Source organism: Rhinatrema bivittatum, chromosome 2, assembly GCF_901001135.1.
Source record: "Rhinatrema bivittatum chromosome 2, aRhiBiv1.1, whole genome shotgun sequence".
NCBI lineage: Eukaryota > Metazoa > Chordata > Amphibia > Gymnophiona > Rhinatrematidae > Rhinatrema > Rhinatrema bivittatum.
Window position 1 is genome coordinate 480,560,506 of NC_042616.1, and position 121,896 is coordinate 480,682,401.

Here is a 121,896-nt window from a genome sequence, read left to right on the forward strand (position 1 = left end):
CCGATGATTTCAAAGTATTATCCACTATGATGCCTAGATCTTTTTCCTGGGTGGTAGCTCCTAATATGGAACCTAATATCGTGTAACTACAGCAAGGGTTATTTTTCTCTATATGCAACACCTTGCACTTGTCCACATTAAATTTCATCTGCCATTTGGAGGCCCAATTTTCCAGTCTTGCAAGGTCCTCCTGTAATGTATTACAATTCGCTTGTGATTTAATTACTCTGAATAATTTTGTATCATCCACAAATTTGATAACCTCACTCGTCGTATTCCTTTCCAGATCATTTATATATATATTGAAAAGCACTGGTCCAAGTACAGATCCCTGAGGCACTCCACTGTTTACCCTTTTCCACTGAGAAAACTGACCATTGAATCCTACTCTCTATTTCCTGTCTTTGAACCAGTTTGTAATCCATGAGAGGACATCGCCTCTTATCTCATGACTTTTTAGTTTTCTTAGAAGCCTCTCATGAGTGACTTTGTCAAATGCCTTCTGAAAATCCAAATACACTACATCTACTGGTTCACCTTTATCCACATGTTTATTAACCCCTTCGAAAAAATGAAGCAGATTTGTTAGGCAAGACTTCCCTTGGGTAAATCCATGTTGACTGTGTTCCATTAAACCATGCCTTTCTATATGCTCTATAATTTTGATCTTGAGAATAGTTTCCACTATTTTTCCCAGCACTGAAGTCAGGCTCACTGGTCTATAGTTACCTGGTTCACCCCTGGAGCCTTTTTTAAATATTGGAGTTACATTGGCCACCCTCCAGTCTTCAGGTACAATGGATGATTTTAATGATAGGTTACAAATTTTAACTACTAGATCAGAAATTTCATTTTTTAGTTCTTCAGTACTCTAACATGCATACCATCCGGTCCAGGTGATTTGCTACTCTTTAGTTTGTCAATCTGGCCTACTACATCTTCCATGTTCACAGTGATTTTGTTCAGTTCGTCTGACTCATCACCCTTGAAAACCATCTCTGGAACTGGTATCTCCCCAACATCCTCATTAATAAACACGGAAGCAAAGAATTCATTTATGGGTAGATTTTATAAATCTACACACGTGCGTACTTTTGTTCGTGCACCAGGCAGCAATGGTTTTACAAGGGGGGGAATGAAATGGGGAGAGCTGATAACTTTCCTGCAAAGGCTTTTTAGGAGCTGGGGCTGCCCTCGGTTGCTGATTTTACATTTAGGGGGTAACGATATCGGGGACTGTTCCTGTCGGTAGTTAGTGGCAACAATGAGAAAAGACTTGGCGTGGAATATGAATGCATTGCCGAGTACTAAGGTAGGTTGGTCTGACATTATTGTTCAGATCCGAAATCATATTACACCTTTGTGGAAAAATGGGGTAAAGAAATTAAATAGGCAGATTGGCAAGTGGATCATGAGGCAGGGGGGCTTTTGGGTGCACCACGATTGGTCCTGGGAGATTCTAGCAGGTTTATTCCATTATGATGGAGTTCATTTATCTGACGTGGGTATCGATTTATTCAACAATGCGTTGCAGGAGGGTTTGGAGCAGCAAATTAGAAGGGTTTAAGAGGCCACAGAGGGGGAACAAAGTCAACTACGTTGGCTTTGTTTGTGGCGGAAACCCGAACCCTAAGTTATAAGTTTTGTATTGGATTTTAAAGGACATGGGGGGGGAGAATCTCGTGTAGTTTGGGGCTGCTACACGGAATGGCTGATGAGCAAGGGGGGGGGGGGGGCCGATGCTCAGGCCGTGAGCTTACCCTAGCTGGTGCTGTGGCGGGGTAAGAGAGAGGGGAGTGACGGCTTTGTCTTACCATTGGGACGCGATGGTAAGTGAAGTGAACAAGGATGAGGGGGGGAAAGGGACTTGGGTTTTTTTTTAATACATTATTGTATTAACAAGTTATGGGCTTGTGTTAAGTTATTGTAATAAACTGCGGCCTTGTGTTTTTTAAAGCCATACCTGTGTTTCGTGTTTTTTGTGCAGGGGGTGGGGGAGATGTCAGCGAGCTATAAGTCTTGCTTACCTATGTTAGGAGAGGCAGCGTGGGCTTGTCACGCGCTGCCGAAGATAACAAGGAGCAAGCGCAGGGAGCTGCGAGGTGAGGGGGTAGAGGGGGGGGGGGCGAGGTAACCCATGGCGACGGCAACAAGTTTGAATTGCTGCCTCGCCATTGGTTACCTAGTGTTAGCAGTGTTTTCGGCGCCTTTTTCTCTGCCTCAGTCAGCAACAGGCAGCGAGGCAAAGGGCAGAGCTTGCTTTCCCTCCCACCCTCCCTTCAAATGGTGTATTGTACGGATGGAACCAGATTAATTGTGTGGTGTTTGTCACAGTGGAGGCGGAAACCCAAGCACTAAGTTATACATTTTGTATTGGATTGTGAAGGATATGGGGGGGGGGGGGGGGGGGGAGAGAGAATCTCGTGTAGTTTGGGGCTGCTACACAGGATGGCTGATGAGCAAGGGGGGGGGGCCCGATGCTCAGGCCGTGAGCTTACCCTTGCTGGGGCTGTGGCGGGGTAAGAGAGAGGGGAGTGACAGCTTTGTTTTACCATGTGGACGTGTTGTTAAGTAAAGTGAACAAGGATGGGGGGAAAGGAGCTTAGGGTTTTTTACATTATTGTATTAACAAGTTATAGGCTCGGGTTAAGTTATTGTAATAAACTGCGGCCTTGTGTTTTTTAAAGCCATACCTGTGTTTCATGTTTTTTGTGCAGGGGGTGGGGGAGATGTCAGCGAGCTATAAGTCTTGCTTACCTATGTTATCAAATTTGCAGATGATACAAAATTATTCAGAGTAGTTAAATCACAAGCAGATTGTGATAAATTTTAGGAGGACCTTGCTAGACTAGAAGATTGGGCATCCATATGGCAGATGAAATTTTACGTGGACAAGTGCAAGATGATGGATGTAGGAAACTATAACCCATTCTGTTGTTACATGAATTTAGGTTCCATATTAGGAGCTACCACCCAGTAATTAGATCTAGGCATCATAGTGGATAACACATTGAAATTGTTGGCTCAGTGTGCTGCAGCAGTCAAAAAAGCAAACAGAATGTTGAGAATTATTAGGAAGGGAATGGTGAATAAAACGGAAAATGTCATAATGCCTCTGTATCGCTCCATGGTGAGACTGCACCATGAGTATTGTGTACAATTCTGGTCACCACATCTCAAAAAAGATACAGTTGCACTGGAAAAGGTACAGAGAAGGGCGACCAAAATGATAAAGGGGATGGAACAGCTCCCCTGTGAGGAAATGCTAAAGAGGTTTGGGTTGTTCACCTTGGAGAAGAGACGGCTGAGGGGAGATATGATAGTGTCTTTAAAATCATGAAACGTCTAGAATGGGTAAATGTGAATCGGTTATTTATCCTTTTGGATAATAGAAGGACTAGGGGACACTTCATGAAGTCAGCAAGTAGCACATTTAAGCTCTAGAATTTGTTCCCAGAGGATGTGGTTAGTGCAGTTAATGTAGCTGAGTTTAAAAATGCTTTGGATATGTTTTTGGAGGAGAAGTCCATTAACTAGTCTTACTAGAATCAGTAGCATGGGATCTACTTAGTGTTTGGGTACTTGCCAGTACTTGTAGCCTGGATTGGCCTCTGTTGGAAACAGGATGCTGGGCTTGATGGACCCTTGGTCTGACCCAGTATGGCAATTTCTTTTGTTCTTAAAACAGACCGATTGCAGTTCTTTGTGAAGTGTCAATCAGAATCCTAATCACTCTAGCCACATCCGCTAACTGCAATCTGACAAACTATGTACACTGACATCAGTAGAGGGGATGAAGATTGCTTTCCGCTAAGTTCAAGCTAAGTCTACACCGCCCGCAAATATTTAGCTTGACTGAAACTAACAGCATTACAGACAAAAGCAGAGAGACAGAGAAAGAGAGAGAATAGAGAGATTCTAAAGTAACCAGCAAACAATTGTGTCAAAGATACAAGAAAAGAGCACATAATACAGGAAATTTATGATTTACAGAGACTGGAAAGGTCACAGAAAGAGCCAGTGAGAAAAGAAAAGATTAAACATAGACATACAGAGACAAACAAATAAGAAAAAAAAACATCATCTTTCCTTTACCTACCTGCAACCAGGGAATGGTGATCTTGCCCTGCTCTTTCTGAAAAAATAATTGAAACACAAAGACTCGCATTTCTTTACATTACTCTAGTTAATATATTCTTTATAGGGAAAATAATACAGATAATAACAAAATATACTTATCTGATTGGTTTATTATAGATTTAGGAGAACCAGTTCTCAGCAGGGTCAGTGAGTTCTATATAAAATAGAGAAAGATTGTATCAATGTTGCTAATTCATTGCGTAAGCACAAAGCATTCACAAACCGCGGTTTATATTTCTAACTTGCAATTGTTTCAATAAATAGATAAATTTTGATAATTAAGTTTAAGAATCATATTGATGCCATCTGAATATATTTCTCTTTAAGTTTCTGTCTTCCCTCTCTACCCCTGGGAGTCTGTCTGGGTGGGTTCTGCCCCATATTTCCTTGGAGAATACCCAGCAGGAAGAAGAGCAGTATTATTTCTCCTCTCTCAGTTGGTAGTTTGGTAACATCTGATAGTGACTCCCTCATTGACATCTGAAATCCCAGTAGTTGCAGTCTTCACCACAGCCACCGAAGTGGGAGAGCCAGTACTCCAAAGTGTCCGATTGGTGAGACGGCCTTGCTCTCATGCTCAGCAACAGGCCTCAATAAAGTTGCAAAAAAAACCAGTGTGAAGGAAAGCAGGAAGTAGAAGGTACGATCCTCTCCAAGGCAGGTTACAGGGCATGGCAAGGGAATTCCTGAGAAAAAATGGACTGTGATTTCCTGGAGGTGGTGAGTACCTGGTGGAGGGGCAGCACAGATGGGGTGCTGCACCTGAAAAGGAATGTGAACAGGCATTAGCAGTGGAAGTACACGCAAAGAAAAGGAGAGAGGTGAATCTGTAGAGCCAATCCTACAAGCCAGACTAACAGAGGGGATGTTCCAGGTACAGCTTGGCCCAGCAGCTAGAAGAAAGTGATTTCAGCATGCACAGGGGCCGCAGATGTACTACCTGTGTGATAACAGGATCATGACCAGTGTAGCAGATTCATTCTGCCCAGCCTGTGAGGGTGGCTTTGAGGCAGCTCCTTATGAAGGATCCAGCAGCATGCCATTGGTTGTGGGTGAGGAACTACAGGAAGGGGGTACAGTCATAAAAGAGGCTCCAAGCACCCATGAGGAGGGGACACACTTATATTAGCCCAGGTAGCAGTAGCAGCTGCCCCTCTCCCTGAAGGGAACACCGAGAGGTCTCAGGCCCTGAACCGGACTCTGACCTCAGAGAGATTCCCCTAAAGGGTTTTCCCCTGACTTTGGGTAATGCACCAAGCTGTCTGTGATATGCAGAAGACAGACACAAGACCTAGGAACTCTGACCCCATAGATAGTAGGACTAGAACTCCTAAACAGCCTTGGGATCTGTGGATATTTAGAGGCTTGTGGAGACTCTCCAGCCCACTGGACTTGGGCGATGAAAGAGAGTCAGGAGAAAAGGCGTCCCTAAGTTTGCCTCAGAGCTCACAAGAAGAGGGGCCATTCTCTTCAGGAGTGAAAGAAGCCTCCTCAGTAATCTGATTGTTAAAAGAAGGGAGCTATCAGCTCCGGGAATATCAAGCCCTCAGGCTGAGGTCCAAATGGAGGGTAACCCCATACTTCAGTGTACAAAAAAGCCAGCAAGATCCTTTCCCCTACATGAGGCACTAAAAAGACTGCTGCTGACTGAATGGGAAGCACCCGGGGGGGGGGGGGGGGGGGGCTTAAGAAAAACAGGGTAATGGGTAGGTTATACCAACTCCTGGCGAGTGAGAAGAACAAACTTCTCAGAGTGCCTAAGGCAGATGCCTTAGTGTCTGGGTAGCATGGAAAACCACTATTCCTATGGAGGAGGGAACTTCCTAGAAGAACTCCCAGGACAGGAAGATAGAGGCAGTCCTGAAACAAGCCTTTTCCATATGAGCCATGGCCATCCAGGCCTTAATCTGTGTGGACTATGTGGCACGGCCTGCCCTGCATAGGATTCAGCCCATTTAGAGTCAGCCTTGGACTTCCTGGCAGATACCTTATATGACCTAATCAGTTGTCAGCCAAGTCAGTAGCTTTGGGGGTGACAACCAGAAGGCTGCTATGACTCAGAGGCTAGGCAGCAGATTCGAAGGCATCGAAGGCACAGTTATGCAAGCTTCCCTTTAGAGGAGGCCTCCATTTTGGGGAAGATCTAGAAAAACTGGTGAAGAACCTGAGGGAGACTAGATCTCAAAGATTGCCGGAAGATAAGACCCATGGTAATGCACGGGTCTTTAGAAGGCAGGTCAAGTATCAACAGAAAAACAAGGATCTAGGGACCTCAGAGTCACAAGGCCCTAGAGGTAGATTCCAGTCCTTATGGGGGAGCTAAGAAGCCAAGGACTAACTTGACAGCTCTGGCAGGTGGGAGTCAACCTACGCAATGATACCCTGGGTGCCCCTCCATTATCAAACCCAAACACTGATCACCTAACAGGATGGAAGGGAGGGAGGATGGAAAGGGCCCATAGTCATAAGAATATCAGCATTCTGAATTTAAAATTGGGGAAGCCTGTGTGGAGAGGCGTAGTCCTACAGTTAAAGGAAGTCATTTATTTCAGTTAAGTATAACAGGACAGGAAAATGTTCCTGCAAAGGTAAGAAGGCTTGGAAGCGGTAGTTCCAATCCTGCCCTGAAGAAAATTGGGGAAAGTTTAAATTTATTTAATAACAAGACCAAGGTAGGATAGGGTGGTCTGACCTATAGGGAATTTAAAAGGAGTCCTTTTGAGAAATCTACCTGGCACACTAAGGTCGCAGAAAGGGCTCCCAATACAAGGATAGAAAGGGTAAGCAAGGCATTGCCCAATCAGCAAAGCACAAACCAGGAGACCCCCACAGGGGGTCCTGGACCCAAAGGCAATCTGGGAGAAATCCAAGGTGCTCTAAGCCCCATGCTATCCAGTGCACAGGGACAGACACTGGCCAAGACTGCAGCCTTGGGCCCAGAAGTGTGGAGTGGATCCAGAAAAATAGACTCACCCAATATGGGGGCACTTAAGCAGCCTCCTAAAAAATTAATAAGAGCTAGGTCTGAGCCTAAATGAAGGAGGAATTCCAGCTCCATACTGACTTATGGCCTAGACCTTGAGAGGGCATGACTGCGAAGCAGAGGGTATTCACAGGTGGTAGTAGCCACAATGCTCAACAATTGCAAGACCTTGACCTCCTTAGCCTATATTAGGGTCTGGAGGTTGAGGTAGTCTGGTGGGAAAAAGGAATGTCTTCCTGGAAGGCAGACATTTCTAGAATCCTGGACTTCCTTCAGAAGGGACTGGACAAGAGTTTAGCCCTCAATTTCTTAAGAGTAAAAGTGGCAGCCATTTCATGTTTTAGAGGCTGTGTCACAGAAACATCACTAGACACCCAGAACTGATACACTTTCTGAAGGGGGCGAAGCAAATTAGGCCACCGTTCAGATAAATTTTCCCCCTATGGGACCTTAACCTGGTCCTGAAGGCATTGATGGGAGCTCCTTTTGAACTTCTAAGCAGGGCTTCTATTAAGGACTTATTATTAATAACAGCTTTCCTGGTTGTGATATGCTTGGCCAATTGCATTTTGGAGTTGCAGGACCTCTCCTGCAAAGAGCCTTAAATGGTAATATCACATCACGTGATTATACTTATGCCAGTACCATCCTTTCTTCCCAAAATGACCTCTTTCACCTAAATCAAGAGGTGGTGTTACTAGCTTTCTGTGGAAATGAAGGCAAAGATGAGGGAAATCTGCACCTATTGGATGTCCGGAGGGTGGTACAGAGATATCTGAAGGTGACTAATGCATATAGGATAAAAGAAAAATTATTTGTCCTACTTGCGAATAATGAAAGGGAGAGGCAGCCTCTAAATCCACCACATCAAGATGGAGCAATTAGGCCAGCTCTTCAGCATTCATACTCAATGGAAAACAGGACCCACCAGCTTTAAGGACTCATTATACGAGGGCACAGGCATTCTCCTGGGCAGAGGCCTCGTCAGTCTTCTCAGGAGAGATCTGTAGAGCTGTGACCTGACCTGGTCATCCCCGAACTTCTTTACCAAGCACTACAGGATGGGCTTTGAAGCAAAGGAGAAAGCGACCTTCATTGTTGGGCTTTAGAAGAAGGTCCTGCCTTCTTCCCCCTCTACATGGGAAGTTGCTTTGTTACATCCCAAGTGTAATGGACTGGTCTAGCAAATGATAAGGAAGGTGACATTATGGATACTTACCTGATAATTTTTTTTCTTGAGTTCTGCCAGACCAGTTCAGGCCCTCCCCCTCCCTCCCCTCCAACCTGGGAAGACAGGGACCATACGTGTAGCTTTCCTTCCTGCTTTCTTCTTGCTTCCTCTCTCACCTATGCTCTCCTTCTACATTCCCTTTATGCCCTCCCAGGAAGAAGGGAGGACATAAAAAAAAAAGGTGTAAGTTGGAGGTTCTTATCCAGTTGCTTTGATAGAGGGCTACTGATAACAACCTCTGACCACTCCCCCTTTATGCAAAGTCTGACATCATAGAGGGGGCTCTGACTCCAGCAGCTGAGGAGCAGGACAATCCCCAGTATAATGGACTGGTCTAACAGCCCTCAAGGAAAGAAAATTGTCAGATAAGTATAATTGCACCTTGCCTGTAAAGCTTGGAACCTAGGGAGTCGATATTCAGTTGCTGAGCACTTTGTAAATTAGCCAGATATACTTAGCTGGTTAACGTAACTGGAATATTCAGCGACATGGGAGCACTGCTGAATATACGTGGCTATCTTAAAGTTAACTGGATAAGCATATCCAGCTAAATTTAGGACAGCCCTATGGCACAGCTAGAGTTAACATCCAGCTAACTTCGCTCTTCCCTGGAACATTTCCCACCCACCTATGCCCTCAAGTTATCTGGCTATGTTACTAGTTATCCGGCTAGAATATAGCCAAATAAGTTGTGTAATATCACAATTTAGCCATTTAGATGGATAACTTTTAAATAGCTTTTGAATATCGACCAAAAGGAATTCACATTGATTCTTCTTTATCCCTAGTCCCCATAGTAAACATAATAAAAAGTTCATTTTTTTAAACTATGCGTTTGCGCAACCTAAAACCTTTTCTAGAGAGCAGTGACTTGACTTATGCAAGCTGTTATCACAGCATCAATTGGTTGCTGCAATTCTCTCTTTCTAGGCTTACCACAGTCAATCTTGAGATCATTTCAATTAATCCAAAATGCTTTGCTAGTATCTGGTACCCTGGTAAAAGAACACTTCATCCCAATCCTAATGATTCTCCAGTGCCTTCTATTTTTTTGGGAGAATCCGGTTTAAAGTGCTAACTTTAATCTTCAAGGCCATTAAAACTTGGCAATTTTGTGTTTTAACTTCGTTCTAAAAATATATCACCCTTGTCGATTACTTCATTCCTTGTTTGCAAAGTTACTTTATGTTCCATCGGTTCATGTGTTCCTCTTATGCAAGTCTTGGAAACGACTCTTTAAGGTTGATGGCCCTCTTCTTTGGAATACATTGCTGGCAGAGCTTAAGAATGAAACATCTTTATTGAGCTTTAGGAAGTAGTTAAAAGTACATTTATTTAGTCAGGATGGTGTAGTATATAAATCTTATAATTACATAAATAAATAAATACTGTGGAGGTAGAGTCTTGGCCATTGTTCAATGATGGCACCTACTGGTCAGACTGAATTCATGCATACCAGGTTAAGAAGATTGCTGCAATCTATAGCCACCAGCCAAGGACCATCACTGCAATGGATGGACTAGCTGGGGGAATAATAAACTGAGGGACAAGAGGAACCTGGGTAGCTGTGAACAAAGGCTCATGGCACTATAGCCCAATAGAGTATAGTCACAATTGATCTAGAACAGGGATGACCAATTCCAGTCCTCGAGAGTCACAAACAGGCCAGGTTTTCAGGATATTGAAAATGAGTATGCATGAGAGAGATCCGCATGTACTTCCTCCATTGTATGGAAATCCATCTCATGCACATTCATTGTGGATATCCTGAAAATCAGGCCTGTTTGTAGCTTTTGAATCCTGAAGTTGTCCACCGCTGATCTAGAAGATCAAAGAAGCCAGAAGAATCTTGTGGGCCAAAAAATAAAATAAAATAGGAACAGAAAGCTCTGAAGAAAAGTGCAAAATCTCAGCCAGACCACCTAAAATGCAGAAAAAGTCCAATAATTTGAAAATAAAAATAAATTATGCAATTAAAACTTTAGTGAAATAAAAGAAGTGTCCAGTTATTAGGTAAGTGCAAAACCAGAAAAAGAATGATGAACATTGAAAAGTAAAACAACCAGTCAGACATATTCTGTTGGCATTTTGAAATATTAAACAAGTTGGCATATTGCTACGATATCAAGCAGAGTGCTGTTGGCCCACATCACACTGTACAATAATTCAATAAAGCAAATCTGGTTAGATTCTCACTGTATACCTGCTACTGCTCATCAATATGTGATGACCAGAAGTTTGACAAAACAGAACATATGGTTTATGTTGAGATAGATGAGAACAGAAAAATACATGGGCATATATTGGACACATGGTAACAGATACAAAAACAGGTTGAATGAACAAAAGTTTGAAACTTCAGAGCAGTAGCTCCCCTCATCAAGGCTTCAGCCCAGGCTGTTGTCCATTCGTGCATCTTTTGCATACATTCGTTGTTCAGTCATCTTAAAATAATTATATCTAAACCGGAGAGTATATCTTATGTTTACTTACCACATGCTTGGATCTGAAATGGCTGAACAGCACTTACAGACCGATACAGTAAAATCGCGGGAGAGCCACTCTCCTGTGCGCGCGATACAGTATTTTAATTTATTAAAATTAGGGCCAGCAGTAAAAAGAGGCACTAGGGACACTAGCACGTCCCTAGTGCCACTTTTTTGACAGGAGCGGTGGCTGTCAGCGGATTTGACAGCCGACGCTCAATTTTGCCGGCGTCGGTTCTCAAGCCCGCTGACAGCCACAGGTTCGGAAACTGGACGCCGGCAAAATTGAGCGTCCGGTTTTCGACCCGCGGGCCTATTTCAAATTTTTTTTCTATTTTTTTTTTACTTTTTTTAACTTTCAGGACCTCTGACTTAATATCGCCATGATATTAAGTCGCAGGGTGCACAGAAAAGCAGTTTTTGGGTAGGCGCTAATTTCTGAAAGCAAAATGTGCGGCTTGGCTGCACAATTTACTTTCTGTATCGCGCAGGAATACCTAATAGGGCCATCAACATGCATTTGCATGTGCGGGCGCTATTAGGTTTGGGGGGTTGGATGCGCGTTTTGGACGCGCTATTACCCCTTACTGAATAAGGGGTAAAGCTAGCGCGTCCAAAACGCGCGTCCAATTACGGATAAATAGTGCACTCCAGCGGAGCGCACTGTACTGTATCAGCCTGTTAGTCTGTAGCTCCGAAGGAGCTGCCTTGGTAAATTTAAATATCAATAGATGAGCAGTTCATAGGTAGATGGGATTACCAAGGGGGAGGGGGGGGTGGAGAAAGGGATGGAGAGAAGATCATGTGGTGTTTTTGGTAAACTAGCTCAGATGCGTTCTTGGGGAACAGAGTTAAAAATCATAAAAAAATAAAGCAAGAGTCATATATTAACACTGATCCTACCATGATCCTCATCTCCTTACCATATTCATTTCAAACCCTACTTGATTTTTTTGTAGACTTTTCGTCTATGCAGTTTAATAACAAATATTCCTGGTACAATCTCAGCCAAATGACTATCTCAGCCATGCAGGGAAGAAAGATGAGAGAGTAATGCCATTCCGGGAGTCTATATACCCTGCCTCTCATAAGGGGGAAGCATGAACATCCCTAACAGACTCCTCTGTGAGAGGTAGTTTATCAAAATTGTGAGGCCAATTTTCAAAACCATTTCCACAGGGGGGAAAAAGTGGTTTACTTGCATAAACTGGTGATCTGAAAAGAGCCCTGCTTCTGTCTGTTTAAAGGTATGTGCAATGATCCATAATGTGCATATTTTCAGCAGCATTAAGAGGAGGTGTTCCAGGTTGCATGTTTTGGTTGGGTGAAGAAAATAATACAGGGGCCCTAACTTTCAAACCTATCCACGGTACAGCATTTACCCGCAAAGGCAGATGTGTGGAGATTTACTCTAGTATTTTATAAACTGCGCAGCAGGAACTAAACACTTTGTAAAACATGTGTAGTTCTGCTCTGTACACGTATACAGGTAAATTTTAAAAGGAATATGCATATTGGGCCAAAGATATGCTTAATTTTATATCGTGCTTGCATGTACACGCGTATCACTTAAAATATCCCTGCTGCACGTGTGCAGCCTTTATGCACAATTTTAATAATATGCTCGCACAAATGACCTTGGAGGGAGGGGGAGAGAGAGAAAATATGACACGCTATATATCTCTCACTGTGAGAGGGGCATTTTCAACTCAGGATGGGTTTTCTTTGGGGGGGGGCAGTGTTACAAGGGTCTACAGTCCCTTCTATCCTAGGCAGACCAATGCCCCCCCCCCCCAAAAAAAAAAAACCCCAGTCTGAGTTGAAAATGCCCCTCTTACAGTGGGAGATATATAGCGTGTCATATTGTCTCTGTAACATGGTCTCTCTCTCACTCTCACTCTCATGTTCAGGACCCCTCTGGCTCAAAACTTCCAGGCTCAGGACCAACAGTAAAGTTACACAGAAAACATGCCATGATCAGCTTTTGCAAAATGTAGGGTTCTGTGTGCAAGTCTTGGATCCATCCCAGAACACCCCCATGCCCTGCTCCTTTTCTGCCTCCTTATTCTTGATGCGCACACACGTACTTTGCTCGCCTGCGGCCCACGTACATGTGTATGGGGCCATTTTTGGGTGAGCAACGCTTTTAAAATCTACCTGATATGTTTCAGTAGGCACAAACATTACCGATGCAAGAAAACACATACTTTCTCTACCTATTTTATAAGCATGCGTGTGCATATTCTTGGTGAGTAAAACAATACAACATGTACATGTAATAACCCCAATTTATACGCAGAGGCAGGTTACTTTATAAAGTATGCACGTGTAGGGCTGGATTTTCAAAGCTCTACATGGATTTACGTGGGTAGAGGGGGGTTACGCGCGACAGGCCAATTTTATAAAGGCCCGTTGACGCGCGTAAAGCCCCGGGACGCATCTAAGTCCCGGGGCTTTAAAAAAGGGGCGGTCCAGGCCAGGGCGGTCCGGGGATGGGGCCAGGGGATTGCGTGCCGGTAGCCTGCCGGCACCTGCCCAGAGGCAGGCGCAGAAGGTAAAATAATTTGGGGGGGGGGGGGTTTAGGATAGGGCTAGGGGGGCCTGGGATGGAACGGATGAAGGCTGCGGGCATCGGCACATGCAGGGTGCACAATTGTGCACCCCCCTTGCGTGCGCTGAACCCCGATTTTATAACATGCGAGCACCTGCGCGCGCATGTTATAAAATTGGGCGTCCATGTGTGCGTGCCGGGTAGCGAGTGCACATGTATGCCCGCACACTTCTTTGAACATCTACCCCGTACTGTTTTGAAAATAGTTGTTCATGTACTTGAAATCACCAGCTTGCCGATACCTCTGTCAGTCCATCTCCAGTTCTCTTAGACCCTCTAGCACTTCACCCTGAACCACCCCCAGTTCACCCAGACTTCCCATCCATAAACTGCAGACAACTCCAATTTCACTTGAGCAAGTCAATTAGCAGGTGTACAAGTGTCAGGATCAACTGGGTCTCAAACTGGCAGCAGTGGGGGGAGTAAGGCTGGGGCGCTATGTGGGAGAGCTATACTAGTTATGGAGAGGTTAAGAGAGAGCAGTAGTATTCCTACCCTTCAAATATTAAGGGTTTAGACATTCCCAGAGAAGCCTTCACTGGACCAAAAGGAAACTCAGCACTGATAACACACCCCGTTTAAATCCTGAGCCAGCAGAGTCTCTGCTGGCACAATAAACCCACACTTCCCTGGGCTGAGTCTGTAAGGGTTGATTTGAATCCTATTGAGCTGTCATGGATCTAAAACCATGTTTACTGGGTAAGGAAGTATACTTGAATGCTTTGTTTTTTCCTGCATATTGTAAAACAGGGCCCCATGTTATGTCTGATACATGTGTAACCCCAGTTCAAGGTGTTGACTGAACTTTGATGGGTCCACACTCAATCCCAGGGCTTAGTCCCAATTATATAGTCACCAGTCCTTTTGCCCCAGGGTGTGGGTTCTTTTCTAATAGAGGGAAGGCTGTCCTTCAAGGCCCAAGGCATGTAGGTAAATCGCTTCCCTATGTTTTACTGATGTCTCTTTGGTGTAGGTTCACTGAATGGAGTAGGCAAGACACTCGGGTTTGATGTTCCAAATTAAAGTTTACTGTGATTTGTTCGGAAATAATCAATTTGCATCAACAACGCAAATCACAGATACATCTATATTCAGACTGGTCTCTTTCCATATAATCTTCTCTCTATCTCTATTCTCAGGACCCAGTGCACATTTATCCAAAAAATCACTTACACCCCCCCCATTCATACAATACAGTACAATATTCATATTTCTCTTGTTCGAAAAACAGTACAAAACTTATCAGAATATTATGGGAATATTTATGAGCAGAAGAAACAGAATACAAAGGAATAGTTGGAATAGTTGGGAGAAGAAAAAGAACATAAGGGATTATTTTGGAGAAGAAGAAAAACATAAGGGTTTTATCATCTTCTTTTGGAGAAACTGTTGAAAATAATATTATAGGGAACTTGTTATAAATAAACTAATCTGATAACTTTTGTACAAACTGTTTTTTAAACAAGAGAAATATGAGTATTGTACTGTATTGTATGAATGTGGGGTGTGAGTGATTTTTTTGCTAAATGTGCATGTGATATATATATATATATATATATATATATATTGTAATTTGGAAAATATGTATGTTGATAAGTTTTAAAACATTTTGATATAAATAAATTTTGAATAATATATATACAGGTATATGGTATATGCTGTTTGTGGATTATAATACCTGTGGTTGACCCTGATATGTATATGTGGAGTTATCCTATGTCAGGAGGGATCCCTTCCCCTTCCCCTTCCCTCAACAACCAGTCCTTGTCCTATGTCCTGGGGTGAAGACTCCCATTGTAGGCTCCAGCTGTCATCACGCTTCTTCCTCTGACTCTCCTCTCCAAAGTATTAGTTGGATCTTTCTCGATGAATGGTCCTTGGCTAGGAAAACACCCCAACATTAGGGTACGGAAGGGTGGCTTCCAACTTCCTCCCCAAATCAGGAGAAACACTGAAAAAGTAGAATCTTCACAAAACTCCAGAGCAACAAACTCTTAGTCTCTCTTGTGGCGAATCACCTCTGTCCCTCCTCAAGGGGTGAGAGGGAATCAACAGGTCTTTTCTACTCTGTCCTCTTGAAGCAGGGCCCATTCCCTCCTCCAGCCAGGACCAGGGATTCATAAAAATAAAGAGAAAAAAAATAACACTTCCCAAAATTGACCTCCAAAAACGGTTCGCTGAGGCAAACCCTCCCATGTGGGGAGTGCACTGAGAAGGGAGTACTTCACCCATTTTTAAGGATCTTGGGCTGTGAAGCCCAAAACTAAAGACAGCAACAAATCAGCTCCTTATTCTTCACTCTAACCTGCTGTCTTGTCACCGCCTCCCTTATGCACACAGGAATTCTCCACTCCAGCAAGCTTCAGAGGAGGTGCTTTATTTAATGCTGCACCTCTCTCCTGAGACTCTAACCCCCAGGGCTTGCACTAGGAACATCTAGTGGAGACCTAGAGGGTCTATGTGTTTATTAAAATATTTAGCATCTGTCTACAGCAATATAATTGTGCTAGGCGAATTACAAATCATGAGATACAAAATACATAATTTCCACAATAAAAACAGACAAAACAAATTAAAAAAGCATTTTACTTTTTGTCCTGGCCACTGAGTACAGCAACAGTGAATCCAAAAATCATCTGAAAGCATCATGTAAAAGGACAACCTTATGATATTTCTAAAGATAATATCTTCTATCCCTAACAAAGAATAGGGAAGAACGTTCCACAATGCAGGACCAGCAGAGGAAGATACTTGGGGGCAGATTTTCAAAGGCGACATACGCGCGTAACCCGAGAAAATCTGCCCCTGCACGCGCCGAGCCTATTTTGCATAGGTTCGGCGGCGCGCACAAGCCCCGGGATGTGCGTAAGTCCCAGGGCTTGCAAAAAGGGGCGTTCTGGGGCGGGGCTGTGGGCGGGGCACTGGCCCAGGGGTGTGCCAGGGGTGGGATCGAGGCTTCCTTCACAGCCACCGTGCCGAGAGATGGTGCGCCGGAAGCCGGCCGGCGCGTGCATGTTACACCTACCCAGAGGCAGGCGTAACTTTCGAGATAAAGGTCAGGAAGGGGTTTTAGTTAGGGCTGGGGTTGGGTTAGATAGGGGAAGGTGGGGGGGGGGGGGCAGAAGGAAAGTTCCCTATCAGGGGAAAGCCATCGGGGCTCCCCTAGGGCTCGGCACGCACAAAGTGCACAAGTGTGCACCCCCTTGCCCGTGCTGACCACGGATTTTATAACATACGCGCAGCTCCGCGTGCATGATAGAAAACCGGGTGTAGATTTCTTCGCCTGCCTCATTAACCTCACTTTCCACTATAATCTTTATTATTTCTCGCTTTGTTTTGTCTTCTCTCCGTTTATATGAGGACATTTTATCCCCACCTTTTGGTGAGTGGCTCATTTTCTCCTTTATTTAAGTCCTTTGCTCATCTATCTGCTTTCCTTTCCTTTTTTCCTGATGGTTTTGCCATTCCTTCCAATTTCTGTGTTAGTGTTTTTTTTTACTCATTATTTCTCCTACCGCCTTAGGGAACTATATCTGTCTCACCTTATCACTCTCTTCTTTCAACAAAGGCTTTTGTATTCATTTTAAGGTGAATTTAAAAAACCCAGCGCGTGTTTTAATTAGGGGATGCGCGTATTTGTCGGGCTCGCTTGTACCGAGCACATTTTAAAAGCCGCCCGGATATGTGCGCAAATGCCTCTGTGCGCACATGTCAGAAATTCTCAAAAATGGGAGGGGCATGGTCTGGGCAGGGCACGGGTGGTACATGGGCATTTCGAGACTTAGCGCGTAAATACTTACGCGGTCCGACGCATGACGAGGTCCCTTGCTGCATAGCTTTACTTCTGCAATGGATAGCATGTAAATAAAATAAAATAAAAACTAATGAGCCATATCAGAAGATTGTAAAGTTCTGGGGTAACTGGGGGGGGGGGGGGGTACAAGCTATCAAATCAGGGGGTTTGGAGGGACCTAGCTGTTAAATGGGTGAACTGGGGAGGAACTGGTAAAACAGGCAATGGTGTTGGGGCGTGTCCCCACTTTTGTGTGCACAGGCACGTGTCCACTTAAAATTAGGTGTACTTGAATGTTTGGCCAGGCTATTTTATAACGTGCACGCATATGTGCGCATATATTATAGCTACGTCCCTGGGCCTGGGGTGATGAACAGGTGCACCTGTGCATCCGCACGCCAGTTTGAAAGTTACCATCTTTGTCTGTCTTTCTGTCTGTCTGTGTAAATTATGTCCCAAAAATCTGCAGCAACCACATTTTCAGACTAGGTAGATACACTAGGTCTATCTACTTTTATATTTTAACGTAGTGTTTTCCCATACAACTTATGGATCTAGCCCACATATGAAAAGCACTCATACAAATTGCTCTGCAATTCTTTTCTTCCCAGAGCCAACCTGCCTTTAACAAAGGTATCTTTCTCTTACTCTTTCAGTGCCTCTTATTGTTATCCAATGTTTCTTGGTATTTTTTACATCTTCAGCTATATCCTTAAGCCAATGAGGTCTGTAGCATATTTAGAATAAGGCAAGGTCGTCGTTTGTAACTTAGTATCTCCCAAAAGGACGGTTTCCCAAGTTAAGTACACTTTTGCGGTCTGCAGGTCATTTGATATTTTAAAAGTGTGTGAATGTGAGTGAGTTGAGTCAGTGTGAGTGAGTTGTATTAAGTGTATAACAGGGTTTTATGAAAAGGACGGTTTCCCAAGTTAAGTGCACTTTTGCGGGCTGCAGGTCATTTGATATTTTAAAAGTGTGTGAATGTGAATGTGAGTGAGTTGAGTCAGTGTGAGTGAGTTGTGTTAAGTGTATAACAGGGTTTTATGATATGAGATACACTAGGTTTTTTTTTATGTAAACAATAAGAAATTTGTTTTGATATCATATGTAATGGAGATTTAGCTTTCTGATATGAAGAGCAGGCAGTTAATCCTGATATTATGTGAATTTGATAACTACTGATATTATAAAAGTGTTTGTGATATTAATAAACATTAAATGAGGGTTAATTTTCTAAGAAATTATATTTTAGAAGGCACTGTTCTAAGTGAAGTGATTTTGGTCATTTGTAACTTAACAATATATATTTAGAAACCACTTTTAAAAGTAGTGGTCTGAAAATGCTATGAATCCAAAGCAGGATGGGAGAAAAAAAAGAACTAAGAATATTGCAATTCCACAAAACTCCAGAAGATGGAGGACTTACATTATATATTAAAATTAAATATAGTAGCAACAAAAAATGCCACAAGAGAAAAACAAAATTTGAACAGCCGTGCATCACAGATCAGATCCACAGTTGAATGCCCCTGCAGATAGATACCATAAAAGTGACAAGGTATAAAACCATCAGAAAATGTGTGATTTTTCTAGAAACAGGGAAAAATGACGGCAGAAAAAGACCATATGGCCCATCCAGTCTGCCTATCCGTCCAATCAACTTAGCATCAGTTCCTTAGAGATCCTTTGAATTTATGCCATGCTTTCTTGAATTCAGATACTGTTTTTGTCTCCACCACCTCCACTGGGAGGCTGTTCCATGAATCTACCACCCTTTCTAAAGAAATATTTCTTAAGATGACTCCTGAATCCCCTTTCACCCTCATCTCATGACCCCCTGTTCTAGCGCCTCCTTTCCATTGAAAGATGCTAGCTTCCTGTGCATGGAAACTTTTGAGATATTTGAATGTCAATCATATCTCCTTTATTTCATCTTTCCTCTAGGATATATATGTTTAGATCTTTAAGTCTATCCCCATATGCTTTGGAACGAAGACCCTTTTTATATCCTTTTGCAGGTGCGGCCTCCAGAATTGTACACAGTATTCCAAGTGAGGTCACAATGGGGACCTAGAAATGGGGCAATATCATCTCCCTTTTTCTGCTGACCATTCCTCTCCCTATGCAGCCATGCATCTTTCTGGCTTTTACGGTCCCTTTAGCCATGTTTGACCACCACTACCCCAGAACCCACTCTTCCTTTGTGCTTAGAAGAATTTCACCTCTAATGCAGTGCCTTATCCTTGGGTTTTTTGCATCCTAAATGCATTACTCTGCATTCTCCACAGTTTGCAGTATATGACACTAGTTATGACATGTACATGGAGAGTCATCTGGCTGATTTTGCTGTCTACAGTATTTTAGGGAAACCCAGCACGACATAAAGTAGAGATGGTCAAGTTTATTCAGATTTTGAATCTTTTGTAAGCCAGAGTGACCTAAACTGCATTTGCCTCGGTCCAGAACCCCTTTGTTCTGAAAAGAAAAATCTTAGTCAATCCAGATTCACATTTTGGTTTCCCTTTTTTTCAATCTACGATAAACTAGGCAGTTTCTTGCAAGTTGCCCTCCCCCCCAACACACATACACTCTGTATAAATGCTGAAAACTGCTGAGAGATTGCTTACAATAGTCCAAATTGTAAATGAGGAGTGGGAGAATTTAGCACTTGTCATTTCAAAACAAATCAAAATGACAACAAATTCTCCAGTCAGGAGCTTAAGCAAAATGCTGCGACTTACGTACCGTTCCACTTTTTATATATCTGAGAGGGCGCTGGTGCTGAAAAGGTTGTGACTTTATCCTTCTATTGATGGCCATCTTCTCTCAGTGAATCCATGCATATGCTACCAGTGGTGGAAGCCTGCTCACAATAAAAGCCACGGTAATGCATGCTGCCAGCTGCCCTGCCCCACTCGCAATCCAAGAGGCAAGTACCCCTGAGTTTTAACAACCCCTCAGACAACCTCATTCTTCTGCCATCAGATACCCGCCTCAATAGTAAACCACACCTCCCCCATTGTAAACACCATCCTCTTACAAATCGCACCCGTACCTGAATGCTGGTAAACACCCCCCACTTAATCAACCCCCTAAGGTCCCTCTGGTCAACCCAGGACTCCCCACCTCATCTTTACCATAAATGCAAGTGTGTGGGTCTCCAGAGCAGGAATGATCCCCAGTCACCACATCACTAAAATGCCAAATAGCACCAGCTGACCCAAGGCTCCCTTTGGTCATACTGTTATGGCTGCCATCCGTGGCCACCCAGGGCAGGCTCAACTTGCATCATGTCATGCTTGGCTCACTGCCCCCAGTACTCATGGCGGTGGCCAACCTCTGCCGCCGCTTTCCTCCTGGCTCCCTGTGCTCCATGTGGCGGCTGGGATGCCGCGGACCAGCGTTCTGACCCTGGGCCTCCCTAGGCAGGCATGTGCGCCAGCTGTCCTCTCTTTAAAGGGCCAAAGGCAGGAACTCCAGGCTCGTCCCTGGCTGATGACATCACAGGCCCGGGATATTTAAGTTTCACCTCCAGCCACCACTAACTGACGTGGCAACGAGTTCCTTGGTTCCTAATGGTGCCAGTTCCTTTTCTACGGACCTGTTGTTCCTGCTCTTTGGATCTCTCCGCTTCTCCACCCAGGTTCCTGTCTCAGTACTTCCCGCTCCTCGGGGCCTGGCTCAGCGCTATTTCATCTGGACTCAGCGCTACCCGCTCCTCGGGGCCTGGCACAGCGCTACTTTACCTGGACTCTCTCTCAGTGCTACCCGCTCCTCGGGGCCTGGCACAGCGCTACTTTACCTGGACTCTCTCTCAGTGCTACCCGCTCCTCGGGGCCTGGCACAGCGCTACTTTACCTGGACTCTCTCTCAGTGCTACCCGCTCCTCGGGGCCTGGCACAGCACTACTTTACTTGGACTCTCTCTCAGTGCTACCCACTCCTCGGGGCCTGGCACAGCGCTACTTTACCTGGACTCTCTCTCAGTGCTACCCGCTCCTCGGGGCCTGGCACAGCGCTACTTTACCTGGACTCTCTCTCAGTGCTACCCGCTCCTCGGGGCCTGGCACAGCGCTACTTTACCTGGACTCTCTCTCAGTGCTACCCGCTCCTCGGGGCCTGGCACAGCGCTACTTTACCTGGACTCTCTCTCAGTGCTACCCGCTCCTCGGGGCCTGGCACAGCGCTACTTTACTTGGACTCTCTCTCAGTGCTACCCGCTCCTCGGGGCCTGGCACAGCGCTACTTTACCTGGACTCTCTCTCAGTGCTACCCGCTCCTCGGGGCCTGGCACAGCGCTACTTTACCTGGACTCTCTCTCAGTGCTACCCGCTCCTCGGGGCCTGGCACAGCGCTACTTTACCTGGACTCTCTCTCAGTGCTACCCGCTCCTCGGGGCCTGGCACAGCGCTACTTTACCTGGACTCTCTCTCAGTGCTACCCGCTCCTCGGGGCCTGGCACAGCACTACTTTACTTGGACTCTCTCTCAGTGCTACCCGCTCCTCGGGGCCTGGCACAGCGCTACTTTACCTGGACTCTCTCTCAGTGCTACCTGCTCCTCGGGGCCTGGCACAGCGCTACTTTACCTGGACTCTCTCTCAGTGCTACCTGCTCCTCGGGGCCTGGCACAGCGCTACTTTACCTGGACTCTCTCTCAGTGCTACCTGCTCCTCGGGGCCTGGCACAGCGCTACTTTACCTGGACTCTCTCTCAGTGCTACCCGCTCCTCGGGGCCTGGCACAGCGCTACTTTACCGGGACTCTCTCTCAGTGCTACCCGCTCCTCGGGGCCTGGCACAGTTCTACTTTACTTGGACTCTCTCTCAGTGCTACCTGCTCCTCGGGGCCTGGCACAGCGCTACTTTACCTGGACTCTCTCTCAGTGCTACCTGCTCCTCGGGGCCTGGCACAGCGTTACTTCACCTGGACTCTCTCTCAGTGCTACCTGCTCCTCGGGGCCTGGCACAGCGTTACTTCACCTGGTTCCTGTCTCAGCGTTTCCTGCTCCTCGGGGCCTGGCTCAGCGCTTCTACATTGAGTCCCTATCGCAGTGCCTTCAGCTCCTTGAGACTCCCTCGGTACTTCTACAGTGAGGATCTTGCTCCAGTGCCTTCACTCATCTAGACCTGGCTTAGTGCTGTACTCTACCGGACTGTGTCTCGGTGTCCCCGCTCCTTGGGGCACTCCCCAGCATTTCCATTACAGAAGGTCCTGTCACCGCTTTGCCGAGTCTCAAGCAGTACCTCTGCCCTGCTACTCTTCCGGCACCTGCTACAGTGGGTTCCCCACTCTAGCCCACAGTTCAAGTCTCCGCACCTGCACCTCCTAATCTCGAGGCCATTCCCACGTGGTCCTGCTCTTCACTCTTCGGAGCTGCAGCAACCTTGCACCCTTTGAGACTCTCCTTCTCCCTGCGAGAGTGCTCGTGTCTTGGACTGTACCTCACCTCTCTAACACTCTCTGCATCCAGTCATCTACCCTCTATGGGACCAGCCACACAGAGGTGCTCCTAAGTCCAACCAGCCCCGGCACCCAAGGGCTCAACCTTCAGAGAACGAGGACCGGCACTGGTGAAGGTCCAGCTTGCCTCTGTTCCCAGCAGCCTCGCCTCCCGACGGTGGGGACCTGTGGGGCCCAACCCTTCAGGTAGCAACAACCTCACCTCTGGCCAAGGGTCCACAATTCCTAACACATACATGTGCACATGCAACTGAGGACCCTTACGCTTGTACTTATGGTAAGGGGGGATAATGGGAAGAGGGTTTGCCAAGCATGCTTTTTGTCATTCGAATGTGGTAAGGATTGCAAGGGGGTAGGATTTACTGCAGCGAAGTGTGGCTTGCTATCAGTTAGGTATTTACTGGGAGGAAGAGGGTCGTCTCTTTAGGAAATGTGTGAACACTGGGGGATACTTACTTCATTTTAGATCAAGGGGGCAGGGCAAGAGGTATCAGCAGGCACATCAGTCAGCCAATGATCTTGGCCAAAATTAACTACATCTCTTCATATATAGTTATCTGGCTAATGCAAATTATGTGGTTTAGCATGATTTGTGTTAATCAATTTATATCTTAATTTTGATTTATTTAAAGGTTTTTATATACCGCGGCACGTTTGGAACATCACCTCGGTTTACATTGAAACATAATGAGCTGATTTACCAATAATACATGCTAGAATGTACAGTATCAATTCAAAATAAATCAACTGCGTAGTATGTGAAAAAATATATATTATAATATATACTTTTATAGCCTAAGAACAAACCCTCATAGGTGAGCAAACATGCACGTATCAAAGTGTTTAATAGCGTTCACTATTAAGGATATATAGTCCTAAAATAAAGTGAACTGCTCACTATTTCCTTATTTGTGTAATCTTAGGGTTTGTCTTGTTAAAGTTCTTATTATAGGAGGAACTCAACCTGTTTCAAATAGTTTTTCACTCTTTTTCCAATTTTTTTTTCCTTTTTTTCTTCAATCTTTTGTTATTTCCTTGTTACTCAGTGCATAATACTTTTTCCTTATCACAAATGCATAGTGCTTCACAGTCACAGAAAAAAGACACTTATCTTAGTCATGCAGCAATGTAAAGGCAGCAGCAAATTGAATGTCATGCCTAAGTTGCCGTGTAGGCAACAGTAAATTTAAAGGTCCTGCCCGGTACGCCCGACACAGCGTGTGTTTCGTTGTAGCAACTTCGTCAGGGGCTCGAGTTGCAATTGTGTCTGTCTGTGAATTGAGTTCCTTCTAGTGAGTCCTTCACTCACGGCGTTTTTCATAAAATGGAGCCTTTAACAAGACAAACCCTATGATTACACAAATAAGGAAATAGTGAGCAGTTCACTTTATTTTAGAACTATATATCCTTAATAGTGAACGCTATTAAACACGTTCTGATACATGCATGTTTGCTCACCTCTGAGGGTTTCTTCTTAGGCTATAAAAGTATATATTACAATATATATTTTTTCACATACTACGTGGTTGATTTGTTTTGAATTGTTTTTGAGGTACCACGGATTGGTCCAGCTTTTTATATTATATTAGAATGTACAGTATGGCATATGTTAATTTCTGAGCGTAAAAATGTGCTTCTTAGATACGTATTTCTTTTTTTGCATTCGGAGTAAATAGCTAATAGCCTCATTCACATGCATTTGCATGTGATGAGCACTATTAGTTTCACTCTGCGTTGGATGCGGGTTGTATAGGCGGTAACTAATCCCCTTATGTAATAAGGGGATTAGCACCTCCACAAATGCATGTGAATCAGGCTATTAGTTATTCACTACGAATGCAAAAAAAAAAAATGTTCATCTAAGACGTGCATTTTTGCGCTCAGAAATTAACGCTTGCCTGGAGCAGGCATTAATTGCTGAGCGCTCCAAAAAGTAATACAGAAAAGCAGAAAAAACTGCTTTTCTGCACAGCCTCCTACTTAATATCGTTGTAATATTAAGTAGGAGGAACAAACCTTTAAAAAATAATAAAAAATAAAAGTTAAAAAAAAAAAGTGCCAGCAGTTGGGTGCAGGAAACGGATGCTCCATTGACAAGGGTCCATTCCTGAACCCCTGGCTATATGCTGTTTAGGAAAACCGACACCGATAAATTCAACGTCAGTTTTCCTAACCGGCGGACGGCCGACGCTCCCGTTAACAAGGAGGCGCTAGTGGCGTACAAACGACCCTAGCGCCTCCTTGATAATGCGACCCCTAATTTAAATATTGCATGGCGCCCCCAGGAAGGGCACCTGGGGACGCATTAGGAAAGCGGGCACTGTCTGTCCAGCTCCCGCTTTCAGCGCACAAATTTTGCATCAGCCCCATTAAGTGCCAAATTTATGCAGCTTAGTGAATAGGCCACCAAGTGATTCCCAAGAAGGAGGTGCTGAGAAAACCACTTTCTAAAACTTCACAAAGGGAAGAGGGTATAAACTTTGGTGATACATGTCTAGCTTAGCCGGGAGTTAATAATAAACAAGAACAATAAGAGCATTTCATACTCACTTAAAGCAGCATCGTTGAAAAACTATTTTAGGTACTTCATTTGACAGCTCATCCTCCATTCGTGGTATTTTTTTATTTCACTTTGATGGACATGTAATCGCTGAGCAGCTATCAGAGTTTAAAACTGAATACTCACCCTTCTTAATTACAATTACCGTTATAAAATCTAATTAAGTCAGATTTCTGCCTTGTTTTCCCCTCATCAGCATTTCACAGACCGGAAACTTGGGAAACAATAACTGCAGACAATGGTGACAAAGGAATTATGTTAGAAAGCCAAGAAATTATATAATATTGTACAAGCCTCCCCTTGCCAATCACACAGTGTGTCATGTGGTTTTCAAACCTTTGGCCTGATGCATTCTGGTGGCGTGCAATAGCATTATTAGGGTGAGAAATATAGTGTCAGACCTGGATTTCAATAAACTCAAACTGGCATGATATTAGACTGGCAATACACAAACCTCTTGCGCACAATGGCCTCATCAAAATTAAGTTATTTTCAACAATACCTGAGGGACGTGAGTATCTGTACATGAAATGGAGCTGAGCGTGATCTAGGTGGTGATCAAAACAAACAGAGCAATAGAATGGAGAAATATCAAGAATGAAATACAGATCCAGTTTTGATGCAACCGAAGATCTGTAAAATAGAAATTCATGAAACTTTGTTTTTAAGTAACCCAGGCTGGTTTCTAACAGAGAGTACTAAGACAAAACAATTCTGTCCATCTCCCCCCCTTCCCCCCTCCCATTTTGTCGTAGAGACAGTTAGATCTTTTGGAATCTCAGAGTCACAATTAAAAAAAGGCCAGTCTGAACTGGTGTGGGCGTTTCTTAAAGCATAATACTCAATCTGATTTGAATGAATAGTCTAAATCGAGTTAAATAACTTAAGTCCCTGATCAAGGAGGGCAATCCTTGATTTATTTATTTATTCATTATTGCCTCACTTCATTTTCATACGTGGGAATTCTCCAGATTTGACCCAGGGGCTCCAGGTTTAGATCTCTTTCTCCTGGTCTCCAGGCGAGCATTCAAGTTTCTCCGGGGTCCTAGAAATCACCCCACCTTTTCAGTCAAACTGCCTCTTTCCCCTCTGTACTGAGGAAATGTCAGGCACTAGAACAGAGTCTGAGGCAGGAGGCAGGAATACGCTCTGTGGCTAATTCTCTCTCTCTCTTATTTCCGATTGGTTCATTCTCCTAAAGCCATAACCAATCAGCAGCCAGAAGCGAGGAAGCCCTGTCTTCCTCTCCTTTCCTGCAGGGATCCCAATAAAGGAGAAGGAAAAGAAAGTTTGCATGTGTGAATGAGATAGCAGAGGAGGGAAGAGAAAAACAGAGTGTGTTTGTGTGTGTGTGTGTAAAGGGGGGGGATCAATGAGAGGAGAGATCAAGAATGAGTGTGAGAATGCGGTGAAAGGGGAGCACAAAGGGGTTTTCCCCTTTGTGCTCCCCTTCGTGTTAACCTTTGTGCTCCTTCTAATATAATTATATTTATGTTTATGTTAATAATTTAATTTTTATTAATGTTATTTAGCTTTTTGCTTTGTTTAAAATTATTTCATTATTGACGTTTAAATGTATTAGACTAAAGAATTTTACTTCCTGCTTATTCTGTTTCATTGTAACCGGTTTGATATGCATTTTATGCAGGAAAATCGGTATAAAAAAACTAAAAATAAAATAAATAAATAAATCCAAGCAAAGATCTGTCCCCAAAACTAGCCAGACTGAGATAGCTGGTTTGGATTGTAATCCAAAACTTAGGCCCATGGCCTAAAAATGAATTTACCTGGGAACTTTGGAGCACTGCCCAGCCTGAGATTAGGGTGGGGGGGGGGGGGGGCTGGTTATCCAGACTTTCTCTCTTCCTCCACCCCTCCTCCCTTCTCCCCTGGCTCTAGAAACAACTTTCTTCTTAATTTATGTTCTCTCTCAGATAATGGTTTTCACCTTCGGTGTATCTGACTTATTTATTTATTTAAAATTTATAAACCGCCTTACATATATGCATAAAACAGCAGCAACTTGCCCTGAGAATGCCTACAATGTTCAGTCCTTATCCAGAAGGTGGGGTTCAGAGCCTTAGTGAGGATGATCAGTTTAGTTTGGGTTTTGTTGAGAGAGGAGCTGGTTTTTGCTCCTGCGCTGTTTTTGATTGGGAGACTGCCGAACTCCAGTGCACCTCTTCCCTGGTAGGGGCTATCCCTTCCTGATAGGAAAAAGGATTTTGGTAAGAGGTTTTTCAGGATTTGGGGCTGTGCCCACGTGTAATCCTGTTCCTGCTGATGAGGCAACCCCCGTAATCACAGGGCAGGAGGGAGAAGTTCTTGGTTCTTCCTTTCCAGCCAGTGAGAGGACTTCAGTGACTCCTCAGCCGATGGTGAAGTTTTCGGATTTTTGGGAGTTGCGTTTCAATGAGGAGCTCTTTTTGGACCACTCCGCCTCACTGTGTGGCTGGGCGTAAAGGCCCTGCTGGTATCCAGAAAAAGACCTTTTCCCCTAAGAGCTCAAACTACAGAAAGAGTCCAGAGGAGAAGTGTTTCATAATCAAATCGGGGACCCCCAACCTACTCTCCACTCCGAGAAACGAAAGACACAAGCTGGGAACATCTAGGACTCTTTGGACTGCAGGTTTGAGACTTTTTTCGGGATTTAGGGGACTCCTCTCAATAGGTTTCCCTTCCCAGCTGGGACCCTTCCTCCACAGACAAGAAAAGGGGGCTGAGCTGCTCCCAGAGAGAAGCACTAAGGACTCCTGCACAGAGTGAAAAAGAGAGAGAGAGCTCCCTCTGTATGACCCAGATTGAACACAGATGTGAAGTAAGATAAATAACCCATCAATTGGACATTTATTTAATTAATATCTGCAAATCAAAGTCAAGTTTCTTATGAACACCTACATCACCAAAGGGGACAGTAACACACCTCGGAGAGAATTCCCGTTCACCGCCTGGGCCTAAAAGTTAAGCCTTTCCCCCATAGAAAGAATCCACTCCTTTCCTTGGGACTTGTTACAGTTGGGGAAGTGGCAAAAGGAGATAGCCCCAAGAGAAATTCTTTTGTGTGCCCTTGGACGTCCATAAAATCCAAAAAAGGGTTGCACAATAAAACTTGATTTTCTGGTTGAGCATCTTTTATTTCTTATTCTTATCAATATTCCTTCCCTTCTTTATTTTCTGCCTCTCTTTCTCTGTCTATCTTTCTGGTGTCCTCCTTCCTTTTTCTGCTCTGTTTCAGTTCTACCTCATTCTCCCTTTTTTTCTTTTCTTCAGCAGCAGATACTTTAATGCTTTCTCTTCCTTCTTTTTCTCTCCCTTTGTCTGTTTTCCTATTAACCGTACCTGCTCTGTTTTCACCGTTCTACCTCTCTCTCTCCTGTTCTCTCTCTCCTCTACTCATCTACTTCCTTCTACATTATCACCCTGGATTCCTCCCCCAAAACTGGATCACCTCCTCCATCTCCTGCTATCCCTGGTCCTCACTTTCTCCTCTTCCACTTCCTCCTACCCATTCTCCACCTTTTCTCCCCCCCCCCCCCCACCCATTGCTCCCATCTTCCCCAATTCAAATCTCTCGCCTCCTTGTTATTGCTTTCTGTTCTTGTTTTCTCCCCCACTCCTGCTCTCCCCCCAATACTTGCTCTCTCTTCTGGCTGTTCCCTCTCCCTCTCCCTCCCCCTACATTCCTACCACTTTCTTTCTTTGTCCCTCTCACTGTCTCTCACCCCTCCCCCCCCCCCATACACACACACACACACTCTCTCTCTCTCTTCCTCTGGTCTCTCTCTGCCCTTCCCAGCACTGAATCTGCTCTTTCCTCTCACCGCATTCTCACACTCATTCTTGATCTCTCCTCTCATTGATCCTCCCCCCTTTACACACACACACACAAACACACTCTGTTTTTCTCTTCCCTCCTCTGCTATCTCATTCACACATGCAAACTTTCTTTTCCTTCTCCTTTATTGGGATCCCTGCAGGAAAGGAGAGGAAGACAGGGCTTCCTCGCTTCTGGCTGCTGATTGGTTATGGCTTTAGGAGAATGAACCAATCGGAGATAAGAGAGAGAGAGAATTAGCCACAGAGCTTATTCCTGCCTCCTGCCTCAGACTCTGTTCTAGTGCCTGACATTTCCTCAGCACAGAGGGGAAAGAGGCAGTTTGACTGAAAAGGTGGGGTGATTTCTAGGACCCCGGAGAAACTTGAATGCTCGCCTGGAGACCAGGAGAAAGAGATCTAAACCTGGAGCCCCTGGGTCAAATCTGGAGAATTCCCACGTATGAAAATGAAGTGAGGTAATAATGAATGAGAAATGAATGAAAACTGCAAATTTGGGGGGTGTATAAACAGCTTAATTTCATTTTCTTGTGCACAGTTACATATATTCAGGGGCATACAGTTACTGTTTAAATTGATGATGCACCAGAAAAATTTGCTGCTGCCATGTGACTCAAGAACAAATTAAGTGCATGTCAGTTATTTTAATAAGAGGGATCATGAGCTTCTACGCTATGCACTAGCTTGCATTAGCTTTCTCATAGTTATGTAGATGTGAGAGAATTAATGACACTAGGATGGGGTAGTGGTGAGGAAAAGATTTGCATGCCAGTCTTGCATTGTAGGATCACAGTCTTGACCTCTTTGTTAATCCCTCCGACATGCAAAAAAAGGTCATCTAGATGCTGATTTCTCCACTGTCTTCCCAACACAAGCCCACACAACATAGCTGCTGCTCCCCCAACACAACAAGACTATCCAGAACTCTTGGAAACCTATCCAGCCCTTCAATGTCTCCCTGATCCTCCATACCCCTCCATAGGCAAAAGAAGCGGTGCTTACCTCCTGCTGTCTTGCCCAATACTGTCAAAATCACGCCAGCTCCACACCTCCTCACACTTCATCCACATGCAGGTCAAAGTGTGAAGCAGGGATGAGCTGGCACCATTTCCACAGTAATAAGCAAGACAACAGAAGGTTGGTACCCCCTCCTCCATGGCAGGGAAGATGTTCAGGAAGGCCTGGGCCCTAGAGAGGTTTGAGGGATGGGCGGCTTTGCTACAGACAACCCAAGTTTGGATTATGAATTTCAGGTAAGATGGGCAGCACAGGGAAGGGAAATGAAAGAAAAGTTAGTGTATGTACACAACACTCTCATCCAGGCCAAAAATGGCAAAAAAAAAAAAAATTAAAAAAATGCATTTTGTTAAATACTGCAGGACATTGAGTTAACATAAAGAAAGCCCTACCAACTGTATGGTGTCAGTTCTTACACTTAGAATCAGGACTTCACCTACATAATGGTGCCCTAGGCCCAGCCCTTCCAAAGATCCTACCTTAATTTATAAAGTACATATAAAATAATCTAAATCTTTCCAAAGTCACATAATCAAAATTAATGGGGGGATGGGTGGGGGGGGGGGGAAGGGTTGCTACCTCACCCCACGTCAACCAAATAGGCTGATCCAGTCCTGGTTTCGTACCTCCGCCCCCCCCCCCCCCCCCCACCCCCCAAACCAAAAATGCACAACTGAGTTGCACGCATGGAATTGTAGTTCTGATTCTCTTAGGAAAATCAATGGGAAAATCAGAATTGCAACTCTATGCATGCAAGGGGAGGAGGCGCAAAACCATGACTGGATCAGCCTGCTTGATCAGGGGGAGGCGGCAATCCTATCTTTCATCTATTTGCCTCTCATTACCTCCCTGCTGGCCAGTCAGACTGCAGCTGTCATACTTTCTCCAGGCTTACAGGCCGATACAGTAAGGACGCGTTAGAAAGAGTGCGGCAGTGCAGGGCGCACCCTCGTTTGCCGCACGCACAGTTCAGATCACATATCGTTCGATACAGTATTTAAATTAGACACAAATGCAAGCCACGTCCAAAGCGCGTCCATGGCGCGGTAGGCCTGAGCAATCCATTTTACTGTATAGAGCGCTATACAGCGCCTATACAGTATCTTGGGTGCGCTGGTACCTGTCATTTCAAATGACAGGTACCAGGAAGTGGATGGTTCTCCTACACTCGGGCATCGGGGATTGCCAGTCCTCTCTCCCCCTCCCCCTCCCGAAGCAAGGCGCAGGGCGAAAATCGACTCAACATGCTATTAAATCAAAAGTGAATTAAGTGTAACAAAAGTTAACTTACTGCATGTGAATTTTCTTACAGTCCTCTCTGCCTCCTCCTGAGGCACCCAACGCGGCTCCCCTGCCTCCCGGGGGCAGCCGGCGGCGAAAGCGGCTTCCAGCAGCCCCCACCGGCGAAGGTGGATGAATGCATGCCCGTCCCCGTATGTGCAATTTGGGCGCTCAAGGCAGCGAAGGAGCATGAACGCACGCCGTGCGTGACGTCATGGCGTTCGTTCATGCACTTTCACCTTGAGCACATGAATTCCTGTCTCTGCCTTTACGGACGCCTATGTTTACGGGCGCCCATCTCTCTGGGCGCCCATCTTTCCGGCGTCCGTAGAGGCGTTCCTGTCTCCGCCTGGCATGCAGATGGCACGGTGCTCTGCTTGCATGGAATACAACAGAGGAAAACACACAAAATTCAAATTAATAGATGAACACATATAAATCCTTTAACAACTCATACATGCTTACATCTGCACACTGTGGGATCTCTGGTGTACAGTTTGAATGGCAGCACACAAAAATTATGTAACAGATCAATGTGGCTAGAGAGAGATGGAAAGATAATCCTCCATCACTGTTCACAGTAAACTACAGCTAAGTATTTTTTAAATTGTTTTCAATGCAGATATAGCTGACACACAATCTGTCACATTAAGAAAAACAGGAAATATATACAGATTGAAAAAAGAAGCATGGACATGGACATGGATCAGCAACACTGTTATTCTCAAGTTTGTATTCTTTTGTGCGTTCTGATTTCCGCGTCTAATACATCCTTATTTCAGACACAGGAGGAGGCCTCCGTATAGCCAACCGTATAGGCGCCCGTAGAGGGACCAGAGCCTCAGGATGCCTAGCAGACGCCCATCTCTCCATTTAACTGTACCATTCATCCATGCTGTAAAGAATGGCGCCCGTGTCTTCTGGCACCTCTATTGACGCCCATCTCTCGGTTTAACTGTACCATCCATCCATGCCGTAAAGAACGGCGTCTGTGTCTTCTGGCGCCTCTATTGACGCCAGAAAGATGGGCGCCAAGAGAGATGGGCGCCCGTAAACATAGGCGTCCGTAAGGCGGAGACAGGAACGCCTCTACGGACGCCTATGTTTGCGGGCGCCCATCTCTCTGGGCGCCCAGAGAGATGGGCTCCCATCTTTCCGCCGTTCCTGTCTCCGCCTTTACGGACGCCTATGTTTACATGCGCCCATCTCTCTGGGCACCCAGAGAGATGGGCGCCCATCTTCCAGCGTCCGTAGAGGCTCTGCCTTTACGCCCATCTCTCTGTTTAACTGTACCATCCATCCATGCCGTAAAGAACGGCGTCCATTTCTTCCGGCGCCTCTATTGACGCTGGAAAGATGGGCTCCCAGAGAGATGGGTGCCCGTAAACATAGGCGACCGTAAGGTAGAGACAGGAACGCCTCTACGGACGCCTATGTTTACGGGCGCCCATCTCTCTGGGCGCCCAGAGAGATGGGCGCACATCTTCTGGCGCACATCTTCCGACGCCCATCTTCCGGCGTCATTAGAGGCACCAGAAGACACGGACCCCGTTCTTTACAGTTAAACAGAAACATATCACATACCTCTGGTCTTGCTGCTGGGTTCTCCGGTCAGATGGGTTCTCCTTGCTGCGGCCCGCCCCTGTTCACCTCTCCAATTTGCCGAGCATTTCCAGCGTTTCTCAGTCGAGCATTTCTCATTCTCCTGCTCAACCGAATGAAAAATAGCACCAGAGCAATAATATACATGTTGTCCATGGCGCAGTTCGGTACGAAGCTGATCGAACACCTCACTGGGTAGGCAGTAAATTAGCAGGTTAAACATGCGGCAAAACTGCAGGTTAAAAAAGCGATAATCCGGGCGCACGTTACTGTATGGGAGGGAATAGCAAATCCGATCATTTACATCTCATATACATGCCGCGGGCGGAAAGGGTTACCCGTTGATTTAAAGAAGCGGTAAGGATGGGTTAAAAGGGATAGTGAATCGCGGGTTGGACTTACGCGGCCAAATTGCAGGTACCAAGCGGGTTAGAAACCGGGTAATCGCGGCCGCGCTTTACTGTATCGGCCTGTTAGTTTGTAGCTGTCTGTCTCCTCTCTCTCCTCATGCTCTGCTCAGCTTCTTAGACTGTAAGCTCTTTGGGGAAGGGAATTATAGTGTCTGAATACTTATCACCATTGTAAAACTGTACATATGTCGAGAAGCAGAGTAAAATAATATTTATTATTAAGCTTTTGCCTCTTCCTCCCCTCACCCTCTGCCCATCTTCTTAGACTGTAAGCTTTTTGAGACAGGGACACTTTCCCGTCACCTACTGCCCACACCTTTCTCTCTCCCTTTTGCTCTGCCCACTTTGCCCAGCATCTCCCTCCCTCATTTATCATCCTCCTGCTCCCCCAAATTAGCTGACCATTAATACTCCCTAGTGCCAAGTCCTGCTACTAGAGGTCGTTCTCACGTCAGCAGAGTGCTCCCTGAGTCCCTCCTTTGACAGAATGGATAAGTGCAGATTCCTCTGGTAGCTGTGCTATCAGCAGTCAGACCCTGCACGTGGCAGTGGCTCCCTCTTCCCCACACACGCCTTGTACCAGGCCCCAGGAAGGAACAAACCTGGGAGCTTTTCAGTTGTGGTCATCCTTAGATTCCGTGCGAAGGAACCAGGGCCCACACTCTCATACACAGTCTCGCTCTGGATATCTTTTCCCTCATTCTGTTGTTACACACGCTGACTGCTGGTAACACCAGAAAATAAAAGTTTTTTGTTTGAATACATTTGCAGAGTGGGCTCCCTTTTTTTTTTCTGGTATGGTGAGATCTGAGCTGGAGAGGAAGCAGTCAGACGGGGTTATAGAGGGGGATTTTCTCAAGCCTGCGATCCCTCTCTAGCTCAGGCCTTCTAGCCACACTCCTTGCCTCTGGGCCTGGCTCCACTGTATCATCAGCTTGACCCACAAAGCTTTCTGAACCCTCTCACATTTTACAAGCCTCATCCAGGAGAGGGTTACATAAACATATCCCTATTTACTAATGCCCTAAATATAGCAAGGCCAAGCTGGTATAATTTTACTGTATAAAGGCCCTGTTTGCGAAACATTTTTCACATAGATATGCAATGGGAGAATACCTTTAGTAAATAATCCTCTATTTGATTGCATTAAAATATAATGCACCCTATGTGCAGAATATTAAAATAGCATGTTAATGACCTAATTAGTCATCACCATGCTATTTACCTAGCCTGCAGTAACTACAGTTACATTGTACATGGTTTTGTTTTTTTTTTGGCACATAACATTTAACTACAGCCCGGGAGCTGTAGCTAACTGCTGGCATGCCAACACCAGCTGGTATACTAGTAATTAAGCAAAAGAGGGAGAGCAGACACCACCACTGACAGATGTTCTCCTTAGATAGATACACATCCAGAGGCAGTCCCCAAAACACTCCAGAATGAATCATCCTGTGCTGTATATTGCATTAATTACATTTTTGAACAGTAGATAATTTTAAAAACTCTGTACCTCTGATCTAGCTGTTGTTAGGAACATGACTTGTAGGATGGCCCCGCGAGCCGCTGTACTTGCCCCAACACTGCCGAGAGCAGCCCAGGACGCCATCAACACACTCCCATGGTTGGGACACCACAGTCTCTTCAATGCCGCTGAGCTCAGCCCCACACGCAGCTGTGCTGCTCCTGTCCTGGAACCTCATTAGGTGTATGCATTATATGGGACCCATGGCAGGAAACACTGAGTGGTGCCCTCTGATGACATCAGGCCAACTGGCCTTTTTAAACAAGGCCTCTCAACATTGCCTTGCCTCAGCAATGGGTCTCCTGCCTTGCAGTACATGTTGCTGGCGAGTACACTGATACGATGTTCAAACGGCTGTCGGTATATAAAAGAATGTTAAATAAATAAATAATAAAATACATGGTTCCTGTTCTCCCGTGTTCCTAAATTCAGCCTTGCCTTTTCCAGCCTTTCCTTCCAGCCTTGTGTCATCCAGCCTTGCCTTCCAGCCTTGCCATCTCCAGCTCTCCTCGTCCAGCTCACCTTGTCCAGTGTCCTCTGTGTGTCTTCATCCATGGTTGGCCCGACTCTCCTATCTTGCTCTCTTGCTTGGACCTGACCACGATTGCCTGCTGCCTGGCCCTCACCCCTTGCTTGGATTGACCACAATTGCTTGCCGCCTGGATCTGACTCCTTGCTTGGATCTGACCACTCTTGCTAGCCACCTGCCCTGACCTTGGCCTGTCTCTGACTCCTTTTGTCTGCTGCCTGCCCTGAAACTGGTGTGTCGTTGGACTCTAGTTCTCTTCAGTACTCTAGGGATCTGCATAAGTCCTGCCAGCCTGCTAAAACCCAAGGGCTCAACTTGCGGGGGAGGCAGCTGGTAGAGGTGAAGCTCCAAACTGTCCCGCTACAGGGTGTATTTGCCAGCTGCCAGCGTAGGCCTCGCGGATTCACCCTCGAAGCTGCTTCACCTACGCCGCAGCACAAAATGCTCACACATCTGCTACCCTTCACAGCTGTATTACTTGTGGCAATAGCCAATGTTTGGTACATTCAAACTTTCACAAGCTCAAACAGATCAATGTTTTTATAAGTCAACAGTATTTAGTGTTTTAGTATATATTTGCATTCATTAATAACCTACTGCTAATGCTTTAGGCAATTTACAGATCCAAACATACATAAAAGTAGAAACATACCAAGCAACAATACATAAAAAGTACAAATCAGTACATTGTAAAATGCTAAGCTTATATAAAATTTTAAAAAACTGAAAACAGGATAAAATCATATAAACTCCTATTTCACATAGATGCCAAAAGAAGTTCAAACACCAAAGGAGAAATACATCTGCTACACCTTTATGAGTAAATTTTCAAAGGAGTTATGCACAGAAAAGTAGCATATATGCACATAAGTAGCATATATGCTACTTTATAAACTTTGAAAGTCTGAGCGTACTTTTGGTTTCACACACATTTACCAGTGTAGAAAAGGGACAGTCTAGGGACTTTCTGGGTCAGGTTGAGATACACATGGAAGTTTCTATTTTATAAGAGATTTACGCATATAAATTATCAAACTTAATTTTACACTTTTATAGCTGTAAATTGGCTCATGCAAGTGACATTGGACTTGTCTGTTGTCTGCAGTTTATGGGTAGGAGATGGTGAACTGGTGGGGGTTCACGGTGAACTAGAGGGTCAAAATGAACTGGAGACAGACTCAGTGGGCTGGCGGAGATATCAGCGAACTCATGATTTCAAGTACGCATGCAAGTATTTTCAAAACAATATACATGCATACTTAAAAAAATATATCTGCCTCCATGTATAAATCTGAGTTTTAATGCAGACATTTAGTTTTTTCAATGCATAAAATATATGTGTGCATTTGTATTAAATAAAGTAATGCTTTCATTGCATTACAGATATTCACACATACTGAAACACATGCATATACTTTCAGAGCAGAACTATGCAGTATTTTATAAGCTGTACAGCAACTGCATAGATTATATAATATTAGAATAACTCTGCACGTCCACTTACACATGCAAATCTAGTACCACAACTATAAGTTGATTTTAAAAGCATTGCTCATGCAAAAAAAGCCACATATGTGCATATACGGGCCGCATGCGAGCAACACACATTTTAAGAAGGTGGGAAGCACACACATACATACCCATGCATGCTTCAAGAAGAAGAGGACGGAAAAGGGATGGGGAATGGGCGTTCCAGGGCAGGGCCAAGATTTATCCGCATTTTAAAAAAGGTGACCATGGCATGCATCTGCTTGTTATCCGCATAACTTCACTTCTGGTCCTGATGAAGAGCAAGCCTGGCGATCCTAAGTTTTAGGATATTTAGCATAATGTTAGGATTCGGGATCAAGAGGGGAGCTTGCAGGATGAAGAACCAGAGGGATCATGAAGACCTCGCTATGAACTGGGCAAACTTGTGGACTACTTGGAAAAACTGTTTTTTCCCTTACATGAGCATGTTTTAAAATCTGCCTGCATACATGCGTAAAGTCTGCTAAAGCCCTAGCTGAAATATGCACGGGAGGAGTACTTTAAATGATACACACATACTTGCGAGCACAATTTAAAATTGCAGAGTCTCTCTGCTTGCACGCCGATACGTGTTCCTTTTAAAATGACCCTGCTAGTGTTTAATGTCTTGCTATTTGAGCACCTTTTGGCATCTATGTGAGATAGAAGTTTTAGGATTTTCCTAATTTTTCACAGTTTGACCACTGACTTCAAAACGTATTTCTTGAGGTTGTGAATGTTTGGATGTACCTGGGTTATTGTGCATTAGACACGTTTGTCAGTACAAAGCATCTATTATCAATGATCAATCAATCTGTCTGTCCATCCACCCGTCTGTATGCATGTGGCAGTGATGAAGCCAACTGTAGAAATTCTGCCAGAAAATTGGTATGGTAGTTATCCACTAAAATGTATGATGAAATCCAGAATTTGGTTCAATTTGGTTCAGATTGGTCTTGTGTTGGAATCACTTGAATCCCAAATGCACGCCTATGTTATGTTATGTTAATTTATTTTTTCCCTTTGGATCCAGGTGTCTGGTGTAAGGTTTCTCTGGCAGGTGCCCTAACATTTTTTTTTTTTATAACTTATAATCAGTGCCCCCAATTTCCTGAGGCAGGTTTCTCAAGACTCTATGACAAAAGTTAGCATTTTCTGAGGCAGATATTTCAAAATTCTGTGGGAATTGTGTGTCAAATTTGCATAATTATGCATAAAGATTCATACTTCTGACTATGCAGTTTGTTTTTTTTATTGAAAGCCATTCCTGGTATTTGTTTCTAAACCATATGTAAGCTATGTACAAATGCAAAATTTACTGTGGTACCCCTATCGGGTCTGGCCACTAGATGGATCCCTGTACTTAGGACACACTTAGATAGGAGCCATCGATACCCTTCAGACCCTCCCACCTGGAGATTCTGATTGGACGACTAAGTGGTATTTTTAGCCCAACCATTTTAACACTCGGATCCAGTGGGGGGGGGGGGGGGGTCCCGACGCGATCTCCAGCTCTTTGGACACGGCTGCGTTGAGAAATGGCGCCGGTTGCCAAAATCTTAAAAATGGCGCCGGCGCTACCTTTGCCCTGTCACATGATAAGGGCAAAGGGCCACCGGCGCCATTTCTCTTAATGCAGTCATGGCCAGAGAGAGGGAGATCGCGCCAGGACCCCCCCCCCCCCCCCCCACTGGACCCCAGGTAATTTAAAACATTTTGGGGGGGTTCGGGAGGGTGGGGGATTTGTTTTAAAGGTTCGGGGTGGGTTTTAGGGTTTTTTTGGTGTGCCGGTTTTCCCGCCCTCCCCCGATTTACGATTTTTAATGATTTAAAAAAAACAAAAGCACGACGATAAGATTTCCCTCCCCCCCCCCCAGCCAAAATCGATCGTTAAGACAATCGATCACACGATTCACACCCCTAGTGGAAATCTCTCAGGATGCTGAAGAGAAATTATGTAAATTGGCTTCCATCCTTCCACCCTGCCCAGGAATTCCTGAATTTTAAAGAGGCTGAGAGAAGGTGGGGGGATAATTACCTGCCAAAAGTAAAGAGAAAGACTTTGATGGCCTCAAACATTTACATGTCTAGCCCAAGACCAATAGTGTTTCTCCTTCAAATTATCTATTTCAAAGAGTAGAGGACCATGGACTAGCAGTGATTCCAGTGCCTCCAGGCTCTTTAATGGCTGCACCTTTAAGGGATGACTCAGATGGCACATGATTTTGTTGCTAGGGATGGGGTCTGAGTCACAAATGAAGGGACCCAGATTCTCAAGGCCCACCCATAGTTACACCCATCTGTAGCAATTGTGTGTCTAGTATTTGTAGGACCAGGTTTCTTTCTTGAACTATAGTATGGATGAAAGAGTTAATCTCCTTTACTTGTTCCTTCCTTTTCACCTTCCCACCCAAGTTCCATTCTGTCTGGCTTCAATGGGTTGCCATCAGTAAAAAGAAACAAAAAAAAAGAAAAAGAGACTGCAGTTTGCTTGCCCTGTAGAGCTAAATGTGATCCAAAAATGAATGCAAATTAGATTTTTCATTAATTTTGGAGACTCTGTCCTTTTTTCATTTTAAATAAAACAAATTGAAAGTGGTCTGTTTCATTTCAGATTACCCATTCTTTTCAAACTAATGCACATCCCTAATTCATGTTCCATTTCAGCCAATGCAAATAACTCACACAAACTATTTAAGATTATTAAAGATCTGCTGGGAAAAATCTGAACTCCATTGAAGTTCCAACCCTTCCAGATTGTGAAGATTTTGCATTGTTCTTATATGATAAAATAAATAGAATTCACAAAGAACTAGATTTGATTGAATTCATTGTTCTATTTATTGTTTATATTGTACTCCACTAAAGGTAAGATTTTAAGATCAGTGGAATTTAAGTGTTCTTTAACAACTAAATAAACAAACAAACACATTCGGTAAATAGTTTTATATTCCTTGTTAGCTCTGCACTTTTTTTCTCAGTGTGACAGCTTTTTCTAGATGAGAAGAGAAACTGCTCAAAATAAATGTGACACCATGCATGTTAGACCCATGTCCTGCTTAGCAGGTGTTAAAGCTGGTATTTAACAATCTGTAGTTATTTAGAATAATTGTGGGTGGATCCTTGGACCAGTGGCAGGTGACCACACCCTCGGGGGAAATCCCTAGAGGGACCACTGGTGGCAGTAGTGAGCTGGAAGTGCCCGGCTGGGCTGTAGACCCTCAGGTATTGGAACAGCGATCACAGGGTGGCTGAGCTGTAGAGAAACTAAGAAAGTGAGTAGGCAGTACATGCAGAGTTCTTAATATGTGCTGTGGCTCATCAGGCATATCCTCCGAATGGAAAAGAGCGTAACAGAGATACTCTAAGGTATAGCATCCGTGAATACAGTATTGATGTTGAGCGCCTTCGAGCCGCGGTGAACGTTGAAGGCCCCCGAGGAGCGGGTACCTCTAGTGAAGTCCTAGGAGGCAGAGTAGCTAGGGTTGTGGAGAGCAAATCCCATATGCGGTGACCAGGAGGAAGCTAGGTAACCAATCCCTTGCTAACTCATCTTGTTAGCAAAAATGGAGACCTTAAATATCTGGAGCTGGTGACGTCATCTCAGGGGGACGCCCCTGAGGTTCGTGCCAACGCTGGTACATTAGTCGGGCCGCACGCGTGCGCGCGCCCTTAGGCATCTGGTCAACATGGCGGCTTTGCCCTCACTATGTGACATATGAAGGCAAAGGCTAGCGCCGGCGCCATTTTGAATACTGGCAATATGGCCCGAGTGCAGGAGGTCACTCCCTGACCCCTGCTGGACTTTTGGCAAGTCTTGTGGGGGTCAGGAGGCCCCCCCAAGTTGGCCAAAAGTCCCTGGGAGTCCAGCGGGGGTCCGGGAGCGATCTCCTGCACTCGTGCCGTCGGTTGCCAGGAACCGAAATGGCGCCGATAGCCTTGCCCTTACTATGTCACAGGGGCTACCGGTGCCATTGGTCAGCCCCTGTCACATGGCAGGAGCACAAGATGGCGCCAGCCATCCAGTGCTCCTACCATGTGACAGGATCTGGCCAATGGCACGGATACCCTGTCACAAGATAAGGGCAAAGGACGGCCCAGTAGCCGGAGGATGGCCCGGAGCGGGAGATCGTGGAAGATCGCTCCCGGGACCCCCACTGGACCACCAGGTACCTGTAAAAAGGTTTTGGGGGGGTCGGGAGGGTGGGGGAAGCTAAGGGGTTACTTTAAAGAGTCAGGTGGGCTTTTTGTTTATCGGCTGGGCAGTCGATAAACAAAACGCGATTGGGCCCGATGGGAAAAAACCCACATGTGAATCTGAACCGGAATCCGAACCGATTCCGGTTCTGATTCACATCTCTAATCCTGATTGTTAGGAACAAATTAGGTGATTTGATTTTAACATTAATATGCTTTTGTAGGTTACTAACAACTTCTAGCTTGGTGCATTCTTATCTATCAACTATTTTTCTCCTTCTCTTTATCTTTATAAAATGCTTGTTTAAAAAGCCAGGTTTTCAGATTAGTTTTGAATAATTTCAAATTTCTCTTTAGTCTTATTTCAAGTGGCATGGTGTTCCATAGTACGGGACCAGCCAGTGACAGTGCTCGTTCCCTTACTTGCGTGAGATGTACTGATTTGACAGAGGGGACAGTTAGTAGAGCTTTATTTGCAGATCTCAGGTTTCTTTGTGGTACGTGCACGCGCAGTGCCGTGTTAAGCCAGTCAGCTTTTTCATCGTGGATTAGTTTATGGATTATACAAAATGCCTTATATTGTATTCTTTGTTCAATTGGAAGCCAGTGGAGTTCAGCAAGTGTTCCTGTAATGTGGTCACTCTTTTTTTTGCTGGTCAAAATTCTGGCAGCGGAATCTTGCAATATTTGCAGAGGCCGAATTGTAGGTTGAGGTAGTCTTAAAAGCAAAGAGTTACAATAATCTGTACTTGCGAATATCATTGCTTGTAGAACTGTGCAAAAATTGTTAATCGTTAGTAGAGGTTTTAGTCTTCTCAGGATCATTAGTTTTGCGTAACCTTCTTTTATTTTCTGTGAGATGTGTTGTTTCATGTTTAGTTCAGGGTCCATTATTACTCCTAGATTCCTAACATTTATTGCTAACTCAGTGGTTTGAATATTTTTGATTGTGAATGTTGGTTGTGTGTGGTGTGATTTTACGTTCAAGGTGTAAGAATTCAGTTTTGTCAATGTTTATTACATCTGGTTTAGGAGCTGTTTGATTATTTCTAGATACATATTGACTAGTTTCATTGTTTCTTCGATGGTGTTTGGAATGGGTAACAGTAATTGTATATGATCTGCGTAAATGTAGTGTGTGATTCCCAGTCCTGCTAGTAAATGACATACTGGGAGGAGGTAAATGTTAAAGAATGTTGCAGATAGGGCTGATCCCTGTGGGACACCAGTTAGCAGTGTGACTTTGTCTGAAAGTGTATTTTTGATTTGTACCTGGAAACATCTATTGTTTAAGTATGACTCGAACCATTTTATTGTTTTATTAGTGAGTCCTATTTCTTTTAGTCTATTGATTAGTATTCTGTGATTTACAGTGTCAAATGCTGCAGAGAGATCTAATAGAACCAGAATGTAGTGTGTTCCTGTATAGAATCCTCTTAAGATATTGTCTGATAGAGCTAATAGCAACGTTTCTGTACTGTAGTGTTTGCGGAATCCATGTTGTGCTGGGTATAGTATGTTGTTATTTTTGAGGTGTTTCCCCTGACATGTCCTGAAAGTATGGTATGGCTATGACGCTGAATAGGATAGTTATTAGTGAGACAAACACACAGAAAACTATAAGAAATGCAACTAATTCTGTAAAAAAAGCAATCAGGTTAGCCAGTTTGCCAAAGTGCAAAATAAATTAAGAATTGTTATTGAATGTGAAAGTAATCTGAAAAGTCGAACCTATATAAAAGTAGGAAAAAATATAACGAAAGATACCATAATTCCTTTTCAAAATGGAATAAGGGGACTAATCACGGAAGAGGCAGAATTACGAAAAAATCATTACAAAGCATTGCACAGTTTGGGCCGGATTTTAAGAAGTATTCGCAGGCGTACATTTGTGCGCACAACCCGGCACGCACAAATGAACACCCGATTTTATAACATGCGCCGCACAGCCGTGCGCATGTTATAAAATCCAGGGTTGGCGTGCTCAAGGGGGTGCACAATTGTGCAACTTGCACGCGCCGAGCTGCGCAGCCTTTGTCCGTTCCCTCCGAGGCCGCTCCGAAATCGGAGCGGCCTCGGAGGGAACTTTTCTTCTGCCCCCCCACCTTCCCCTCCCTTCCCCTACTTAACCTGCCCCCCAGCCCTACCTAAATCCCCCCCCCACCTTTGTTTTGTTATTTATGTCTGCCTCTGGGCAGGCGTAGGTTGCGCACACCGGCCAAGTGCCGGCGCGCTATCCCCAGGCCCAGCGGCAGTGGAGAGGCATCTGGCCACACCCCGCCCCACCCCCGGACCGCCCCGCCCACACCCTGCCCATTTTTTCAAGCCCCAGGACTTACACTCGTCCCGGGGCTTGCACGCATCACCGGGCCTATGCAAAATAGGCTCGGCACGCATAACCCCCCCTACGCGCGTAAATCCACCTGGATTTACACGCGTAAATCTGCCCCTTTATGCACTAAAACAAACTCCCTGGGAAAATCATTTAACTATACTATTAAAATAAATCCTACTAATATAAAAACAATCTTAGGGGGTCACTTATCAAAGTGCTATTTGGCGTTTTTGATTGCAAAACACGCCATAATGCTTAGTGCGATGCAAATTAGAAAAAGGGGAGGAGTTTGGGGCTGGCTTTGTAATTTGCGAAGCCATATCACATGGCTTTAACTAGCTCTTTTCCATTAAGCCATGTGATTTGGCTTTCCAAATATTGTTTTAAGCTGCTGGAGAGCCAGCCTAGCTATCTGGGGGGGAGGGGGAGGGGGAGAGAGAGAGAGAAGAGGGCCCAGATACCTAGGCTGGCACTTACCCCAAAAAAGTTATTGTGCTTTGCGGTAATACCTATGCAAAGCACTAAGATAGTGCACTTTGCGATAAACAGCCTATTACCATAAAACATTCCCCTTTTCCTATCGCATGCGATATTTAGTGCATTTCGATAAATCCAGGCCTTAGTCATACAAGAATGTTGTACAAGCAAACCACAGAGAGAGGGTATAATGTTATAACTGCAGATGGGGCTAAAATCTACCTGCACCTTATACACACAGGGCAGATTTTAAAAAACCTATGCTCATAAATCCAGGTGGATTTTTGTGTGTAGGGGGGTTACGCGTGCCGGGCATATTTTCAAAAGGCCCGGCGGCGCGCATAAAGCCCCTGGATGCGTGTAAGTCCCGGGGCTTTACAAAAAGTGTGGTCCAGGGGTGGGGCAGGACGGGCTGGGCGTGACCAGAGGCATCTGCACGATTGCAGGGAAAGGGCGGGGGAGGTAGGGGAAGGGAAGGGAATGTGGGGTAGGGGGTAAGGAAGTACCCTCCGAGGCCACTCCAATTTCAGAGCGGCCTGGGAGGGAACAGGGGAAGGCAGCAGGGCTCGGCGCACCCCCTTGCCCGCACCTACCCCGGATTTTATAACATGCGCATGCCTGCATGTTATACAATCAGGCGTACATGTGCGCATGCCCAGTAGAGTGCGCACACCTATGTTTTAAAATCTGGCCCACAGATTCCATCCCACATTTTCAAAGCAAGCTTATGAGTTTACTCTGAAAATATGTAGGTAATTCACCCGATATTCACACAGATTAACTCACACAAAGTTACACATTTATTATTTTTATATACCAACATTCAATCTAAGATAGCACATCAGTTTACATTCAGGTACTGTAGGTATTTCCTTATCCCCCAAGGACTTACAATCTAAGTTTTGTACCTGAGGCAATGGAGGGTAAAGTGACTTGCCCAAGGTCACAAGGAGTCACAGCAGGACTCAAACCCTGGTTTCCTGGTTTGTAGCCCACTGCTCAAACCACTAGGCTATTCCTCCTCTTTGCAGGGCATGACTTCTGCAGGTTATTTTAAAATCAAAAAGTATGTGCATAAGTCCCAATCCTGTTTCAACTCGCCCCCCTGGAAAGCCTCTCTGCACGTGTGAACCCAGATCGCACATGTGCTTCAATGTGCACTGAGCTCTGGACTATTTTGTAACATTCACTTCTGTGCACAGGGCTGGATTTAAGTGTTATGGCACCTATAGGGAGAGCACAGGGCATGGGAGGGTTTTGCCCCCAGAAATCAAAGAGCTGCAGAAGAAGTCCCAAATTATGGGTGCCTGCAAAATTTGGCGCCCTGGGCGCGTACTTATATTGTCTATCCCTAAATCCGGCCCTGTACGTGCATAAAACCATGCTGTAGCTTCTAAATGGCACTGGAAAAAAAATTCAGCCCTTTAAAGGACAATTTTTAAAGCCATTTACAGTGGTAAAAAAAATATATCAATTTACCTATATATACTGGCAGTGTGATCGTTACCCTCCCTCAATCAGGCTACTGTAAGCAGCATTTGGAGGAGGCATTCCTGGGAGTGTGGTTAGGTGGGGGGGCAGGTAAATCACACATGCAGGTTCCATTATTAAATCGATACCTGTTATTGTCAGGGAAGAAAGGTACCAGCACAAAAAACAGGGTGCAAATGTCTGTGAGTGCTCTGCTTTGAAAACTGGTACAAAGTGTGTGGGCAAAAAGTGCCTGCGGACTTTCTCCCAGTGTGAAAATGTGCCCCCTATGTGAAGGTCAGCATTGTAAGACACAATTATACCTGGGAACCAGACAAGAAAAACCTTAGACATAAATCTGGGCAGCCATAAACAGGTAGCAGTACTAGATCGCTATTGCTGTCAATATAAACCAGAGAAATGTAACATTAAAAAAAAAATAATAATAATAAAAAAGCCTCAAGAAATATTTTTCATGCAAAACAGAAAAATAAAATCACTGACTTATCTCAGTTTCAAGCCAATTGGTCTGTCTCAAGAGGAAAATGACTTTAGCTGTAGAGAATTACTTGTTAACTAAATCATAATTCCAATATTTTTCTTTTGTTCGTTTTTTGTTTTTTTTTAATCATGGTTTAGGGTCACACAGTAGCTGCATCGGAGAATATCCTAGAACTGAATGTTATTGTATTGTTTGCTTGTGCAAAAAGTCCTATAATTGAGATTCCCGAAATTGTTATTTCTGGCAAAGTGGTTTCATTTTCATATGACTTTTGTTACTTTGGATTCTGCAGTCCAGTGAGTCTTCTTTACATTTTTCCATCTTTTCATGTTTTGTCAGTGCATGAGCTGATGAGAGAGGATGCCAGAGGACATAAACTTTCCTGATGAGATGTAAGGAAAAAAATTGCATCACATCAAAGTTAAGGTTACTCAGTGGTTCAAAGCCCTTGTAATATCCTTATGTATCATGCTCAGGATTCTTTGCACGTAGGCAGAGTACCAGAGAGGTGTTTAAACTTGTTAGCAGTAGATGTCATCAGCACTCAGGAAGGACTAAAAATAAAAGCAATTTTTCCAGCAGTAACAAAAAAATGAGTTGGTACTTCTCAAGGTCCCTCTTTCTTCTACCTACTGAAAAAAAGGGAGGCCCAATAGAGCAAGAAGGCATGCTAAGTTTGTTTATAATGTTATTGTTAACTGCTGTTACAGTTGTTTTATAATCCTGCATGTAACAATAAAGCTGAAGCCTTTTCTTCCAGTTTTCTGCAGGCTCATCTTTGCACTGGGACGAAGAATTAAGAGGGAGCCGGGAATATTGGATGCAATGAAGCTACAAGCTCCTTCCTCACCCTGATGCCCAAGGGATTGCAGTGTGGCATGCCTCGTTTAGCTGTGCCTTGAGGCTTTTATTTTTTTCTTTTCAGCCTAAGCTGAATCATTCTGAAGAGAAAAAAAAAAACTGGAAAATGACCAGCAGGTGTGGCCTTGCTCTATATATTCAGCGCACTTCTGAATTTGAACTGTACCAAACCAGAGGCTGTCTGACTTCATTTCTGAAGAAAGCCAGGTACAGTACTTTATATGCATTAAGTTCTTTCTCAATGGTACTATTTTCTAGTCTGTATTTAAGAGTTTGTGGAGAAAATGCAGTAAAGGAAAAGGAACCTTGAGAAAAAAAAGCAGTGTAATCGGTTTTATCCATGGTATACTGCCATTGGTACACTTATATACCAGACGTTGGATCTGATATCGTTGGTTCACAGTCAAATGCATGCTAACTCCAGTCATAGTATAAATAATTGTGTGGGGGGGAGGGGCAGTTTTCAAATTAACATTTTTGGAAGTCTAAGTTTCCATCTAGCCAAATGTGAAAGTACTCTATTTTCAAGCTGTTGGGAAAAAGTCTAAATAGTATTGCCCACATTTTATTTTTAAAGAATTATATTTCTACCCTCTTATTTATTAATTTTTCCAATAGCTGAAAATGAATCCTTAAAATGAACTTCAATGCAGCCTAACTGCGTACATTTTGGGATTTGAAACAAAAGTCTGATAAGATACAGCATCTGTTTTAGCTAGGAAACTCTTCTTTAAAGGATACTAATTTTGCTCTCCGCTTCAAAAATATAGGAGAATTCCCAGGTAGGAAACTGGTGCCAGGGAACGAGGCAGACACATTACCGTTGTGATGGTCCTACATCAGGATGGTATATAAAAGCTGTTAAATAAATAAAGACACCTCTGAACAGCCCACATGGGGCTAAAGTCTGCTGACACAGAGTACTTTCTACACATAAGTCCGTTTAGAAAATTCCTGGGTTGTGCCAGTACACGCGTGAAGATGTGTGCTGGAACCGGCATAACTTTCCGGGTGTACCTTAGTATGCGTGTAACTGCCCTCCCCGCCTCCCACCTCTGCCTACGGGAATGCCTCCCGCAAGGGTGAGGAAAAGTTACGCCTGTACTTCCCCACACACACACACAGCTCACCTGGTGGTTTTCTATTGCAGGTTTGCACACACAAATGAGAGCTTATGTGCATAAAATCCTTTTGCAAAAATAGAGTGGAAACCACATTTTTACCTTGCCTGGCTTTACGTTATGCCCTAAAACAAAAGGCTTTCAACAAATTTCACGTCACTCAGAGCCAGGAATCTTGATATGCAGCTGAAAGCAGTGGTTCTCCAACCCTGTACTGTTGCCCCCCCACGGCCGGTCCATGAACCTGAGCCCGCATGCGATAAATGTGCTTATGCTGGCTCTGCAATTAATCTGTAATTTTATTGTAGAGGCACATCAGGCGATGTCTGGCCTAATTCTTATCACGGAGACTCAGGTGTAGCGGTCCAGCGTTTAAACTTGATTTTTCTATTTGCTTCACTATTTTCTTTTTTCAAATATGAAAAATCAATGGGCTATAAAAATCAGCTAAATGGATAGAAACTAGAGTGTTTAAAACCCCTTGGCACAATTTTGCCAGCTGGCACAAAATGGGAGATGTCCCTTTTTTTTTAAATGTAAGGATCATAGATGTAACTTAAAAAAAAAAAAGAAGATCACATTTTTACTTTTTTTTGGGGGGTGGTGCTCTGTTATTCTTTGGGAACAGAAATACGTGTGCGCGCATATTTTGGACACACGGTAACAGACTCAAAATGGGGATGCAGTAGCACAAGTTTGAAACCGTGAGCAGTAAGCATGGACTGCAAAGGCTGGAACAGAGAAGCATGCTTTTCTGATAGCTTACGAAATAGGGGCTCCTCCCTCCTGAAAAAAACGCCTTTGTTTCTTTAACTGGGGTGTGGAGCAACACTTCATGTGTATTATGTTAGGACATGCCCATTAAATTGCTATCACAGTGATTAATTCTCAGAGAAAAAGAAAGATTAATGCACTATAAATGCTGGATCAATGCTTAGTTGCTTCATTAGTCTGGTCAAGAACACTGCCAGCAACATGACAGAGATACCAGCCCCACCCAGCTGCCTGGCATGTCAAGAAGAATGTGTGTGGAATGATTACCCTCCCTAAAATTATTTACCCCGTTTCCAAGCAGGCCCAAAGTAAATATAATCACTGTCTCTGTCATCCAGATTTCACAATGCTGATCTGGCACACGCATGTAAATTGCCATTTAAAAAAAAAAAAAAACATTTAGTCACTAGCAAAGTTAAAATTACAAAAGCCAAAGTGGCTATTGGTCTCTTCTAGATGGCATACCATCTTTTTTTTTTTTCCATGTGTCTTCCATGTAACATAAGGTGAGGCACTAAGGAAACTCCTTGGCTGTTTCCACTCCCTTTTTAAAGTGTGCACTGAAAAAAATAGCAGGGATAGAGTTGTAATACAAATATACATAGGAGAAAATGAACTGTGACTAAATCAGCAGCAGCTTCCAAAGTAGTAAATTTACATACTGACTCTCAAACTGCAAGTATTTTGCATAACTAAATACTGAAAAGGTTATATATAGATAGATATTTATTTAGTTAGATATAAGAGGGGTAAAGTGGCCAGATTTCTCTCCTGCCATGATAGCTTTACCCACTATACCATTATGATGTCAGTCTGAAATGTCTCTGAGTTGTGAGTGGCTCCAGGGTTGAAATTTGAATCGTGGTGACGAGCATCTCTGATAATCATTTCAGTGCAAAACTGAACCAGCATCTGAGAGGATTTAATAACACACACATACATACCCACAAACACACACATATATACACACACCTTCCCTATCTCACAGAAAGAGCCTCCATAGCTCGCTCTCTCACACACACACACACACACACAAAACCTCACTTTCTCACTCATATGTAGCCCCCCTATTCCAATTGTTGACCTGGAAGGCAGGGGTATATGGAGCTCCAGGGCTAATTTTTCTCCCTCTCTCTTTGTCCCACAGTCCTGGACTGTAGGGTTCTTTCTGTCAGGTAGAAGGGAGGGGAGGAATGCTCCTCCAAGACCCAAGAGGCAGGAGTGAATCTCTTTTTCCTCTCCTGGAGAGATCAAATGGGAAGGATGTGAATGCCAACAAAATACTCTGGACTCTTAGAATGGATGTCAGACAAAGGTTTACTGCAACAATGTCTTCAATAAAAACTTTCTAGCAGTATACACTCCTGTTCTTGGCACAACAGATTGTTTATACATTCCTCCAGTTTTCCTTATCTGTGCAAGTATCCCTCAGCACAGAAACAATTCCAAAATACTGGCAAAGAAAGTGGCAGACCGCACAGTTCCCATGGTGAAAACTCTGGATAGCGGTCTCCCAATGAATCAAAAAGCTCCTGCAGTTCTCATTCTCCAGATGGACACACAGGATGTTTTGGATGAAAGATGCAGGCAGCAAGGAGCAATCAGCTCTTCTATTTTCCCCCACTCCAGGGCAGGAAGGGCTGCAGCAAAAATGTCCTCCCCAAATCCACAAAAAGCAAAGTCCTTACTAAAATGTCCAAAAACTGGAATTCTCTTGTAGCAGGTCACCAATGGCTACCAACCTCTGATTGTGGACTGGAGTGGTCAGAGTCTTCCCCATCCTGGCCACCCCAGAAAGGAATTTCCACATCATCCTTCCCCAGTCCAAGAATCAGGGGTCATGCAAAAAAAAAACTGCACATATCAGCAAAAATCCTCAACGCAAATCTTTGACTCAAAAGTCCAAAAACTGGAATTTGCTTGCCACAGGTAACTGCTGGCTACCAATCTTGGACTGTGGGCTGGAGCAGGCAGAGTCTTCCCTATCCTGGCCACCTCAGAAAAGGGACTTTCCCATAATCCCTTTCCCAGTCCAAGAAGCAGGGGTTTTGCAAAAATGCCCAAACTCAGCAAAACTCCTGACAACAAAACTCTGGAAACAACTCTATCAGACAGGTTATGTACTGGAAGGGGTTAGTCTCCTACCCGTCCTGGATTACTGGCTGGTCTATGGAGTAAACCAAAATTACAAACAAGGAAAAGCTGCTTCTTCCTGCCAATTCTGAACCACTGATCTCTGGTGTAACCTGCTTTTATCTAGCCATTCCAGCAGCCTCTTCCTAACTCCTATCCTAATGTTTTTGAGAACTAGGGCCATTTAGTGGTGATCCCAAAGGGTCCCCACCTATATAAAAGGAAAATTAGTTTCTTACCTGATAATTTTCGTTCCTGTAGTACCTCAGATCAGTCCAGACTCCTGGGTTTTGTCCCCCCTCTAGCAGATGGAGACAGAGAAGTTTTCAAAACAAACTCCGCCTTATATAGGATGGTGCCACCTACAGTCCAGCAGTATTACTCAATGTCAAAGCAGAATGGCTCTCAAAACTACTATAACTATGTACAAGAACAAGAAAATAACTGGGTCACTGAACCCCTCTAGGAACTGAACCTGTAGACCCACTTAAATAATGGCAATCCAAATTTCTGCAGATTTGACCACAAACTAAATAATGATCGAGTGGGCTCTCCCTAACTTCCATGCTTCTGACAGGCAGGACTCTGGACTGATCCGTGGTACTACAGGAATTAAAATTATCAGGTAAGAAACTAATTTTCCTTTCCCTGTACATACCCGGATCAGTCCAGACTCCTAGGATGTACCAGAGCTGCCCTACTTGGGATGGGATCCAGAGAGGCCTGCTCACAGCACACCTTCTCCGAAACCTCCAGACCCCGGAGCTTGAACATCCAGTCTGTAATGCCTCTCAAAGGTAGGCAAGGATTTCCAAGAAGCCGCCCTACATATCTCTACGGTGAAACCATCAGGCACTCCGCCCAAGACGCTGCTTGCGAACGAGTAGAGTGGGCACGAAGCCCCAGTGGAAGAGGTCTAACACGTAATAAATAAGCCAAGCTGATGGCCTCCTTCAACCAGCGAACTATGGTAGCCTTGGAAGCCATCCGACCCCATTTAGGACCATCTCACAGTACAAAAAGATGGTCCGTCACCCGAAAGTCATTGGTGACCTCCAAATAATGTAGCAATGCTCTGCGAACATCCAGTCTCCACAAGTCCCTAGACAAGGGATCCGATCGATCTAAGTCCACGAAGGCCAGGAGCTCCACCAATTGGTTGACATGAAAGGCAGAAACTACTTTCGGCAGAAAGGAAGGCACAGTTCGCAATGAAACACCCAAATCCGAAATCCTCAAAAACGGTTCTCTACAGGAAAGAGCTTAGAGTTCCAACACTCTACAAGCTGACGTAATGGCTACCAGGAAGATTACTTTCAAGGTAAGGTCCTTTAGAGTCACCCTTTTTAAAGGCTCAGAGGGCGCCAAGCAAAGCACTGGGAAGACTAAATTCAAATTCCAAGATGGACAAAGATGCCTCACCAGAGGACACAAGTGCTTAGCTCCCCGAAGGAAACGAACCACATCCGGATATGCCGCCAATGCTATGCCTTGAATGGTACCACACAAAAAACTAAGCACCACAACCTGCACCCTCAGAGAGCTACATGACAATCCCTTGGTGAAACCATTTTGAAGAAAGCACAGTATATCCAACACCAAGGCCCTAATGGGGGCCACCTCCCAGCCCAGATACCAAGACTCAAAAATCTTCCATACTCTAAACATACGTGAAGTTGGTGGATGTCTTACGAGAAAGTAGCAATGTAGCCACAATGGCAGGAGAATAACCTTTACGACTTAAGCATTGCCTTTCAAAAGCCATGCCGCTAGACAAAAGCGATCTACTTCTTCCAAAGAAATTGGCCCCGATGCAGTAGGTCTGGAAGGACTGGAAACCGCAGTGGCCCTTCCACCGCTAAGTTGAGGAGATCCGCAAACCAAGGATGTCTCGGCCATTCTGGAGCAACCAGGATTACATCCGTCGGGTGAGTTTCTATGCGCCAGAGCACTTTGCCAATCAATGGCCAAGGCAGGAATACGTACAGCAGAATCTCAGTGAGCCAGGGCAGCACCAGGGCATCTACCCCTTCTGCTCCTGTCTCACTGCGGCAGCCATAGAATCGTGGAGCTTTGGCATTCTGAAATGTCGCCATGAGGTCCATGCTGGGTGTGCCCAACACCTCTCATATGAGCTGAAAGGCTGCATCTGCCAGCTCCCATTCCCTGGGATCTAGGCGGTGTCTGCTGAGAAAGTCTACCTGCACATTGTCCATGCCAGTGATGTGAGATGCTGCTATACAGACCAAATGCTGTTCCGCCCAGCTGATCAGCTGATGAGCTTCCATCACCACAGGTTGACTCCTGGTTCCCCCTTGGCAATTGATATACACTACTGTGGTCGCATTGTCTGAGATAATTCTGACTGTCCTCCCCTGGAGGAGAGGACAGAATGCTTGTAGTGCTAACCGCACCGCTCGAGTCTCCAGACGATTGATCGACCACTGTGACTCTTCGGGAGACTATAATCCCTGTATTGATTTCCCCTTGCATACCGCCCCCCCAACCGGAGAGGCTGGCATCTGTGGTAACCACTGTCCAGTCGGGCACCTCCAGGGGAACACCACAGGAGAGATTGTCCACAACCAGCCACCAATCAAGACTGGACAGCGCTGCATCCGTAAGCAGAAGGGAAAGATCAAACAATTCGTAGATGGGGTTCCATCGGGAAAGCAACGCAGACTGCAAAGGCCATATATGAGCAAAGGCCCAGGGTACCAGTTCCAAGGTTGAAGTCATCGAGCTGAGAACCTGCAAGTAATCTCAGACCCTGGGAGGACTTTTGAGTAATAAACCTCTGACTTGAGCTTGCAGCTTGGAAATGTGTTCTGTGGTAAGAAATACTCTGCCCTGCTGAGTGTCAAATAGCACCTCCAAATATTCCAAGGACTGAGAGGGTACGAATCTGCTCTTGGAAAGATTGATTACCCAGCCCAGAGAATGAAGGAGCTGGAGCACCCTGTGAATCGCCACCTGAGACATCAATTCCTATTTTGCTCAAATCAACCAGTTGTCCAAGTAGGGATGCACCAGAAGGCCCTCCCTCTGGAGATGGGCCACCACCACCACCATTACCTTGGTGAATGTCCTGGGCGTCGTGGTAAGACCAAAGGGCAGAGCTCGAAACTGAAAGTGCTGGCCCAGTATCGAAAAGCAAAGAAAACGCTGTTGATCCAGATGTATGCCGATATGAAGGTACACCTCCATGAGTTCCAGGGACACCAGGAACTCTCCCTTTCTCACCAAGGTGAAAACTGACCGGAGCATTTCCATGCAAAAACGAGGCACTCGGAGACATCGGTTTACACTTTTGAGATCCAGAATGGGCCGGAATGACCCCTCTTTCTTTGGAACTATGAAATAAATGGAGTAATGACCCTTCCTTCTTACCTCCAGAGGAACTGGGACGATGGTCTCTAACTGTAGGAGTCGCTATAAGGTATCCTGGACCGCCCTTCGCTTGGTTGCATAGCCGCAGGGAGATACGAGAAACCGATCCCGAGGGTGCCATGCAAAATCTAAAGCGTAGCCTTGTCTTATCACGGTCAGCACCCACTGATCCATTGTTACCTTGGCCCATTCCTCAAAAAATAGGGATAGTCTGCCCCCTACAGCCGGCACTGAGGAGTGGACCGGGCCCCTTCATTGTGAAGACTTGGTCCCTGAAGTAGACTGGGCGTTACCGGCTCTGCCGAATCTTTGGCCACGAAAGGACTGGGACCAGGTGCTTGCTGAAAGGAAGAACTGGGCGCTATAGCTGGCCGAAACAGCCAATGCACCTTATTGTCGCCCAGAGATTGGATCATATCTTCCAAGTATTTTCCTAAAAGCAGTTTACCCTTGAAGGGCAAAGATCCCAGCTGTGCCTCGGAGGACATGTCTACCAACCAGTTTCATAACCACAAGAGTCTACGGGATGAGACCACTGATCCCATGGATCTTGCCGACATCCGCAACAGGTCGTGAAAAGTGTCAGCACAGTAAGCCACTGAGGCTTCCAGATGGTCTGCTTGAGCAGCCTCCTCATCCGAGAACCCACCATTGGCTTGTAATTGCTGCACCCAGGGGAGACCGGCTCGCATTGCAAAGTTGCTACATGGCTGCCCTAATTCCCAGGGCTGATACCTCAAATATCCTCTTAAGCTGCACCTCTAACTTCCTGTCCTGTAGGTCCTTGAGCGCTATCGCCCCTGTAACTGGGATCGTGGTCTTCTTGGTAACAGCGGACACCACAGTGTCCACCTTGGGCACTCGCAGCATGTCCAAAGCATCCTCTGGCAGAGGATATAGCTTATCCATGCCTTACTCACCTTCAAGCCCAGATCCGGGGTATCCCATTCCCGGAACACCAAGTCTGTAGCCAAGAAATGAAAAGGGAAGGCGGTTGCAGGACCTCTCAGGCCCAACAAGACAGGATCCATAGTTCCTAGCTTAGATTCCTCAGGCAGACTGCCAATGCCCAGCTCAGCTAGAATAGAAGGGATGAGAGGCCCCAGTTCCTCTTTCCGAAAGAGGCGGACCACCTTAGGGTCATCTCCCTCCACAACCTGCGAGCCCCTTGCGCTGCCACCTGCTGCTATAAATCAGGGTCCGTATCCACCCCCTGCGGGAGCTTGGGCTGAAGGTCAGGGTCCCCTGGGTCTGTATCCTGCCCAGAGGAATCAGTATCTGACTGTGGAACCCCAGTACGGAGGGGACGCTTAGGTTTAGATGGTCCTGCACCACCCATTGGTCTAGAGCACTTCTTAGCATGAGACTTGGACCCTAGAGAGGCGAACCTCCCTCCAGCATGCAGCTTCCTGACTACCTCGCTTTAGAAGCCTTATGGAGCAATAAGACAAATTCAGATGAAAAAGAGGAAGTTGAGGAGGAGTCAGAAGCCCCCTCAGGGCTATCCTCTGTGGCAGGGGAAGCAGGTTGCAAAGGTTCCCGTTCCCTGGGAAACCCTTGCTGAGGAGAAAGAGGAGGTGGGAAATTCCCCTCCTCCATGGCTGCCTGGGTCGCAGACCTGAATGTCTGCAAAATGGCCTCCGTTCCCGCACTGAGTGGGAACGGATCAACCCCAGCCTGACCAGCATCGGCTGTGACCGAAGAAATATGGGACGACTTATTCTTTGCCATATTTTTCATTTTTGTTGTACCGGAAGATCCCTCACCCCCTGGCAAGCATGCCGAGCAAAGTCCCTCATGAGAGAGACGCATGCGGGCCAAGCCACATGCACGGCACGAGGCAGACCGCATCATCGGGAGAGGAGAGAAAATTAAACCCGACTCAAAAATAAGCCAAATTGGACACCCTTGTAGCAAAAAAACCCGTAGCAAAAACAAGGAGGAGAGAGAGAGCCGTCGCGCTGCTGAAATGAAAGTAACTTTAAAGTTGGGTTTTTTTTTTTCAAAACTTGCCCGGCAGTGGTCCAAAGTGCTGATCCTGTAGGGTGGAGTGAGCCGGGCTCCCCGGTGTCGCACGTGAGCTGCCAAAGGATGATAATAAGGCCCTCAACCCTGACTTGCAGCTGCCTCAATACCAGCGGGGGATTGCTCTCTCAGGACCTCATGACCCCCTGGGAGGCTGACCACACTGCTCCTGAATGTTAATTGCTGTTTTCCTTTTTTTTTTTTTTTTTTTTTTAATATAGCAAAATTGACTAAGATAGAAAAATATCACCTAACTCTGACTAACTCCCATAATAAACTATTCACACAGACCAGACTGTAGGTTTTGCACCTCCACCATCTGTTGGAGACAAAGAAATACTGCCGGATTGTAGATGGCACCATCCTATATAAGGCGGAGTTTGTTTTGAAAACTTCTCTGTCTCCATCTGCTAGAGAGGGGGCAAAACCCAGGAGTCTGGACTGACCCGGGTACGTACAGGGAACACATAGTATTGCCTCTGTATCAATCCATGGTGTGATCACATGTTGAGCATTGTATGACGTTCTGATCGTTCATCTCAAAATAGATATATAAGGACTAGGAAAGGTACAGAGAAGAATAATAAAAATGATAAAGGGGATGGAAGGATTCCCGTATGAGGAAAGGATAAATAGTTTAGGCCTCTGCAACTCAGAGAAGACACAGTTGAGAGGGGATACAATAGAGGTTTATAAAACAAGTGGTATGGACAAGTAAACTGAAAAACTAAATAACCATTCCATAATTGTTGAATGTGGTCTAGTATTATAACTCAGCTTAAAAAAGGTTTGGGGAGGTTTCTGAAGGATAGGCTCATTAGCAATTATTAGCCAAGCAGATTTAGGGATTGCAATAACAATCTAGATTGGCCATTGTCGCTACACCATTGGCCTTACCTAGCACAGCAATTCTTTTGTCCTTATGTTCTTATGAAACACTCATATACATACACAGCTACAACACATATACATAAATACCCCAACATCAACTCACATATGAACACACAATGGGCCTAATTTTTAAAAGCATTTGCTTGATTAAAATTGGATTGTACACATGTAAATGCACTTTACTCGAGTTGGTGGACATTTGAAAATGGCTACAATATATGCCATTGAATTGTCCATAGGATTAACTTGTGTAAGTGCATTTTACATGGGTAAATGGCTTTCCAAAGTTGCTATGATAGTATGTTACATTTATGCGTGTAACTCCTTTTAAAAGTCACCTGAATATGCACACATACAACACATACTCACAAAACTCAAACATTCTAACACACGTGCAAAGAAACACATTGGGGTAGATTTTAAAACATTGCGCTCACGAGTCCATATGCGTGGGCTACCCGGCGCGCACACATGGACGTGCGATTTTATAACATGTGCGCGCTGGCACCAGCATGTTATAAAAAGCCAGGTCGGCGCGCGCAAGGGGGGAATCATTTTGCAAATTCGCGAGGCGACACATCGGGGCCTTCCCCAGTTCCCTCACATTCCTCCCAACCTCCTAGCCTAACCTCCCTTCCCTTCCCCTATCCTGCCCTCCCCCTATCCCTATCCCTATCCTAAATGCCCCCAAATTCTTTATCCTACCTTTTGCTCCTGCTTCTGAGCAGGAACGAGCTGCGTGAGCCGGCACCTTGTCGGCTCATGATCCTCCGGCACAGCGGCAAATGGCCGTGTGCCGGGCGCCTCTAGCCCCACCCAACCCCGCCCCCGGACCGCCCCTTTTGCTAACCCCGGAACTTACATGTGTCCTGGGGGTTTACCCGCGTGGCCGGGCCCTTTGAAAATTGACCCGGCACGCCTAAGGCCTGGCCACGCGCGTAAACCCCCGGGTTTTATGTGTGTAAGTGATTTAAAATCCGGCCCATTACAAACATACACAAACACACAACACACACACACATCCCTCTTTGAAGAACAGGCAATTCTGTGTCAGTATGTGTGTGTAGATATATATAGAGAAAGACAGAAAGAATGAGAAGAGTAGAAAACGTATACCTATTTGCAGAACCAAATATTAAAATAAAAATTTATTAAAATACACAAATGTGTGTGTGTGTATTCTTAAAAGATATAAATATGTGGATTCTCAAAATAGTTTGCTTTTGATCTCTGTGATTAATATCTGCATTTGAGTGGTCCAATACGAATAATAAAACATTTTGATGAAATTAATTTCGCTAAACATTGTTTTTCCTATTCTAGATTGCTGAACCTTTAAAAACAATAATGGAAGAACTCAGTGGAGCAAATACCTCCTTTACTCTTGACCTGTTTAAACAACTGGCGAAAAATGAAAGCAAAAACATCCTCTTTTCCTCATGGAGCATCTTTGGAGCTCTAGGAATGGTGTACCAAGGAGCCAGAGGCAACAGTGCAACCCAGATGGCAGAGGTAGGTAAAAACATGACTGTAGGGGTCTGGATAGAGAGAGGGGACTGGGAAACATGACTGCTGGAGGATGGGGAAAGGGAACTGGGGAGCATGACTGGGGGTCTTGAGGGGAGAGGTGAGGGGCTGTGGAACAGGACTGCCAGGGAATGGGGAGCTGAGTGAGGAGAGGGGACTGGGGAGCATGACTAAGGGGAGATCTTGAAGGGGAGTGGAAAAAGACTGCTGGTGGGATTGGAGAGCATGACTGCTGGGGACTGTAAGGTCTGGGTGGGGAGAGGGGACTGGGGAGCATGACGGCTGGGGTCTGGGGGATGTGGGGGGGGGGAAGGGGGCTAGGGAACATGACTACTTGGAGTCTGGGTGAGGAGAGGGGACTGGGAAGCATGACTGCTGGGGGGTGGATAGAGGGAATTAGGGAGCATGACTGGGGTCTTGGGGGGAGAGGAGAGGAACTGTGGAATAAGACTGCTGGTTGCTGGGGGCTCTGGGTGGGGAAAGCAGGCTGGGGAGCAAAAGTGCTGGGTACTGAGGTTCTGGATGGGGCTGAATAATAAAACTGCTGGGGACTGGGTAGGGAGAGGAGTTTGGGATCATGTGTATGATTGTGCAATGTTCTCTCAACCTAGCTTGATGTTCTCTCAGCTTGATGTTCATCAGGCTAGGTTGAGAGAACATTGCACAAATCTCATCTTGGAGTGAGTTTCCTCACTCCGTAGGTCATCAAATCTTCACAAGAGACCACTGTTCTGTTCGTACATCTCACGTTGAATGTGAAAGTGGCCCCTAACCCCCTACACTACTACTTAACCCTCACCTCGAGTTACTAGGTGGGCCTCCCATAGGGATACAAATACCTGTCTAGGGAGGAGGCCCTATGGTAAGCTTCTCTCTCTCTCTCTCTCTCTCTCTCTCTCTCTCTCTCTCTCTCTCTCTCTCTCTCTCTCTCTCTCCCTCCCCCCCCCCCATCATGAACTGTGATAAACCTTTACCAGCCTGTAACACAAATGAAAGAGGTGTAGTTATGGGCCAAGTGATTTGCAGCATTATCACATGCAGTAACTCCTTGAAAAATGAGGCCCTTAGTTACTCACTGTGGATCTTTGAGACATCAGGTAGAAGAGTTAAGATTTTTTGTAATCGCTCAAGTGTTATTAAAGCTATTGTTGCTAAGATCATGCACAATCTAACAAGTCGAGAGCTGAGACTATGCTGAGACATGAGCAACTCCACCAATGGTGTTTTCAGGCATCTTTCCAAAACCTCAATATTTTAGAAAGGGTTTGAAATGAAATGTGCAAGTTATAAATGAATAGAAAGATATTCTTTACCATAAAATGTAAATTAAACTGGCACTTTACTGAATAAAATATAATATTCCAAACATGAGAATGTTGTGAATCGATTCAAGAGGTTTCATTTTCACAGATGGGCAAGTTAGAAAATAATTTTTTTTTTTTTCAGTTTTAGAGTGCCAATGAACACAGGATTAATGAAGCACATTAACTTGTTACAAAGAGTAATTTTAAAAACACAAATCAACATCCATTTCCCTTCCTACTGCAAACTCTGCTCAATCTCTCACTTTGCACTTCTTCTCTATCACTAAAGGTCAGTGTGCTTGTCCCATATGTTCTTGAATTGTACTACTGTTTTAACTAACAGTTTCATGTTTGGTGATGTCACAAGTAGCCACTGACAGAACTGACAGCTATTCTTACTAACATTTATCATTTCTATACCACTACTAGACAGCCTTATTACATATCGTTTCCTGTGCTCGGTCCCTTATTTATTATCATTATGTGATTATGTTAACAACATCAAGGGGGGCTGAGTGATGAAAATGCAGTAACGTGGAAAACCCATGTTATTAGTGAATATCCCCCATTGCATAAAATGGAAAGGGTGGTAAATAGAGCGGGTTTTCCAAATAACAACTTATTGCAGCTTTGTGAATCAGCCCTTAAATCTGGCAACTAATCAAACTATAGATTACTGACTCTTACTTACTAATAGCAGGTCATCAAATCCCTAAACAACTAACTCAGAATGCACAGTAAGAACAGAGGAAAAGTAAATCTCCAGTCAAGTAGAATTCGAAACCTCCATTAAAGGAGCCGACGCACCTCTGTTAAGGCCACAGCCGGTGAGGTGCTCTGCCTCCGGAGCAAGGGAGAGGACAGAGGCTGGGGCGGTGGGGCTGGCAAGCTTGATTTAAAGAAGGTTCAGCCCACCCACTAGCCTCTTTTCTGGGGCAATTTTTCAAGGTGAGGGCTCGTGTCCTTTGCCCTTCCACCCCATGGCCTATCTTTGGCCTTCTTGGCAGAGGCCTGTGGGCCTCTGTGTCTGCAGTTGAAAGGCACAAGTGGGCTGGCAGTCATGGGAGTGTCGCTGGCTCACGGTTTGGGGGAGGCAGGCGTGCAGGAGCAGTGGGCCTCCAGCGCATGCGATTTGGTTGGGCGTCGTTTTAATGCCGGAGGCCTCTTCATGCCTGACAGCCCATCCACAGGAACAGGCTTCTGGCTTTGGGGCAGGATGAAATGTGATTGTTCGCATTTCAGGCCATCACCGTTCTGCCCCCCCCCCCCCCCCTTTACCTCGGATCATGTGCTTCTGCTGATCGCAGCGATTACCCTGGTCCATGGCTGCCGATTTACATCTCTAGTAGTGTGGGGGTATCGAGGGGCTCACCACAGAAGCATGTGGGCCCTGCGGGAGGGGGGTGACCCATTGCAGCGGGCCCGCCGAGGCAGCCACAGTTGTTGCCTTGCAGTACACACACAGGGCCTGGCCAGCCCGCGGTGTGGGCAGCCTCGATCCCCCACTTCTCCTACTAGGCCGGGCCTCCTGTGCTGCCCCCTCCCCCGCCTCACAAGAGCAGCAGGATGGTTCTGAGCTTTACAGGCAGCTGATGCAGGGAGTGGGAGACAGGTTCACAGCTTGCGGCAACAAAGGGGTAAGGAAAAAAATTGGCAAGCGTGATTTAAAGGGCAGCTTGGTTAGGGGGGTGGTGGAGGTCTAGAGGGCTGCCAGTTTCCTCCTTCCTGCAGTGTGTGGAAACTCTTTTCTGTTTGGGTGGGACGTCCTGGGGCTCCTGCAGCTTGAACAGAGACACACAGACACACACCCCTCCCGGCAAGGAGCACAGCCAATTTCCCAGCTGGTGAAGGGGCCTCTATACGGCCAGCATACAGAAAGCAGTGCGCCTTCCCTCGCCGGCTTCAGCGCCTCTTTTTCCACTCAAGCATGTCATGTTGGGATTCACGAGTTTATGTGGCTATGTTATTCATGGAAAGGGAGACTGGTGCAGGATAGATAAGAGAGAGAGAAGGGGGCCCAATAGATGCAGTCATATATTCCCCAGGTCTGTGGTGCCACCTGACCCTCTGTTGCTTCAGTGTTGCTTCCCTCATTAAGATTTATTTAAAAAAAAGAAAAAAGAAAAAAGAAAACAGCCTACTGGACAGTTTTTCCATGGTTGCGGGTGCTGATTCAGTCTGCAAGCTTCTGTCAAAGCAGGGAGGCAGGCCTTGTGTTCAGAGGGGGCCTAAAGTTTCTGTTGCTATGGTTCTGGGCTATCAGACTGAAGTCAGCATGCAGCAGAGGCCTTTGTGGTGTGCGGGCTACTGAGATCACGAGGACAAGGACTCAGCTAAGTTGGGAGGACTTTGAGTGACTCATTTTTGGCCTGCGATGGTGTGCAATGGAACGGGAAGGCCAAGAGGTACATGGCTGCATGTCCCAGACAGATCCATGCTTGGGTCCTATCATTACAGCAGGTGGCTGCCATGGTGAATGCTTTTGGATTGTGGGGAACTCAGATACTGAGAGGTCTGTGGGGTGCTTTGCATGATCTGCCAGCTGGGGTTTGCGTGATGGTGTTGTATTAAAAAAAATAGAGAGAGAGAGAGAGAATAGATCATATGGGATTGCTTCCCCATGCCTTCCATAAAGGGTAGTAGTAGTTGCTGCTCTGTGCCAGTTACCCTATGCCTTCTGTTAAGGGTTTCAACAGCCTTAATGTTTTCATGCAATTATTAAGGCACTTGCCTCTTTCTGGAGGCTACTCATTAGAACATAAGAACATAAGAAATTGCCATGCTGGGTCAGACCAAGCCCAGCATCCTGTTTCCAACAGAGGCCAAAACCAGGCCACAAGAACCTGGCAATTACCCAAACATTAAGAAGATCATTAGGATCATTTCCTGTATTGATCCTAATTTTCCTGTACTGATTCCAATTTTCTTCTTCATGGGACTGCAAAAGCATGGCACTCTGCTGCAACAATATTTCTCAAGTTAAAATACTTGCATTTCCTTGAACAATTCTTGCCTACTGTCTCTGTTCTATCTGCTAATGGCCAATCAATATTGTACTTCAGGATTGGGAACACAGGCTATTTCCAGTGCTGGCACACCAATATTTTCTGTGTAGCATCTTTTCTTTCTTTAGCTTATTGATTCAACCCTTATAGTAGAGAAGGTGTCTCTTGGTCTTTAGATAGCACACACATTTGCAGTCTTACGTGTACGATTTTATAAAAATTTGCGCCAAGCTTCTGATCTGTAAATTATTTATTGTTCCTGGTACATTTGGTCTTCAGGTGCCCATACTATTTCTGTTCGCAGTTCCAGGTGAATTTGACCTGCTACCATATCTATCCTATCATTGGAAAAGATTCCTGCCTCCGCATTAGATGGGTATTCCTACAGACGAGAACAGAGAAGCACTAACTGGGTCAGGTGTCATTTCCAATAGAATTTTACCTGGTCAAATTGGTGTATATATATTACACTGGTAGTAGCTCTTTCACGCCAGTTCTTCTCTTTTACGAGGTATTGCCGCAACAGTAATAAATAATCTGAGTTCACGGATGTGACTACATGTTCTCTGCGACATCCCACTGCTCTTCCAACTTGGTTCTATATGATGGCGGCTATTATTTTCTTACTGCAAGGTCTGGAGATCCAATACAATGCAATTTGGCAGATATATTCTTGCCAATCAACAATTTGTGTGGGCATTTCACCTCTCCTTAACCACTTAGTCCATGTTCCTATTGTTTTTCTTTACAGAAGTGCTATTTTGCATCTCAGATGGCTTATAGCATCCTCTTCGTAGAATCTGGCTTCCCACCATGCATATCTAGTTTCTCTGGCAACCTTGTAACCAAAGATGTTATCCATTTTCTTCAAGGTCTCCATAGCACATTTATTTCTGCTCGCATTCACTTCAGCCCCTTAGGGACATGTGCTATGCAGTTACGTTGGAAAAAAATGTGAAACATAGAAAGATAGGAATGACAGCAGAAAAGGACCAAATGGTTCATCCAGTCTGCTCAGCAAGCTTATGGTAGTACCTGCTGCGCCGTGCAGGTTATCCCCATGCTTATCAGTTTCCCAGACTGTAAAGGTCAGGGCCCACCTCATTGGTTGCTATCTGAATCTAATTCTCTTTTACCCCTTGCCATTGAAGCAGAGAGTAATCTTGGATTTGCATCAAAAGTATCCAGCTTATTGGTTAAGGGTAGTAATAACCACATCAGCAAATTATCTCCATGTTTATTTGTTCTCCAGACTGTAAACGTTTGGGTCCTTGTTGGTTGCTGTCTGAATCCAATTCCTCTTTTCTCCCTGCTGTTGAAGCAGAGAGCAATGTTGGAATTGTATCAACAGTACCAAGGCTTATTGGTTACCCCTATGCACTCTTTTGTTCATTTCCATCCTCTAGACCCCTTATGGGTCAGGCAATTCAAGGATACTATAGTCACCGTTGATTATTATGGCTTGCAGCAAATCCTGCCCCTGGGAGCTCAGGAAAGGGCTTGGACAGGCATGTGGCAATACACAGCATGTTCTAGCAGTCCTGAATGGAGGTGATAGCATATCTTGGGGTCAACCTTCAATTATCCTCCTTTGGTTTCGGAGGGACTTTGCTATCTCTGCAGTAGTATGGCGACAGGTGCTATTATACCTGAATGACAATTGCATATGTTGACACCAATCTGTAGTTTCCACCTTGGGTTTTCCATCAACAGCAATATGCAGTAACAGCATTATTATTAACCATGAGACTGCTGAGCTTTGGAGCTTTAGGTAGCAGTATGCTTTTTATATGATTGCAGCTAGGTTGGTGGGGTGCCCTCGCAAGTGAGGTGTCACTATCATGAGGCTTGCGGCGAGTTTGACCATGTCCTGGGGTGCACAGTATGTGGAATGTTTGGAGGCTGGCCAGACAGGGAATATCAAGTAATGTGGTATTCTGCTTCTACGTTGCAACAGTGGGTGGGAGGGAGACAAGTTGCCTCTCAAGTCTTTGGCTTCGACGGCCGGGATTGGTCTATATACTACCCTTAATTCTGATGGCATGTGTAATGAATGACCCCTGCTCTTTTACAGACCAGGGCCTTATTACTTTACAGAGAATTTCCATCGGTAATCAAGGATCAAATGGTAGGATAACCTGAGGGGGCGAGGCTTCGATGGCCCTGCGTCACCTCAATGGCACTATGTTACTGTAGCATGATTCTATAGAGCAATTTGATGAATTGAAATTTTGCAGTCAAGGGCATTGAGAATATGTTAGTAATTATTAAATGATGTTTGGTAATAGAATTATTGTATGCTATGCATTGGCCCATGCTGCAGCCATATCCATTCAAAAAAGTTCTTCTTTGCACATGTTGGTGTGACAGGTTGTTTCTTACAAATGCAATGGGAGCAGTTGTGGATAGGGGGATGGGGAAATAGGGAGAATTGATGGTTAATCATGGGTAAACGAGAGGAGGTGGTTGTCCACACCTGAGATGGTGGAGTATTTAAACCAAATAAAATAAACCTTTTATGACAACAAAAAGAAGACTGTTGGCTAGCTAAAGAATTCACTTTCTCATGACTAACAAGAGCTAAACATTGCAGAAATCCTTAATGAATGCAAACACTAGGCAACAAGAGAGCCTCAGTAAGTGGTGTAATGAGGAGCCTCTTAAACAAAAAAAAAAAAAAACTAAGGAAGAAGCCTTATCTAAAGAAAACACAGCCCTCTTTCATATTTTACACTTTAGGTAGTGATTCAATAGCAAAGTGCTGTAGTTAAGCAATAGCTGATATTATCTATTAATAATCTCAGAATTTGAGTCCAAATTCCTAAGCCTGCTCTCCTTTTAACAGGGAAAATATGGTTATCATTCTGCCTAATAAATACAAATGTTTAACAAATATGATTCTTTTTGTGTCCAGCATACAAAAAGAAAGCTCTAGGGTGAAATAAAACACTCAGGAGAGCTCAAGGGCAGCAGCAGATCCTAAATCCCTAAAAGCGTCATGTTACTTTTCTTTGTTGCTATCTCTCTCCCTCTCTCTCCCTCTCTTTTGTTGACCTTATATATTTTTAACGATGACCACAAAAAGCATATTTCAATTTTCAAACTAGGAAGCCTGTGCCAGCAAACCCCAGACCTCCAAAAGGGAGCAAAGTGAACAACTGCTACATCACTGACATCCTTGTTCGATGAAATCCAGTACCTTGAGTCAAATATATGGTAGCATGCCTTGACCTGTCACCATTTTCCCAACATAAGCACTGTCAAGCATTTCCTATCTATATAAGCCAAGCACCTCACCATATTTGTAACCATAGATCTAACTGCATGATTCATTAAGGCTTTTCTCCCATTCTGTGTCTATGGGAAAATACCTTGATGAATCAGGCCCTTAGGTTATTTAGTACAAGAGGGCATGATAGACAGCAAAACAGAGAAAGGAAAGTAGAGACAGTCTGGGGTGGCATCCTTAAAAAAAATGTTGTCTTGATAAACACGAGGGAAACGAAAAGGAAGATTGCGCACAGAAAGACCTGGAGCACTGTAATTGTCAACTTTCATTTTGAAAATGGTACATGATGATGATGATGATGATAGATTTATCCTTAAAGTAAAAAAAGAGCTGGGTTTTTTTTAATGCTGCCAAAAAGACCTTATTTTAAGATCATGTCTGTCAAATTAACTTTTGGTGCATTTATTCCATTTGCTTCTGCAAATGCAGGTGCTTCACTTTAACCAAGTTCAAGGAGATGAAAGTTATCTGGAAAGCACAACACCACCAGCCCCCTGTGACAAGGAACAACAAGCACAAAAGCCGGACTATCATTTTCCCACCCACAAGGTAGATTATAAAATAGTGGTACCCTATGAACAAGAATCTTCAAACTTCTTAGAGCAAGCTATGTTTTATTTGATTAGATTTTCTTTAACTTGGTTTCTCAGTGTCTTTTTTTTTTTTTTTTTTAGTGTTTAAAATGCATAATATAGTAAATGATGACAGAAAAAAGACCAAAATGACTAGTCTGCCCAAGAGTGACCCATCCACCCAGGGCAGATGCACATACAAATTCCCACATAAAACCCAATATTCATTCTCCATTTCCTCCCATGTCCCTCATCCAATCTCTCAAGTTGTACCACTGCTTTTTTTAATTGTAACTGCCGCTCTGTATAGATTACCCCCATGCCTTCTGTTTAGTTTATGATTATGGCTCCATGTAGGTTACCATCCTCTTGCCACAAAAGTGATTCCAAGAAAGGCATAGGGGTAACCTGCATGGAACAACAGTTACAACCCTAAAAAGAAAACCGAAGGGTAACCTGCAAGGAGCAGTAGTTAAAATGCTAAACTAAAAACACAAGATAACCTACACACAGGGCTGGTGCAAGAGCATTAGGCATCCTAGGCACCTTCTGCCTTGTGCCACCCACCCAGTCGTGCTGACACCCCTTCCCCACCCCCGGTCGCAGCCCCAACTCCAGGGTCAGGGACTACATGTTGCCGTTCCCCCACTCCCTGCGCCGCCCAACTAAATTTAAATAAAATAACCCCTCCACCCCCCTGCCCCCCCCCCCCCCCCAAGACTCATGAAAACCCCTGGTGCTCCAGTGAGGAGCCTGGGAGTGATCTGCGGGCCGTCCATTGCCCCTACTATGTGACAGGGGCCAGCTAATGGCACCAGTAGCTCCTGTCACATGGTAGGGGCTAAAGGCCACCAGCGTCATTTCTTCTTAGTGTTTGGGTAATTGCCAGGTTCTTGTGGCCTGGTTTTGGCCTCTGTAGGAAACAGGATGCTGGGCTTGATGGACCCTTGGCCTGACCCAGCATGGCAATTTCTTATGTTCTTATGTTCTTATGTTAGTGGCAGCCAATGGCCCAGGAGCAGCACATCGCTCCCAGGGCCCCCGCAGGAACACCAGGTGTTTTCGTGAGTCTTGGGGGGGATCGGGAGGGTGGCGCGACAGGGGTAAGGCAGAGTGAGGTGGAGGCTCTGCAGAATTTTGAAGGGGCACGTTTTAACCCTTCAAAATTCTGCCACCTGAAGCGGCCACCTCACCCTGCCTCATTGGCTCGCAAGTGGTGGTGCCCCCTAATGATCAGCACCCTAGGCCCAGGCCTAGCTTACCTAGTGCTTCTGCCGTCCCTGCCTACAGATCAGCACTTACAAACCTAAACAGAAGGCATGGAGATAATCTGTATAAAGTGATGATTACAACCTTATAAACCTTGCTGGGCAGGCTGTATGGGCCATTTTAGTCTTTCTCTGCTGTCATTTGCAATGCTACTAGGAATCCTCTGTATTTATCTCGTGGCTTTTTGAATTCAGTTACTTTTTTTGTCTCCACCACCTCCATTGGGAGGACATTCTAGGCATCCCCCACCCTTTCCATGAAAAAATATTTTCTGATGTTGTTTCTGAGAAAGGCTATAGCTACAAGGAAGTCTCGAGGGCCTGTGCCCTCTTCACATTTGGCTCAGGCCCCTTTTCCTAGCAGAAAGATCATGGCACATCTGAGTCAGCCCTTGAGGATACAGCAGTTAGAGGCACTGGAATCATTGCCAATCCACGATCCCTTGTGTCTTTTAAAAGGCTAACTTCAACAGGGAAACAACACTGCCTATTGTCTAGTCCTGTACAGATTTTAGGCCATCAAAATCTTTTTGTTTACTTTTCGCAGGTAATCATCCCCCTTCTTCTCAGCACTTTAACAGTTCAGGAATGCTTGGCTGTTTGGAAACCTGTTTACATAAACGCTCACCTGAGAGATTAACACTTGCATAAAGTAGCTGCCATAACCACAGAGGGATAGTGAGAGATAGTCAGGCAAGAAGAGAGTGAAAAAGACAAAGATGATACAGTGTTGCCAGAAATTAAATGGTTTTGTAGCCATTGCCATGAAGATCCACAGGGTAAAGGATAGGGTCAGGGTTGGAGGATAGCACAACCCCCCTACCCCCTAAGTTAACCTTAGGCCTTCCTTAGACGTTTCCAAAAATTCAGTTCTGGTTACACTCCTGGTCCTGAGTCTACCATATCAGAGCTTTATATTATGTCCCCCTCGTTCTAGAACTTCCTTTCCATTGAAAAATTTTGCTTCTTGTGCATTATTAATATTCATGTATTTAAATGTCTGTATCACATCTCCCCATTACTCCTCTCCTCTAGGGTATGCAAGTTTAGATCCTCAGGTCTCATCTCATATGGCTTCTCATGCAAATCCCATACTATGTTGATTGCCTTTCTCTGGACCACCTATAGCATCTCTCTATCCTTTTTCATATGCAATCTCCAGAACTGAACACAGTATTCTAGATGGGGCCATTTCAATGACCTTCATAGAGGTCCAATCACTTCGTTTTTTTCTGCTGGTTATGACGCTCCTTATGCATGCCAGCATTCTTCTGGCTCTAGCCACCACCTTGCCATGCTGTTCTACTTCCTTGAGATCATCAGACACTACCACCCCCAGGTTTCTCCAAGTCTGTGCACATCCATTTCTCTCCCACCATATCATTCAGCTCATTTGGCTTTCTACACTCCAAATGCATGGCTCTGCATTTTTTTTATATTGAATCTTAACTGCCAAGTATTTGATCATTCTCAAGTTTTCTTGGATCACTTCTCATGTTGGCTGCTCCCGCAGATTGTTGCAGATCTTGGTGTAATCTGCAAAAAGATAAACATTTTGTTCTAACCCTTCCACAATATTTCTCACAAATATATTGAACACAATTGGGCACCAGGACCAATCTTTTATGCATTCCACTATTCACTGATGTCTCCTCTGTTATCACATTTAAGAAAAAGAACTACATCTGCCTTCTCCAGTCCTGTGGAACCACTCCCGTCTCCAGGAATCTATTAAACAGATCTTTCAGCCAACCTGCCAGAACCTATCCTGTTAATATCCTAGGTTGCATGCCATCCCGCTCCATGGTTTTGTCCACTCTCAATATGGCTAGTTCCTTGCAAACACTTTCTTGCATAAATGGTGTCGTATCTATCCCATTCCTATATGTATTCTTGACAACGGTGACAAATATCGAACAGAAATATTTGCTTAGCATTTCTGATTTGTCTTCATGTCTCTCCACACATGGCTCCTTTTCACCTTCCAGTCTTATGATTCCACCTGTGGTCTTCCTCCTTTTGCTGGCATATCTGTAAAATGTCTTGTCACCTCACTTTATCTCTTGAGTTATCTTTTCAAACGCTTGCAATTTTGCCATCCTGATATTGTTCTTCATCTCTTTTAACTTTATCAGATGTTCTTCCCTGTGTTCTTTTTGAGAGCTACTGTACTTTTTGAATGCTGATCTTTATGCTTTTATTTTTTTCCAGTCACCTCTTTGGAGAACCATATCTATTCTGATTTGGGATTATTTTCCAGGATCTGGTGTATTGTGAATGAAGGCAATTATATACAAGTGTATATTAATAGTTTTACACACAGGTCAAGGGTCTTCTGAGGCAGTACTATACATATTGTTAAATTTGGTGGACCAAATGCAAATAGTGCTTTTAAAAAATGTTTGTTTTTTCATCAGATGTTCAACTAATTTATTTGATGTTTCAGAATTGCTAGTACATATTATAATATCATCAAGCATCTTCAAAGTTACTATGCCACTGATGACACTTTGATGAAATTAACACTGTATATGAGTAATGGAAATTCTGCCATAGAATAATCTGATTTTATTACTTGACTATGCTAGTACTTTTATTGTATTTATCAGACTATATAGCATCTAATTAGGCTACTGCTGATCTTATAAAACTCTTGATCTTATAAAACTTCTTTATTGTGTTTTTTAGTATAGATTGTTATAATGTATGATGTTTGATTGTCCCTAACCTTGAGCTAACACAGGCAAAGGAGGTGAAAAATTGAATAAAAGCAAGTAAAGAACGATTTTGTTCTGTATAATTGTTTTTTGAAAATCCAATAAATAAATAATTTAAAAAAAAGCAAGTAAAGAAAAAGGATTCCACTTCTATTATGCTAATATATCTACAGCAATGCTAAAATAAAATATTAGGAATTTGAGAAAGAAAAGGTTAGAAACCAGCATTGTAGAACTTCAAAATTATATTATGATAATCTAAAATCAATTAAATGAGAAATGTGGGGGGGGGTTTTCCTTTAAAGACAGACCACAGTGACACCAACAGCATCATCCTTTCTGGATTCAAGTCATTAAACTCTGAAATCAACAAAACCAACCAAAATTATCAGTTGAAAACTGCCAACAACCTGTATGGAGACAAATCATATGAAATCAGCAAAGTAAGTTATATATCATTTTAATGAATAGAAGAGGTAACCAGTGTGAACTAGTGTTTTATTATGTTTGTTGACACACTTCAATATTAAAACATTTAGAGATACACATTCACTCATAGTCCGGATAGCAAAGTTAGGGGGTCATTTATCAAAGTGCTTTATGGCATTTTCGCATGCGAAAAATGCCTTTAATGCATGTCAAAAGCATCATAGCGCATGGCACAATGCAAATTAGGAAAAGTGGTGAGATTTCTGGCCAAGTGGGCTGGCTTTGTAATTTGCAAAGCTATATTGCACAGTTTTAACTACACCTTTTTCATTTGTGTTACCTGTGCAATATGGCTTTATCATACGTTGCAATCAGCATTTTAAGGAGAGAGAGAGAGACAGAGAGACTAGCTATGAGTCTTGTATAGTATGTAGGTATTTATACCTCTATATGAGGCCCACCTAGTACCACAAGGTGAGGTTTAGGTAGTAGTGTAAGGGTTAGGGGCCACTTTGACATTCAGAGTGAGACAAATGAACAGAACAGTGCAAGATTTGATGTCCTTCGGAGTGAGGAAACTCACCCAAAGATGAGATTTGTACAATGTTCTCTCAACCTATCTTGATGGACTCTCTCTACCTGGGTAACATCAAGCTAGGTTGAGAGAACATTGTATAAATCTCATCTTTGGGTGAGTTTCCCAAATCGAAGGACATCAAATCTTCACCAGAGTGTACTGTTCTGATCATATGTCTCACTCTGAATGTCAAAGTGGCCCCTAACCCCTACACTACTACCTAAACCTCACCTTGTGGTACTAGGTGGGCTTTATATAAAAGTATAAATAGTATAAGAGCCTTATATCTCTCTCTCTCTCTCTCTCTTTCCTTCCTGCTAAACCTTTATTACACTCTGTGGTAATATCTATGTGACGTGTTAAGACAGCGCACTTTGTAATAAATAGGCTATTACCATAAAACACACCCCTTTTCTTATCGCATGCGATATTTAGTGCATTTTGATAAATCCAGGCCTTAACCACTTAATTTTATCTGGCTAACTTTGCAGCCACACTATTAAATATAGTCAGCTTTCTTACAGTTAGCCAGCTAACTTTAGGACAGCTCTTCGGCCTAACCACACTTATCTGGCTAGTTATCCGGCTTGCTTTGAATAACTCCTCCCAGTTACATCCCCGGATTATTTGGCTAAATTCTAGCTGGCTAGAATTTAGTCAAATAAGTTCCCAAATCTTCATTTAGCTGGAACTTCTGAATTATCTGACTAAATGCTTTTTTAATATAGACCTCTTAGTGTCTTCACTAATCAGTACTAAAGCCCTAGTTTTCTGTTTCTGTGATGCAGAGTTTGGAATACAGCTGGGTAAATTGTTATTGGCTATTTTATGCTAACTCAGTATTCCCAGTATAAATCTTCATTCTGGATTTCTGGAATCAGAATGCACTGAGATGAGAGCAAACCAGCAATGCCTCAGGCCGGAGAACAGGCAGCAGGCAGACTGACAGGCTGTTTAAAATGTACTTGTAGAAGGATTGGCTCATGGTTAAATATTCTGTAATTACAATAGTTCAAGACACTAAAACAATGCCTAAAACCTAACTTCCCAAGAGTTTTGATTTGGAGGTTCAGCTTATTTGGTTAGATAGGGAAAAGAAAGGTTGTCACATTTCTTACTAATTGCAGACAGACCCGTTTACTGAAATTTTTTTAAAAAGTACTATGAAAGGCTGTGAGATATTCTGCTCAATAATAAAAAAAAAGGATACATTGGTGCTTACTGTTTGATTTCACTTGGCATACCTTGCCCAAATAACCTTGCATGTAAGATTGTGCCCAAGTCAGTATGTCCTATACCAGTCTTGCATGCAAAGTCATTGTGGTCATACTTGTTCCAACTTCAAGCACTTCTTACATCTGTTTTAAGGCACTTCTTAAAGGATTTTTTTGCATTAATGCAGATTTTTTAAGTTAACTCACATTAGCGTGTTTTTTCATTTAGCATAGTTTTTTTTAACTCTTACTCAGTTTGAATCCCATTAGCTTACTGCATCCTGGGAAGGATCTGTTTTTAACATGCATTGAATAAAACCCGCACTAAAATTTAACTCTAATGAAAACATGGGTTTTATTACATCAGTTGTTAAATACTAGGCGTAAGTATATAATCAGTTTCAAATAAATTTTAACCCATTAAAAAATAAACTTTTTTATTCTAACAACTTAATTGTTAATCTCAATATAAATGTAATTATGCACACAATTGATATAAACATTATATAAACATTAGACAGAACAATCTGTGTCAAAATCGGGACTTTTGTAAATTGGAGAAATCGGAAGCATGCCCAATTTTCGCAAGCATATTAGTTATATATGAAGAAGTAATCAAAATAGCACCAGCTCAAAATTATGTATACTTGCCTCTTGAGCTTTAGTGGCTACATATGAGGACTCTGTGGCACCATCTTGAATCAAACGGCTGCCATGGTATGCATGTTTTTAGCCACATTGCAAGGAGGAGATGCTCCTGTGGCCATGATGAGATCAAGTGAGGAAAATGGCGTATTTGTTTGGAATTTCCAACAGTGTGCACACTAATTTGCCCCTGCTCAGCCTCCCACTCAATTTGCAGACGCTTTTATCATGTGCACACAATGCATCTGTTAATTCTGAAAGGGAAACCACATGAGTCGTTTCCCTTTGGGAAATGTTGCAAAGTACATGTGTATTCTGTACAGATCCCGGGCTGCTGAAACTTGCCCTCTTATTTAAATTTATTTCTCTTGCACTCTCTCTCTCTGTCCTGTCACGTACACTGTGTGCACAAAGCCTTTGCCTAATTTTCTTTCATATTTTTTAGGATTCTAAAGCAAATAGTTAACACTCTTCTACCTCTTCTAGAACCATTCCTTTACTTTTATGTGAGTCATGGAAGGATTCCAGCCCTAGAACCATATCAATAGAGCCTTTAAACAGAGTACTTTTATAAAACCTGTATTTGTTTACTTTTTGTCTTAAAGGAATACTTAAACCTCATTGAGACATACTACAATGCAAAGCCACAAGCTGTTAACTTTGCAACAGCTGCAGAAACCGCCAGAAAAGAAATTAATTCCTGGGTTGAAAAACAAACTGCGAGTAAGTGCAAAACAGCCACAGACTAATATTTCTCTCCTTCAAGGCACAGCTGGGCTTTGTCCTACAGTACTCCATGAAAAGTACCAGAGGATCAACATAAACCTACATTATATTGTCAAACTTCTTTCATGAGCGCCTACAGAATTTTGATTGCATTTATAATAAATAGAGAAAGATTAGTAAGAAGGTGAACACAGTGGAACTCTGTTGCAACAAACTCTTTACATTTCTAGATTCATTGAAAATGGCTTCAGGGTCCATTTCCTCCCCATATGTTTCAGTGGAGTAAAACAGCGGTGTTCTTGCCTAAGATCAAATTACCCTGATAGTGGTTTGATGTTGCATTTCTGACAGTAGTTCGATGAGGAATATTGTTGCAGCAGGAAGAGAAACAGAAGCAACAGTAGAATCAATAGTTTTCTGTATAAAACAGCAGAGTTTCTGAGATGCCTCCACATTTTACAGGCAGCAAACAGCATCTCCCTGTTTACTAAAATTTTCCAGAAAAGATTGTACATTTAGAATAAGCAAGCATGCACCAAATCAGCTATCATGCTTATTATAGCATGTTTGTTCCATTGTCCTAACTCGTAAAGCCTGGAGAAGGACCATAAAGAATCAGCCAGGTCTCTATGTTTCTCTACTTTCTGCAGTATGCTGTTGTATCATAAGAATAGTCTGACAGGATTCTGAGATCCCAGAAGTACGAACAAAGAAACATAGGCTAATGACATAGTAATGGAAGAACTTACACTGGAGGAGTGGAGGCAGAATGGTATCAGGATTCAAGAAATCATGGAATAAGTATAAAGGATTCTTACTTGTTAAAGAAGCAAATCTAAAACCAAAGGTGAAGTAGAGTTGGCAGTATTCGGATAGAAAAAGAAAAGGAGTAAACTAGCTGGGCTTTGTGGTTATTGTTTGTCTTTGTACAGACAAGGATCACAAAGCCAACTAGTTTACTCCTTTTTTCTTTCTACCCCAAAACCACTGGCCCTACTTACCTTTGTTTTTGCTTTCTTAACAATTAAGGATCCTCTGTACTTATCCCATGATTTATTGAATTGTGATACCGTTTTGCCTCCACTAATTCCACCGGAAGTTTGTTCCATGGATTATTACCCTTTCCTCTCTCAAATGCTACCTTATATTACTCCTGGGTATACTGCCTTCTAGCCTGGCTTCATAATCCTTGTTCTAGAACATCCTTTTAATCAAATAATGCTTACCATTTATGTATTTATACAAACGAGATATATAAATATCTCAGTTATATCTTTCTTCCTTCTTCCTCCTCTTCTCTAGGATATGCCTTTTTAAATCCTATGAGGATAACTTTCAAAACTGCTCGTGTGTGCCCATTTATGTGTGTATATGGACACATTTAAAGTTACTACTGCAAGAAATCAGTGAGGGAGTTGGTTAGACCGTCAGATGACTGAGGGGTTAAAAAGGCTCTTAGGGAAGATAAGGCCATTGCAGAAAGACTAAATTAATTCTTTGCTTCTGTGTTTACTAATGAGGATGTTGGGGAGATACCAGTTCCGGAGATGGTTTTCAAGGGTGAGGAGTCAGATGAACTGAACCTAATCACTGTGAACCTGCAAGATGTAGTAGGCCAGATTGACAATCTAAAGAGTAGCAAATCACCTGCACCAGATGGTATGCAGCCCAGGGTTCTGAAGGAACTAAAAAATGAAATTTCAGATCTTTTAGTTAAAATTTGTAACCTATCATTACAATCATCCATTGTACCTGAGGGTAGCCAATGTAACCCCAATATTTAAAAAGGGCTCCAGGGGCGATCCAGGAAATTATAGACTATTGAACCTGACTTCAGTGCTGGGAAAAATAGTGGAAACTATTCTAAAGATCAAAATCACAGAGCATAATAGAAAGACATGGTTTGATGGAACACAGCATGGATTTACCCAAGGGAAGTATTGCCTCACAAATCTGCTTCATTTTTTTGAATTGGTTTATAAACATGTGGATAAAGGTGAACCAGTAGATATAGTGTATTTGGATTTTCAGAAGGCGTTTGACAAAGTCCCTCATGAGAGGCTTCACAGAAAACTAAAAAGTCATGGGATAGGAGGCAATGTCCTTTTGTGGATTACAAACTGGTTAAAAGACAGAAAACAGAGAGTAGGATTAACATAGAAACGATGGCAGAAAAGGTCCAAACGGTCCATCCAGTCTGCCCAGTAAGCTTATGGTAGTATCAGCCACGCCATACAGGTCTCACCTATAATGGTAGCATCAGGGGTGGCATCTGCCTGGTATACAAGTTACCTCCATACTTAGTTTCCCAAACCATTAAAGTCAGGGCCCTTGTTGGTTACTGTCTGAGTCCAATTCCCCGTTATCTCTTATCTCTTGCTATTGAAGCAGAGAGCAATGTTAGAGTTACATCACAAGTTTAAGGCTTATTGGGGGCAGGTAGTGTGGACTATTGAGTTTAAATCTTAGCAGTGCTAAAGGCGAGAGAGGATTAAATAATTAAAGAATCCTGATTAACAGCAGGCAGACTGTCTTGGGAGGGTCTGTTCCAAGCCCACAGCAGCCAGAAAGTCTAGTGAATTTCAGGTTTCAATTGCCATTCTGCTATTGGTTAGTTCCTGGCCACAAGGGCTTCAAGCTTCAAAAGCTGAGTAAATGTGGACTATTGAGTTTGAATCTTAGTAGTGCAAAGGGGAAGAGAGAATTAAAATCCCTATAGCTTCATATAAGTTAAAATTATAGTAGTTAATACCAAAATGTCAGCTGAATAATGCACAAAAGTAATCCAAGACAAGCGGTAACCTGACAAAAAGAAGCTGGAAAGCTATGAGCACAAATGCTGGTAGTCTGGCCAATAAAATCCCAGACCTGCAAGTCCTAATTAGTTGAGGCGGACTTGGACATTGTTCCTGTTATGGAGACATGGTTCACAGATTCTCATGATTGGGATATGGCCATACCGGGCTATAACTTGCTAAGGAAAGACAGAGAGGACAGAAAAGGGGGAGGAGTAGCTCTTTATGTCAAAAACAATATCCAAGCAACTGAACTACAAGGAAGGTGGGGTAGACAAGAAGCATTATGGGCCATCCTAAAAAAAGATGATGGTGCATTCATTTTTACTGGAGTGGTTTACAGGCTTCTGACACATAGGGGCGGATTTTCAGAGCCCTGCTCGCTTAAATCCGCCCAAAACCGGGCGGATTTAGGCGAGCAGGGCCCTGCGCGCCGGGAAGCCTATTTTACATAGGCCTACCGGCGCGCGCAGAGCCCCGGGACTCGCGTAAGTCCCGGGGTTCTCCGAGGGGGCGTGTCGGGGGCGGGCTCGGTCGTCGCGGCATTTCGGGGGCGTGTCGGCAGCGTTTTGGGGGCGGGTACGGGGGCGTGGCTACGGCCCGGGGCGGTCCGGGGGCGTGGCCGCGCCCTCCGTACCCGCCCCCAGGTCGCGGCCCGGCGCGCAAGAGGCCCGCTGGCGCGCGGGGATTTACGCCTCCCTCCGGGAGGCGTAAATCCCCCGACAAAGGTAAGGGGGGGGTTTAGACAGGGCCGGGCGGGTGGGTTAGGTAGGGGAAGGGAGGGGAAGGTGAGGGGAGGGCAAAGGAAAGTTCCCTCCGAGGCCGCTCCGATTTCGGAGCGGCCTTGGAGGGAACGGGGGTAGGCTGCGCGGCTCGGCGCGCGCCGGCTATACAAAATCCATAGCCTTGCGCGCGCCGATCCAGGTTTTTAGCAGATACGCGCGGCTCCGCGCGTATCTACTAAAATCCAGCGTACTTTTGTTTGCGCCTGGAGCACAAACAAAAGTAGGCTATTCGCGCTCCTTTTAAAATCCGCCCCATACAGAAGAACTAGACAAAAGTACAATCAACAAAAACTATCTGCAGGCTCCAAATATCAAAACAGCCAGACTAGATTTAACCCCAAAACTTGCCTTCTCCATAGCAGGCCCTATACTGTGGAACTCATTACCAAATTCCATTCGACTCCTTACAAATACAAGAGAATTTTAAAAGGCCAGAAAAACATATCTATGTTTTCTAGTGTTTACTGATCATCAGACATGAAAGCCTTTTCCTGTCTTGTTTTTTTATTTTTATGCTGTACTATTATGTTTGTTTTTAATTTCTATTTATTATCTACTTGTTTTATTCTTATTTTTTGAATACTTTTATATGTTAAAATTTGATTATGTGCATTATATTTGTAAGCCGCTTAGACCTACAATTTGTATAGGCAGAATAGAAAAGTGTTTAAATAAATAAATAAAATAGACAGAGATCTGACTGAAGACATCCAAAAGGTGGAAAATAATGGAGAAGTGTTGATTGTTGGAGATTTTAATCTGCCACACATAGACTGGAGAATTCCTTCTGTGGAATCTAACAGAAGTAGAGAGAGAGTGGATACCCTGCAAGGGGCTCTGTTCAAACAAATGGTAATAGAACCCACGAGGGAGGGAGTTATACTCAACTTAGTGCTCACTAATGGGGATAATGTCTCTAATGTCCAGGTGGTCCACATCAGCTCCAGTGATCATCAAACGGTATGGTTTTGTATTGCAAATAGGGTACCGAGAAGTCACACAAAGACCCGAGTTTTGAATTTCAAAAATACAGACTTTGTTGAAATGGGGAAGTACCTGGAGGGAGTACTAGAACACTGGGAGAAAATGAGAAAGGTGGAACAACAGTGGCCAAACAAGAAAGAGCAATTACAAAGGCAACTAATCTATATATTAGAAAAGTAAACAAAAGCAAGAGAAATAAGAAATCTTTCTGGTTCTCAAAGGAGGTCGCTGATAAAATAAAATCAAAAAGAATAGCATTCAAGAAATATAAAGGATCCCAAAAAGAGGAACACAAGGAAGAATATCTGGTGAATCTGAGGGAGAGAAAGAAAACAATCAAGAAAGAGAAAAATCAGGTGGAAGAAAGGATTGCCAAAGAGGTAAACCGAGGTGACAAAACATTTTTCAGATACATCAGAGAAAGGATAAAGTTCCAAAATGGTATAGTGAAATTGAAAGGTGAAAAGGATCAATGTGTGGAAAGAGACGAGGAAATGGCAGAAATATTAAATACTTCAGAAGACCCTGGAGAAGAACCTTCACTAGTTAACAAGACATGGAGTGGAGTGGACTAGATGAAACACTGTTTACAGAAGAGATTGTATGGGAAGAGCTAGGAAAACTGAAAGTGGAAAAAGCCATGGGGCCTGATGAGGTTCATCCCAGGATACTGAGGGAGCTCAGAGATGTGCTGGCAGGTCTGCTGCACGATCTGTTCAATAGATCCCTGGAAATGGGAGTGGTGCTGAGTAATTGGACAAAAGTGGTGGTCCCGCTTCACAAGAGTGGGAGCAGAGGAGGTTGGAAACTATAGGCCGGTAAGCCTCACCTCAGTGGTGGGAAAAGTAAAGGAGACTCTGCTGAAGGAAAGGCTAGTGAACTATCTACACTCAGGAGGATTGCTGGACCAGAAGCAGCATGTATATATCAGGGAAAGGTCCTGTCAGACAAATCTGATTAATTTTTTTTGATTGGATGACTAAAGAATTGGATTGAGGAAGAGTGCTTGATGTGATCTACTTGTATTTTAGCAAAGCTTTTGATATGGTCCTGCATAGGAGGCTTGTGAATAAAATGAGAAGCTTAGGAATGAGCACCAAGGTGGTGGCATGAATTACAAACTGGTTGATGAATAGAAGACTGTGTGATGGTAACTGGAACCTACTCTGAAGAGAGAGCTATGTTAAGTGGAGTGCCACAGGCATCGGTATTGGGACCAGTCCTGTTCAACATCTTTGTGAGTGACATTGCGGAAGGGATAGAAGATAAATTTTGCCTATTTGCAGAAGATCTGCAACAGAGTGGACACACCAGGAGTAGAGAGAATGATACATACCTTCAAACACCTGAAAGATTCTAATGGTGCACAATCGACAAACCTTTTCCGTTGGAAAGAAATCAGTAGAATTAGGGGTCACAAAATGAAATTCCAGGGAGGATGACTCAGAACCAATGTCAGAAAATATTTCTTCATGGAGAGGGTGGTGAATGCCTGGAATGACCTTCCAGATGAGGTAGTGGAAACAAAATGGTGAAAGATTTCAAAGGGGCATCGGATACACACTGTGGATCCCTAAAGTCTATAGGATGGAAATGAGGAAAAGAGTGCATGGGGGTAACTTGCTGGCATGGCAGTTACTATGCTTAACCAATAAACCTTCATACTGTCAATGCAACTCATTATTGCTCTCTGCATTAACATCAGGGGGAAAAGAGGAAAAGGGGAATTCATTTCGGACAGCAACCAACAAGGACATTGAATTTTGTTACGGTTCTGGCCGCGAGCACTGTAGCCAGACCCTTACCTCCGAGCTCCTGGACCGGTTCCCGCTTCTGGAGGGCTGGTTTGCGGCCTGTTTGATGGTGTCCCCGCGGGGGCCGCACCACTGGAAAGCCTCCCATGGATGTCCTGCTCCTAGGCGCGCGCACGCGCCACTCAGACGCTTTTCTAGGTAATTTCCCGCCAAGGGTGACTCCGCCCAGTTCCTGACATCAGACACCGCAGCCTTGATAAGCCGACCGCGGACCTTCAGTCTTCGCCTTGCAACGGGCTTACCTCCTGGTTCCCTGTTGCGTTGTGCCCCGGAGTGACCTGCCTTGCTACTCACTCCGTTCCTGCTTGCCTGCTACAGTTCCTGCCTGGTTCCAGTACCCGAGTCCTGCCTCAGTTCCTGTCTGGTTTCAGTACCCGAGTCCTGCCTCAGTTCCTGTCTGGTTCCAGAAACCGAGTCCCGTTACAGTACTTGCTACTGTCCTAGTCTGGTTCTAGTTACCGGTCTTTATCCACTACACGCCTAAGTCCCAGTGGCCGGGCCCCTACGACCTCCTCCCGGGGGGGCTTCACCTTCCAAGGGTGAAGCCACCTAAGTCCCAGTGGCTGGGCTCCTACGGGCTCCTCCCAGTCTCCTGCAGGTCGGCCCAAGGGTCCACTAAACTGAGACTCCATAACAGAATTTTGCGGTCTTGAAAAATAAATAAGTATGGGGGTAACTTGCTGATAACATTTTCTCAGTGGAAAAGAGTAAACAGTGAAATGCCTCATGGATCTGTACTTGGACCAGTGCTTTTCAATATATTTATAAATGATCTAAAAAGGAATATGATGAGTGAAGTAATCAAATTTGCAGATGATACAAAATTATTCAGAGTAGTTAAATCACAAGCGGATTGTGATAAATTGCAGGAGGACCATGTGAGAATGGAAGATTGGGTGTCCAAATGGCAGATGAAATTTAATGTGGACAAGTGCAAGGTAATGCATAAAGGGAAAAATAACCCATGCTGTAGTTACATGATATTAGGTTCCATATTAGGAGCTACCACCCAGGAAAAAGATCTAGGCAAGATAGGGGACAATACATTTAAATCGTCTTCTCAGTGTACTGTGGCAGTCAAAAAAGCAAACAGAATGTTAGGAATTATTAGGAAGGGAATGGTGAATTAAACTAAAATGTCATAATGACTCTGTATTGCTCCCTGGTGAGACCGCACCTTGAGTATTGTGTACAATTCTGCTTGTCGCATCTCAAAAAAGATAAAGTTGCAGTGGAGAAGGTACAGGGAAGAGTGACCAAAATCATAAAGAGGATGAAACAGCTCCCCTATGAGGAAAGACTAAAGAGGTTAGGGCTGGTCATCTTGGAGAAGAGATGGCTGAGGGGGGATATGATAGAAGTCTATAAAATCATGAGAGGTCTAGAACGGGTAAATGTGAATCGGTTATTTATTCTTTCAGATAATACAAGGGCTAAGGGGCACTCCATGAAGTTAGCATGTAGCACATTTAAAACTAATCAGAGAAAATTCTTTTTCACTCAATGCACAATTAAAGTCTGGAATTTGCTGCCAGAGGATGTGGTTAGTGCAGTTAGTGTAGCTGGGTTTAAAAAAGATGTGGATACGTTCTTGGAGGAGAAGTCCATTAACTGCTATTAATCAAGTTGTCTTAGATATGGCTACTCAGTGAAATGCCAAGGCTTCGCACTTCTTCTGTCACAGAACGGGTTAATGCCTTCCATGGCTGCAAAGTGTTCTCCTGTTCATGTTTCTGCCATTGCGGCTTGTGGGCAAAGTGTTGTAGCAATAGCGAATAGAGATTCATTTGGGCAAGATGTTTCTAGTGGCGCCAGAGTGCCTCAGTGGCCATGATTTGTGGATCTGGTCAATTTATCAATGGATGGGCCGATGCATCTCGCCCATTTACCAAAGCTTCCGCACCAAGGCCCCATATTTTCAGATCTTCTGTCTTGCAGCTTGGCTTTTGAGAGAATGTGTTTAAGATGGAAATTATATTTGGAGGATGTCATTTCTACTCTGCTGCAAGCTAGGAAGACTTCAACATCCTTAGCCTATGTGAGGGTCTGGAGAGTTTTTGAGACTTGGAGCGCAGAGCAGGGTGTTGAACCTACTTGAGCATCTGTGGCGCACATTTTGACCTTCTTCAAATGAGGGTTGGTGAAGGGTTTGGCCTTTAACTCCCTCAGAGGACAGGTGATGGCGCTGGGCTAACTTTATGGCAAGGTGCAGGGAGTGGCCATATCTGCACATCTTGATGTGGTGCATTTTCTCCAGGGGGGCGAAAAATTTGCTTCTTCCAGTGTGGAAGTAGTGTCCCTCCTGCAGCCTTAACTTGGTCCTCAAGGGGATGGGTGTGGCTCTATTTGAGCCTCTTAGAAAGACAACTATGAAAGATCTCACGTTAAAGGTTGTTTTTCTGGTGGCAATTTATTCCGTTAGAAGGATTTTGGAACTTCAGGATCTGTTATGTAGGGATCCTTTTTTGAGTCAATCAGTAGAACCTCTGGCCTTTCCAAACCTGGATGCGGCGGCTCCTCACGCAAGGGAGTTATAACTCTTGGATATAAAGTGGGCGTTTTTGCAATATCTCAAAGTCACTAATAGCTTCCGACTCTCAGATTATCTTTTTGTGCTATGCAGTGGTGCAAAAAAAGAACAAAAGGCTTCAAAGTCCACCATAGAGCGGTGGTTGAAAGAAGTGATAGATTTGGCATACATCTGTCTAGGTTGTCCTACCCCTGAGGGTTTAAGGGCTCACTCTACTCAATCACAGATGGCATCTTGAGCCAAATGTGAGCAAGTATCGCCACAAGAGATTTGTAGGGCGGCTACATGGAAATCATTGCACACTTTCACCAGGCATTATCATTTAGATGCCCAGGATCCGGAAGACATGGGCTTTGGTGAAAGTGTACTTCGAGCGGGACTCTCGCTGCCCCACCCTGTTTAAGGAAGCATGCGTACATCTTAGGAGTCTGGACTGATCTGGGTATGTACAGGGAAAGGAAAATGAAAATTGGTTCTTACCTACTAATTTTCGTTCCTGTAGTACCACAGATCAGTCCAGAGTCCCGCCCAATTGACATGGGGAGAACTGGAGAGTCCACTCGATCTATTATTGCAGTTGGACTGAAGAATGGCAGAGGTTTCATTAGTTTCTCACGTTGTTAAGGTTGGAAAGGTTCTTTTTCATGATAAGGTTCCACTTCCGACTGCTCATTCAGGGGGACATGATTATGTTTCTTGTAGTTACGCTTATTGGTACCTTGACTTAGGTACAGGTCAATACTGAGGGACTGCAGGTAGCACTCCAGGTTTCATGGCAGTGTCAGCAAAACTTTCTCTGTCTCCATCTGCTGAAAGGGAGGCAAAACCCAGGAGTCTGGACTGATCTGTGGTACTACAGGAACGAAAATTAGCAGGTAAGAACCAATTTTTCTTTGTGCACGATCGGCCTCTATACTCGACTATATGGGCCTTTTTACACGAGCAAGTCTTTTAAAATTGAACAGCATAATCTAACCCTAGAACCATCTTGTGGCCTGCTTCTGCAATTTAGGTAGTGGCAGCTTTCAAAATTTGATGCAGTTCTCCAAGGATTTACTAATGATTTACACAAAAATAGTCTCACCTCCTGTTTTCTGTTGGTTGTATCTCTTCCTATGCACCAGAGGATGTCATTGGTTCTCCCCACCACCTTGTAGTAGTTTTGGCAATCAGGCCATGAGGTTGAATATCCCTGGATCACTTTCCTATTTGGAGCTCTGTAGTACTTTACTCCCTGTCATATACAGCTCTCCAAGGGGTTCAGATATTTAGAGGGATAGCCATATTAGTCTGGTGTAGCAAAACTGACACAAGGCAGGTGGCACATTATAGATGAACCAGTTTATTGAGGCATGTGCTTTTGAGGTCAGAGTCCACTTTGTCAGACACATGAAGTGAGGTAGAGATGGGTAAAATATAAGGGGATGGGGGGAGGGAGGTAAAGATGCAGATCAAAGAAAAGGCAGTGAATTAGGCCAGTAGGGAGTGAGGGAGGGAGCAGAGAAAAAGAGAGGAAAAAGCACCATAATTGTATCTGTCTGTTTCAACCTCCTTCCCTCATTGGTGCTTTTCCCATGCCAAGACAGTGGCAGAAGAGGCACCAGCAGGTAAATGCATTGGTCTCTTATGTCTCCTGCCAACGGGAGGGAGGATGGGAATGGGGAAGGATTATTCTGTGACCAAACTCTGCAGTCACTTGCAGGGAGCAGAGCTACTGGGGGGGAAGAAGAGGGGCCACTCTGTAGTTGCCTAGATTTCTTCTCCCTTCCCCCTTAAGGATGGCCCTGCATCTGAGTACAGGCACCTTTCCTTCTAGAAAAGAACTGGCCCCAGTACAAATCCTTGCAAAAATCTGCTGGTCGCCCTCTTTTCCTTGGCATGAATTCCATTCGCCAGCACCCTTTCTTGCTTATTACTCATCCACTTTTTCTAACCCATTTCAGAACCAAAGAATCCATTCCCAAGCTTACCCAACCTGTAGAGGAGTTTACTTTTGGAAAGCTTTTACTCGCCCTGTACCTAACTCCGTGGCTACCATTGTGATCCCATTCATTTCTCTAATACTGGCCTGCCTGTTATCCACTCTCAATTTTTGTGGAAAAAAAAACAAAACAACACCATAATTTCTGGGAGAGAAACAATTTTCTTCAGAGAACATTATGTAAGCAAAAATGTATCCAAAAAGCAATGTGGCATTTTTGCCCCCGAGAGCTAAATTTTAAGATTAGGCACAGTACTTTTTATAGTTGTGCTTACATAATAATTATTTTGTGAAGTTTTTTCCTTCCAACTCTTACAGGAAATCAAAGTCTTGGGAATAAAATGTACTATTTCAAGATTATGCAAGTAAACTGATTTTCAAGCTGATTGCAATTTTTTTTTGCCTAATTTTGCATGCTTCTTAAATCTGATTTTTAGAACCTTATTCAAATAGGACATTCTCTATGGAAAAACATTTATATTAAATAAATCTATTGTTGTTCATAAATTATCTTAAAATAAATAATATAGGTATGTGATAAAGTGGATTCTTCACACACGTTAGAGCAGCCTACAAATGTAGAGAAAGTATCTCACTGGAGATAGAGAGGGCATAGTAAAGAGGACCCCAAAGGTAATGTTGCTTTAAAAAACAGTATTCTGTGAGTTGTAGTCCCAGAAAATGTTAGCATAAAGCCAACCAGGAGAAAGGTACTGATGATCAAGTTGGAATATGAGGCCAGTTGGAGATACAGATGGAACTAATTAAAGAGTTGCTTAGAGAGAGCAGTTTTCTCCTAAAAGATAGACTGCCAGGCAGGCAGCAAATGGCAGACATCAGAAGGCCATAAGGCTGCCAGGAGAGGCAGCAGTCTGACTGGATGAGCCCTGCCTAAACCAAGGACTGCCATCTCTACTGATTTCAATGAATAGAATAAGGGACCACAAATTCTACACTGCTTTGAGATGCAAGTTTAAAACCAAGACTGGCCATGAAAATCTTCCTGGAACTGGATAACTTGGCAACTGTGGCTGAAGATATCCGTGTAAGCAGGCTGGCAAGTCTGCTGCTTGGACATAGCAGTCTGAACAGGATGCAGTAGCAAAGGATGTTTGGTTGCAGCACAGGGCTTAAGTCAACCTATATAGGTCTTTCTTGTATTGTCTGGAAGGCCTTGCTATTGCAGGGAGTGGAACTGTGGGGTTACCTGGAGAAGAGCTGATCTGTGAGACTGTCTACAGAAGTCATCCAGAACTGCAAAAAACAATTTTTCCTTACAATACCAGCTCATAGGGAAGGTAATTTTCAAAAGTTTAACCTTCAGAAATGGGCTTTTTTAAAAACTGTCCAGCCAATGCATGTGGATGTGCTGTTCATGCATAGGTTTACCCAGACTGAGCAGAAGTGCTTCCATGGGAGCAGTTGTGAAGAGTTTTCCCTTACACACATACATCTGAAAATTTAAAATATGCTTTTAAATTTTTCCAAGACATTTTCACACATTAAATACAGGTATAAGTGAGTGTAGGAAGATATGGTGTAACTTATGTGCCTATTTGCTAGTTAACTTATGTACAACATTACAAAATTATCTTCTTAAGTTATTCAAATAAGATTTGCAGCATTTTATTGTGATAAAGTCCATATAAAAATGTGGACTTTATCTAAACAAAGAAAAGTATCTACACCTCCTCAATGTGTAGATATTTTCACCAGTAACTGACGATTTGCATGATTTTCTGGAATGAATTTTACTTTACCCAAATCATTAATGAGCTTATTTCATGATTCTTCAGCTCATTAATGATTTTGCACAATTTGTGTGAATGCTTTCACAAACAGAAAATGATGTGAGCTAAAGCACGGAAAATAGCATACATTAAAATGTGCTAATATGATTATGCACATTATTTGCTGTTTTTATGCGGTATTGCATTTGTGAAAATATTTGTGGCTTAGTACATTGGCCCCTCAATAAGAAAATAAAAGATTAATTTTCCTGCAAGAGTCTGGCGGTGCAGGTGTTCCTGGCAATCAGACAGTAGTCCAGGCCAGGCCACAAGTACTGACCTGTTATATGAGATACAGTTCCTAACTGGAGTTTTATTGTGACTCTGTTAGTGTCCGGATTGCTGGTTGTTTTCTATTATTTTTGTCAGAATAGAAATAGAAAAAGGAACATGTAAAAGGAAAGCCACATGGTCCTCCTACCAGTGACCACTACAGGAAATATGCTGGAAGAGGATATTAAGAAAGAGAGAAAAAAACCCAATTCTTTGTTTTCACTATATAGGCTTTCTTGTTGCACATGAAATGTGTGCCAATGTAGGGATGACTGTGTTAAATTTATTTTACGTCATTAAGAATATGTACATCACAGCCTAATTAATTGTTCACCCAAACAGTATCAGTTCCATAGTCAGTGATTTAGTCGTCTTTTCAACATGTGTAGGTTGGAAACTGAACAGCATTTAAGCTGTGAAAGGCAGAAAAAATGCAAAGCATAATTAAATTAAGTTTAACTTTCAAGATCTATTCACAATTGGCACATTTTATCTAATTGTGATATCATCAGTGACCTATTTTGTGTCCCACTTCAGAATCCACCCACTGGAATAAAATTACCTTACTTTTCAATCTTCTTCATGTTAAATTCAAATATATTGTGTTAGGAATTGAGGACCCTTGGCCCGAGGTGGGTTTGTTGCTACCTGAAGGGTTGGGCCCCACAGGTCCCCACCGTAGGGAGGCAAGGCTGCTGGGAACAGAGGCAAGCTGGACCTTCACCTGTGCTGACCCTCGTTCCCCGCAGGTTGAGCCCTTGGGTGCCGGGGCTGGCAGGACTTAGAAGCACCTCTGTGTAGCTGGTCCCGGAGAGGGTAGGCGACTGAGTGCAGAGAGTGTCAGGGAGATGAGGCACAGTTCGAGGCAGGAGCACTCTTGTAGGGAGGAGGAGAAAGAGTCCCAGGGAGTGCAAGGCCACTGCAGCTCTGAAGGGAGTAGAGCAGGACCACGTGGGAGTGGCCTCGAGGAGAGGAGGTGCAGATGCGGAGACACAAACTGTAATACACTGGATAAGGGCTAGAGCGGGGAACCCGCTGTAGCCGGTGCCTGAAGAGTAGCAGTGCCGGGTTACTGTCTGGGACACGGCAGGCGGTGGCAACATCTTCTGTAGTAGCAGCATAGAGGGCTGCCCCAAGGAGCGGAGCTCTGAGGCCCAGTCTGAAGTTGTACTGCGCTGAGCCACTTCCCGGAGAGAGTAGCCAAAGTTCTCAAGGAGGAGTTCCGTGACGATTCCCAGGAGCAGCGGGCACTGCTGTTGGAACTCACAAGTAGACTGGCGCTGAGCCTGACCCCAAGGAGCGTGAAGCACTGGGTGGAACTCCAGGTTAGGTTGCGCTGAACCAGGACCCGCAGAGCAGGAAGCACTGAGAGAGAGAGTCCCATTAGGTTGCGCTGAACCTGGTCCCGAGGAGCGGGAAGTGCTGGGAAAGAGTCCAGTAGATTGTGCTGAGCCAGGGCCCATGGAGCGGGAAGCGCTGAGAGAGGAACCCGGAAGGAGAACTGCAGAGGTCCGATGACAGGAACAATCGGTCCAAGGAGAGAGTATGGCACCAAAAGAAACCATGGAACTCATTGCCAAGTCGGTTAGTAAAGGCTACAGGTGGGGCTTAAATATCCCGGGTCAATGATGTCATCAGGTGAGGACGAACCCGGAGTTCCCGCCATGGTCCCTTTAAAAGCAGGGCAGGTAGCGTGTGCGCGCGACTAGAGAGACCCAAGATCGGAGTGCTGGTCGGCAGCGTCCCGACCGCCACGTGGAGTACAGGGAGCCGGGAGAAATGTGGTGAAGGTTTGTAACTTCTGCTTGCCTGATTAAGTTTAGAGCAGGAAGCTGATACTGTAAGAAATTGGACTCCACCGTGTATTAACCCTGCATTTAAGACAGCAGTTCTCAGCTAAGCCTGCAACTCCTGCTCCAAGAACACACAGAAAGCATTGCTATTTCACCTGGATCAGCAAACTATTCAAAGAAGGCTTCAATCAATCTGTCACACAGTTCATAGACTTTATTCTAGTTTATTTTTGTCTCCAAAAATTTCTCCAATAAGATCTATGAGTTGTCAGTTTAGGTTCTCCGATAAATGTTTTATGGAGTAAGAATTAGCCTGTCCTTGGCCTGGATTTATCAAAATGCACTAAATATCACATACAATAGAAAAAGGGGCGTGTTTTATGGTAATAGGCAGTTTATCGCAATTTGCGCTTATACCAATGTGAAGCGCTATCTTATAGAGTCCGTCAAGCTAGATTGAGAGAACATTGCACAAATCTCATCTTTGGGTGAGTTTCCTCACTCCGAAGGTCATCAAATCTTCACAAGAGAGAACTGTTCTGTTCGAACGTCTCACTTTGAATGTCAAAGTGGCCCCTAACCCCTACACTAATACCTAAACTTCACCTCGAGTGACTAGGTGGGCTTCCCAGAGAGATATAAATACCTATCTAGTATGGGGGCATTATAGCTAGTCTCTCTCTCTCTCTCTCTCTCTCTCTCTCTCTCTCCCCCCCCTCACTTAATGTAGGAAAATTGAAGAAGTAGCTTTCTTGTGTCTGTATGACATAATAATTTATGGACTTTTCCTCTAAGAACTTGTTTAAACTCTTTTTTAAATCCAACTATGCTAACTGCTTTCACCACACTGAGTGAAAAAATACTTTCTATAATTTGTTTTAAATGTGCTACCTATTACCTTCATGGAGTGTCCCTAGTCCTAGTGGTATTTGAAAGGGTAAATAACCATTCCCTGTTTTACCTGTTCTATCCCACTCAAGATCTTATAGACCTCTATTATATCTCCTCTCAGCTGCTTCTTCTCCAGGCTGAAGGGCCCTAACCTGTTTAGCCTTTCATTATAGGGGATCTGTTCCATACCTTTATCATTTTGGTCACCATTCTCTGTACCTTTTCTGTTTCTGCTTTATCTTTTTGGAGATGGGATGACCAGAAGAGCACACAATACTCAAGTGCAGGTACGCTGGGTCAGATTTTATAAATCTGCGCACACACGTACTTTTGTTCGCGTACCAGGCGCGAACAAGAGTACGCAGGATTTCAATAGATACGCGCGTAGCCACGTGTATCCATTAAAATCCGGGGTCGGTGCGCGCAAGGCTGCCCAAAATTGGCAGCCTGCGCACACCGAGCCGCGCAGCCTGCCTCGTTCCCTCCGAGGCTGCTCTGAAATCGGAGCGGCCTCGGAGGGAACTTTCCTTCGCCCTCCCCCCACCTTCCCCTCCCTTCCCCTACCTAACCCACCCCCCCCCCCCCCCGGCCTTATCTAAACCTCCCCCCTACCTGTATCACGAAAGTTATGCCTGCTCGAAGCAGGCATAACTTTGCGTGTGCCAGGCCAGCTGCCGCGCTCCATGTTCCGGTCCGGGGGCTGGTCCAGGGGCCGTTGTCATGCCCCCGGAACGCCCCCGAGCCGGAACCACGTCCCCGGATACGCCCTCGAAACGCCCCTGAAACGCCACGTCACTCTCGGCACGCCCCCCGACACGCCCCTCCATGCAAGCCCCGGGACTTACGCGCGCGCCGCCGAGCCTATGCAAAATAAGCTTGGCGCGCGCAGGGGGGGTTTGGGCTAGGTTTTCGGGGGGTACGCGCGTATCTTACACGCGTACCCCTTTGAAAATCTACCCCACAGTGAATCAATACAGAGGTATTATGATATCCAGTGTTTTACTTTCCATTAGTTTCCTAAAGGATGACATGGAAAGACAGAATATTTAAAAAATTGACAATGTCCATTTTTCCTTTTTTTGTTTAAGAGTTGCACACACAAGTGTATGCAATTATAATTTAGTTGATTAGTTTTATTGTTATTGACATCAACCTCTAAACTTACAGGGAGAATAAAAGGTAGTACTTGTGTAAATATTTTATTAAATTATACATTCATAGAAAATGGTATGTGACTTTTAGGAGCTCTAATCACACAATCTAAAATTAAGTATGCTTTTTTATATTTCCGAAAGGTAAAATCAACAATCTTTTGCCTGAAGGCTCTGTTAACTCACTTACTGCAATGGTGTTAGTCAATGCCATCTACTTCCATGGAAACTGGGCAAATACATTTAAGAAGTCAAACACAAAAGAAAAACGTTTTAGATTGAGCAAGGTATGTAAATATACTTCATTGAATCAAAACAGAATACAGATATTTGCTAGAAACATATAGCAATCATCTTATTGAAATAATTAGAATTAGTGAGAGGGCTAAGGCTGATTCAGAGGACTGGAAGGGATGAACGCAGTACAGATGGAATAGATGAAAGAGAAAGGATTTAATAAGAGATATGTTGATGAAATCAGAGGGAGTTGTTGAGGGTGAAAATCAAGGTAATATAAGAAGCAGAATATCCAAGAAGAGAAATGGTGAGACAAGTGAAATTTTATGAAGATTATGGGAAGAGACAAAGAAAACAAGAAGAAAGTCTTGGTTGTCATCAATATAAAAATAAGAAAACAAAGGTCAAAATTTTAAGAATTTAGAAAACACATATGCAGAGAGAGAGAAAAAAATGCTAGAAGAAGTAGACAACAAATAAGAGAATACAACTGACAGAAAGCATTACTGACAAAATTCTGGTTATAAAAACAAACCAGAAGTTGATCCAATATAGCTGTGTAGCGACCAAGAAAAATGCGATCGGTGTATAGTCAGAGAACTTTATTTTCACAGTATATCAGCCCGACTCTGGCCGAGTTTCGCTCTATGGATAGAGCTGCCTCAGGGGCTACTATAATTTAAACATATAAAAATGTAATCATAAAACATTTAAAAACAAATATATGTGTTGAGACAACACGATATAACATAAATAATGAAAAAAATAAATATGAATAAATACAATACACGCATAGACAAAAATAACATCTAATAAATTTGTGTAAAAACCAAGTAAAATTAGACACATGAAATAAATGCTTGTACATAAGTGAGTATTTATAATAACTACTGTGCATAATACCTGTATGAAGTATTCTGTATTCGGAAAAGGAATCTCATGGATCACATCTGGTGAAAGAGGTGTACCTATATTATGTGATAGCAAAAAACAACTTGGTGTCAGTGTTATTTCCCATCTTGAAAGCTTACAATTTAATTGCCACATATTTAAAATAGATAAAGTGTCGAAGAGGAAATATACAAAATGGCCCCTGTACTGGTCACCTCCAGCCCTGCCTCTCCCCCCCTGGACCTCCCCTTTGCTGAGGCCCGGCTCTTGTGCACTTAACGGGGGTTACGCATGTGGCCGGGACCCTTCTAAAATACACATGGTGCACATAAGGCCCAGCCATGTGCATAATCCCCGAATTTTACGCGCAGGAGGGGGTTTTTAAATTTGCCCGATAGAGATCCACAGTGCTGGTCTTTTAAATAAAAGGAATCAAATTTATTTCAAGTGTTCATATCTATATTAAATTTATTAAAACAATTACTTGTCTCTGATAGTATACTGTGTAATGTTATCCCTGTTTTCATCGCGTTTCTATAGACTACAAGCAAACCAGTGCAGATGATGTTCAAGAAAGATAAATGTAACATATACCATGATGATTCGCTAGATGCCTTGATTCTTCTGCTTCCCTATGTTAGCAACGATCTCAGCATGCTCATATTGCTACCTGATGATATCACTGATAATTCTACTGGTCTGGAAAAGGTAAAGAAATTATCTTTTAATATTTTATTTTACTTTTTTATTTATGCAATTTTTAAACATACAATGCATCATAAGTCTTTATACAAAGTGAAAAGGGGGTAATAACAAGTAACAAGTAACAAAAAAAAATAACTATCATAATTCACAGTAGTACACTTGTCTTGAAGAAAATAAAACATACAAGGAAAGCGAATTTTTCAATATTGTCAACCCTCCATAGATAAGAAACAAATAGAGTAGGGGATGTGATTCTGGGAAGTAAAAAGAAACAGAAAAAATATAGAAAGGCTAATAACAAGTAAAGACTCAGATAACTTAGAATCAGATGGGACAGGAGAAGAAGTGATCATTTTCCTAGCATTAAGAAAATATTGTAGCTGTACAGGAGTGAATAAACAAAAAGAATAAGATCGTAACTTAACAAAACATTTGCAAGGGTAACGTAAAAACGAAAGAAGCACCTAAATGAAGAGTATCCTTCCTGAGCGCTAAAACACCCTTCCTCTTTTGCTGAGTAGGCCTGGAAATACCAGGAAAAATGTGCAGATTTTACCCATAAAATGGAGAATTAAGATTCCGAAAATACAGTGACATTAGTTTAGAAAGATCCAATTCAGAAATTTGGATATAAAAGACACAAGCAAAGTAGCTCTGTCAATTATTTCCTGACCGGATGATTCAAGAAATTCTGTGAGGGTGAAAGGGAGGAATTGATTCCCAGCTAAAGGATTCACAGAAGGAGAAGATGGGAGAAAAGTTAGCTTATTTATAGGAGGAGATTCTTCAAATGGAATATCTAGAACTTGATGAAAATAGTTCTTTAAGGTAACAGATGGAAGTTCACCCAAAACCTTGAGCAAATTAAAAAATCTGAGATTAAGCTGATGAGAAAATTTCTCCATCAATTCCAACCTATGAGATAAAGTACCAGTGTCCCGTATGGAAGAAGATTGGACTGCATGAATCTTCCCAATATCTTGTTGAACAGCTTTGAGTTGCCTGGAGTGCTCTTGAATAGAGCTATCATGCTGCAAAGCCATGAGATCCAGTTTAGAAATTACCAAGTCCCTTTGGGAACAGAGGTGGACAAAATCTTGGAAAAGTTCTCCAAAGTTTCCCAGAGAGATTCCAAAGTTATAACCATCAGCTTAGCTGGCATCTGGATCGAGACCTGCAGCTGTGGAACCGCCAAAAAAACTGAAGCCGCTGAAGGAGAAAATTGGCCTCTTCCCAAACCAACGTTGTCAGAGGGCAAACAGGAAAAGATGGAGTGAGTAGCTACAGTATCACCAGAGACAAGGAGAGATGAAATGGTAGGTGAAGAGGCACTTTCAGCTCCCACCCGCACAAACGCCGGCAGAGAATCACTTGCTGGCACTCTGACAGTATCATCAGTGAGCATGCATCTGTCTGCTGGCAGTAGAGATTGTTCCCTGGGGCTGAGGGAAACCTGGTTCCCTGGAATCACCGACGTTCCCTCGTCGAATGTTGCAGTGCAGAGCACACCACCAGGAGATTGCAGGGGGTCCACGATAGACGCATAGGAAATAATAGACTGCTGGCCAGGAAGTAAGGAGGGCTCAGTGGGGAAAACCCTGACTTTCTTCTTCCTCTTTAGAGCCATGAAGAAAAGCAGAGCAGGAAACTAACAAGTGAAGAGGACCATAGCAGTAGAGCGTCTAGCGACTTGCGGCCATCTTGTTCCCATTTTTTAATGTTTTCAAATTGAATAGCATTAAGTGCTTCTTCCATTAGATGCTTATCAAAATTACAATTTTATGATTTATATAATGTTATGCTCAGTGATTTTATGCAACCCATAAATCACAGACACACAGTATAGATGTGACTGGCTCAACTAAAATTCAAGATTCTTGGTTCTGGCTCACAAACTTGTGGGCCTAATATCATTCAACTTGCAGATTAGATCAGTGTTTTTCAACCTTTTTGAGCCCTACTTTAACAAAAATGTGTGGCACACCCACCTCCATGGATCAGGCACTGCGGATATAAAGAGGACTTATATGGCCAAAATGATGGCTTTAATTAATCTCGCTTCCAAAATTAAAACAAAGGGTGAGAAGAAAGACATTGGGGTGGTGCAGGAACTTGGCTAAATAAGTTATCTTGGCTGCCACATGTGGCTGCCAGAGCTCCTTCACTGCCTAGTACTACTACTCCCAACATTCAGAGCAAATCACATCCAGTGCTCAGTGTACCCTCTCCCCATCTCACTCAGGATCAGAGGCCGGAAGGATTCAATGGAGGAGTCTCAGATGAGGAGGGTACTGTGTGCTGCACAAAGTGGGACCCAGCTAACATGCCCTGCATGCTACCCATTAATGACAGCAGTCCAGGGGCTCGTGCTGTAGCTAAGGCATGTATGATTTCACATTGTTAGAAATGAGCTCCTACAGATTTAACAGCCACCTTACTACAAGGTCCTGGCCTTGTTCTGAGCATCAGGAAGTGGTGGCTTTTCTGTGGCACATCTAATCAGGTCTGAAGGTACACCAGTGTGCCCTGGCACACTGGTTGGGAAACAGTGGATTAGACTACAGTTATCACAGGAAACGCATCTAATCTGGTGAACTACTGAAAAGAAAAAGCTCTATGGAGAAGGAGGTTAACTCTTTCATCCATACTACAGTTCAAGAAAGAAATCTGAAGAATCATAGAAAAGATGGACACATACTTCAAAGAGTTAAGTGCTTAAAGGTGAATTTTAAAAGCCCGACCCATGCATTAATTAGGGGATGTGCAAATAAGTCAGGCTCGCTCAAGAGTGGATTTTAAAAGTCAGAGAGATACAGACGTATCTCCTGCAGTGCCCGCATCTCTGAAGTTTTCAAAAAGGGGTCTGGCACTGGCATTTCGGAGTGTGAATGAGAGATGTGTGAGTAAATACTTACCCAATCTGGCATTTGCCAAGGCCCCCTGCCCCGTAACTTTACTTCTGCTATGGATGATGTATAAGTTAAAAAATAAAGAAAAATAGGCAGATCTGCGGGGTTTTAAGTGTCGGGGCTTACTATGGGAAGAAGAGGCTTTCAAACCAGTGGAGGCCCTGGCAGAATTTCTTGAAAATAATGAAGTATTAAATCCTCATCAATTCAGTTTTCGACAAGGCTCAAGTACTGAGCTTCTTCTTATATCATTGATCGATTCTGTTAAACGTAGATTAGATCAGGGACAACAGTTTCTTTTGGTATCATTAGATATTTCTTCTGCTTTTGATTCTATTGATCATGAGATTTTATTATACCGCCTTTGTGAATGCGGTATAACAGGTGTAGTTTTTTCTTGGTTTAAGAGCTATCTCACTGACTGGAACCAAGTATTTAGGCTGAATCAACAATCATCTGCCCCACAACAGTTAAAAACAGGGGTCCCACAAGGGTCGGCTTTGTCGGCCACATTATTCAATGTATATCTTGCCCCTATCACAAAGCTGTTGGCCATTATCACGGATGGATATAAACTCTATGCCGACGATATACAGTTCTATATCAAGGTGCAGAAGTCTTGGCAAGAAACTGTAGATCTGCTTCAATTGTGTATTAATTCAATAAAGCATTGGTTAAAACAAAACAAATGATCTTTAAATACTAAGAAAACCGAAATATTGTTAATTCATTCTCCTCATGTTAAATCTGATCAAGAGTTCATTGTGATTGACAATGTTTCATTTTCTATTACTAAGCCTCTAAAGAGTCTGGGAATTCTGCTTGATGCGTCCTTGTCCTTTAAACCACAGGTTAGAGCGGTCATCAAAACTGTTTTTTTTTTTTTAAGCTTCGTTTGATCGCTGGTTTAAGGCATCTTTTCTATGATCATGATTTTCTGACTGTAGTTCATTCTATAATGTTTCCACATCTAGATTACTGTAACAGCCTGTTTATAGGGTTACCCAAGATCACATTGCAACCTATGCAACTTTTACTAAATGCTGCTGCCCAGCTGGTTTCTCATACGAAACGGACCGAACATATTTCACCAATCCTTTGTAAATTGAATTGGTTACCTGTGTGTGAACACATTGAATTTAAAATTGTAATGATCGTGTTTAAGCTTCTCAGTCTGGATGTTTCTCATTGGGCAAATGCATTGCTACGTATTTATAAACCAACTAGAGGTTTGAGATCTTCTCAACTAAACTTGCTCGATATTCCTTCTGTGCGGCAAGCTCGTCTATTCTATACAAGAGAGACATTGTTTTCAATTGTTGCTCCATTTTTATGGAATCTCATTCCTTTTGAGCTGCATTCTTTGGACAACATAAAGAAATTCAAGAGGCTTTTGAAAGATTTTCTTCTCCATCGGGTCTTCAGTATTTTCTAGAATTTATGACTGTGACAGATTTTTATACCTTTTTGTTAGGTATGATTTAGGATTTATCTTTGTCTGATTACATTTGTATTATGTGTTTACATAATATTGTTGAGATTGTGGTTTCTATGAAACTTGATGATTTGTGTTTTAGATATGTTTGTCATGTTGTTGTTTTAATGATATTATGTATGTATGTTGTAAATCGCCTAGACCTTTTTGTGTTAGGCATTTAATAATTTTTAGTAAATGGAAATGGAAATTTCTTAAATGGGCAAAGTGGTCAAACTTGGGATGGTGTTGGCACACACCACTTTTAAAACTCACCAATTTACGCAGTAGAAGCGGCATTTCTGCACCCACTCAAAATCTGGTACACATCTACGAGGGCCAGGCTATTTTCTAACATGCACACATTTTTGTATTTTGTATAGGTCCCGCGACGCGCGCAAGCCCCAGGATGTGTCTATGTCCCCGGGGTTTGAAAAAATGGGCGGGGCAGCGGTGGTCCGGGGTGGGGCGGGGACATGGCCAGAGGCCATGCAGGGCAAGGGCGGGGCCAGTGCTCACAACCTACGACTGCCCAGAGGCAGGCGCAACTTTAAAAACAAAGGTCAGGTGGGGTTTAGGTAGGGCTGAGGGGCGGGTTAGGTAGGGGAAGGGAGGGGAAGGTAGGGGGGGGCGGAAGGAAAGTTCCCTCCGAGGCCGCTCCGATTTCGGAGCGGCCTCGGAGGGAACTGGGAAAGCCATCGGGGCTCACCTAGGGCTTGGCGCGCGCAAGGTGCACAAGTGTGCACCCCCCTTGCATGCGCCCACCCTGGATTTTATAACATGTGCGCGGCTGCGTGCGCATGTTATAAAATCGGGCATAGATTTGTGCACACCAGGTTGCGCGCACAAATCTACACCCATGCGTACCTCTTAAAATCCCACCCATACTGCGTGAAAAGGATCTAGGGGAATTCTAGAGTTGGGCCAACATTTACATGTGCAAATTATTTTAAAAGAAATTTACTTGCATATTTTTATACCAGCTAATTCTCCTTCATAAGTGAAAATAAACATGTTTCTTGTGCATTACTGAGTGGGAGGTCTGGATGAACTAGGAAGAGTTCAAGCTGAAGAACCAGGAGGGTCTCTTAATGGCCTAGAGAAGGACTTGGTGAACTGGTGGAGCAATTGGTAAAACTTGTCATTTCAATTACACACGCATGTTTTAAAATATACAGACTTAAAACGCATAAATAATGATTTGCGCAACTGCTACTTTATTTTTATGCATGAAATATATGTGCATATATTTTTTTAAATTGAAAAAGATTGCACATTCAAAAAATTGAAATACTCACTTTCAGTGCTTTGAATATATTTGCACATAAGCATACATAAGCAATTAAAGGGAATTTTAAAAGCCCAGTGCACGCACCAATTAGGGGATGCATGAAGAAGTTGGGCTTACATGCACCAACCGTATTTTCAAAAGCACCCAGATATGTGCATAAATGCCACAGCACACACATCTAAACAATTTCCAGAAAGGGGTGGGGCATGGGTTTTTCAGGGCCTGGCCAAGAGATGCATGTGTAAATACTTACACGCCCCAGCACGCACCAAGGTCCTCTGCCATGTAACATTACTTAAGAACATAACATAAGAACATAAGAAGTTGCCATACTGGGTCAGAGCAAGGGTCCAGCAAGCCCAGCATCCTGTTTCCAACAGTGGCCAATCCAGGATACAAGTACCTGGCAAGTACCCAAACATTAAGTAGATCCCATGCTACTAATGCCAGTAATAGCAGAGGCTATTTCCTAAGTCAACTTTATTAATAGCAGTTAATGACTTCTCCTCCAGGAACTTATCCATTTTATAGGGATGTGAATCGTTTTTTGACGATTTAAAATATTGTCCGATATATTTTAAATCGTCAAAAATCGTTAGAGGCGATATTTAATAGGAATTCCCCCGATTTATCGTCAAAAATTGTAAATTGGGGGAAGGGGGAGGGGAGGGGGAGGACGGGAAAACCGGCACACTAAAACAACCCTAAAACCCACCCCGACCCTTTAAAATAAATCACCCACCCTCCCGAACCCCCCCCAAAATGCCTTAAATTACCTGGGGTCCAGTGGGGGGGGTCCCGGTGTGATATTTTACTCTCGGGCCTCCGGTGCGTTGTAGAAATGGCGCCGGCGCTACCTTTGCCCTGTCATATGACAGGGCAAAGGCCAGCGCCATTTTGTACGGCAAAACGACGTCAGGAGCGTAGGAGATCGCTCCTGGACCCCCGCTAGACCCCCAGGGACTTTTGGCCAGCTTGGGGGGGCCTCCTGACCCCCACAAGACTTGCCAAAAGTCCAGCGGGGGTCCGAGAGCGACCTCCTGCACTCGAATCGTTTTGCCGTACAAAATGGTGCCGGCCATACGCTGTATGGCCGGCGCCATTTTGTACGGCAAAACAACGTCAGAAGCGTAGGAGATCGCTCCCGGACCCCCGCTGGACCCCCAGGGACTTTTGGCTGGCCAAAGTCCCTGGGGGTCCAGCTGGGGGTCCAGCTGGACCCCCAGGGACCCCCAGCTGGACCCCCAGCTGGACCCCCAGCTGGACCCCTAGCTGGCCAAAAGTCCAGCGGGGGTCCAGCGGGGGTCCGGGAGCGATCTCCTACGCTCCTGATGTCGGGGGACAAAAAACAAAATGGCGCCGGCGCTACCTTTGCCCTGTCATATGACAGGGCAAAGGTAGCACCGGCGCCATTTCTACAACGCACCGGAGGCCCGAGAGTAAAAGATCACACCGGGACCCCCCCTCTGGACCCCAGGTAATTTAAGGCATTTTGGGGGGGTTCGGGAGGGTGGGGGATTTATTTTAAAGGGTCGGGGTGGGTTTTAGAGATGTTTTAGTGTGCCGGTTTTCCCGCCCTCCCCCAATTTACGATTTACACGATATTTAAAAAAACAAAACTGCGACGATCCGATTCCCTCCCCCCCCCCCAGCCGAAATCGATCGTTAAGATGATCGATCACATGATTCCCATCTCTATTATCCAAACCTTTTTTAAATCCAGCTATATTAACTGCCCTAACCACAACCTCTGGCAATAAATTCCAGAACTTAATTGTACATTGAATAAAAAATAATTTTCTCTGATTTGTTTTAAATGTGCTAAGTGCCCCCTAGGCCTTCTATTATCTGAAAGAATAAATACCAATTCACATTTACCCATTCTAGACCTCTCATGACTTTATAGACCTCTATTATATCCCCCCTCAGCCGTCAAGTTGAACAACCCTAACCTCCTTAGCCTTTCCTCATTGGGGAGCCATTCCATCTCCTTTATCATTTTAGTCACCCTTCTCTGTAGCCTCTCCAGTACAGCTATATCTTTTTTGAGATGCGGCAACCAGAATTGTACACACTATTCAAGGTGCAGTCTCACCATAGAGCAATACAGAGGAATTATGACATTTTTCATTTTATTCACATTCTCTTCCTAATAATTCCTAACATTGTTTGCTTTTTTGACTGCCACAGCACACTGAGCTGACTATTTCAATGTATTATCCACTATGATGCCTAGATCTTTTTCCTGGGTGGTATCTCCTATTCTCACAGGACAAGCAGGATGGTAGTCCTCACATATGGGTGACATCACAGGATGGAGCCCAATCACGGAAAACGTCTGTCAAAGTTTCCAGAACTTTGTTTGGCCCCTACTGGGCATGTCCAGCATGGTACTAACCCTGCAGCCAGCAGGGGTCCCCTTTCAGTCTTCTTTTTCCCGCGCAGCAGTAGCCTCGCAGTTAAGGAGCTCTGCAGAGATTCCTGACAGGAATTTTCCTCACAGAATTACTAAAAGTTAACTTGCCCCACAGGGGTCCCTCCTCTAAACTTTTCAAGCCGCGGTAAGCCGGTAAGTTTTTACCCATGTTTTCATCGATTACCGTCAAGTTTGGCCTCGCGGCCTAGTGGCCGTCAACCGTATCGTGGCTCAATTTTTTTCCATGGCCATGGTGTTGGGGTTCCGTCGGTGCCTGGACTTGGACTGTAATCTCACCATGTCTATCACAGACCCCATAAAGTCTGTGTAATGTGTCTTGGACGAGAGCACGATGTCTTGACCTGTACTAAATGTGCCCTTATGACACCAAAAGGTCGCAAGGCCAGAATGGAGAAGATGGAACTTCTCTTCCATGCTCAAACCCTGACTCTGTCCATTGCATCGACGTCATCAGAACCGGCACCATCAATTTCGCACCAGCACTGAACACCGGCCAGTGACCATCCGGCATCAATGACATCTCGGCCTTCGACACCCTCTACTCCCCCTCAAGACCGAGGGGATCGTAGAGACAAACATCGCCGCTGGCATAGAAAGACTTGGACCATCGAGGGAGCGAAATCATCGACCTCGCCATCATCCAAGCCACCGTCGAAGAATCCCCATCCAGAAAAGGCACCGACCTTTCGGGGCAACCCTCCCCCGAAAGGGCATCAGGAGCCGTGACTCTGCCTTTAACGGTGGTCCCTCCAGCTAAGCCTCTGCCTCCTTCTTCTGTTCCGGAGCCGGAGCTACTTGCTCCAGGTCTCCAAGAAGAACTGGACCGGATGGTTCAGGAGGCCATCGACAAGGCGATTCAATGAATTCAGGTTCCTCCGGCACTGACACCGGTACCGATTGTGGAACTGATCACCGACCCGATTCCAGCAGCATTGGCACTGCTGCTCTCCAGGATGGAAGCGCTTATTGCCACTTTTCCACCGATGGTCCCTGGGTCACCGATGGCGCCGGTGCCCTCTCCGCTCACTCTGTCATTGGGAGGAGAAACACTGTTTCGCATTCCTCCTTCGACAGTTCTGCCTCAGCCATCAATACCGATACATCCATCGCCACCGATACGCCCATCAGCACCACCGAGCCATCCATCGATGCCCTCGATGCCTGCGCCGATGCCTTCGATGCCTTCATCAGTGCCTCCAATTATTCCGTCAATTCCTTCGGAACCTAGACCAGGACCTTCAGGTATCCCACCATCTCGTCCCCCTCTACATCTTAGAGGGGCAGGAGCTGATCCCTATGATACCTGGACTGATGATTCCTCACCAGACACCAATGATTTGCCTTCACCACCTTCACCCACTGAAAGTAGAAAGCATTCTCCTCCAGAGGACCTTTCCTTTATAAATTTTGTGAAGGAAATGTCTGAATTGGTTCCCTTCCAATTACAGACTGAGCAGGATGATAGGCATCAGATGATGGAGTTGCTCCAATTCCTGGATGCCCCCAAAGTAATAACCTCCATCCCTATCCACCAGGTTCTTCTGGATCTCCTAAAGAAGAACTGGGAACATCCTGGCTCCATTGCTCCTGTCCACAGGAAAGCTGACACTACCTATTTGGTGCAGTCAGCTCCAGGCTTTCTAAAATCACAATTGGATCACCAATCTGTAGTGGTAGAATCGGCACAGAAGAGAGCAAACAGGTCAAAGCCTCATACTTTTTTCCCCTTGGCAAGGAACAGAAGTTTCTAGATGCCATTGGCCGCCGAGTCTACCAAGGATCAATGCTCATCTCCCGAATTGCTGCTTACCAACTCTATATGACCCAATATAACAGGGTCATTTTTAAGCAGATACAAGACTTGACAGATTCCCTGCCTCAGCAATTTCAAGATCAGCTCCAAATCCTAGTAAACAAGGGTTTTGAGGCAGGCAAGCATGAGATCAGATCTTCTTATGATATCTTTGATACTGCTACAAGGGTATCTGCAGCTGCTATTTCGGTGAGAAGATGGGCCTGGCTTAAGTCTTCTGACCTTCACCCTGAGGTACAAGACAGGTTATCTGACCTGCCCTGTGTAGGAGATAATCTGTTTGGTGAACAGATTCAACGGACGGTGGCGGAACTTAAGGAGCATCATGAGACCCTAAGACAGCTCTCTCTGATGCCTTCTGACTATTCTTCTAAACAGTCCTTCAGAAAGGACTCTAAAAAGTCATTCTTCCACCTGAAGAAGTCCTACCCGTCACCAACCAGATCCCGTGCCACGAGACCTTTTCAAAAAGCACAGTCTCGTCAAATACGTAATAAAAAACCGCAAGCAGCTCCTCAGCCAGGGCCTGCTTCAGGTTTTTGACTTCCACCTAGAGAGCAGCAGCCAGCTTCCATTGCCTCATATACCAGTGGGAGGTCAATTGTGCCACTTTCACAACATATGGCATTCAATCACCTCAGACCAATGGGTACTGGCGATAATTGCTCAGGGTTACCATCTGAACCTTCTCTCCGTGCCACCGGACTCCCCACCTCTACCAACATGGAGAACATCCGATCACTCCATCCATCTGGATCAAGAGGTCTCCCTCCTTCTCCAGTCCAAGGCAATAGAACCTGTCCCCTACTCTCAGCATGGCCTAGGGTTCTATTCCCATTACTTTCTAATCCCCAAAAATCGGGAGGTGTTCGTCCTATTCTGGACCTACGAGCCCTCAACAAGTACTTCCAGCGAGAGAAGTTCAAGATGATAACCTTAGACTCGCTTCTTCCTCTTCTACAAAGAGGAGACTGGCTCTGCTCTTTGGACCTCCAGGACGCATACACTCATATTGCGATAACTCCATCTCATCGCAAATACCTGAGGTTTCTAGTAGGCCCCAAGCACTATCAATACCGAGTGCTTCCATTCAGCCTAGCATCTGCGCCACAAGTCTTCACAAAATGCCTCGTAGTAGTTGCAGCCTTCCTCAGGACCCAAGGTGTTCACGTCTACCCCTATCTAGACGACTGGTTAATCAGGGCTCCCACTCAGCAAGCTGCTCTGTCATCCCTCAATCTAACCTTACACACTCTAATTTCATTAGGATTTCTCGTCAACTACGACAAATTCTACTTAGTCCCATCTCAAACCTTGTCATTCATTGGGGCAGACTTGGACTCCTTCAGGCAAAGGCTTTCCTGCCTCGACAGTGAGCCCTCACTCTCATGTCTTTTGCACACCAGCTGCAGTCTCAGCACTCCGCGATTGCACGCCACTTTCTCATCCTCCTGGACACATGGCTTCCTCAATTCAGGTCACACCAATGGCCCGTTTGGCCATGAGAGTCATGCAGTGGACTCTACAATCTCAATGGACTCAAAGCATTCAGCCCTTGTCGACCATTGTCCACGTAACCGATTAACTCCGTCAGTCTCTAACCTGGTGGAAAATCAGATCAATCTCCTCCGTGGCTTGTCTTCGGGCCATTGGCTGCCAGTAATCAAAATGGCACCGATAGCCTTTGCCCATACTATGTCACAGGGGCTACTGGTGCCATTGGTCAGCCCCTGTCACATGGCCATTGGCGCCATCTTGTGCTCCTACCATGTGACAGGGGCTGACCAATGGCATTGGTAGCCCCTGTGACATAGTAGGTCAGAGGCTATCGGCGCCATTTTGAGCGAGGCAGGCCCAAAAGTCAGAAAGCACGGAGGGAAAAATCACTCGCGGGACCCCGCTGGACCACCAGGGATGTTAGTGAGTCTTGGGGAGGGATCGGGATTGTGGGGGGGTTGTATTATACTAAATTTTAATGCTTGGGGTGGATTTTTATTTAAAAAAATAAAATATGCCCCTCCCCCAGTACAAACCCGAAAAACACATTTTTCTCGTAGTTCAGGGAAAATCTACTTCAGGGGGGCGGGGCCCCCAAACCACGACGAATTAGGCAATTTCGTTGAAATTGCCTAATTCGTCATAAACGAAGCACATCTCTACTCCCTATCAGGAGTTAGAAATGTCAGAAGGGTGGAGGCCACGACTACTGGGTGAGCAAGGCCTTTGGCAGCTGTACAGGATTTAGAGCAGTTAAGTCCCCAATAGGTGAGTTCCAATGTGGACCAGTTAAACTGTAGCTTTATGCAGCCACAGCTCTGGATAGAATGTGGAGGCTGATAACTTCCATGTGTGAGGGTCCAATTTGTAGCATGAGGGGCATAGTGGATGGGTCACCCGACCCAGAAGGGGGTCTCCATGGACGGACAAAAGCATTAGAGGTGGAGTCATAGGGATCGTTGGGATCTGAAGTTTTTCAACAAGCTCTTGGTATATAAAGTTCTCCCCTGGAGCCAGAGTCCACCAAACCCTGAGTGGAGAAGCACCCGAAGGACTGAACGAGACTGGCAAGAGAACTGAGGAGCTGAGGTAGTCAGGCCTAGGGTCATCTTCCCAGGTGACTCTAAGGCTCTCATTCTGACTGGGCATTGAGCTAGAATGTGGCCTTGAGCAGAGCAATATAAATAGAGGCCTAGTTGCCTTCATCGTGTCCTCTGTTTGGGTGCCACTTGTGTCTTGTCGGAAGTAGAGTAAATCAGAACTCATAATAGTTATACAACCGGGTTTCTCGAAAATGCTTTTAAACAGCTCTGTGAACTATTGCAAAGCCCTGCAGCAATAGATCTGTCTTCTTCCAGAGGGGAGAAGCCCATGCTAGGGCTTTCCCGTTCAAAAGAGAGAGAGGATATATGTGGTCTTCATTAAGTCAGCCAGGAATAATGGCACTTGCAGGGTAAAGTGCATTTCAAACTGTTTCAAAAACCACCAGTATTGCTTGGGATCCCCAGCACACAGGGACAGGGACGGCAGTTGTGGTATTGAATGGTGAGTGAGTGATGACAGTGCTGGTACCACTACTGGTGGAGGCAGGACAGCAGGTATGGTCAAGGTGTCCAAATGCACAACGAGACGATTCATGTCAGCAACTAGGAGTTCCATGGCTGTCTGAAGTGCCTGCAATTTCTGGTCTAGGCCGGGAATAGCCTTTAACGAGGACAGATCTGCTGGGTCCATGGCCTCTCCAGTCTGTTGTGGATGTGGACCCTTGGACTGAGGTGGATTTGGCGTAATCTGCAGTGAGGAACCCTGCAAGTCCCCACCATTGACTGGTGGAGTGGGATGAGGCAGAGGCCCAACTGGAGTTTTGCCTATAGCAGCCCATGTTCCCCTTAGGTTTAGCCCTCAGCTGTCAGGGCCAGCAAGTCTTAGGTGGGACCTTCGCTGAAGGGCTGGCAATCCATGGATGAGGTCGTGGTGAACCAGAGGACTCTAAAGTAAGCTCGGGTCAGGGGAACCGGCAATCAGGGATGTCCCGTAATAGGCAGAGATCAGTGGCAGGCATCATTATAGGGAAGTCTGGTAATCAGGCAATGTTCAGTGGCAGTTGCAATCGAGAGAAATCCAGGAAGTAGGCTCAGGTTAATACCAGGTATCAGTCCAAGGGAAGGCAGGACAGATAAGCATAGCAGGAAGATGAAAAGCACACAGGAGGCAAGGCACAAAGTTAAACTGAAGACTGACCACAAGGCTGACAAGAAAAAGACCACAAGATTGGACGATAAACTGAAGAACAAACGAAGACCAGGAACCGAAGACACAAAGAGGACCAGGAACTGAAGACATGGAGAAGACCAGGAACTTGAGAACGCTGATGCAATTCAGTCTACAAGGCTATAGCGAGACCTATTCCCAAGGCGATGACTGAAAGGAACAAGGGCCTTTAATAGGCCAGAGGCTGTGGTATCATCCAGGGATGCCGCGGGGCTATGCCTGCTATGGGCCATTTAAATTAAACTATCTTGTGTGCACGCGTGCCAGTGAGTAGGCGAGGAGGAGTGCAGGAGCAGCGGTGTCTGACGCGCACCAGCTGCATTCAGCCACGAAGAGTGCAGTTGGTGGAGTGCAGGAGTGGCAGCGTCCTGCCACGAAGAGAACCATCAGAGGAGTGCAGGAGTGGCGGCATTCACCACGCAGTAGCAGCGTCATCCTGCCACGTTTGCCTGGGCCCGGTCCAGAGGTAGGAGTGGCTGTCTATGGTCAACCCGCAGGTAGCCAATCATAACAAATTGATTTAGAAATGTCAAAATAAAGAACTTTTCATCCAAGACACAAAGACCCTAATTTCTTAAAAACGATTTTCAAAATCCAATCTCTGTCTTAGTCCATAAGGAAGGTTATAAAAGCAAGTTTATTCAAGACAAAACCACAAATGATACCAATACCTGAGCAAATCAGAAACAGGTTCAACATCAGCGTCTTGCTGCACCCGATTAAAAAGTTAAATTTCAAGATGGGTAAGAATAATTCTTTAGGAACTAACAGTCACGCATGTAAAGTATTCGAGAAAATGGCACTTTTTTAACCTTAGGAAATTGTAAAGCCCTGAGGTTCCTCTACTTCAAAGAATTTTCCATATTTTCCAATTATTTTTTAATCCCCAAATTATCTTGAAACAAATTTGAGGCCAATATCCTAAAGAGCACTAATATCAGCTGTCAATACATGTTAATACACTCTTTATCAATCATACTAATAGCCAATGTAAATGATATGCACTTTACATACATATGTTATCACAAAAACCTCACTTCACTTTCCCAAGTTGCAGTACTTTTTTGCTGTGCTAATCAGTAATGAGCTGTTTTACATCCCTTTACTTCATTAGCATAGATTTTGCATTAATTAGTGCAAGTTTATTTATATGTATTAAAAGCACTATTAACACATAGTAACTAAATTATGCAGATTAACACTGTTAATGGGTGTACATTGTTAAAATTATCATTTTAGATTTGATTTGTTTCATTAGGTGCCTGCTTTTTATTTTTTGTTGTTTTTTATTCGTGAGGGTTTTTTTCATTTTTTTGTTTTAGTGCACATTCCCTGTATGTACCAGGATCAGTCCAGACTGCTGGGTTATGCCTCCCTTCCAGCAGATGGAGTCAGAGAGAAACTGAAAAGCACCTCCCACATAACCCGGGGTGCCACCTGCGATCCCTCAGTACCTTCTCTGACTCCAGCAGATTGAGAGGTATAACCTGCGGTCCTGTCCTTAAGATTCGTGGGGCCTTGCCCCGTCAGGTTTGGTGGAAAATAAATTTATAGGAATAATTAAATTGGTGGAGAACCTTTGACTAGATCATTTAAAAAAAAAAGCAAAAAATAAATAGGTGAAGCAGGTTAATAATTTTACACTGTTTTTTCAGAGCAGCCAGGCAGTGGCAGGCAAGGCAGGGCATTGCCCTATAGCCAATACCCGGAGACTTTTGCTGCCCTAGCCCGGTGAGCAGAGGGGGAGGACTTACCGGTGGGCCGGTCAATCTCCCCCTCCCTCAAAGAGGTATTCATTCCTCTGAGCTTTTTTTCCCCCCAGTGCCAATCCTCCTGTGAGCTGAGTTAAAAAAAACAAACAAAAAACGAAGATAGAGAGATCATAACATGGACAGACAGGAGATTCTTTATTTAACTTTTTCTTTCTTACCTCAGCCAAGCCTGCTGTTAGTCTCCCGGGCCTCCGGAGGGGGTGGACTTTCCACCCAGCTGCTAAAACATGCCAAGGGGGACGGCTTGTCATTCGTGTGGAGAGCCGAGGCTCCAGCTCTCCCGCGAAGGCCTCTGCTCCCGGTGCATACCTGGGGGCGGGGGGCCTTCGCGATGGTCCGATTCGGCGCAGCAAGCATGATGCCGAGGGATGGAGGCCTGGGCCGCTCCCGATTCGTGCGGGAGCAGCGGCCATTTTGTCGGCATCGGAGGAGGATGCTGAAGATTCTGAGGAGGGAGAGAATCCCCTTCCTCCACTGTCCCCGCCACATAAGCTGCGCGAATTGCCGGATGGCACAGTTCCTCCTTCGCTTCCTCCCCGGGGGGGGCTCTTAAAGAGGCGGCAGCCCTTTTCTTCGAAGTTCATTTTATTAATGCATAAGGCAATCCTGGAAGCGAAGACTGAGTGGGATACACAGTCTCCTAGTCCCAGTAAGATCCCTAGGGTTCCTAAAGGTCAAGAAGGGGTGGCTCCCAGTTTCCCTCCTCCATCCCCGGGGAGGGGCTGCCTGACCCATTTGGTCCAGTTGACCTGGTGGATCCAGGTTTGACTCCGGATATGGGTGACAAAGGAGACATTTCCACACAGGTGGAAGGGGATGACCCTCAAGTCCTCCGTCTATTCAGGCGAGAGGAACTGGATCCCTTAATTTTGCACGTGTTCCAGGAGCTTGAGCTTCTGCTGACCCAGGAGTCGTTGGATTTATCTACAGGAGATTCGGCTTTAGCGGGTTTACTCGCTCCGCTGCAGACTTTTCCTTTTCACCCGAAGCTTTCTCAGATTGTGTCCCGTGAGTGGGAGTCCCTGGAGGCCTCCTTGAGGGTTACTAGAGCTATAGAAAAATTATATCCTCTTCCTCTCGAGTCGCTTGATCTCCTTAAAATCCCTAAGGTGGACTCGGCGGTCACAGCAATAGCCAAGCATACTACTATTCTGGTGACTGGCGGCACTGCTCTTAAGGACCTCCAGGATAGAAAACTGGAGGTCTTGCTCAAGCGCATTTTTGAGGTATCTGTCCTAGGCATTCGGGCGGCAGTATGCAGTAGCATGATGCAGCAGGCCTTGCTACGTTGGGTGCAACAGATGTTGACAGCCCAGGACCTTCTTGCTGGGGAGGCGGAACAGGCGGCCCGTATGGAATCAGCTGTCGCCTATACGGCGGATGCACTATATGACCTTTTACGTACTTCAGCATGCACTATGTCCTCAGCGGTGTCTGCATGGCGTCTGTTGTGGCTTCGGAACTGGTCTGCAGACGCCTCGTCGAAGTCTCAACTGGGTTCCTTCCCTTTTCGGGGTAAGTTGTTGTTTGGAGATGAGCTGGAACAGCTCATAAAGGCTTTGGGTGACAACAAGGTTTATAAGTTACCAGAGGATAAGCCCAGGACGGCCCGCTCATAGGGTAGCTATAGGGGCCGTTTTTGGGGACAGTGCAGTTTTAGGCCTGGTCGGGGCACGTCGAGCTATACTCCTAGACAACCGGCTGCTAAAGCACAGACCTGGTCTTATTCCTTTTGTGGCAGGCGGCCTCAGCGTGCCGGAACCCATGCATTCGCTCCCAGTGGCAAAACAGCTCAATGAAGGGACGCTGGCCCATTCCTCCCTACCGAAAATCGGGGGTCGGCTGTCCCTGTTTCTAGAGGAATGGGTCAAGATTGCCTCGGACCAGTGGGTGCTAGACATTATAAGTCACGGTTATGTTTTGCATTTTGCTTGTCCCCTCTGGGATCTTTTTCTGGTGTCCCCTTGCAGTCCACCCCAAAAGCAGCAAGCGGTTCTGCAGACTCTAGCACTTTTGAAGGCGTTGGGAGCAGTCGTGCCAGTTCCTCCGTCGGAACGTCGGACCGGTCGTTACTCCATATATTTCATGGTGCCCAAGAAGGACGGTTCCTTCCAGCCAATTTTGGATCTCAAGCAAGTCAACAAGGCCTTACGGGTACCTCGTTTTCATATGGAAATGTTAAGATCAGTCATTGCAGCGGTCCACAAAGGAGAGTTTTTGGCTTATTTGGATCTGACAGAAGCTTATCTTCACATCGGAATCCACAAGCACCACCAGCAGTTTCTGAGGTTCATGGTTATGGGCCAACATTACCAGTTTTGTGCTCTACCGTTCGGACTGGCGACTGCTCCCCGTGTGTTCACCAAGGTGCTGGTGGTGGTCGCTGCAAGTTTACGACAAGAGGGGATACTAGTTCATCCCTACTTGGATGACTGGCTCATCTGGGCGAAGTTGGAGGATCTCTGCAAAGAGGCGGTTCACATGGTAGTATGTCGCCTTCATTCCTTGGGTTGAGTGGTCAATTATGCCAAGAGTCAATTGATCCCCTCCCAGGTGATAGAGTTTGTGGGTGCTCAGTTCGAAACCTTGTTAGGCAAGGTTTCGCTACCAAAAGTCCAGCAGGGGTCCAGGAACGACCTCCTGCACTCGAATCGTGTTGCCGTACGGCCGGCGCCATTTTGCTATACGGCAATATGGCCGGCGCCATTTTGCTTAAAATGGCGCCGGCCATATTGCCGTACAGCAAAATGGCGCCGGCCATACGGCAACACGATTCGAGTGCAGGAGGTCGTTCCCGGACCCCCGCTGGACTTTTGGCAAGTCTTGTGGGGGTCAGGAGGCCCCCCCAAGCTGGCCAAAAGTCCCTGGGGGTCCAGCGGGGGTCCGGGAGCGATCTCCTACGCTCGTGATGTCGGGGAACAGAAACCAAAATGGCGCCGGCACTACCTTTGCCCTGTCATATGACAGGGCAAAGGTAGCACCGGCGCCATTTTCTATCAACGCGCCCGACGCCCGAGAGTAGAAGATCACAACGGGACCCCCCCACTGGACCCCAGGTAATTTAAGACATTTTGGGGGGGTTCGGGAGGGTGGGGGATTTATTTTAAAGGGTCGGGGTGGGTTTTAGGGATGTTTTAGTGTGCCGGTTTTCCCGCCCTCCCCCGATTTACGATTTACACGATATTTAAAAACACAAAACCGCGACGATTCGATTCCCTCCCCCCCCAGCCGAAATTGATCGTTAAGACGATCGATTACACGATACACATCTCTAATATGAACAGACAATGAGGTACCCGAAGTCGTCTCGTGGCCGACGAGGCCAACAAGCTGATGCTCTGGGCGGAGCACCACCTGGACAGAATTGCAGCGTCTCACATAGCGGGGGTCGACAACGTTCAAGCGGACTTCCTCAGTCATCAGCAATTGGTTCCCGGGGAATGGGAACTGTTAAAGGAAGCAATGCGAATGATCTCGAGATGTTGGGGAGTCCCCCACTGGACCTGATGTCGACTCGTCTGAACACAAAGGCAGCTCGTTTCTTCAGTCACCGGCGAGAACACGGATCCAAAGGGGTGGATGCTCTGTTTCTACCTTGGCCACCGCACATTCTTCTTTATGTGCTCCCTCCATGGCCACTTGTCGGGAAGATACTATGCCGCATAGAGTCTCACCCGGGACTGGTGATCCTAGTGGCTCCCGAGTGGCCTCGAAGACCATGGTTTGCCAATCTGGTCAACCTAGCGGTGGACGGCCCGCTACGCTTCAGTCATCTATCCCACTTGCTTCGACAGGGTCCCGTATTTTTAGAGCAGGCCGGTCGATTCTGTCTAGCGGCCTGGCTTATGAAAGGTGACGGTTAAGAAGAAAGGGGTACTCGGAGGCAGTTATTTCTACCCTTCTGCGTGCCCGAAAGACTTCTACTTCTCTTACCTATGTTCGAGTGTGGAAGGTTTTTGATTCTTGGTGTAGCAAGGTAAACTTGTCACTGCGTAGAGCTACTATTGTTCACATACTATCATTTTTGCAGGGCGGCCTACGAAAGGGCCTGTCTTACAGTTCACTCAGGGTTCAGGTTTCGGCCTTGGGCAGCTTTTATAGTAAGGTTGATGGTATTTCCATCACAGCGCATCCGGATGTGGTCCGATTTTTGAAAGGGGCCAAACACTTGAAACCGCTGGTGCATGCGGTCTGTCCGTCCAGGAATTTGAATTTGGTGCTTCGCTGTCTTTGCGGGCCCCCTTTTGAGCCTCTGAAGCGAGCGACAATTAAGGACTTGATGCTCAAGGCTGTTTTTCTCGTGGCTATCTGTTCAGCCAGGCGGGTTTCGGAACTACAACCCTTGCCATGTTGAGAGCCTTTTTTGCGTATTTCTGATTCAGGTATTTTGCTTCGCACAGTTCCCACCTTTCTGCCCAAGGTAGTCTCGACTTTTCATGTCAACCAGTCTGTCGAGTTGCCGGCCTTTTCAGTTGAGAATAAGGATCTGAAGAGGTTGGATGTCTGAAGAGTACTCTTGCGATACTTGGAGGTTACTAATCCATTTCGTTTGTCTGACCATCTCTTCGTTTTGTGGAGCGGTCCTAGTAAGGGGGCTAAAGCTTCTAAAACTACTATCACCCAATGGTTAAAGGACGCTATTGCTTCTGCATACATTTGTCACGGTCGCCCACTGCCGGACGGCCTTAAGGCGCATTCTCTGAGATCTCAGGTGACTTCATGGGCGGAAAGCCAATGTGTTTCCCTGCAAGAGATTTGTCGGGCAGCCACGTGGAAGTCCTTGCACATGTTTGCTAAACACTACCGGTTGGACGTACGGGATCCGAAGGTGCATTCGTTTGGCAGTAGTGTGCTTCGAGCGGGACTCTCCAGATCCCACCCCATCTAGAGCAGCTTGGGTACATCCCAGCAGTCTGGACTGATCCTGGTAAGTACAGGAAAAGGAAAATTAGGTTTTACCTTCGATAATTTTCGTTCCTGTAGTACCAAGGATCAGTCCAGACGCCTGCCCGTATACAGGAGAGTCCAGTCAACTGTGTTTATATTCTCTTGACAGGTTTTGCGACAGTCAGTGTCTTTTTGCAGAGCTTTCTAAAGTACAATTGTTCCTTTTACACATTTTTACACGTTGTTACCTGGTTATCAGGTTCAGTTTTAACTTGGTCTAGTCATTGTTTTGACACAGCGTGTGTTTGCGCATAGTTCAATACATGGAAATTGTAATAAGGACCATTCATTCTGCTTTGATATCAATGATACCGAGGGATCGCAGATGGCACCCGGGGTTATGTGGGAGGTGTTTTTCAGTTTCTCTCTGACACCATCTGCTGGAAGAGAGGCATAACCCAGCAGTCTGGACTGATCCTTGGTACTACAGGAACGAAAATTATCGAAGGTAAGACCTAATTTTCCTTTATTTCCATTTTAGTACATACTATTCAAGTTGAAATATTACACACTAAAACGAAAAATTAAAAAACAAAATTTCATGAAAAAAACCCTATCCTTTCAATTTTGAACAATATGAAATGACAAAAGAACATATTGTAAGAAGTTGCCAAGGTGGATCAGATTAAAGGTCCATCAAGCCCAGCATCCTGTTTCTAACAATGGCCAACCAAGTTACAAGTACTTGGCAAGTACTCAGACATTAAATAGATCTCATGCTACTGCAATGGCTATTCGCTAAGTCAACTTGACTAATAGCAGTTTATAGACATCTCCTCCAGGAAGTGGTCCAAACCTTTCATAAACCCAGCTAAGCTAACTGCTTTAACCACATCCTCTGGCAACAAATTCCAGAGCTTAATTGTGCATTGAATGAAAAATAATTTTCTCCAATTTTGTTTTAAATGGGCTACTTAGTAACATCATGAGTGCCCATTAGTCCTTCTATTATCTGAAAAAGTAAACAGCTGATTCACATTTACCCATTCTAGTCCTCTCACGACTTTGTAGACCTCCATCATATCCCCCAATCTTCTCCAAGCTCCCTCTTCACACAGGGGAGCTATTCTATCCCCTTTATCATTTTGGTCGCCCTTCTCTAAAGCTTCTCTAGTGCATCTATATATATTTTGTGATGCAGCAACCAAAATTGAACACAGTACTCAAGATGTGATCTCGCCATAGAGCAATACAGAGGCATATTGACATTCTACGTTTTATTCACCATTCCCTTCCTTATAATGCCTAACATTATGTTTGATTTTATATCTCTGCAGCACACTGAGCCAACATAGGCAATATCCTGTCATTACCTAGTTTGTTAATAATGACAGCACATCTCTAATTAATAGTACTTTTAATGCATGTTAATGTTTGCAAAGATGTTAGCATTCTTTAGTACAATGATCTCTACAATGGTAACTTTCAACATGGCGGTAAAGTTTACATGTACTTTATACGCATAGGGGTAGATTTTAAAACTAGCGCGCGGGCGTACATGTGCGTGCTACCCGGCGCGCACACATGTATGCCTGATTTTCTAACTTGCGCATGCAGATGCGTGCAAGTTAGAAAATCGGGGGTCGGCGTATGCAATGGGGTGCACACTAGTGCACCTTGCGCACACTGACGCCCACGGGCTTCCCCCATTCCCTTCCCCTAACCTAACCTTCCCACCCCTTCACCTAACCTTTCCCCCCCAGTCCTACTCTAACCCCCTCAGAATTGTCATCAAACGTTTTGCGCCTATCTGGAGGCAGGTGTAGGTTGCGTGTGCCGGCAGCCTGCCTGCACGCGATCCTCTGACAAGCAGTCATCGGAGGGCTCTGGCCCCATCCCCACCTGCCCCCGGACTGCCCCTTTTTGCAAGCCCCAGGACTTACACGTGTCCCGGGGCTTTATGCGCTTCGCCAGGCCTTTTGAAAATAGGCCTGGCGCGCGTAACCTTTTGAAAATCTGCCCTATAGATTTTTACTAGAGATGTGAATCGTGTCCTCGATCGTCTTAACAATCGATTTCGGCTGGGAGGGGGAGGGAATCGTATTGTTGCCGTTTGGGTGTGTAAACTATCGTGAAAATCGTTAAAATCGTGAGCCGACACACTAAAACCCCCTAAAACCCACCCCTGACCCTTTAAATTAAATCCCCCACCCTCCCGAACCCCCCCCCCCCAATGCTTTAAATAACCTGGGGATCCAGCGGTGGTCCAGAACGGCGGCGGTCAGGAACGGCCCCCTCAATTGAATCCTGTTGTCTTCAGCCGGCGCCATTTTGCAAAATGGCCACCGCAAAATGGCGGCGGCCATAGACAAAAACGATTCGACGCAGGAGGTCGTTCCGGACCCCAGCTGGACTTTTGGCAAGTCTTGTGGGGGTCAGGAGCCCCCCCCCCCCAAGCTGGCCAAAAGTTCCTGGGAGTCCAGCGGGGTTCAGGAAGCAATTTCTTGCCGCGAATCGTTTTCCGTACAGAAAATGGCGCCGGCAGGAGATCGACTGCAGGAGGTCGTTCAGCGGGGGTTCCGCTTGATGGAACAACAAGCTAGGTGGAGAGAACAACAAGCTAGGTGGCGAGAACATTGTCCAAATCTCATCTTGGAGTGAGTTTCCTCACTCCGAAGGCCATCAAATCTTCACAAGAGACCACTGTTCTGTTCATACGTCTCATGTTGAATGTGAAAGTGGCCCCCAACCCCCTACACTCATACCTAAACCCCACCTCGAGTTACTAGGTGGACCTCCCATAGGTATACAAATACCTGTCTAGGGAGTAGGCACTATAGCAACTCTCTCTCTCTCTCTCTCTCTCTCTCTCTCTCTCTCTCTCTCTCCAGGATACAGGCTAAGAGCATGTTGCATAGCTGTTATTGCAATTTGCGATACACATGCTTATTTGCATAAGGTACCACCCCTTATGCAACCTTGGAAAATGAGGCCCTAAGTAATGGCCACTGAAGATCCAGCTACATTCTGTGGTTGTCACTTAACCAGCTAAGTAGTTATCTGGATAATTTAGAAGCAGGGAATGGGCAGATTAAGGCAGCATTACTTATTTGGCTAACATATAGGGTCATTTATCAAACTGCGATGTGTCCTTATCATATGTGTTAGGGCCTTATCGCACAGGATAACGGCTGTATCGCAGCGGTATTATTTAAATGAGGGGAAGGGAAGGAGTGTGGGCGGAGTTATGGCCTGGCAGCACTGCAGGCGAAAATGCACCACCACGATGCGGCTGGCCGCACAATTTCACCCCAGCCCCTTTTTTTAGCGTGGCTCATCATTCTGCTATAAATATAATATAAATATAGCAGAATGATGAATCTAGCTACAAGTTAACCAGATAAGTTAGACCTGACTTTTGTCTTAGCCGGATAAGACTTATCTGTCTTTAGTGCCAAATACGGGGATATTCAGCAGCATAGCCATGCTGCTGAATATCCCATGCCAGTTAGCCGGATAAGTATCCGGCTGACTTATTTAGTCAATTTCTTTTCAATATTTACCATTATGTGCATAACTGCAGACTCCATCCCAGCTCTGCCCCTGGAATGCTTTTGCTCAGGTTGCGTAAAAGAATACACGTAACCAGTTACCTTTTTATGCACTCAGCCCTGGGTCATTTTAATATGGCCACTTATATGCAGAAAAACAGGTTTTAGCTTATAATTGACTTTGAAAATTACCTTTGTGTTTACAGTATCTCCGTAGCAGATTCAGTCTTTTTAACTGCATATGTATATTTTTATTTATTTATTTAATTTATTTAGTACTTTTCTATACCGACATTCATGATATAGAACATATCATATCGGTTTATAAGGAACCAAGGGTAGTAACAGTAACCTTAACATAGTAGCAGAGGCAAAAAAAGTTACAATAAAACAAGGATGAGGATCTAGGAGGAAGAAGAAGAAGCCAGAAAAAGAAAGGTAACTTGGTAACTATAACAATTCAGTTATAATATCTGAGATGGAGTGCACTGAACATGAGGCCTTAGTGAATGGTCTGTGGCATAGCTGATGTAGGCCTGGATTAGGGGAAGGCTTGTTGAAACAGCCAGTCTTAAGTTTTTTTCTGAAAGTCAACAATCAGGGTTCCAGTCCGAGATCGGGGGGGATAGCATTCCAAATGGTTGGTCCAACTATTTTTTAAAATATGAAGGCAATTAGACATTCATGTATGGGTAACGGAAGAGTTTTTCCCTTTCATACTGAAACTGAATTTGTAGTGCCAGAGGGAGACTCATAATACTTTTCCATTTGTTTGAATTCCTCTCTTACCCGATTTAGCAAATAGCCAAACCCTAATTTGCTCTTTCCCTTCAGTGGACTTCCTGAATTCAACAATATAAACTTGGGCTGTTTGGGAAGATTTACATTGGTTGTAAAATTCCCATGCTTCACTGCACATCATCCCTTGCAATATGAGCAATTCAAGTTTTGTATGCATATGATAATTTATTTTTTTTTTTACCTCTGTAGCTGGAACGTGAATTGACACCAGAAAAATTAATGGAGTACACCAGGCCAGGTGTAATGGAAAACATTTCTGTGGAAGTGTTTCTACCCAAGACCAAGCTTGAACAGAAATATGACTTTAGAGAAACTCTGAGCGTCATGGGCATGAGTGACGTCTTCAGTCAGGGGAAGGCAGATCTGTCGGGAATGTCTAAGAGAAATGATCTGTTCTTGTCACAAGTGTACCACAAGACCCACGTGGAAATTAATGAGGAGGGAACAGAGGCCGCAGCTGCCACTGGAGCTGTTGTGAATGCACGAAGTAGAGAAACCTGTGTAAGGTTTGAAGCCGATCACCCTTTCCTCTTCTTCATCCGGTACAACAAAACCAACACCATTCTCTTCTGTGGCAGAGTCTGTTCCCCATAGAAAGAGCAGCTATTCTATATTCAAACCAATTTTCATATTATTAGCATAGAGTTAAAAAGCTGAAGACGTAAATCCCATACACCTTTCAGAATATATTGCTTTCATTTCTGTATTCTTTTCGCAAAACTTTGTAGATGAGAACAACCTAACCGTATAGATTATCACACACCTGTAAACAATATATAAGGTTACTTCACAAGCACAACATCTCACAGCAAGCCTACACCTAAAACGGAATGCCTGCAAATGCAAGGTTAGAGAAATCAGTTAGGAGCATATGTAACTGATGCCCACATTGACTGGCAGTCTATAGACCACACAGAATCGTGTTATTTTAACATGCCATGCTGCTTGCTACATCCTTCAGAGCTTTTTAGAGGGCAATTTTCCAAGGTATTCACCCAGGTATAATGGCTTGAGATGAATGAAAATTGCCTTCCTCATATATGGTAAAAAGTCCATGCAGGTTCCATGGCAAACATATTTTTAACTGCAGGAAAAGAGGCGCCTATGAGGGCGTATTATTTAGGTCAGGAAGAAACATGGTTTTTGTATGTTTTATTTTCAACTGTACATGCACTACTTTATCCCCTCCACTACTTGCACAAAGAGCAGATGATTTTAGTCTGCACACTTTGCACGACAATTTTTAAAGAGAGATTTGCGGGTAGTTTCCCTTTGAAGATTTGCATAAAGTACATGTCTTTATATTTCATGCAGAGTTTGCAGATATGTGGACTATTGGAAAATTGCCCCAAAATGCTCTGCTAGAAGAATTATATTTTACTTCTTAGCAAACTGCAATAGAAAAGTCCAACCCAAACAGTACAATGAAACTGCTTCTATAAGTAGGCTATTTTATGTTTTTCTAAAGCCCAGGAAAAAGCATATTTTGCATTACAAAACCTAGGTATTAAGGGCTGGATTTTAAAAAGGTTATGCGCGCCAGGCCTATTTTAAAAAGGCCCGGAGACGCACGTAAAGGTCCGGGACGCATGTAAGTCCTGGGGCTTTACTAAAGGGGCGGTCCGTGGGCGGGGCCAGAGGCCTCTGACACAGCGTCCATTGCCACTGTGCCACTGTGCCGAACAATCATGTGACAGCAGGCTGCCGGCACGCGCAAAAGGCAAAATAAAAATTTGGGGGGGTTAGAGTAGGGCTAGGGGGAGGAAAGGTTAGGAGAAGGGGTAGGAAGGTCAGGTTAGGGGGAAGGGAAATTCCCTTCCATGCCGCTCTGATTTTGGAGCGGCCTGGGAGGAAACAGGGGAAGGCAGTGCGGCTCGGCACACGCAAGTTGCACAATTGTGCACCCCCTTGTGCGCCCCAACCCCTGATTTTATAACTTAAAATCGGGTGTACATGTGTGCGTGCCATGTAGTGCATGCACATGTACGCCTGCGCACCTTTTTAAAATCTACCCCTATGTGCATTAAGGGGTAGATTTTCAGAGCCCTGCTCGCCTAAATCCGCCCAAAACCGGGCGGATTTACGCGAGCAGGGCCCTGCGCGCCGGTGAGCCTATTTTACATAGGCTCACCGGCGCGCGCACAACCCCGGGACTCGCGTAAGTCCCGGGGTTTTCGGAGTGGGCGTGTCGGGAGGCGTGTCGGGGGCGGGGCCGGATTGCGCGGCGTTTCGGGGGCATGCCGGCAGCGTTTTGGGGGCGGGTACGGGGGCGTGGCTACACCCCGGGGCGGTCCGGGGGCGTGGCCTCGCCCTCCGTACCCGCCCCCAGGTCGCGGCCCGGCGCGCAGGGGTCCCGCTCGCGCGCGGGGATTTACGCCTCCCTCTGGGAGGCGTAAATCCCCCGACAAAGGTAGGATCGGGGTTTAGACAGGGCCGGGCGGGTGGGTTAGGTAGGGGAAGGGAGGGGAAGGTGAGGGGAGGGCAAAGGAAAGTTCCCTTCTAGGCCGCTCCGATTTCGGAGCGGCCTAGGAGGGAACGGGGGTAGGCTGCGCGGCTCGGCGCGCGCAGGCTATACGAAATCGATAGCCTTGCGCGCGCCGATCCAGGATTTTAGCCGATACGCGCGACTATGCGCGTATCTACTAAAATCCAGCGTACTTTTGTTTGCGCCTGGAGCGCAAACAAAAGTAGGCTGTTCGCGCTCGTTTGAAAATCTACCCCTAAAAGTATAGAGGTCGATCTTCAAAAGGTTTAGCCACCTAACTTCAAGAGGCAGATGGCTAGATCAGCTCCTTTCAGCATCCATGGCAGTTGAGCTCTACTGGATGGCTGAGATTAGCTGTTCCATTTCTGGATGATCCTGGGAGCAGGACTTGGTGTAGGGACAAACATTAGCTGGCTAATGTTAATTTTCAGCTTTATCTAACTAACAGGGTCATTCATCAAAATGCATTATGGCATTAATGGCATGACTCATGCGATACTTGCGGTACCGCATGGCGTGAATGCAAATTTTTGAAAGGGGTAGGATTGGGGAGAATTAATGAAAATGAGGGGTGCTATCGCACAGTGCTTTTAATGCCAGAAACAACTACACCTTTTTTCCTGGTGTTGAGTTGTGTGATGTGCCTGTAATGCAATATGCACTAAAGATTGCAAATTGCATTTTGACTATTTCTGGTCAGAGAGAGAGAGAGAGAGAGAGAGAAAGAGAGTGAGAGAGAGAGAACCTCTGGGGCGGTCTTCATAGTATTCAACTATTTATATCATTATAGGAGGGGCAGCTAATAACTTGAGGTGAGGTTTTGGTGGTGTTTTAGGGTTTTGGGACCAGTTTGACATGCAGAGTGAGACGTACGAACAGCACAGTTCACCTCAGTGAAGATTTGAAGTCATTTGGAGTGAGGAAAGTCTCACAAAGATGAGATTTCTACAATATTCTCTAGCCCCCAAACCCTAAACCACCATCAGAACCTCACCTTGAGTTATCAGCTGCCCCTCCTATACTGATATAAATAGTTGACTACTATGAAAGTCTCCCCAGACTCTTTCTCTCTCTCTCTTTCTCAGATTGAGAGAGCCATAATATGGCTACAATGCATGTTAAACAGCCTTTAACATGCAATAAATGCTGTATATTGCACATTATAGCATGATGTTTAGGCCAGAAACCCACCCCCTATTACAATGAGTTCATTTGCATGTATGAATTTTGCAAAGCAGCTCATACATACCTATTCCTACGCTAATAAAATAATGCAGCTGACTTAGAAAAGAATCAGCCCTGTTACTTTATCGCATTTGAGGGAAGTGTTATTTTCCTGGAGCACTGGGATGCTAGCGAGGGACCCCAATCATCCTTTGTGAAAATTTAAAGGGCCAAGTAGCCTGAAACTCACCTCCAAATTATAGCTAATGCCTCTGGGAGGGTCTTTGGAGACCACTGCCCGCCAACTGTAGAGGCAGCTCAGGCCCCCAAAAGTAAAAATAAATTATGTAAAAATACACAGTGATGACCTGCCTCTTCCCAAACCCCTCCCATTTTATCCAAAAAACTCCCCAGCAGGGGTGGAGTGCTGCCTTCCAGTCCTCCATGGCAGTTCCCACCTCTTCCTGTTCCCCAAGTTCCAAATAATAGAAAATCCCTGGGGTCT

The 121,896-nt window shown here is 44.7% G+C and overlaps 1 protein-coding gene across 1 annotated transcript; it reads left to right on the forward strand.

Annotated features, from left to right (window-relative positions):
- Positions 1 to 46,882: 46,882 nt before the first annotated feature.
- On the forward strand, positions 46,883 to 119,522 carry LOC115085001 (serpin B10-like). Its single transcript, XM_029590506.1, has 8 exons — positions 46,883 to 47,019; positions 58,470 to 58,658; positions 66,701 to 66,820; positions 71,134 to 71,271; positions 74,299 to 74,416; positions 91,351 to 91,493; positions 92,875 to 93,042; positions 117,932 to 119,522. The coding sequence occupies exons 2-8, from the start codon at positions 58,494 to 58,496 to the stop codon at positions 118,334 to 118,336; spliced, it is 1,257 nt and encodes a 418-aa protein (XP_029446366.1). The 5' UTR covers positions 46,883 to 47,019; positions 58,470 to 58,493; the 3' UTR covers positions 118,337 to 119,522.
- The last annotated feature ends 2,374 nt before the right edge of the window (positions 119,523 to 121,896 follow it).

Bases quoted from the DNA above. Each gene is read 5' to 3' on its own strand.
- LOC115085001 (XM_029590506.1), top strand. From the start codon at position 58,494: ATGGAAGAACTCAGTGGAGCAAATACCTCCTTTACTCTTGACCTGTTT. The intron at 74,417-91,350 runs GTAAGTGCAAAA...TATTTCCGAAAG, and splicing joins GGTTGAAAAACAAACTGCGA to GTAAAATCAACAATCTTTTG. The intron at 91,494-92,874 runs GTATGTAAATAT...GCGTTTCTATAG, and splicing joins AACGTTTTAGATTGAGCAAG to ACTACAAGCAAACCAGTGCA.